At 36.1% G+C, this 121,896-nt stretch overlaps 3 protein-coding genes across 5 annotated transcripts; 2 read left to right on the top strand and 1 right to left on the bottom strand.

Annotated features, from left to right (window-relative positions):
* The first annotated feature begins 2,592 nt into the window (after positions 1–2,592).
* LOC117323060 (DNA polymerase beta-like) lies at positions 2,593–24,817 on the top strand. Of its 3 annotated transcripts, XR_004531644.1 has the most exons (14): positions 2,593–2,789; positions 3,856–3,980; positions 4,213–4,287; positions 4,749–4,807; positions 5,614–5,663; positions 7,098–7,149; positions 11,205–11,259; positions 11,710–11,782; positions 11,993–12,063; positions 14,336–14,422; positions 14,578–14,642; positions 14,861–15,000; positions 21,730–21,998; positions 23,394–24,817. XR_004531644.1 is itself a non-coding variant. In XM_033878063.1 (13 exons), exons 1-13 carry the CDS (start codon positions 2,726–2,728, stop codon positions 21,822–21,824), a joined length of 1,011 nt encoding a protein of 336 aa, XP_033733954.1. In that variant the 5' UTR covers positions 2,593–2,725; the 3' UTR covers positions 21,825–23,112. The 3 variants fall into 3 exon arrangements, 2 of the variants coding, with proteins under 2 accessions (XP_033733954.1, XP_033733966.1); XM_033878063.1 differs by lacking the exon at positions 23,394–24,817 and having other exon boundaries at positions 21,730–23,112; XM_033878075.1 differs by lacking the exon at positions 23,394–24,817 and having other exon boundaries at positions 2,670–2,797; positions 21,730–23,112.
* Positions 24,818–26,926: 2,109 nt separating this feature from the next.
* LOC117323050 (UBX domain-containing protein 8-like) lies at positions 26,927–91,294 on the bottom strand. The gene is made up of 7 exons (XM_033878053.1): positions 90,965–91,294; positions 87,100–87,237; positions 85,714–85,799; positions 64,074–64,193; positions 40,658–40,789; positions 37,592–37,708; positions 26,927–29,440 (listed from the first exon to the last, which is right to left on the bottom strand). Exons 1-7 carry the CDS (start codon positions 91,026–91,028, stop codon positions 29,276–29,278), a joined length of 822 nt encoding a protein of 273 aa, XP_033733944.1. The 5' UTR covers positions 91,029–91,294; the 3' UTR covers positions 26,927–29,275.
* A 98-nt stretch (positions 91,295–91,392) lies between these two features.
* LOC117323044 (S-adenosylmethionine synthase-like) lies at positions 91,393–101,977 on the top strand. The gene is made up of 7 exons (XM_033878040.1): positions 91,393–91,583; positions 96,508–96,708; positions 97,664–97,776; positions 98,139–98,282; positions 99,646–99,864; positions 100,124–100,306; positions 100,566–101,977. Exons 1-7 carry the CDS (start codon positions 91,448–91,450, stop codon positions 100,806–100,808), a joined length of 1,239 nt encoding a protein of 412 aa, XP_033733931.1. The 5' UTR covers positions 91,393–91,447; the 3' UTR covers positions 100,809–101,977.
* The last annotated feature ends 19,919 nt before the right edge of the window (positions 101,978–121,896 follow it).

Raw genomic sequence — 121,896 nt, 5'->3', positions numbered from 1 at the left:
ATCATGGTAAATTTCTACTAGTTGATGTACTGTTGAATGGCCTGGCTGGAATCCAGATTGGTATTTATATAATTATGAATTCTCTAATAAATACATGTAAATAAATGGCCAAACCACACGTGGAAAAACCCACCGTGTAAACGGACCTTTAGACAAGTATGTCAATCAATAACATATCTGATCTAATAAATAGTAAAAATGATACGAACTTTACCGCACCCACGTCACTCTGTGCATTATAATTCATTATTTTTAATGTTGTATATATGCCCGCCCTACAAATTTTACAAAATATGTCCGACACATTTGTGGCGCGGTATTGTGGAATAATGAAATAACTTACTTGTGGTTGGATATGCGACCGTTGGATACACAGCTAACTTTACTATTGGGCCAACGTCGACATACAAATGTACATTATAAGTTGTAATAACTTGTACCCAATCCGTTTGTAAACTTTTTGCAATAAAATATGTTTAAACTAAACATGTACGGCCGTCGCGTTGCGCCGTTGGCCCAGCAATGCATTGCTACAGTATCTGGGGCCGTTATCCGCCCGATTATGCCCGATTGATTTATGGATATTCCTGCATAATTCAGCTTGAATTAATAATTCATTTTTTAATGTTTGTAAATCTCTTTCTGATATCCATTAATGACTTATGGATATTAAAATTAATTAAGGATATTTAGAATTATTTATGGATATCCATAATTAGTGACTCTTTTCCACATTTGGCTTGCCATACGATCCTATAAATCATCTTCAGGTCCTGCGCGACCCAGTACAATTACATGCAAAAACAGTCATCATTTTGTTAAAATTAGGTGATAGTCTTTAATTTACAAAATAAAAGCATCATCAAAACATAAAAAGCCCTCCGATTCTGTCCGATCCTGTAAAATCGGCTTTGGGTCCAGCGTAATTATATAACCCAGTTTATTACATTTTTACCAGTGAAATATCAAAAATTATTCATTCTATAAAAGTGATATTTTTCACTAGAGACAAATATCATATTTTTCACTAGTGAAAAATATCACTTTTGCTGATTTGACCAATCAAATCAATGATTAGAAAATACCAAAATCATTGACCAATCAGAAAGCCCGACATATATGTCAGCACCTGGACAGGGGAAACTACTTTTTTTGTTTACAAATTATCGCTGTAGTCCTAGTTAGCATACGGGGTAGGGTTTTCATTGATAAAAAATGTAATAAACAGAATATCTAACAGTTTCTTCAGTAATACCAAATATATTTCGCTCGTGTGGCTAATATTTTGATATTTTTCACGAGTGCGCACTCGTGAAAAATATCAAAATATTAGCCCCACGAGCGAAATATATTTGGTATTACTGAAGACACTGTTAGATATCCTCTATACATTTTTGTGAAAAAAATGGCAATATTTTGCATAATGTTGTTAAATTTGGTAAAATTACGCCATAATATGTTAAATATGACCTTTTATTGCATTTTTGCCAGTGAAATATATAGAGGATATTGAATGGTTTCCTGTGTAATATAACATATTTCACGAGTAAGACAGAATATCGATATTTTCACGAGTGCGAAGCACGAGTGAAAAATATAGGGGTATACTGTCATACGAGTGTTAAATTAAAACGGGAAACCATTCAATTTTCTTTTTATTGCATTTCCTAAATATTCTACTTAAAAACAAAATTAAAAACATCGAAAATTTTAAAGTGTCAAACAGGCGGGAATCAGTAATGACGTCAACTCTTTGTGACGTTACTTGACGTTAATTTTGAAAGGACTGATTAGCGTTTTCTGCTGTTATCGGATAATCTGTGCATGAATAGCTAACGTCAAGTGAGTATTTTGTCAAAAACTAGTCTGAATATTTCAGAAATACAGCAAATTCACCCATTTATCTATCTTCGCTTCGACTGGAAAATCGGCAATTTTCAATGAGGTGAATACCAAGGTTCGATCTGATTGGTCAAAAACGAAAAACTTATATTTTCACTGCAAAACTTATATTTTCACTGCAAAATCTTATATCTTTTCACTGCTCGTGAAATAATTTGTATATGTTATATTAAACGGGAAACCATTCAATATCCTAAGCTTATATGTAATCAAATTAAATGCATAGATTATATCTATAAGGTTCGATTCTGCCCTTGAGTAGACTGGATTACCTGCCGTAGTTTTTCTACTCTCCGCTAGGCTTCGCTTCGAAAACACGTATTCATGAGCGCAGCCTAGCGGAGAGAAATGGTACTAAGACAGGTAATCCAGTCTAGCCCTTGAGCCGCCCAGTTCTGCCCAATCCTGTAAATCGAGTTTTGTGAAATATATATATATTGTATAATTTTGTTAAAATTATTCCATAATTGATTAAATATTACCATCTATAACCAAACTAAATAATAAGCATAGCTGAAACCGTCCGATTTAGACTGGATTTAACTGCCGTAGTTTTTTCTACTCTCCGCTAGGCTTCGCTTCGAAAATACTATTTTAATTAATATTCATGATCGCAGCCTAGCGGAGAGAAATGATACTAAGGCAGGTAATCCAGTCTACGGTCCGATTCTACTCCGATCCTGCCCGATTCTGCCCGATCCTGTCAATCGTCTAACTAAACCGGAAATAGTTTCAGTGAGATCATAAACAAAAGCCAGCGTCTGCACATTAGCATTGTCCACCTAGGCATATCTCCTGATAGAAAGCACACCAAGTTCTCGCTATGAGCAAGAGGAAAGCTCCCACTTCTGACAATGTCAATTCGGAATTCTGCGACTTCTTGATGGGTGATTTTGTGTGTTTGTTATCCTTCGCTAGTTAGGCTTAGTCTGTGATTACTTTAAACTTGAAGTGTTAGGCTATATCGTACAGCTGTCGTAAGCTGTTAGGTGTAAGTTGATAATGCTACCAGTGAAATGAAGCAAAATATTCAACTCGTTTTTTTAAAGCAGGTTAAGGTTAAATTGTAGCAAATGCCAATCCGATGATTTCTGATGTTTTGTTGGCCTTTTAATAAAGTATAGCCTAGTGGTATGAATAAGTTTGTTATCGCCATTTTGCAGAAACTTTCTCAAATTTCATTTGTAGGTTTCCCATTAGTCTGTATTTATGTGTATTGCATTTTAGGACTGATCAGAAAACAAGAAATCCGACAGGCAACCATCTTGGATTTTGACAATTGAAGTTTGTTATCACTATTTATCAGAAAGTACTGAAGGGATCTTTCTCAAATTTCATATGTAGGCTTCCCTTGACCCTTGCAGTAGTTAAATGCATATATCCCTGTATATTACCAACCAGACAACAACATGGCCAACAGGCAGCCATCTTTGATTTTGACAATTTAAGCTTCATTAACAATTTCTTTAGAGTGCTAAATGGCTATTAGAATCTATAATGGTCTTTCTCAAATTTGAATGTAGAGGTTCCCTTGGTCTCCAGTGGTACATGCAATTACATAGAGCATAGCTGTCTTGGATTTTGACAAATGCAGGTTGCTCCGGCTTTATAATGTTATATAAAATTATAAAATTAAGGGGAAAAAAAAGAGAAAAGATCAGTCTATCATTTGAATGATATGGATCATTCAATGGTGGGCATCAAGATCTATCGAGGATCTCTTGTTCTAATTGTTTTCAGAGAGAATCCAATATGGCGAATGGTCTATTATGGCAGGGGCACCTTTTATTGGAGAGAAGGGCCACTGTTTATGACTTAGTACGCCTTAACAGCCCTTTACACTAGTTTTAGAAATGACTTTTTTTGGATGATGCATTATATTAGTAAACAATTTGTTTTAAGACACATTACATGGTCAAGTGATCACATTTTACTTTCCATTCTTCTATACAGAGTTGGCAAACTATGAAAAAAATGTAAATCGTGCAATGCACAAATACAATGCCTACAGAAAAGCAGCAGGAGTTCTTGCCAAGCATCCAACTCGTATCAGCACTGGGGAAGAGGCAAAAAAGCTTGTAAGTATTAACCAAAATATTAATTTTATAAGTGATATAAAAACAGTTATGATTTATCTTGTTTTTCTTACAATTATTTTCATTTCCTTGTTTGAAATAGATTGTAAATTGGTAGAAAATGGATATAGTGTTTGAATCGGGTAAAGATAAAAATAAGAGAATTGTGTTTTGATTTCATTAGATATGTGTTATTGAATGCTTTAGTGTTTTTAAATCTGTGTATTTCTTTCAGGATGGAATTGGGGACAAAATTGGAAAAAAGATTGATGAATTTGTCAAAACAGGAAAGCTAGTCAAATTAGAAAAGGTAATTTACATGTAATCCTGGTAAAGACTAAAATTGAAGGCATTGAAATAACTAATTGATCATGCTCTCTGAAATACCAATCAACATAATTATTTATTAGATCATTCAAACATTGAAAGGCAATGGCAAGCTAACATCACAAAAATATTTACAAATATTAGTTTCCAAAAAACATATAGTATACAATAACTCACAAAAATTACCCAAAACAGCCTAACTTTGCAAACTAAGATTATTGATTGATCATCTTGATGGAAAATAGTTTTGTCCCTTTTAGCTGTACATATATACCTGTAAATTATCATAGTCCCGTAAAGTCTGATTGATGTCCCTTATAACCATACACATTTTATATACCTGTAAATTATCACACTCTGTTATTTTATATGTGTCCTTTCTCACTTTACAATAAGTCTGTGAATTGTCATATAGAAGAAGAACTATTGTCCTATCTTTTCCAGATCCGGGCAGATGACACCAGTGTGGCCATTAATGCATTGACTAAAGTGACTGGTATTGGGTGATTATCATTATACATCCATATTGTTTTGTCCATAAGGCTGTTCTTCATACTTTTATTTTGTACTTTAGTCCCCTACATATCTCCATGTGCAATTTCAGATATACAACAAAGTTAGGGGTTCACTCTGGCAGTGTTTGGCACAAAACCATGTATGGTGTGCATCCATGAGATTTTGTGCAGTAACTTTAATTAAACGAAAATTTAACTAAATTTATTTTTCATTTGAAAATTTCTTGGAGTTATGCCCCTTTCATTGTTAAACATGACTGTATCTATCTTTCTTTCAACATTTTAATGATTGTATGAAGAGTTATGCCTCTTTAATGAATTCCTTTATTTTTTTACATATGATGTTTATGAGACTGGGTTTCATTGAATTTCCGAAATATTCTGTGATAACAATAAATCTTTGATTCCTAGATAATGTGTCAACAGGATCTAAAATGAGACTTGCACATTATTAATATCACAAACAATTAAACAGGTCAAGCAAGAGTTATTCGACACAATCTGAAAGTAAACTTTTTCAAGTCAAACCCTCACTCTCTCCAACATGTCCTTCCTGTACTGCACATACTCTCATATATTACAAAACTTTCAGCCCGATAAAGTAGGTCAATCAATCAATAGAATGAGAAATTTCTTTTGATATCTAAGATATTCAAATGTATATACAATGTAATGATGTCTTTACACAACTTTAATCCTGGTAAAAGCTGACAATAGGAACTTGTTACTTGGTACAATACTACTTTCTGTATGAAAAACTAATCCTTACTTATTCACTGTATTTATCTTGGTAGGCCTGCTGCAGCCCAGAAACTTGTACAGGAGGGTATTATGTCTGTAGAAGGTAAGATTTGTTTGATAATTACTGGTACATTATGTCTTTAGAAGGTAGGATTTGTTTGATAATTACTGGTACATTATGTCTTTAGAAGGTAAGATTTGTTTGATAATTACTGGTACATTATGTCTGTAGAAGGTAAGATTTGTTTGATAATTACTGGTATATTATGTCTGTAGAAGGTAAGATTTGTTTGGTAATTACTGGTACATTATGTCTTTAGAAGGTAAGATTTGTTTGATAATTACTGGTACATTATGTCTGTAGAAGGTAGGATTTGTTTGATAATTACTGGTACATTATGTCTGTAGAAGGTAAGATTTGTGTGATAATTACTGGTATATTATGTCTTTAGAAGGCAAGATTTGTTTGATAATTACTGGTACATTATGTCTGTAGAAGGTAAGATTTGTTTGATAATTACTGGTACATTACGTCTGTAGAAGGTAGGATTTGTTTGATAATTACTGGTACATTATGTCTGTAGAAGGTAGGATTTGTTTGATAACCACATATACAAGTCAAAGTGACAAATTTATTTCCTATCTCATTTACTGATAAGTGGTATCCTCCAGTGTAAGCCTTGCTACAGAATATACATGTTTGTTAGGAGTGTACGTACAGATGTCACGGTTTGTTAGGGGTGTACGTACAGATGTCACGGTTTGTTAGGAGTGTACGTACAGATGTCACGGTTTGTTAGGAGTGTACGTACAGATGTCACGGTTTGTTAGGGGTGTACATACAGATGTCACGGTTTGTTAGGAGTGTACGTACAGATGTCACGGTTTGTTAGGAGTATACATACAGATGTCACGGTTTGTTAGGAGTGTACGTACAGATGTCACGGTTTGTTAGGGGTGTACATACAGATGTCACGGTTTGTTAGGAGTGTACGTACAGATGTCACGGTTTGTTAGGAGTGTACATACAGATGTCACGGTTTGTTAGGAGTGTACATACAGATGTCACGGTTTGTTAGGGGTGTACATACAGATGTCACGGTTTGTTAGGTGTGTACATACAGATGTCACGGTTTGTTAGGAGTGTACGTACAGATGTCACAGTTTGTTAGGAGTGTACATACAGATGTCACGGTTTGTTAGGAGTGTACGTACAGATGTCACGGTTTGTTAGGGGTGTACGTACAGATGTCACGGTTTGTTAGGGGTGTACGTACAGATGTCATGGTTTGTTAGTGTACATACAGATGTCACGGTTTGTTAGGAGTATATGTACAGATGTCACGGTTTGTTAGGGGTGTACATACAGATGTCACGGTTTGTTAGGAGTGTACATGTTATCACAGGTGGATCGTGGCCTTTACAGGTCTATTAACATTTTACCAAATTCCAAGATAATTACTCTGTATAATAATATAAATGTTCACGTTGCATAGTACATATATTTATGTAAATATATTTTGTGTTATATTTATAGATTTACGGAAGCATACAGACAAACTCAATCACCACCAACAGATTGGTCTCAAGTGAGTGTGTTACTTGATTTTAAAATGATAAACAACTGACACCTGACACTATTCTGCAATAGTGGCCAACACATCAACTCTCATAGGGGGCCGACTTATTACAGGACAAAAGAATGGCACAAACTATCACAGGGGGCGGACTTATTACAGGGGGCGGACCTATTACAGGGGGCGGACCTATTACAGGGGTGGACTTATTACAGGGGGCCGACTTATTACAGGGGGCCGACTTATTACGGTGGTCCGACTTATTACAGGGGGTGGACTTATTACAGGGTAACAGAATGGCGCAAACTATCACGGGGCGGACCTATTACAGGGGGCGGACCTATTACAGGGGGCGGACCTATTACAGGGGGTGGAGTTATTACAGGGGGCGGACCTATTACAGGGGGTGGACCTATTACAGGGGGTGGACTTATTACAGGGGGCCGACTTATTACAGGGGGTGGACTTATTACAGGGGGTGGACTTATTACAGGGGGCCGACTTATTACAGGGGGTGGACTTATTACAGGGGGCCGACTTATTACAGGGGGCGGACCTATTACAGGGGGCGGACTTATCACAGGGGGCGGACCTATTACAGGGTAACAGAATGGCACAAACTATCACAGGGGGCGGACCTATTACAGGGGGCGGACCTATTACAGGGTAACAGAATGGCACAAACTATCACAGGGGGTGGACTTATTACAGGACAACAGAATGGCACAAACTCTCAACCTGGGGACAAGTCAGTAGTGACAAGTGTGTCCTACCTGGGTACACGTCGGTAGTGACAAGTGTGTCCCTACCTGGGTACACGTCAGTAGTGACAAGTGTGTCCTACCTGGGTACACGTCAGTAGTGACAAGTGTGTCCTACCTGGGTACAAGTCAGTAGTGACAAGTGTGTCCTACCTGGGGACAAGTCAGTAGTGACAAGTGTGTCCTACCTGGGTACACATCAATAGTGACAAGTGTGTCCCTACCTGGGTACACGTCGGTAGTGACAAGTGTGTCCCTACCTGGGTACACGTCAGTAGTGACAAGTGTGTCCTACCTGGGGACAAGTCAGTAGTGACAAGTGTGTCCTACCTGGGTACAAGTCAGTAGTGACAAGTGTGTCCTACCTGGGTACACATCAATAGTGACAAGTGTGTCCCTACCTGGGTACACGTCGGTAGTGACAAGTGTGTCCCTACCTGGGTACACGTCAGGAGTGACAAGTGTGTCCTACCTGGGGACAAGTCAGTAGTGACAAGTGTGTCCTACCTGGGTACATGTCAGTAGTGACAAGTGTGTCCTACCTGGGTACACGTCGGTAGTGACAAGTGTGTCCCTACCTGGGTACACGTCAGTAGTGACAAGGGTGTCCTACCTGGGTACACGTCAGTAATGACAAGTGTGTCCCTACCTGGGTACACGTCAGTAGTGACAAGTGTGTCCCTACCTGGGTACACGTCAGTAGTGACAAGTGTGTCCTACCTGGGTACATGTCAGTAGTGACAAGTGTGTCCTACCTGGGTACACGTCGGTAGTGACAAGTGTGTCCCTACCTGGGTACACGTCAGTAGTGACAAGCGTGTCATTACCTGGGTACACGTCAGTAGTGACAAGTGTGTCCTACCTGGGTACACGTCAGTAGTGACAAGTGTGTCCTACCTGGGTACAAGTCAGTAGTGACAAGTGTGTCCCTACCTGGGTACACGTCGGTAGTGACAAGTGTGTCCCTACCTGGGTACAAGTCAGTAGTGACAAGTGTGTCCCTACCTGGGTACACGTCAGTAGTGACAAGTGTGTCCTACCTGGGTACACGTCAGTAGTGACAAGTGTGTCCTACCTGGGTACAAGTCAGTAGTGACAAGTGTGTCCTACCTGGGTACACGTCAGTAGTGACAAGTGTGTCCCTACCTGGGTACACGTCAGGAGTGACAAGTGTGTCCCAACCTGGGTACAAGTCAGGAGTGAAAAGGGTGTCCTACCTGGGTACACGTCAGTAGTGACAAGTGTGTCCTACCTGGGTACACGTCAATAGTGACAAGTGTGTCCCTACCTGGGTACACGTCGGTAGTGACAAGTGTGTCCCTACCTGGGTACACGTCAGTAGTGACAAGTGTGTCCCTACCTGGGTACAAGTCAGGAGTGACAAGTGTGTCCTACCTGGGTACACGTCAGTAGTGACAAGTGTGTCCTACCTGGGTACACGTCGGTAGTGACAAGTGTGTCCCTACCTGGGTACATGTCAGTAGTGACAATTGGGATGAAAGTTTGTGTATCCTTAAAATCACTGTGTAGTAATTACAGTCAAACTTGTAATAGCGGACACCCTTATATAGCGGACACCTGTCCATAACGGACACTTCCAGGAATCCCCAATGAAAATCACTATATAAATATCATGTATATAGCGGACATCTTCCTAATGCGGACAGTGGACACTTATTTTTGTCCGTAAAGTTGTTAAAAATTCTGTATAACGGACACGTGAAACCATCTATAGCCGTGTTGATATTTGTGTGTAAAACGTTTCTAAATAACAAGCAAAGCCTTAATTACTCAACTCCCCTGGCAGCAATGCTAACTAAGGAAGCCACTTCATCAGTCACTAATTGTCCTGTTACCTGTAAGTTGCTGTAACAATGGGCAGTAATTACAAGAGAGTGACCGATCGCCATCGGCAGAGTGGCAGAGGTGTTTGTTTATTCAACCCCACCGGTGACAGCTAAGCTTAGTCATTCAACCATAGCCTAGACAACAAGAATAGTCAGGGGGTAATTAAATCATTAACAAGACCAACAAAAGAGGGACAAAGCAATAGTAATGCCTGTCATAATTGTTTTTACTTACAAAATCAACCGTATGCAAATCTGACAGGGCAGGCACATGGTTGTCAGCCGCCATTTTCTCACACTCGGAACTCCTCGGAATATGACTACGTAACATATCAAGAACAGCTGAAGAGTTCCGAGTGTCTTTGTATACACTATACTAATTGACTGAACCAGAAAACGGTATTTTAATATTAAATTAAATCCCTACATGGATTTCAGAAAATATGTCTCAAAATAAATGCTTAGGGATTATAATTATCAGAGGAAAATGCACTTTCATTTATAAAGAGTTAATGTTGTAACAGAAAAGATATTTCAAACATATTTATTTTCCAAAATATTGAGGAATAATGAAAATTGTTTTACTATGATAAGAATTACCTTTACTTTTTTGACTATGTTGAGTATTTGTCTGAATAGATATTCAGTATAGTATGATATTGTGAAAATTTGTTTTGAAACTATAGGCTTATATAAATTATCAAAAATATCAACTTCAATTTTTGTATCAGATGAATGATTGAAAATTAATTAATTAAGCATTTATCTTTAATTATTTGTCATTTATTCATTTGTTTTAGTGTTCAAATATAATAAATCGGGAGACATATAGTGTACTATAAACAGACTTTGGTTTGTTTCTTCATTTATAAGGGACATAACTCGTTGAACCTCTATATAAAGGACACCTCTCTATAAAGGACACTTTTGTCTTGTCCCTTAGGTGTCCTTTATAGACAGGTTCGACTGTACTGGTAAACTGCCATAGATCTCCGAGTCGAGTTACAGTGGATAAAGTCACTCGGTATAGTAATTACTGGTAAACATCCATAGATACTGAGTCGAGTTACAGTGGATAAAGTCACTCAGTGTAGTAATTACTGGTAAACAGCCATAGATACCGAGTCGAGTTACAGTGGATAAAGTCACTCAGTGTAGTAATTACTGGTAAACAGCCATAGATCTCCGAGTCAAGTTACAGTGGATATACCTGTAATGTAGGAGAATCTAGGTCATGTGTAAAATTGCTCACACAAAGGGTGTGATTGTATCACTGGTACAGTGACTGAGTCAGCGTGAAAATATGTATGAAACACCTACATTAATTGTAAATTAAGAAATTTATACAAAGATTTATTTGGGAAATATTCAAGAGCCCTTCCTGGTTTTTCTTGGGAAGTAAAACATGATTACATGATAGAATCAATATAGATGTATTAAAAATGATTTTCTTTTTCAGATATTATGAAGACTTTGAAAAAAGAATTCCAAGACACGAAGTCATTCAATTAAGGGTAAAAAATTCTATTGAACTTAAAATTAAGTGTTGATATGTGAGAGGAAATATGTTGCTGTTATACCTGTATATACATGTTTATTCCATAGTATCCTGGTGTTGTTAACAAAGATAACGTGATTGCATTAACCTACTTAGTACCTTTTTCAGTGTTCATAATCAGCCAAGGTACAGATAGTAGAGATACATTCTGTAGTTCTTATTTGATAAAATTGTACAGTTACATAAAGTTTTAATATTTTAAATTTAGGATTTCTTTTCTTGTGATAGCATGTTTGATATTTCATCAAGTGTGATTCAAATTAAACTAGAATACTCAGAAAAATATCTAGAATATATTTCATTCCTCTCGGACATTTGTAAACTATTTCCAATGTCAGAATGTAAATATAGAATGTTTGTATCATGTTCACACTAAAATCTTCCTATTGTAACTCCTCACATTTAGGATGTTGCTGTGAAGGAAGTAAAACAACTGGACAGTGAATATACCTGTGAAGTGTGTGGAAGTTTTCGTCGAGGTATCGTAATTATATCACTTCTGAATGTAGTACATCCCATTCTTTGGACTATATCTTGGTTATTTTTTCATTTAAATCATACGTTGTTATACAAACAGTATTATAAATGGGAAAGCCTAGCAGTATCTGATTTAGAAAGTCTGGTGACATGAAAACAAGTTTAGTATCCTGTAGGAGTGTTAAATCAGAATTATCTCCCTTTATGTCCAGGTGCCGCTTCCAGTGGTGATATAGATATTCTAATGACTCATCCTTCTTTTACCTCGGAGTCAGGGAAAAAGGTAGGTAAACAACAAAATACTCAAGCATTAAAAAAAAAATGAAGTACAGATTGTCTTGTCAGACAAATAAATATCCGAATTGCTAGGAGAACAATGCTCAAAAGTATAATCTTAACCAGAACAGCTACTATTAATGGCTTAATTCACAGTAAATTCTGTCAGAAGGATCAAAATAAGTAAATTAACTTCCATTTATTAACATAAAAACATCCTAATATTTAAATCACAACCCAATGCTTTGGTTACTCTTAATTATTGATCACAAGAAATTCTGCAATAACTTTCAACCAGTATGTAATTAAACAGAGCTGTTTGTGTTGTGGAGGTAAATAAAATTGTATGAGGATTTTGTATTCATGCTGTATTATACTACAAATTATAAAACAATACATACCCAGACATATTCAGTCCATAGACTGGGAGGTATTATACAAAAAACTATAGAACAATACATACCCAGACATATTCAGTCCATAGACTGGGAGGTATTATACTACAAATTATAAAACAATACATACCCAGACATATTCAGTCCATAGACTGGGAGGTATTATACTAAAAACTATAGAACAATACATACCCAGACATATTCAGTCCATAGACTGGGAGGTATTATACTACAAATTATAAAACAATACATACCCAGACATATTCAGTCCATAGACTGGGAGGTATTATACTAAAAACTACAGAACAATACATACCCGGACATATTCAGTCCATAGACTGGGAGGTATTATACTACAAACTATAGAACAATACATACCCAGACATATTCAGTCCATAGACTGGGAGGTATTATACTACAAACTATAGAACAATACATACCCAGACATATTCAGTCCATAGACTGGGAGGTATTATACTAAAAACTACAGAACAATACATACCCGGACATATTCAGTCCATAGACTGGGAGGTATTATACTACAAACTATAGAACAATACATACCCAGACATATTCAGTCCATAGACTGGGAGGTATTATACTACAAACTATAGAACAATACATACCCAGACATATTCAGTCAATAGACTCGGAGGTATTATACTACAAACTATAGAACAATACATACCCAGACATATTCAGTCCATAGACTGGAAGGTATTATACTACAAACTATAGAACAATACATACCCGGACATATTCAGTCCATAGACTGGGAGGTATTATACTACAAATTATAAAACAATACATACGCGGACATATTCAGTCCATAGACTGGGAGGTATTATACTACAAATTATAAAACAATACATACCCAGACATATTCAGTCCATAGACTGGGAGGTATTATACTACAAACTATAGAACAATACATACCCAGACATATTCAGTCCATAGACTGGGAGGTATTATACTACAAATTATAAAACAATACATACCCAGACATATTCAGTCCATAGACTGGGAGGTATTATACTACAAACTATAGAACAAAAAATACCCAGACATATTCAGTCCATAGACTGGGAGGTATTATACTACAAACTATAGAACAATATTAAAATACCCAGACATATTCAGTCCATAGACTGGGAGGTATTATACTACAAACTATAGAACAATACATACCAGGACATATTCAGTCCATAGACTGGGAGGTATTATACTACAAACTATAGAACAATACATACCCAGACATATTCAGTCCATAGACTGGGAGGTATTATACTACAAACTATAGAACAATACATACCCAGACATATTCAGTCCATAGACTGGGAGGTATTATACTACAAACTATAGAACAATATTAAAATACCCAGACATATTCAGTCCATAGACTGGGAGGTATTATACTACAAACTATAGAACAATACATACCCAGACATATTCAGTCCATAGACTGGGAGGTATTATACTACAAACTATAGAACAATACATACCCAGACATATTCAGTCCATAGACTGGGAGGTATTATACTACAAACTATAGAACAAAAAATACCCAGACATATTCAGTCCATAGACTGGGAGGTATTATACTACAAACTATAGAACAATACATACCCGGACATATTCAGTCCATAGACTGGGAGGTATTATACTACAAACTATAGAACAATACATACCCAGACATATTCAGTCCATAGACTGGGAGGTATTATACTACAAACTATAGAACAATACATACCCAAACATATTCAGTCCATAGACTGGGAGGTAATTTCTCTATAGTGGATACATCAGAGATGAAGTTTAACAACACTGACTTATATATAAACATGTAGGGTATATTTATGTGTCTCCTGGGTCTCTTTTTTACAGCCTAAGTTGCTTACTCGAGTGGTGGAGAAGCTGGAAGCCTGTGGACTAGTAACAGACAGGCTGTCACTGGGAGACGTCAAGTTCATGGTGGGTACAGGACTAAATCATCATCACTCATTATATACTATCTTCTAAATTGTATCTTAAGTTATATACAATGTCTACATAGACTTCAATATAAACAAGAATGCTTTATAGAAGAGGGTGTTTATGTATTAATGAGCGATACCTATACTTGATAGGGTGTGTGTCAACTAGGGGACACTGACAGCCAGAAAGATCGAGCTTACCAGCGCATTGATATCAGGTCAGTATAACACTGATACCAAACATGTCTCCTGAATGTAGTGCAAGGGAGGTAATTCAAGATTGTAATTCCAGCTTCATTATAAGATTAGAAATTGTAATATAAAATTTTGCCTTGGAAAAGTCCTGAAATATTTGTATTTATGATAGTTTAAACATAGTTCTGATTTCATCCAACATACTATACATTCAATAACCTGTAAGCATTTTCCTTGACAGGTTGATACCAAATGATCAGTATTACTGTGCCTTACTTTACTTCACTGGCAGTGACCAGTTTAACAAGGGCATGAGAGCACATGCATTGGAACAGGGTTTCACTCTCAATGAATACTGTCTGAGGCCTGTTGGCAGTACAGGTAGGTATTTATCTGTGTAGAGTACTGGCCGAGGCCTGTTGGCAGTACAGGTAGGTATATATCTGTGTAGAGTACTGTCCGAGGCCTGTTGGCAGTACAGGTAGGTATTTATCTGTGTAGAGTACTGTCCGTGGCCTGTTGGCAGTACAGGTAGGTATTTATCTGTGTAGAGTACTGTCCGAGGCCTGTTGGCAGTACAGGTAGGTATTTATCTGTGTAGAGTACTGTCTGAGGCCTGTTGGCAGTACAGGTAGGTGTTTATCTGTGTAGAGTACTGTCCGAGGCCTGTTGGTAGTACAGGTAGGTATTTATCTGTGTAGAGTACTGTTCGAGGCCTGTTGGTAGTACAGGTAGGTATTTATCTGTGTAGAGTACTGTCCGAGGCCTGTTGGCAGTACAGGTAGGTATTTATCTGTGTAGAGTACTGTCCGAGGCCTGTTGGTAGTACAGGTAGGTATTTATCTGTGTAGAGTACTGTCTGAGGCCTGTTGGCAGTACAGGTAAGTATTTATCTGTGTAGAGTACTGTCTGGGGCCTGTTGGCAGTACAGGTAGGTATTTATCTGTGTAGAGTACTGGCCGAGGCCTGTTGGCAGTACAGGTAGGTATTTATCTGTGTAGAGTACTGTCTGAGGCCTGTTGGCAGTACAGGTAGGTATTTATCTGTGTAGAGTACTGGCCGAGGCCTGTTGGTAGTACAGGTAGGTATATATCTGTGTAGAGTACTGTCTGAGGCCTGTTGGCAGTACAGGTAGGTATATATCTGTGTAGAGTACTGGCCGAGGCCTGTTGGCAGTACAGGTAAGTATTTATCTGTGTAGAGTACTGTCCGAGGCCTGTTGGCAGTACAGGTAGGTATTTATCTGTGTAGAGTACTGTCTGAGGCCTGTTGGCAGTACAGGTAGATATTTATCTGTGTAGAGTACTGTCTGAGGCCTGTTGGCAGTACAGGTAGGTATTTATCTGTGTAGAGTACTGTCCGAGTCCTGTTGGCAGTACAGGTAGGTATATATCTGTGTAGAGTACTGTCTGAGGCCTGTTGGCAGTACAGGTAGGTATATATCTGTGTAGAGTACTGGCCGAGGCCTGTTGGCAGTACAGGTAAGTATTTATCTGTGTAGAGTACTGTCCGAGGCCTGTTGGCAGTACAGGTAGGTATTTATCTGTGTAGAGTACTGTCTGAGGCCTGTTGGCAGTACAGGTAGGTATTTATCTGTGTAGAGTACTGTCCGAGGCCTGTTGGCAGTACAGGTAGGTATTTATCTGTGTAGAGTACTGTCCGAGGCCTGTTGGCAGTACAGGTAGGTATTTATCTGTGTAGAGTACTGTCTGGGGCCTGTTGGCAGTACAGGTAAGTATTTATCTGTGTAGAGTACTGTCTGAGGCCTGTTGGCAGTACAGGTAGGTATTTATCTGTGTAGAGTACTGGCCGAGGCCTGTTGGCAGTACAGGTAGGTATTTATCTGTGTAGAGTACTGTCTGAGGCCTGTTGGCAGTACAGGTAAGTATTTATCTGTGTAGAGTACTGGCCGAGGCCTGTTGGCAGTACAGGTAAGTATTTATCTGTGTAGAGTACTGTCCGAGGCCTGTTGGCAGTACAGGTAGGTATTTATCTGTGTAGAGTACTGTCTGGGGCCTGTTGGCAGTACAGGTAGGTATTTATCTGTGTAGAGTACTGTCTGAGGCCTGTTGGCAGTACAGGTAGGTATTTATCTGTGTAGAGTACTGTCCGAGGCCTGTTGGCAGTACAGGTAGGTATTTATCTGTGAAGAGTACTGTCTGGGGCCTGTTGGCAGTACAGGTAGGTATTTATCTGTGTAGAGTACTGTCCGAGGCCTGTTGGCAGTACAGGTAGGTATTTATCTGTGTAGAGTACTGTCTGAGGCCTGTTGGCAGTACAGGTAGGTATTTATCTGTGTAGAGTACTGTCCGAAGCCTGTTGGCAGTACAGGTAGGTATTTATCTGTGTAGAGTACTGTCTGGGGCCTGTTGGCAGTACAGGTAGGTATTTATCTGTGTAGAGTACTGTCTGAGGCCTGTTGGCAGTACAGGTAGGTATATATCTGTGTAGAGTACTGGTCAAGGCCTGTTGGCAGTACAGGTAGGTATATATCTGTGTAAAGTACTGTTCAAGGCCTGTTGACAGACCAGGTAGGTATTTATCTGTGTAGAGTACTGGTCAAGGCCTGTTGACAGACCAGGTAGGTATTTATCTGTGTAGAGTACTGTCTGAGGCCTGTTGGCAGTACAGGTAGGTATATATCTGTGTAGAGTACTGTCTGAGGCCTGTTGACAGACCAGGTAGGTATTTATCTGTGTAGAGTACTGTCTGAGGCCTGTTGGCAGTACAGGTAGGTATTTATCTGTGTAGAGTACTGTCCGAGGCCTGTTGGCAGTACAGGTAGGTATTTATCTGTGTAGAGTACTGTCTGAGGCCTGTTGGCAGTACAGGTAGGTGTTTATCTGTGTAGAGTACTGTCCGAGGCCTGTTGGTAGTACAGGTAGGTATTTATCTGTGTAGAGTACTGTTCGAGGCCTGTTGGTAGTACAGGTAGGTATTTATCTGTGTAGAGTACTGTCCGAGGCCTGTTGGCAGTACAGGTAGGTATTTATCTGTGTAGAGTACTGTCCGAGGCCTGTTGGTAGTACAGGTAGGTATTTATCTGTGTAGAGTACTGTCTGAGGCCTGTTGGCAGTACAGGTAAGTATTTATCTGTGTAGAGTACTGTCTGGGGCCTGTTGGCAGTACAGGTAGGTATTTATCTGTGTAGAGTACTGGCCGAGGCCTGTTGGCAGTACAGGTAGGTATTTATCTGTGTAGAGTACTGTCTGAGGCCTGTTGGCAGTACAGGTAGGTATTTATCTGTGTAGAGTACTGGCCGAGGCCTGTTGGTAGTACAGGTAGGTATATATCTGTGTAGAGTACTGTCTGAGGCCTGTTGGCAGTACAGGTAGGTATATATCTGTGTAGAGTACTGGCCGAGGCCTGTTGGCAGTACAGGTAAGTATTTATCTGTGTAGAGTACTGTCCGAGGCCTGTTGGCAGTACAGGTAGGTATTTATCTGTGTAGAGTACTGTCTGAGGCCTGTTGGCAGTACAGGTAGATATTTATCTGTGTAGAGTACTGTCTGAGGCCTGTTGGCAGTACAGGTAGGTATTTATCTGTGTAGAGTACTGTCCGAGTCCTGTTGGCAGTACAGGTAGGTATATATCTGTGTAGAGTACTGTCTGAGGCCTGTTGGCAGTACAGGTAGGTATATATCTGTGTAGAGTACTGGCCGAGGCCTGTTGGCAGTACAGGTAAGTATTTATCTGTGTAGAGTACTGTCCGAGGCCTGTTGGCAGTACAGGTAGGTATTTATCTGTGTAGAGTACTGTCTGAGGCCTGTTGGCAGTACAGGTAGGTATTTTATCTGTGTAGAGTACTGTCCGAGGCCTGTTGGCAGTACAGGTAGGTATTTATCTGTGTAGAGTACTGTCCGAGGCCTGTTGGCAGTACAGGTAGGTATTTATCTGTGTAGAGTACTGTCTGGGGCCTGTTGGCAGTACAGGTAGGTATTTATCTGTGTAGAGTACTGTCTGAGGCCTGTTGGCAGTACAGGTAGGTATTTATCTGTGTAGAGTACTGGCCGAGCGCATTGATATCAGGTCAGTATAACACTGATACCAAACATGTCTCCTGAATGTAGTGCAAGGGAGGTAATTCAAGATTGTAATTCCAGCTTCATTATAAGATTAGAAATTGTAATATAAAATTTTGCCTTGGAAAAGTCCTGAAATATTTGTATTTATGATAGTTTAAACATAGTTCTGATTTCATCCAACATACTATACATTCAATAACCTGTAAGCATTTTCCTTGACAGGTTGATACCAAATGATCAGTATTACTGTGCCTTACTTTACTTCACTGGCAGTGACCAGTTTAACAAGAGCATGAGAGCACATGCGTTGGAACAGGGTTTCACTCTCAATGAATACTGTCTGAGGCCTGTTGGCAGTACAGGTAAGTTTTTATCTGTGTAGAGTACTGGCCGTGGCCTGTTGGCAGTACAGGTAGGTATTTATCTGTGTAGAGTACTGTCCGTGGCCTGTTGGCAGTACAGGTAGGTATTTATCTGTGTAGAGTACTGTCTGAGGCCTGTTGGCAGTACAGGTAGGTATTCATCTGTGTAGAGTACTGGCCGAGGCCTGTTGGCAGTACAGGTAGGTATTTATCTGTGTAGAGTACTGTCCGAGGCCTGTTGGCAGTACAGGTAGGTATTTATCTGTGTAGAGTACTGGCCGAGGCCTGTTGGCAGTACAGGTAGGTATTCATCTGTGTAGAGTACTGTCCGTGGCCTGTTGGCAGTACAGGTAGGTATTTATCTGTGTAGAGTACTGGCCGAGGCCTGTTGGCAGTACAGGTAGGTATTTATCTGTGTAGAGTACTGTCCGAGGCCTGTTGGCAGTACAGGTAGGTATTTATCTGTGTAGAGTACTGTCCGAGGCCTGTTGGCAGTACAGGTAGGTATTTATCTGTGTAGAGTACTGTCCGAGGCCTGTTGGCAGTACAGGTAGGTATTTATCTGTGTAGAGTACTGGCCGAGGCCTGTTGACAGTACAGGTAGGTATTTATCTGTGTAGAGTACTGTCTTAGGCCTGTTGGCAGTACAGGTAGGTATTTATCTGTGTAGAGTACTGTCTGAGGCCTGTTGGCAGTACAGGTAGGTATTTATCTGTGTAGAGTAATGGCCGAGGCCTATTGGCAGTACAAGTAGGTATTTATCTGTGTAGAGTACTGTCTGAGGCCTGTTGGCAGTACAGGTAGGTGTTTATCTGTGTAGAGTACTGGCCGAGGCCTGTTGGCAGTACAGGTAGGTATTTATCTGTGTAGAGTACTGTCTGAGGCCTGTTGGCAGTACAGGTAGGTATTTATCTGTGTAGAGTACTGTCTGAGGCCTGTTGGCAGTACAGGTAGGTATTTATCTGTGTAGAGTAATGGCCGAGGCCTATTGGCAGTACAGGTAGGTATTTATCTGTGTAGAGTACTGTCTGAGGCCTGTTGGCAGTACAGGTAGGTATTTATCTGTGTAGAGTACTGTCTGAGGCCTGTTGGCAGTACAGGTAGGTATTTATCTGTGTAGAGTACTGTCTGAGGCCTGTTGGCAGTACAGGTAGGTATTTATCTGTGTAGAGTACTGTCTGAGGCCTGTTGGCAGTACAGGTAGGTATTTATCTGTGTAGAGTACTGGCCGAGGCCTGTTGGCAGTACAGGTAGGTATTTATCTGTGTAGAGTACTGTCCGAGGCCTGTTGGCAGTACAGGTAGGTATTTATCTGTGTAGAGTACTGTCTGAGGCCTGTTGGCAGTACAGGTAGGTATTTATCTGTGTAGAGTACTGGCCGAGGCCTGTTGGCAGTACAGGTAAGTATTTATCTGTGTAGAGTACTGGCCGAGGCCTGTTGGCAGTACAGGTAGGTATTTATCTGTGTAGAGTACTGTCTGAGGCCTGTTGGCAGTACAGGTAGGTATTTATCTGTGTAGAGTACTGTCTGAGGCCTGTTGGCAGTACAGGTAGGTATTTATCTGTGTAGAGTACTGGCCGAGGCCTGTTGGCAGTACAGGTAGGTATTTATCTGTGTAGAGTACTGTCCGTGGCCTGTTGGCAGTACAGGTAGGTATTTATCTGTGTAGAGTACTGTCTGAGGCCTGTTGGCAGTATAGGTAAGTATTTATCTGTGTAGAGTACTGGCCGAGGCCTGTTGGCAGTACAGGTAGGTATTTATCTGTGTAGAGTACTGTCTGAGGCCTGTTGGTAGTACAGGTAGGTATTCATCTGTGTAGAGTACTGTCCGTGGCCTGTTGGCAGTACAGGTAGGTATTTATCTGTGTAGAGTACTGGCCGAGGCCTGTTGGTAGTACAGGTAGGTATTTATCTGTGTAGAGTACTGTCTGAGGCCTTTTGGCAGTACAGGTAGGTATTTATCTGTGTAGAGTACTGTCTGAGGCCTGTTGGTAGTACAGGTAGGTATTTATCTGTGTAGAGTACTGTCCGTGGCCTGTTGGTAGTACAGGTAGGTATATATCTGTGTAGAGTACTGGCCGAGGCCTGTTGGCAGTACAGGTAGGTATTTATCTGTGTAGAGTACTGTCTGAGGCCTGTTGGGAGTACAGGTAGGTATATATCTGTGTAGAGTACTGGCCAAGGCCTGTTGGCAGTACAGGTAGGTATTTATCTGTGTAGAGTACTGTCTGAGGCCTGTTGGCAGTACAGGTAAGTATTTATTTGTGTAGAGTACTGGCCGAGGCATGTTGGCAGTACAGGTAAGTATTTATCATGTTTTTAATCAGAAGTTAAAAATGTTTTTATTCATATGTTAAATATGTTACATTTATGGATCATTAGAGAATATTGTCAAATTTTGGATGTGGATCCTCGCCACTTGAATTAGAAAAAGGAAGGTATGCCAAGCTTAAAGTAACTGTAAATGAAAGAATATGCAAACTATGTGATAATCAACAAATTGAAAATGAATAACATTTTTTAAGAGATTGTTTTTATGCAGACATAAAAATGATCTCCCGCAGTTAGAATCTGATAAGCATACAATTTTCTGTAGTTTAGTCATGAAAAATTCTTACACATAATGAACGATGATGGCGCACAAATATTGCAAAAACTGAAATAGCGATGTTTGACATACATGTAGATATAGAGACCAACAATTGCAATTTTGGATTTGCCAGGTACACCTGGAGAACCCCTCCCTGTATCATCTGAAGAGGACATCTTTGATTACCTTGGAATGGAGTTTAAAAAACCAGAAGAAAGAAATCTGTAGACAGTAAAGTGCGATTCTATATGAAGGTAGAGGAAATGCTACCTTGAGAGCTCAAACACTAATGACAATATCCAATAAATTGATGAAGTAGTGGGAAGTGGAAGGATCTAATGAGAGGATGCTCTTCTGTAGGAGCTGGTCTACTGGTTAGCTCATCTGGTCCGAAGGACTAAGGTGAGCTTATGCCATACTGTGGCGTCCGCCATCGGTCCATCGTCTGTCCGTCAACAATTGACTTCTTCTAAATAACCGCTGATTGGAATTTGACCAAATTTGGTCAGAAGCATCCTTATGGGGTGTGAACAACTACTATCAATTTGACTGTATTTGATATAAACGACTTCTTTAAAACAAAGCAATGTTTTTTTCATATACAGATTAAATCAATCTTGGATCCTTAACTGGGAAAGTGGTTATTATGTAATTCAAATAGAAGATTTTGTCATATTTGGTGAAATATCCAGGTGAGTGATACAGGCCCTCTGGGCCTCTTGTCCTACTACAGCAGAAGAGTATTTAAGTCATGTACCATAATGAAAAAATGATCCTTATCGTACAACTACGATCTGTATTCCACACGGTGCTAGTTTGTGTATCAGAGTTTGTATCTACATGTAGATCTGTTATAGAAAGAATAACAGTTCAGCAAGCATCACTGATCATGACATTACATCCTTGCCATCGACTCTCTGGTTTTTAGAAACAGTTGAAGTATACTTGTAGTTCAGTACTGAAACCAGATCAGATTTTACAGAAGATTTAGCCATGAGGAAAGATATAAAATCTTTGTTGATTTCCGAATTGGAATGAAATATATCATACATCAGATGTATTTTCCTCTCTCTTTTCAGAAAATGATTTTTGGGGGTAAAATGTTAAATTCAGTTGAATTTTGAGAATATTAGTGACTTTAGTAAATTTAATATTTGAAATGCATCAATATATAATGCAGATTGCTTTCATACTATGAAACGTAGTTTGATTGTTTAAAAAAAAAAATACTGAAATTTTAATGAATTTTGAAATTTGCTTAAACAAACTGACAAAGTGGTGCAGGCGAGACATATATCACATGTAATTCTTATACTTGTAATTCATATCCAGGTATTTGATGTAAAATGTATACATGTGTAGTGGTAAGTTTTCCTTTTTAAACAAACTTTTACAGTTGTTATTAGCAAATATCTAGGAAATGGTTTCACCTATTGCAAATGCTAACAGAAATAAAATGACCTATCAGAAGATTTATGTAACTCTATCCAATAAATGTTTGTGTACATTCATAAAATTGTTCTCTATATTTATCATTATTTGAACATTGTCAATATGTTTGGTAATAACCAGAATACATGTAGTTACTAGCTTGATGGATGGGCAACAATGATACCAAGCCCCAGTTTCATCAACATTCCTTAACATTGGTTTATCAATAGGATTATTGGATTGAAGGACGCAAGAAATTTTGTAATGTTTTCCTAAAATTTTAAAGTTAAGGAATCTACTAAGTAATGTTGATGAGGATGGTGTCAAGTCCTGTTAATATGAGACAGGTTTCTGTTTGTAATTCAGAGACATTTGTCAAACTACTGGATTCCATCATGTGGATGTTTGACTGACCAGAAACACTTGTCAAACTACTAGATTCCATCATGTGGATGATTGACTGACCAGAAACACTTGTCAAACTACTGGATTCCATCATGTGGGTGTTTGACTGACCAGAAACACTTGTCAAACTACTAGATTCCATCATGTGGATGTTTGACTGACCAGAAACACTTGTCATACTACTAGATTCCATCATGTGGATGTTTGACTGATCAGAAACACTTGTCAAACTACTAGATTCCATCATTTGGATGTTTGACTGATCAGAAATACTTGTCAAACTACTAGATTCCATCATGTGGATGTTTAACTGACCAGAAACAAAAGTGACTTGTCAAACTACTAGATTCCATCATGTGGATGTTTGACTGACCAGAAACACTTGTCAAACTACTGGATTCCATCATGTGGATGTTTTAATTAACTGACCAGCCTTTGACAATTGAATGACTTTTAAATCTAAGATATGAAATTGCAATTTACAAATATGAAAAAAATATTAAATGTACCTGTAAAGGAAGGAACTAAGACAGGTTCACAAAGTAGATGTGTAAATTTAAATATGAAGCCAATTAAGTTCTTCATTTGTAGCTCACCATTAGTAAAATCCTCCCGTGCCTGTGGTCCATCCTCCTGTCATTAGTCCAGATTTCTTGGGAAGTGTCAGGATATTTCTTAAACATGATGAGTATGTTCCCCTTGATCCCTATCTGTGCCAATTCAATTTTGAGTCTGATCAGAAAAATAATCTGGCCGACAGGCAGCCATCTTTGATTTTGACAGCTGAAGTTTGTTATTGCTATTTCTTCACAAATTAGACGATTAACTTCCCCATTGGTCCCTAGTTGTGCTCATGCAGTTTTGAGTCTGATCCAGAAAACAATAAGGTTGACAGACCATCTTTTGATTCTGACAGTTGTAATTTGCTATTGTTATGTCTTAAGAAGCAGTTGAAGGATTTTTCTCTACATCACATGTAGGTTCTCCTTGGTCCCTAGTCATTCCCATTCAATTTTAAGTCAGATCTAGAAAAGAAAATGGCTTAATTACAGCCATCTTTGATTTTGACAGTTGAAATTTGTTATCAATATTTCTCAGTTCTTTTTAGATCTGTCTTGAACTTCATATGAAAAGGGGAATGAAAGGAAAATTAGAGAAAAGATCAGTCTTACATAGAGCCATCAAGGAATTCAGTGGTGGGCACCAAGATCCCTCTAGGATCTTGGTTGTATATAATTCTCATCAATGGATATATACAACACCAGGTATTATATATCTGTATTTTCAATATAAACTCTCATTCTTATAGATAATTTCTGTAACTGATTGATATGTTGAAATTTGATGGAACATGTATATGTATATTAAAGTTGTCATCAGATTTATTCCCGATGATTTTTTTTTATTGTGTCACAAGATATTCCTAGTTTAATCTACTTGCATTATATCAGAAAAGGGGACGTACAGATGAACGAACCAAGCACTAGGGCTTTATGTCTGGAGTAAATAAAAGATGTCATTGGTCGACAGTTTAGTTTAGAGCACAAGACCAGTAAAAACGACACTTGACAAAAGAGTATCAAGTTTTATTGACAAAACCAGGAGTTAAATGAACATCAAAGTTAACTAATACCATAACAATAGTACTAGTGGGATGTAATAATATATGCCCATTGAATGCCATATATAATGAAGTGTTAAATACTAACTTACATTAAAATTAGATTTGCATCAACTTAACAGTGGCTGACTGGCAAACCTCACCTTAACAGTGGCTGACTGGCAAACCTCACCTTAACAGTGGCTGGCTGGCAAACCTCACCTTAACAGTGGCTCACTGGCATGTTATAAACCTCACCTTAACAGTGACTGGCTGGCATACTATAAACCTCACCTTAACAGAGACTGGCTGGCATATTATAAACCTCACCTTAACAGTGGCTCACTGGCATGCTATAAACCTCACCTTAACAGTGGCTCACTGGCATGCTATAAACCTCACCTTAACAGTGACTGGCTGGCATACTATAAACCTCACCTTAACAGTGGCTGGCTGGCATGCTATAAACCTCACCTTAACAGAGACTGGCTGGCATACTATAAACCTCACCTTAACAGTGACTGGCTGGCATACTATAAACCTCACCTTAACAGAGACTGACTGGCATACTATAAACCTCACCTTAACAGTGACTGGCTGGCATATTATAAACCTCACCTTAACAGTGACTGGCTGGCATACTATAAACCTCACCTTAACAGTGACTGGCTGGCATATTATAAACCTCACCTTAACAGTGGCTCACTGGCATGCTATAAACCTCACCTTAACAGTGGCTGGCTGGCATGCTATAAACCTCACCTTAACAGAGACTGGCTGGTATGCTATAAACCTCACCTTAACAGAGACTGGCTGGCATGCTATAAACCTCACCTTAACAGTGGCTGGCTGGCATGCTATAAACCTCACCTTAACAGTGGCTGGCTGGCATGCTATAAACCTCACCTTAACAGTGGCTGACTGGCATGCTATAAACCTCACCTTAACAGTGACTGGCTGGCATGCTATAAACCTCACCTTAACAGTGGCTGGCTGGCATACTGTAAACCTCACCTTAACAGTGGCTGGCTGGCATGCTATAAACCTCACCTTAACAGTGACTGGCTGGCATACTATAAACCTCACCTTAACAGTGGCTGGCTGGCATGCTATAAACCTCACCTTAACAGTGACTGGATGGCATACTATAAACCTCACCTTAACAGTGGCTGACTGGCATGCTATAAACCTCACCTTAACAGAGACTGGCTGGCATACTATAAACCTCACCTTAACAGTGGCTGGCTGGCATGCTATAAACCTCACCTTAACAGTGACTGGCTGGCATGATATAAACCTCACCTTAACAGTGGCTGGCTGGCATGCTATAAACCTCACCTTAACAGTGACTGGCTGGCATACTATAAACCTCACCTTAACAGTGGCTGGCTGGCATGCTATAAACCTCACCTTAACAGAGACTGGCTGGCATGCTATAAACCTCACCTTAACAGAGACTGGCTGGCATACTATAAACCTCACCTTAACAGAGACTGGCTGGCATGCTATAAACCTCACCTTAACAGAGACTGACTGGCATACTATAAACCTCACCTTAACAGTGGCTGACTGGCATGCTATAACCTCACCTTAACAGAGACTGGCTGACATGCTATAAACCTCACCTTAACAGAGGACTGGCTGGCATGTTATAAACCTCACCTTAACAGAGACTGGCTGGCATGCTATAAACCTCATCTTTCACTACAATGACACTGCTCAATTTTCTAACAGTTTGAGAAAAACAAGTAATGCCTAGTCGCCCTATAGTTACTCATTAAACTCAAATTGATAACATGATAATAAAGCCTACCAAATTTCAAAGAAATTGATAGAAAGCCAGAGAAGATTTAGTAATAGAAATAATCAAACGCAATAACTTCTGCCAAAAAAAGGCTGAATCCAAAATTTTTCAAAGAATTAGTAGAAAAATAACTTTTGCAAAAATTATCAAATCAAAATTCTTTTCAGGCAAACAGAAAATGTCATGATTTTAAAGCCCAACAATTTTCAATGAAATTGATAAAAAAAAAATGTAGGTGCAGACACAATATCATATTATGATTATACAGTGTAAGGTATACAAAGTTTCAAAGAGATCTGACGAAAAATGTTGATCTCCAGATGAAAACTAAATACTGTAATAAACAAAGGGCACTAACTTTCCAGACAAACAAAAATTTACCCTGCACGGATGAACTTGTGGGGTGTAGTGTTTTGTCTATCGACTTGTGGGTTGTACCCTGCAAGACGATGCAAATTTCTAAATCTGTTTTTATTTCCATTCATTCCGTCGTTAAAAAAGCACATGAGCTGTGACATTTAATGCTGCATTATGAGTAAAAAAGAAAATTGTGTGAAAATTTGTCTCCTATAGGTGAGGAAGATATTTTGACGAAATGAATATGTTAATGCACCCCACAAGGATGTTGAGCGAGTATGGACAGATAGACATAATATTCCAGTCAAATTTGACTGGTGAATCAAAATGAAAACACACGTACTGTAGACCAGGTAATTATCATGAAGATTTAGCAGGAAGACTTATGATCAGCACAACAATACAGTTATAATAGCACTGTTCTGGACATTATACAAACACAACACTACCATACTACTTAATTTGAAAGTATCACTTGGTTCACAGTGGTAACTTTCTACTCTTTTTCAAAATCAATGTATGAATAGAGACACCTAACCCATATACGACATTAAAGTAACAGCCATGAACTGCTACAGTAATGATATCAACATACCTCTAAAGGAAAACATGTAAACAATGGGATACTGACAGCAAATCTGACAGTAATGAACTGTCGCATATTAGAATGATCAACATTCATCAATAGTAAATCACCATTTAAACAATCAAGTATTTATGTAAACAATGGGATACTGACAGCAAATCTGACAATAATGAACTGTCACTATTATAATGATCAACATTCATCAATAGTAAATCACCATTTAAACAATCGAGTATTTATGTAAACAATGGGATACTGAAGTCAATATATTGGCTCAGACAGCAAATCTGACAGTAATGAACTGTTACATATTACAATGATCAACTTTCATAAATAGTAAAACACACAATGTAAATCATCGAGTATTTATAACAAAGATCTAAACAGTACATGAATGGATAATGCATGTATTTAATTTCTTGAGATTACATGGTAATTCTTGATGATGATTAATATCTTTGTGTACAACAAGAGGCGCGGGCCTTAATGCTTACCCGAGTTTTGAAATATTAAAGTTAATTTAATTGAACCTTTTTGGACCCGCCCCTCAAGCCCCTGGGGGTTGGGACCATAAAATTCGCATTTTTAATTGACATTTGGCCAAGGAATCTTCCTGCAAATTTTCATTGAATTTGGTTCAGCAGTATTGGAGAAGTCTAAAATGTAAATTGTTTACGGCGCACGACGCTGGGCAAAAGGCGTTTGCAATAGGTCACCTGAGATGAAGCATTCCCCCCTTCTAAACTAAAAGGTAGAAGAACTCAATGAACTTATGTGGCAATGGTTCCAGCGTATACGCGGACAACAGATACCAGTCTCCGGACCCATGATACAGGAGAAGGCACTCCGCCAAGGATCTGAACATACCTGAGAGTGATTTTAAGGCATCCAATGGTTATTAATTAAATTGTAAGAAACAAACAATTGTCTTTGTTTTTATTCAATTAAGACTATGGCATGTATTTAGCCAAATCTATACAACTTGCACCTGAGTTCAGTCAATTAAGAGTTACGGTTCCTGATGGTCTAGCTCAATTTGGTCCACTATGGTATTGAGACCACCTCGCTATTAAGACCACTTTGACCCAGACCCCCGGGTGGTCTTAATAGTGAGGTTTTACTGTACTCATTTTAGTAAAAAAAAAAGGGGGAAAACCATGAAACTTTGAAACAAATCCATTAGGTTCTTTAAAAATGCCTTGGTAACCATGCAGAACACAGCTTTCAGCAGCTCAGTATCTTCTTGCTATTTGACGTGACCTTTGACTGTGATAACATCTAAATCAGATACACTTTGCTCCATTACATCATCATATATGTGAAAATGACCCTGGTTTGAAAGTCATAGGCCTGACAATTATTTTGGAAAACTTGGAAAATAAAATCTTTTCCCTTCAATCGAAGTGGAGCTTTATAAAGTACTTGTAATAAGAGTATAAGAACACAAAATACATTGACCCTGTTTACTACAACAAGCACTATCATCAACGTTGTCATTATTCCCAGTCTTTCTCCTCAACATTAAGTGTTGTCCTCGTCTTGAAGCCCATGTCTGCAAGAGTTACTTCCCTTTGGTCTGACAAGCACTGACGTGGGTAACTTGTTGCCAGTGTATATTTCTTCTGATGAAATCCAATGTAGGTCATGTAATCCAATACATGCTGAAAATATATAAAAAAAACAAGAACTGTATGTAAACATCACTTATACAACAACATTTATATGTTTATCTGGTACACAAAGGTATATCAATTAAGATTACTGGTACACCAATAATTTACAAGAGGCCAAGAGAGCCAGTATCTCTCTACTTCAGAAGTATTTCAGTGGTTATAAACACCCCCATTAAAGTTATATAACAAATACTTTTCTATAATAATAGTATAAGAATGCAACGTTTTGCTTTCCCCCAGTATCAAAAGTGTCGGTTTCGCTGGCGTACGCAGACAGTAAGGTAAAAGATTTTTTATAAATCCATTGGCGTGTCAATATGTAGTTGGAGAGGAAAACTGCAATGAAAAGTTGATTAGATCTAGACAGATGCTTTGACCATTTGAGCTACCTGGTCACTTGCTTTCAGCCCATGTCCACTTCCACTTTAAATAGTAATGAGGATACAACTTAGGTATTTTACATGAGTGTTCCATGTGATAAGAACTTTTGATCGGTACTAAATTTGACACTGTGAACATTTATCTACAAATCAAAAATATTATATGAACATGATCTGTACATTATTGGGACTTTCATAGTTATACCTCCTGCAACAAAATTAGGGCGTATATTTGAATCACCGTCTGTCCCGAATATTGTGTCAAGTGTATCTAAAATGAATCACCGTCTGTCCCGAATATTGTGTCAAGTGTATCTAAAATGAATCACCGTCTGTCCCGAATATTGTGTCAAGTGTATCAAAAATGAATCACCGTCTGTCCCGAATATTGTGTCAAGTGTATCTAAAATGAATCACCGTCTGTCCCGAATATTGTGTCAAGTGTATCTAAAATGAATCACCGTCTGTCCCGAATATTGTGTCAAGTGTATCTAAAATGAATCACCGTCTGTCCCGAATATTGTGTCAAGTGTATCTAAAATGAATCACCGTCTGTCCCGAATATTGTGTCAAGTGTATCTAAAATGAATCACCGTCTGTCCCGAATATTGTGTCAAGTGTATCTAAAATGAATCACCGTCTGTCCCGAATATTGTGTCAAGTGTATCTAGAAAAGTAATGAAGCAATATATCTCAAACATGGCCTACTTAATCCTTACGAGATATAGTTGTGCCTTTTTTCTTCTTGTATGCCCCGCTTAGTAGATATTCTGTTTCAAATATTGTGTGAAGTGTATCTAAGAAAAGTACTGAAGCAATATTTCTCAAACTTGGCATATTACATCCGTAAGATAAAAAGTTGTGATGCTTTTTGTATAATTTCAACAACATTTGGTAGAGTTATGCCCCTTTCAGTAGATGTTCTGCATGAAATATTGTGTCAAGTGTATGTAATAAAAACCTGAAGCAATATTTCTCAAACTTGGCCTACTACATCCTTATGATATAAAGTTGTACCCTCCCCTGTTTTGTAAAATTTCATCTAAATATCTTACATTTATACCCCTTTCTGTAAAATACAGGTGGCAATCTTTGATTTTTTGCAGAAAGTTTGTTAACCCTTCTTCTTGGTAACTACAAGAATGATCTTTCTCAAATTTCATATGTATAGTCCCCTTGGTGCCTAGTTTTACATTAAATATTTTGTTGTCACCATAGTAAATGGCCACTTTCAACATTGTGATCCCTATATGTCTACTGCTTTTGCTGGCAACACAAAAAGTGTGTTAACAAAATTGACTACAGTATCTTGAGTACAGGTCAAGGTCATTTCTACTTGGAAACTTTGTCAGGTGTTATCCCTAGAACATACCAGCCAAATATCTTACTATAGGCTTTATGGTTAATCGAAAAGAAGTTGTTTGAGTGTTTTAAGATATTTTGACCCCTGTGACCTTGAATATGGGTCAAGGTTGTTTTCTGGCTTTATCCCAGGAACCTACCATTCAAACATGATTAAATCCCTTTCGGTTTTTAAGAAGTGGTTTAAAGAAATGCCTGCCAGATCAGGCGCGGATCCAGGATTTTCGAAACGGGTTGGGGGTTGGAGGTTGGGGGGGGGGGGGGGGGGGGGTCCAGTAAAAAAAAGTTTTTGGCAAGGGGTCTGGGGGAAAATGAATATAGCAAATTTGCAATCATTCGGGATCATTTTCTAGAGAGTAAGTTGCATGAATTCATCGAAGCATTCAAAGTTATATCTGACAGGCGCGGATCCAGGATTTTAGAAAGGGGGCTCCAGTAATTGAGTGATAATGCGAGCACCAAAGGCGCGAGCTGATTTGTTTTTAGCGAGGGGTGGGTCAAGGGCAGCGCCCTGGTAGGGGGCTGCAGGGGGACAAAGCCCCCCAGCGGAAAATGAATATAGCAAATCTGCAATCATTCAGGATCGTTTTCTAGAGAGTAAGTTGCACAAATTCATCGAAGCATTCAAAGTTATATCTGACATGACTATCATGTGCGAGAATAATATCGACAGTTTGTAACTTGCTCGTGTATAGAGAAAGTTATTGACTTTTCGTTAATATGTACACCATATTTATAAAGTCAACATGGACTAAAACAAAAATAAAAGACTTTTAAAACATTTTTTTTCGCTAACGGATCAGAAATCGGAGATCGCAGTGTGTTATGCGTGCATGACCGTTTATATATTAAGCTTCAACTTTCGGCCATATTATTTTTCGATTTGATTAAAACATGTTTTATTTGCATCAATATATACAAAAGGATTGGGCAAAGGCTTTCAAACTTATATGAAGCCATTTCCCAATTATATATGTGTTTTTAGATCTATACCACAAATGACAATCACAACATGGGATCATCGCGAGCATACATTAGAGAAAAATGATTTCATTAATTTCTGTGAAATTAAGATATGAACAGCATCCATTTTCATTCTATTACTTGTTTAGGTAGCCGCAGCGATATCCTCAAGAAATATGACAAAACCATCTTTCGGCGGATCCAGGATTTTCAAAAGATGGGGGGGGGGGGTCCAGTAAGTTAGTGATAATGCAAGTACCGTAGACGCGAGCCAAATTTTTTTTTGTGAGGGGTCTGGGGGTCCTGACAAAAGATAGATGACAGATGCTGCAACACATTGAACAGGTGAGCTATAAACACTAAAGCATTTTGTTTTTTGTTTTTCTTTTCTTAATCTAAAAGTTTTTAATAAATACATTCTTTCAAACTGATTATTAGTCAACTGCATGGACACCTCGAGAAAATAATTCTGTGAAAGTCAAAAAGGATTCTGCAGTCTAAATGTGAGAAATTAAAGCCTTAGTGAAGTATCTAAAATAAGTCAGTAACAGTGTTTATCATTTCATTAATGTTAGGGGAGAGAGATCTGCACAACGAATGTAGATCCTGGTAAATATGGGAGTGGAATGAGGCAATATTTAGGATGCATCCTGTGTAGTCTTGTATAATGACAGAATTGATCATTTAGGATACACTTGTCTAGTCTTGTATAAAGACAAAATTGATAAATTGACCTCTCAACTGTAGACCTTGTAACGGGTCAAAATCGGGAAGCAGAGTGTACAATAGAGTGGAACAAACGCTTGCCCTTTGTGGAGGTCGATATATCTGACCACTGTTTTGTAACTATAATCTTGGTTTATAAATATACATAAGATATAGCACAGTCATTATCTGCGGCACGGTCACATACTAGGAACAGATCATAGTTCCACTTACTCACCTTGAACATTGAAATGTGTTCCACTGTGCAACAATAGAAAGTTCTAGTGCTTTCTGATACTTAGTCAATACATTGAAGCATGTTTACTCTTTATATGGAAATGGTTCAATATCATTTCAATTTAAAGCATTACTAAGTATACTTGCATTCAGTAGTTTCATGATGATATTGTATTGTTTATCAGCTGTTGTAGACAAAAGCTCTCTAAAACTGTCATAACATATACCTCAAACATTTCTGTAGTGTAGCAAGCTCATTATGTAATAACAGCTTGTTATTGATTTCAATTTTTGATAATTAACAAAAGATCCCTCACATGATTAATAAAAAATGATATAACTTGTTTCACAATTGTTGTAAATTAAATTAAGTTGAAAAATATCAATAATAATGATAACAGCTTGTTATTAATTTTAATTTCTAATAATCACCAAATGTATTTGTTATGTTTCAGTTCGTAGATGTATACCTGTCTATTATCGTCAAACTTTTTTTAGGGATCGGTCGTAAGTCTATGTGTCAAGTACATGTAGAAATTCACTCTCATAAAGACCTGAGAACTGCTGAAGTATACAATCTCCATAGTGAAACATGGAAGGCTATAATCTGACCAGAAGAAGTGTGTAACAAATACATAAAAATATGGAGATTCAACCAGAATATTTGCCACATGAATAAAAATAATAAGGTCAAACTTCATATCATAATAACTAAGTCAGAATTTCTGAAAGATTGACTGAACAATATAGAGATCTCTCCACAAGTTTAAGACTCTGAAAAACAAGATATCTTTTTAAAATCATCAAAAATGGTATGTTGTATAGAACAAGAGGCCCATGGGCCTTAACGCGGTCACCTGAGATTTGAAATATTTCAGTTTATTTAATTGAATGTGATTTCCCTATATAAACTATAGTAAAATTTACCCCCTCCCCAGGGGCAAACTTGTGACCCCAGGGTCATGAAATTTAAAATTTCAATAAAGCACCATAAGACCCTTCAAACTATAAAGAGTATTTGATTCAACCTTATTTCAGTCTTGAGAAGAAGATTTTTGAAATTTCAGTCAATTTGAACCTTTTTAGCCCCGTCCATCAGCCCCAGGGGGGTCAGTCAGGGCCAACATGTGCATGCCATCAAACTGTCATCCCACGCTGACAATGTTTACAAAATTAGAATGAATTCCAATAGAAATAAAACAAATTAAAGTCAAAAATGTGATTTCCCTATATAAACTATAGTAAAGTTTAGCCCCGCCCCAGGGGCAAACTTGAGACCCCAGGGTCATGAAATTCACAATTTTGGTAAAGAACTTTCAAACCCAGCCATCTATGAAGTGTATTTGATTCTATCATATCTGAGAGTAGAGAAGAAGATTTGTGAAATTTCAGTCAATTTGGCCCTTTTTAGCCCCGCCCATCAGCCCCTGGGGGTCAGTCAGGGCCAACATGTGCATGCCATCAAACTGTCATCCCATGCTGACAATGTTTACAAAATTAGAATGAATTCCAATAGAAAGAAAACAAATTAAAGTCAAAAATGTGATTTCCCTATATAAACTATAGTAAAGTTTAGCCCCTCCCCAGGGGCAAACGTGAAACCCCTGGGTCATGAAATTTACAATTTTGGTAAAACACCTTAAGACCCTTTCATCTATGAAGAGTGTTTGATTCCTGCATATCTGAGAGTAGAGAAGAAGATTTTTGAAGTTTTAGTCAATTTGACCCTTTTTGGCCACGCCCCTCAGGCCCGTGGGGGGTGGGGACCATATAATTTACAATTTTGGTTGACCTTTAGCCATAGAAGCTTCCTGCCAAATTTCATAGAATTTGGTTTGTGGGTTTTGGAGAAGAAGTCGAAAATGTAAATTGTTTACGGACGCACGACGCACGACGACGGACAAAAGGGGATTAGAATAGGTCACTTGAGACTTTGTCTCAGGTGACCTAAAAAGAAAACTGCAAAACCAACATGATTGGTTGAATTGACAGAAAAGATAACCAGTTCAGACTCAATTGCTTTAAAAACAGCAATAGCTCAATAATAATGGTCGTATCACAATACCTACAACCTGTCATGATGATAAAGTCTCCGATATGTCATGATAAATTCTACAATATGTCATGATAAAGTCTACAATATGTCATGATAAAGTCTACAAATGTCATGATAAAGTCTACAATATGTCATGATGATAAAGTCTACAATATGTCATGATGATAAAGTCTACAATATGTCATGATAAAGTCTACAATATGTCATGATAAAGTCTACAATATGTCATGATGATAAAGTCTACAATATGTCATGATAAAGTCTACAATATGTCATGATGATAGTCTACAATATGTCATGATGATAGTCTACAATATGTCATGATGATAAAGTCTACAATATGTCATGATGATAGCCTACAATATGTCATGATGATAGTCTACAATATGTCATGATGATAGTCTACAATATGTCATGATGATAAATTCTACAATATGTCATGATGATAAAGTCTACAATATGTCATGATGATAGTCTACAATATGTCATGATGATAGTCTACAATATGCTATGATGATAAAGTCTACAATATGTCATGATGATAAAGTCTACAATATGTCATGATGATAAATTCTACAATATGTCATGATGATAAAGTCTACAATATGCCATGATGATAGTCTACAATATGTCATGATGATAGTCTACAATATGTCATGATGATAAAGTCTACAATATGTCATGATGATAAATTCTACAATATGTCATGATGATAAAGTCTACAATATGTCATGATGATAAAGTCTACAATATGTTATGATCATAAAGTCTACAATATGTCATGATAAAGTCTACAATATGTCATGATAAAGTCTACAATATGTCATGATGATAAAGTCTACAATATGTCATGATAAAGTCTACAATATGTCATGATGATAGTCTACAATATGTCATGATGATAGTCTACAATATGTCATGATGATAAAGTCTACAATATGTCATGATGATAGCCTACAATATGTCATGATGATAGTCTACAATATGTCATGATGATAGTCTACAATATGTCATGATGATAAATTCTACAATATGTCATGATGATAAAGTCTACAATATGTCATGATGATAGTCTACAATATGTCATGATGATAGTCTACAATATGCTATGATGATAAAGTCTACAATATGTCATGATGATAAAGTCTACAATATGTCATGATGATAAATTCTACAATATGTCATGATGATAAAGTCTACAATATGCCATGATGATAGTCTACAATATGTCATGATGATAGTCTACAATATGTCATGATGATAAAGTCTACAATATGTCATGATGATAAATTCTACAATATGTCATGATGATAAAGTCTACAATATGTCATGATGATAAAGTCTACAATATGTTATGATGATAAAGTCTACAATATGTCATGATGATAAAGTCTTCAATATGTCATGATGATAAAGTCTACAATATGTCATGATTAAGTCTACAATATGTCATGATAAATTCTACAATATGCCATGATGATAAAGTCTACAATATGTCATGATGATAAAGTCTACAATATGCCATGATGATAAAGTCTACAATATGTCATGATGATAAAGTCTACAATATGTCATGATAAAGTCTACAATATGTCATGAAAGTAAAGTCTACCAAACAAAGTGATCAGTTGAAAGCTAAGAGAGGAGATCTCTGGTCAACTATGCTATAAATACAAAGGTCAAAAGCAAGAGATCCCAGGGTGATCTTGGCATCCATCACTGACTGATTTTTGTTGGTCCTATGAAGTTCTTTTCTCTACTTTTCCCATCTTTCCCCTCCTCCTTCTAAATCACATAATAACATGGCAAACCTACATCTGAAGTCTAAGCTGGTGATTTGTTGCCCTTAAAACCAGCATGCTACTGGCCCAATATCCTCTTGGTTATTGAAAAGAAGTTGAAAATGTAAATTGTTTACGAAGCATGACAGACAACTGTGATGCCGGAATCACAATAGTTCATTTGAGACTTTGTCTCAGGTGACCTACATGTAAAGACCAAACAAGACCTACATACAGAAAATAATACAATGATCTTTAATGGGCATATCAAAATGCCCCAACCTGAAGACTAGAACTTGAACCAGACAGACAAACAAACTGAGCTACCTGGCCACCCTTTTAGTCCAATTCTGCTTCATTCCTGCCTCTTTTAACATGGCCTTATACCCCAAAAGACAAGATCCTATCAAAACTTTTAAGACTCAGAGGTGATTTTGGTCAAAATTAAAACTGGAGAAATCCCAGATAGTAAAAGTAAGAACAGGCATGGTGCAATCCCAATTAGTTATTTTATTATCATTATACCATGTCCATGGTAACACCAACACCACAGAACTCAAACAAACAATAACCAATCTGATAAATGATCTGCAGTCATCTGTTTTAAACTAAATGACTAATTTGTAAAACCCTCTAGAACAAATATAATCTTTACCTGTATGGTATCTGTGTGTTTAAATCTTCGTTGTTGTAGATCCCTCAGTGGAGTCCGTAATGTCACCAGTACACAGTCTGGAGCTCCATCTGGTGGTTCATCTGGGAGATGCATCTTCTACAAATTGAAATTATACAATCATGAATTCAAGTCCAACAATGCCACTAGTCCCTTTCTCCTCCACTAACCTAGACAAATCAGGCAATTTGATCCCTATTGACACCATTCAATTCCTTGGAAGGCTAGGCCCTTTATTTTTATAATCCCCTTCACCAATATCCCTACTCAGTGGACAACAGGAATGTGTCCTCATCCATATCCCTACTCTACAGACAACAGGAAGGTGTCCTCATCAATGTCCCTACTCAGTGGACAACAGGAAGATGTCCTCATCAATATCCCTACTCAGTGGACAACAGGAATGTGTCCTCATCAATATCCCTACTCTACAGACAACAGGAAGATGTCCCCATCAATATCCCTACTCTACAGACAACAGGAAGATGTCCCCATCCATATCCCTACTCTACAGACAACAGGAAGATGTCCCCATCAATATCCCTACTCTACAGACAACAGGAAGATGTCCCCATCAATATCCCTACTCTACAGACAACAGGAAGATGTCCTCATCAATATCCCTACTCTACAGACAACAGGAAGATGTCCCCATCAATATCCCTACTCTACAACAGGAAGATGTCCTCATCAATATCACTACTCTACAGACAACAGGAAGATGTCCCCATCAATATCCCCACTCTACAGACAACAGGAAGATGTCCTCATCAATATCCCTACTCTACAGACAACAGGAAGGTGTCCTCATCAATATCACTACTCTACAGACAACAGGAAGATGTCCTCATCAATATCCCTACTCAGTAGACAACAGGAAGATGTCCTCATCAATATCCCTACTCTACAGACAACAGGAAGGTGTCCTCATCAATATCACTACTCTACAGACAACAGGAAGGTGTCCTCATCAATATCCCTACTCAGTAGACAACAGGAAGATGTCCCCATCAATATCCCTACTCTACAGACAACAGGAAGGTGTCCTCATCAATATCCCTACTCTACAGACAACAGGAAGGTGTCCTCATCAATATCCCTACTCTACAGACAACAGGAAGTCTCCTCATCAATATCCCTACTCTACAGACAACAGGAAGATGTCCTCATCAATATCCCTACTCTACAGACAACAGGAAGATGTCCTCATCAATATCCCTACTCTACAGACAACAGGAAGGTGTCCTCATCAATATCCCTACTCTACAGACAACAGGAAGATGTCCTCATCAATATCCCTACTCAGTAGACAACAGGAAGATGTCCTCATCAATATCCCTACTCTACAGACAACAGGAAGATGTCCCCATCAATATCCCTACTCTACAGACAACAGGAAGATGTCCTCATCAATATCCCTACTCTACAGACAACAGGAAGATGTCCTCATCAATATCCCTACTCTACAGACAACAGGAAGATGTCCCCATCAATATCCCTACTCTACAGACAACAGGAAGATGTCCCCATCAATATCCCTACTCTACAGACAACAGAAGATGTCCCCATCAATATCCCTACTCTACAGACAACAGGAAGATGTCCTCATCAATATCCCTACTCTACAGACAACAGGAAGATGTCCCAATATCCCTACTCTACAGACAACAGGAAGATGTCCTCATCAATATCCCTACTCTACAGACAACAGGAAGATGTCCCCATCAATATCCCTACTCTACAGACAACAGGAAGATGTCCTCATCAATATCCCTACTCTACAGACAACATGAAGGTGTCCTCATCAATATCCCTACTCTACAGACAACAGGAAGATGTCCTCATCAATATCCCTACTCTACAACAGGAAGATGTCCTCATCAATATCCCTACTCTACAGACAACAGGAAGATGTCCCCATCAATATCCCTACTCTACAGACAACAGGAAGATGTCCTCATCAATATCCCTACTCTACAGACAACAGGAAGATGTCCTCATCAATATCCCTACTCTACAGACAACAGGAAGATGTCCCCATCAATATCCCTACTCTACAGACAACAGGAAGATGTCCTCATCAATATCCCTACTCTACAGACAACAGGAAGGTGTCCTCATCAATATCCCTACTCTACAGACAACAGGAAGATGTCCTCATCAATACCCCTACTCTACAGACAACAGGAAGATGTCCTCATCAATATCCCTACTCTACAGACAACAGGAAGGTGTCCTCATCAATATCCCTACTCTACAGACAACAGGAAGATGTCCCCATCAATATCCCTACTCTACAGACAACAGGAAGGTGTCCTCATCAATATCCCTACTCTACAGATAACAGGAAGATGTCCTCATCAATATCCCTACTCTACAGACAACGGGAAGATGACCTCATCTGTTGTCTTCTGAGGAGGGACTTCATTTACCACATATTCCTGTTGTCTACATTGACATAGAGAATACATGGTTAGTATGTTTATTCATTTTGGTGCTTGACATGGAAAAGCTGAGCTGACTCGACAAGCCAAATTAAACATTGTATTGTAAGATACTAGCGGTGAATTCTGTTTATCTTGCAACAATTTTCTACAAGTTGATGACATTCAGAACAAATAAATTTCCATTTTCCTTTCTCGGGTATGAGTGACCCTGAGTGAAGTGTACTGCTACAGATACGACTTGTGTGTGTATCTACTACCCTGAAACTATTAATGCGCCATTGCAAGATAGTTCAATTTCACTTTAACATGTATGGAAATATAACACAAATACAAAATATTCCTGACAAAGACTCACTAAATTTACTATATGTAGACAATCAACAAAATGATTTAGATTTCGCGAACATCTACTGTAGACAACAGACACACACGTGTGTCACTGTTCAAAGGTTACAGTTCAGGGTCAAGTTGAAAGTAGCCCCATCAGATGTGGAACGTATTGACATATAAAGCACTTGTATTGATTGATAAAGCATACGTTTATCCATCAGTAGTTATCGGGCAGTGTGTGTGGCAGTTGCAGGATAAAGTATTATTTCACCTTTTTATTTCGTCTCTGTAACTCCTGCTTGGCTGCCTGTAGTACGTCCTCATTAATACTCTCAGGTAAATGACGGTGATGGGCAGCAATCTCCGACTGTTTTTTTCCTTCATTATCAACTATTATTTCACCCTGAAAAACATTATTTTTTCATAAATGTAAGCTTACTGGTATACATACATCAAATTATCCACAATAAATATTTCAGTGAAAAACTGGTCTAAAAGTAATGGCCATCTGACTTTACAGACCCTAGTAGGGTACTATTGTAGTATACATAAACAGTAGAACAGTGATAACACTTGGAATTGTGCAATACTGTGCAATGGTGCCCATCTTGGATTTCCCAGCAATCTGAGAAATAACATCACTTGGTCAGGACCATCTCAGGATCATTCCATGTAAGTTAGAGCCAAGTATGTGTTGTTCAGGAAAACCATATTGGATTGTGCAATCATGTTACAAAATGGACTCCATGGCTAAGTTTTTATGAGGCCAAAAAATAACAACTTTGTTTCCCTTCCTTAATATTCCCACCGATTTCAGCTCAATGGCACCGGCTGAACTGGAGAAGAAGTTTAAAATGTGTTTTTGTTTTCAAAATTGACAAGATTGATAATATCCATTGCTTCGATCCAGAAACCAAGCCGTTTATAGCAATATAACCAATTTCTCCCTTTTGGTCCTTCCCATCAGTTCCCTTTGAGGTCAGCCCCACCATTTATACAATTTTAAGTCCTAACCACCTTAGGTAAGCTACCAGTCAATTATAAGTGATATACATTGCTTACTTAATTGCTTCCTTAAATGGGACTATATAGGCAAGCTAATAAACCATGCCTAGTAACAAGGCATCACAAGCAATACAAATACCTTCTCCCTTCCAGTGAATTATCCTCCAATTAATAAGCCCTGATGCTAACACATTCAAGTTATTGTCATTTTTGAGCATTACATGGGGAATTATCAAATCTGTTTAAAAAAAGTTGCTAGAACGATGACAAAGATACTCTGTAAATAGCAACAGCGACCTCATCCTTGACCATGGCAGTCTGAAACATGAACTCTTTCGAGATATACTCATACTTGACAATGTATGAAGTTTTATTGAAAATTGGTTAAAAATGAAGTTGCTAGAGTGCTGACAAAGATTTTTTTATAAATAGCAACGATGACCTTATTTAGATATCCTTGACCTTGAATTGGCAGCCTGAAAAACTACTCATTCAAGGTATACTCCTACCTGAACAATGCATGAAGTTTGACTCTGGTTAAAATGAAGTTGCTAGAGCTCTAGAAAAGGGTGAACTCTATAACCCCTACCGACTTTGTTGCGAGGGGATAATAATTAAGTTCATTCCAAACTTTAAGCCCATCACATATCTATAGCTATTCAGGAAACTTAGATACGATTGATATATTGCTTTGTCCTGTCATAAGACAAACCCTGACTCTGTGTTAGAGTTTGTATGTCGGCCTCCAGAGCTTATTACAGATAAATATGGTTTATGATAGATAATCAGCAATCAAGTTAAATGTATGTCATCTGTGGATACTTTGATAAAACGAAATAATGTATCTTTATAAAAGTTACATTGTAATCAATCTTAACAGTGACTCACCTAGGGATAGATAAATCTACTAATGATAACCTATATTTAGAGAATGACAGGACCCATGTACCTAAATATTAACCAAAACAGGCACAAAATCTAGGTATCAGGAGTTAAATGTGTTGAAATGTTAACAATGTATAACTTAGATACGAGTAAGCTCACATAATCTAAGTTCTAATGAAATCATATATTCGCAGTAGAAAACCAGGACACAAACTCCAACCATATAATGACTTTGATATGCCCTCCATGATTATGTCAGTAAGAAACACTGTGATCCTAGCCAAATAGGTAAGATACGTATAACACAATGCACATCTTTCTTTTTTTTTAACTTTTTAATAAAGAAAATTTGTTTTGTCTTTTTTTTTTTTTTTTTAGTTTAATGTTTGAAAATATGTGAAATCTATGTTTGAAAATATTCATGATCACTTCCTTTCTCTTGAATTATCCATCACTGGATTCAGATATCGTTTGGAATGTAAACCTCATTAATTAGATATTCTTTAAGATAACAAGAGATCCCAGAGGGATCTTGGCGCCCACCATTGAATGATCTTCATAGGTTCCATGTCAGATTGATCTTTTCTCTACTTTTCCCTTCATTTTACTAATCTGTGCAAATTGAGACATCCCTCCAGTACTTTTCAAACAAGGGAATCCTAGCTATATAAGAAATTTGAGATTTAACGATAATGGCTGTTTGTTTACTAGGTTGTTTTCAGGACAGACTGGTCCAAAAATGCAATACAAGGGACCAAGGGGAACCTACTTATGAAGTTTGAGAAAGATCCATTCAGTACTTTGAGAAATAGAAATAACAAACTTCAATTGTCAAAATCCAAGATGGCGGTCTGTCGGCCATATTGTTTTCCAATTGATCTCAAAATGCAATAAGCATAACGAGGCTACAAGGGGAACCTCCATATGAAATTTGAGAAAGATCCCTTCAGTACTTTCTCAGAAATAGCGATAACAAACTTCAATTGTCAAAATCCAAGATGGCTGCCTGTCGGCCATGTTATTTTCAGATTGGTCTCAAAATGCAATATGCATAACTAGGCACCAAGGGAAACTTACATATGAAATTTCAGAAAGATCCATTCAGTACTTTCTCAGAAATAGTGATAACTAACTTCAATTGTCAAAATCCAAGATGGCTGCCTGTCGGCCATGTTATTTTTAGATTGGTCTCAAAATGCAATATGCATAACTAGGCACCAAGGGGAACCTCCATATGAAATTTGAGAAAGACCCATAAATACTTTCTCAGAAATTGTGATAACTAACTTCAATTGTCAAAATCCAAGATGGCTGCCTGTGGGCCATGTTGTTTTCAGATTGGTCTCAAAACGCAATATGCATAACTAGGCACCAAGGGAAACTTACATATGAAATTTCAGAAAGACCCCATAAATACTTTCTCAGAAATTGTGATAACAAACTTCAATTGTCAAAATTCAAGATGGCTGCCTGTCGGCCATGTTGTTTTCAGATTGGTCTCAAAACGCAATATGCATAACTAGGCACCAAGGGAAACTTACATATGAATTTCAGAAAGATCCATTCAGTACTTTCTCAGAAATAGTGATAACAAACTTCTATTGTCAAAATCCAAGATGGCTGCCTGTCGGCCATGTTATTTTTAGATTGGTCTCAAAATGCAATATGCATAACTAGGCACCAAGGGAAACTTACATATGAAATTTCAGAAAGACCCTATAAATACTTTCTCAGAAATTGTGATAACAAACTTCAATTGTCAAAATTCAAGATGGCTGCCTGTCGGCCATGTTGTTTTCAGATTGGTCTCAAAACGCAATATGCATAACTAGGCACCAAGGGAAACTTACATATGAAATTTCAGAAAGATCCATTCAGTACTTTCTCAGAAATAGTGATAACAAACTTCTATTGTCAAAATCCAAGATGGCTGCCTGTCGGCCATGTTGTTTTCTGATTGGTCTCAAAACGCAATATGCATAACTAGGCGCCAAGGGAAACTTACATATGAAATTTCAGAAAGATCCCTTAAAGACTTTCTCAGAAATAGTGATAACAAACTTCAATTGTCAAAATCCAAGATGGCTGCCTGTCGGCCATGTTGTTTTCGGATTGGTCTCAAAACGCAATATGCATAACTAAGCACCAAGGGGAACTTACACATGAAATTTGAGAAAGATCCATTCAGTACATTCTCAGAAATAGCGATAACAAACTTCAATTGTCAAAATCCAAGATGGCTGCCTGTCGGCCATGTTGTTATCTGATTGGTCTCAATACGCAATATGCATAACTAGGCACCAAGGGGAACCTTCATATGAAATTTGAGAAAGATCCCTTCAGCACTTTCTCAGAAATAGCGATAACAAACTTCAATTGTCAAAATCCAAGATGGCTGCCTGTCGGCCATGTTGTTTTACGATTGGTCTCAAAACGCAATATGCATAACTAGGCACCAAGGGGAACCTACATATGAAATTTGAGAAAGATCCCTTTAGTACTTTCTGAGAAATAGCGATAACAAGAATTGTTTACGGACGGAGGGACGGATGGACGGAGGGACGGACGGACGGACGGACCACGGACCACGGACACAGGGCGATTTGAATAGCCCACCATCTGATGATGGTGGGCTAAAAACAGATAGAAAGCAAAACTATGGCAGGAGCCATGAAGTAAATATTGCTTTTAGCAACTTAGGAGCAAGGTATGATTATTGAACAATAAAGGACTATTTACATCACTGAGTTTGTATCGTAGATAATATAACCATGGTGATATTTCAGCCAATCAAATAGAAACATGTTTATATGGATATAATCTGCTTAAGAGAAATATGACAAAACCAAACAGCTGTGCCATATTTTACATAAGCTTTAATAAGCATTTAAAATGGCAAATGAGGCAACTGAATATTCTGCAGTAAGATGATGAAATCCAATGAATGGAGGCTTGTCCCATATGTCACATGTCATATGTTATAAGACTTCTGTAACAAACATATATTACTGACAAAATTATATAACTGATGATATTTCAGAAGATATACATTTAATACTTCCATAAATACTGAAATTTTTAATTGTGAAAATAACATTGGATAATGTTACAATTTCAAATTGTGAAAATAACATTGAACAACTTTATAATCTCTTTTTTATTATACACTGTAGTTCAATGAAAACATTTTACTCTTTTCAATATGTCAATGGGCTAACAATTAAGTTCAATACAATGTAATTCAAACTGTCCATTCTGAACATTGGAGTAGCTATGTACTATAAAATGGTATTTTATTTCATTCATTCCTACAATGTTAGCGAAACCTACACATCTGCTAACCAGACACAAAATATATATATAAGTCATGCAATGTAAAGTGTGTCACAGCAGGGGATCCCGATTGGTTGGAAAGTATTTTAAGAATGGCAGGTCTAGGTGAAGGTCATTCACCTTTATGTACTAGGATGGGTGTGTCAAATGCAGAGAAATGACTGGTTAGAAGGCAAGTCAACAAACACACACACCAATATGAGATATAAATAAAACACTTAAAGCTGTGACCTGGCCACTTTTTCTCAGGAATTCCATTAAACATATGGATACAGAAGCAAAAGATTTAACCTGGAAAAGGACTCCATTTATAAAATATCCAGTGTAAATCTCTGAAAGCAGGTAGTGAAATTCCTCTCGACTATTCATGTTTAATGTACCATGCAATATTCAGGATAAATGAATCATAAAAAGCCCGTTAAATCAAACATGCTGTACTGTAAATTCCCCAGCCGATCTTATATGCTTCTTGCTTATTCAAAAGAAGTTTTTTTTTTATAAATCTATAGCCATATTCTATACTGTATATTGACAATCTATTTGACCACTAAATTTCAATACAGCCTAGCTTCCAAAGCATGCTATGATCTAAACATTATGACAGTATACTAGCCCTCCTCAGCATGTTATGATCTAAACATTATGACAGTATACTAGCCCTCCTCAGCATGCTACATTTTGTATGATCTAAACATTATGACAGTACTAGCCCTCCTCAGCATGCTATGATCTAAACATTATGACAGTACTAGCCTTCCTCAGCATGCTATGATCTAAACATTATGACAGTACTAGCCTTCCTCAGCATGCTATGATGTAAACATTATGACAGTATACTAGCCCTCCTCAGCATGTTATGATCTAAACATTATGACAGCACTAGCCTTCCTCAGCATGTTATGATCTAAACATTATGACAGTATACTAGCCCTCCTCAGCATGCTATGATCTAAACATTATGACAGTATACTAGCCCTCCTCAGCATGTTATGATCTAAACATTATGACAGTACTAGCCTTCCTCAGCATGTTATGATCTAAACATTATGACAGTATTAGCCCTCCTCAGCATGCTATGATCTAAACATTATGACAGTACTAGCCTTCCTCAGCATGTTATGATCTAAACATTATGACAGTACTAGCCCTTCCTCAGCATGCTTATGATCTAAACATTATGACAGTATACTAGCCCTCCTCAGCATGTTATGATCTAAACATTATGACAGTACTAGCCCTTCCTCAGCATGTTATGATCTAAACATTATGACAGTACTAGCCTTCCTCAGCATGTTATGATCTAAACATTATGACAGTACTAGCCCTCCTCAGCATGCTATGATCTAAACATTATGACAGTACTAGCCCTTCCTCAGCATGTTATGATCTAAACATTATGACAGTATACTAGCCCTCCTCAGCATGCTATGATCTAAACATTATGACAGTACTAGCCTTCCTCAGCATGTTATGATCTAAACATTATGACAGTACTAGCCCTTCCTCAGCATGTTATGATCTAAACATTATGACAGTATACTAGCCCTCCTCAGCATGTTATGATCTAAACATTATGACAGTACTAGCTCTTCCTCAGCATGTTATGATCTAAACATTATGACAGTACTAGCCTTCCTCAGCATGCTATGATCTAAACATTATGACAGTACTAGCCTTCCTCAGCATGCTATGATCTAAACATTATGACAGTATACTAGCCCTCCTCAGCATGCTATGATCTAAACATTATGACAGTACTAGCCCTCCTCAGCATGCTATGATCTAAACATTATGACAGTACTAGCCTTCCTCAGCATGCTATGATCTAAACATTATGACAGTATACTAGCCCTCCTCAGCATGCTATGATCTAAACATTATGACAGTACTAGCCCTCCTCAGCATGTTATGATCTAAACATTATGACAGTACTAGCCCTCCTCAGCATGCTATGATCTAAACATTATGACAGTACTAGCCCTCCTCAGCATGCTATGATCTAAACATTATGACAGTACTAGCCTTCCTCAGCATGTTATGATCTAAACATTATGACAGTATACTAGCCCTCTTCAGCATGCTATGAGTTAAACATTATGACACAATTATGGCATTGAATTGGGCATTCAGTCATGTTATGTTATTTTCTTCCAGGTTTGCATTGACTATGGATGCCCTGGTGGATTATCATACATGAAGATGCAGCTGTTATTGTGAAAAAGGTGAACAACTGCTGACCACAAATGATTTATTTCAGAGCATTGCTGTCTCCATCTACAGCAACCAAAGTACCAACACCATCCAAACACAAACAACCCTACACCTTCAAAGTTCCCTTACATTACGATACACACGATAGGGATGTTCACTTAAGTCTTTTCTCCAAACACAATATTATTTGATTTTAGTCAGAAAACATCATCTTTTTGCAATCATTATCAACTGTCCAGATTTTTGTTCTTTATACCATCTGACACGTTTTTTTCTATTAACATCCCAAACCACCATATTCTTTCAAACGCTTGCACAATCCTTTTTTCTGCTTAATTCTAAGCTCTTTGCTTTTCCGCCCCATCTTTTTGTCAGTGTTCACTTACAACACAGGGAGGAAGACTGTAATATCACGTAAGAGTCACATCCGAGCTATTGAGTCTACTCCATATAACAAGTATCAGATTTTCTGATGGATATTTACAGTCCAAAACTTACATAGAAGAGAAATAAGATTGTTATGACATTACTTACATGATGCATTACGATTATATTATTTATAGTTTATTCGGCTGAAATCATAGACTGACAGACAGCACTAATACATTGAGATGCATGGCTACCAGGTAACTACATATACTGTAACTACGGTAATATACTGAAACGAAAAAGAAACACAATTATCCACAGGAAAAAAAATGTTTAATAGAATGTAATAATGGTGTAATTGCAGGATAGTAAACCACTCTGTGTGTCATCCAGGAAAACTTTATCCATGTATGTTTAACCTTCATTGAATTTCAGATTTATTCATGTGTACCCCTCTCAAAATGAATAACGTTCGGGGCCCATCAATATCAATGCCCCCTATGAGCTAAGTGGTTGTACAGACTCTTTTGTGTATTGAATTGATACTGACCTTCCTCATTGGTCAGGGTACTGACCCTCCTCATTGGTCAGGGTACTGACCCTCCTCATTGGTCAGGGTACTGACCCTCTTCATTGGTCAGGGTACTGACCCTCCTCATTGGTCAGGGTACTGACCCTCCTCATTGGTCAGGTACTGACCCTCCTCATTGGTCAGGGTACTGACCTTCCTCATTGGTCAGGTACTGACCCTCATTGGTCAGGGTACTGACCCTCCTCATTGGTCAGGGTACTGACCCTCTTTATTGGTCAGGGTACTGACCCTCCTCATTGGTCAGGGTACTGACCCTTCTCATTGGTCAGGGTACTGACCCTCCTCATTGGTCAGGGTACTGACCCTTCTCATTGGTCAGGGTACTGACCCTCCTCATTGGTCAGGGTACTGACCCTCCTCATTGGTCAGGGTACTGACCCTCCTCATTGGTCAGGGTACTGACCCTCCTCATTGGTCAGGGTACTGACCCTCCTCATTGGTATACGGTTCCATTCCTTATCTGGCACTAACATCAACTGTGCGACGTTGATTGGAGGGTTCGGCCTTTGTCTATAATCCTTCCGTCCAACTCTGTCCCATAAATGTTCTGTCGAGGAGAAGTCAGATCAACCCCAAACTGATGATGAGGGTACTAAACATACATGGATGAAACCGATGATGTTTTTCTAGATGACAGAGTGCCTGTTCCCTATCTTTCATGTACACCATTATTACATTCTATAACATCCTTTCAGTATACTTTGATCATTACAAAGTATACACAGTGTTGATAAATCACAGGGAAGGCAGTTTATTAGGACTTTTACAGCAGGGGCTAAATACCAGCAGATTAATATCAGTTCTGTTTATTAGGACTTTTACAGCAGGGGCTAAATACCAGCAGATTAATATCAGTTCTGTTTATTAGGACTTTTACAGCAGGGGCTAAATACCAGCAGATTAATATCAGTTCTGTTTATTAGGACTTTTACAGCAGGGGCTAAATACCAGCAGATTAATATCAGTTCTGTTTATTAGGACTTTTACAGCAGGGGCTAAATACCAGCAGATTAATATCAGTTCAGTTTATTAGGACTTTTACAGCAGGGGCTAAATACCAGCAGAATAATATCAGTTCTGTTTATTATGACTTTTACAGCAGAAGATTGGCTGAATACCTTAGGACTTATACAGCAGATGATGGGCTAAATACCAGCAGAATAATATCAGTTGTGTTTATTTTGTTGTTACTGACATGATGCCTAACTACATGACTGTAATTTCAATGTGTAGAATCACCCTGGATGGATATACAAGATAGCATACAATCGTAAATAAGACTGAGTGCTTCACTTGTCATGAAAAAGATATACCTTTTCACAGCATTAAACCTGATGAGATTTTTTGCAAATAACCACCACACTAACTCCTCATGGTATTACAAATAACCACCACACTAACTCCTCATGGTATTACAAATAACCACCACACTAACTCCTCATGATATTTTAAAGTAACTTCAATTAAGTGAATCACTTCAATATAAAAGTGTATAATATGTAATCTGTAGAAAATGGAATGTTGTAAAGATCATCTCTTACACAGAACAAACATTCTGGACAATGGAATTTCTTCGTTGAAAACCCAGTTTATGGTGATGCAGTTTATTTCAGTGACATTTGTAAATGTCCTAATTAAATTGACCTGCCCCCTATAAATTATTATCTTTTGAAAGATAGCAGTGACCGATTTCTGCCAACAACACATCAGCTCAGGTTATTTCCATATATAGGTCTACAATGCATGTTGAAATACAAGCCTTTGTTTACAAACACAGCAAATTTGAGCTAGTAGGTTTTCTCTACTGTATACCTGCCTGCGTCAGGTGTTGGCCTCAATAACCCGAAATTCCTTTACACATCACCGAGTCACGCTTCTCTGATCATTACAATATCATAAGTTAGATTAGGACTCATTCACTTGGGATTATAAACATACCATCGGTCATATTAAAACTCAGATACATGTAACTCATAATAAACTAAAACAAGTTTGGAGTTGGGACAACTGTAATGTACCTGTGAGTGACTAATTTAATGTTATTGATGAAATTAAAGTTTAATTAGCCAGCTAATGCTGTGTACAATGTGATTGATGAAATAAAAGTTTTATTAGCCAGCTAATGCTGTGTACAATGTGATTGGTGAAATAAAAGTTTTCAGCTAGCTAATGCTGTGTACAATGTTAGTGATGAAATAAAAGTTTTGAGCCAGCTAAGGCTGTGTACAATGTGATTGATGAAATTAAAGTTTTATTAGCCAGCTAATGCTGTGTACAATGTGATTGGTGAAATAAAAGTTTTATTAGCCAGCTAATGCTGTGTACAATGTGATTGGTGAAATAAAAGTTTTCAGCCAGCTAATGCTGTGTACAATGTGATTGGTGAAATAAAAGTTTTCAGCCAGCTAATGCTGTGTACAATGTGATTGATGAAATAAAAGTTTTGAGCCAGCTAAGGCTGTGTACAATGTGATTGATGAAATAAAAGTTTTCAGCTAGCTGAGGATGTGTATAATGTGATTGATGAAATAAACGTTTTCAGCCAGCTAATGCTGTGTACAATGTGATTGGTGAAATAAAAGTTTTCAGCCAGCTAATGCTGTGTACAATGTAATTGATGAAATAAAAGTTTTGAGCCAGCTAAGGCTGTGTACAATGTGATTGATGAAATAAAAGTTTTCAGCTAGCTGAGGATGTGTATAATGTGATTGATGAAATAAAAGTTTTCAGCTAGCTGAGGATGTGTATAATGTGATTGATGAAATAAAAGTTTTCAGCTAGCTGAGGATGTGTATAATGTGATTGATGAAATAAAAGTTTTCAGCTAGCTGAGGATGTGTATAATGTGATGTTTGATTGACTACCTAGATAAATGTGTTTATAACAGTAAAGAGAGTTTACTTGTGATTGGAAAGTTCTGTAATTCTGAGCCAAGCAATATTTCCTATTTTGAATGGGACTCATGATATATGGTTTAAAAATCAATGTTTGAAAATAAAGTTAATTTTATGATATTATTTCATTTTTCTTCGATGGTTGCCTTTCCCTGTTGTTTGTTTACAGAGGTAAGTAGAGGGCTAGTGATAAAGTGTTGGAACACCTTAACCACTCTGTCACTGTGGCCCCACAGTTAAATTAGGGGCCAGTATCATTTTTCAATATCTGTCTATATATGGTACTAAATAACCATCAACTATCTTTTGTTATAAATCATCTGTATTCATAATACATGTTCCTACAAAATAATAGTTTCTAAACAGCAGAGAATTTTATAAACAAATCAACATTTATTGACTTGAAATGTTTCTATATTTAACTCGAGATCTATATATAGATGGCATTTATCAGTACATCAAGGATTGATTATTTTTTTAGCATTTCAGCAATCAGATCCTTGCCATCACATATGTCTAAATCTCACTTAAGAGCTACATGTCATATGTAATGAAGCATACACAAATCATTCGTGAAGGTCCTGTTTCAATACCAGTATCTGCTCTGAAAGAATAATAATATGATTTTCAAGATGGAGGCGATGGTGGCCATCTTGGATAACAGGTCAGAATTTTGTATCCGGACAAAATGTGGACCATACAAAATCTGAAGTGAAGGTCTGATCATGTCATTAGTGTAAAATTCACAATGGTCCATCAGCAGAACAACAATGAAAGTCCAGTCTTGATAATGCTATCTGTTCAGGAATAGTACTTTTGCCATTTAAGAGTATTTTCATTGCACAGGACGATGGCAGCCATCTTAATCAAATTTTTTGTTTTGAACCAACTCACCATGTTTATGCCGTAGTCGCTGTTAGTCGCTGTATCATGAATGTATGGACAGACTTTGACATTGACAACATAATCAAAAGGGTTTACAATTCACATGGTTGTTGCCCCCAGAGTTACAAATATTATCATCATAACTTTTTTTCTTTGTGATGTTTATATGAAACCTGCATTATAATGTGTAAGCATAACATCAAAGTTTGGACTGACCTGACCAACAACATCTGTCATTTTTTAGTTAACATTTATAAAGCTTGATAGGGACTGGGCTGAATACATATTACAGTATTTCTACATGCATAAATCACTGGATTAACTATTACATTTGGTATCAACCCGGACACACAGTAAGATCATTAACATAGTATAACCACTACGTCAGCTGATAAGTTTTACATGTTTTATTTGTAGTTATTGATAACATCCGTCTCTATGTCATTTTCCTTTGGTATGTAAAGTATTTCATGGGTGTGATCTTATATTAACCTCACCTACCATCACATCCTCCTTCTATTTGTTGTTGTCTGTTCATGATGACCAGGGAATTTGTTGGATTACCTAAGGATTTTTTTTTCAAAGCAGGATTTACTTTATTTAATGACAACACAACAACTACAACATAAATATTTACAGCACCACAAAATAAAACCAGCTTCTATACTTTAATACAAGTCCTTTCATCCCAAACCAAAAACTGCAATCTATAAGGGAGGTATATAACCAACTTGTATAATTACCTGAGGATTAATTTGTATGGAAATAACCTCAAGATACCATCTTAGTCAGTTAAGTAATAACACTGTAATAACTATATATTTAATGGAATTTAAGGCTTAAAGCTTCAATGTCCATATCAGGAAATATTTCACAAATCTAATGTATAAACATAATTATATCAATAACCATATATTACATCCTTGAAGTGATCATCCACTAGTTTTTCAAACAGAACAATTAATTGAGCATTAACAACATGTTTTGGGAGACTGTTCCATGTATCAACTACTCTATATGTGAAAAAGTTTCGCCTCAGTTTTGTATTGCAGTGGTTTTTGTATATTTTCAAAAGTGTGGGTCATAGTTTGATGGCTCAGATATCAAAAGTAAATAAATGAGGTTACTCTGTTATCGAAAACATTAAAAAGTGTTATCAAGTCCCCTCGCATCCTCCTGTGTTTTAGTGTAGGGAGTATAGTGTTGTTTTTAATTAATAAATTTAATGGATGATTAGCCAATTTACCTATGACAAAGACTAATCGATTATGATTTTTTATTATCGATCATGGTTTGACTTTAATATGGACATTTTAAATTTTTACAGCTGATTTCAACAATTAATAAATGAACAATATCACTTTATAAACAACCAAACAATATGCTATAGTTTAATGAACGCTATTTATTAACTGTATGTATGTGGCATGCACAACAGATGTATTATCATAAAACAGCTAACCATATATGACCTAATAAGGGGGCAGGGCGTGGGTAATTGACAGTCCTTACTTAGATTCATTATTCTGAAGTTTTATGAAACAGACTATACCTTATAGCAGAATACCCAAGGCTGTGGAAACAGTCAGTCATAAAAATATTTTAGATGAAGATATCTATTCATTATCATATATTAAGCTTAAACATCACTTAAATGTTCCTGTAAACTTGTAAACCATGCCAGCTGTTCTTTATAACAGAGAACGTGTATTCAACCATTTATGTTCAAATGGAACACTTTTGTGTTCTATTTATAGAGTTATAGCCCCTTAGCCCAATGTATTAGTATAATAAAGAGTCGTATAACTTCAGTCTGTGTTTGAGTCTTTTGTTCATAAATATAAATTTATGTGTTATACATAAATGCTGTTTATGAACTAAGACGATCTATTGCTTATATCTAAGTTCCTTATATCATGTATGTATATATAGTAGTAAGACAGTTAGTAGTGAGTAATAGCAGAGGATAGTGATTGGTCAGCCTGATAGCAAGTATGTGATTGGTCAGTCCAGTCATGTGATCGGTCAGTCTCTTCTGCAGTTTTTCAGTGAAGATAGAAGTTTTGCACCAAAAAATTATTACCGCCACCACCCCACCACCCCACCACACGACCATTTCAGGTGATGCCTGGGGTTATAGCAGCTGTTTTTCTATTCGAAATTCATAAGGCAGTTTCAGTGAGTAAACACTTGCCAGCTGTTTCCGAGCATGGACAAATCATACCGTTTTCCTCCCTTCCTTGTTAAGGGAGTTAGGGTTTATGGCACCCCGCTCTGCATCAAATTACTGATTCTTACTTGAGTGGGGCATTTTACATCATTTGTAATTCGTAAGTCCCCCAAGAATTTGTTTATTTCTACTAATAAGTTGACTCGATTCAGTTACATGGCCTGGTCAAGCAGATTCATTTAAACAAATATGGTAGCACTTCAGTTCAACATGATACAGGCCCAATATCAGGTCCCTTAGCCTGTTGAATATCAGGAATATTACGCTATACAATGGAAAAGTATATGGAACAGAATAAATGTGAAAATCAGTAATTATTGTATGTAACACAGAATTTACATATTAACATTCTTAAAGCATATCTGGCATTTATATTCACTGTACAGTCAGATTTCCCATATTTTATAAGGTTTGAACAGTAACATTAACAGAGATGTATATATACATATCCCATTACTTTACGGAGAGACATCTCCTGCATTAATTCTGATTTCCTTTCAATTCATAATTTTGGCACTAACACTTAAAGAGCTGTTACAATCTTGTGTTTTCACCACAATCAATGTGACCAAAATTTCTTATCATTTCAGATATTGGTTTATAATCCCATAAATATAGCTGTGATATATCTTTGACAAAAATATTTTGGATGTGATGTTAAAATCTTGCCTTTTCACACTTTAATTGTTAGGTTTCTTTCATGTCATTCTCTCACAGATATAATTCCAGAAATATACCATTATCACTGTCTTCAATAAATAAATCATATTTTAATTTGATCCATTTCAATTATTCAAACGAGATTAAATTCTTGGGTATTACACCAAACACAAAAACACTTGAATAAGATGGATTTCTTATACATATTCTCAGTAAAGGAAGGATATTAGTATTCCTATGTATTATAACAATAAAACTGACTGAAGCCTCCAACGGGTACAAACAAGGCCTCTATTAAAACCAATTACATGTACATGATATTTATTGGTGCTGGATTACAAACTGTACTACCTACATCAACTGTAGCTTAACTGTCCAAATGGATTTAGACAAGATAGAGCAAGGTCAAAACTTTTAAGTTTTGTACAGATTCACACTTGAAAGTGCTGTAACAATTTAAAATGTAATACAAATGAGTCAGGTTTGTAATAATTATCATCACTAGTAATCACTCAGTAGTGAGATTTTATAACATCAACATGTTGCAAGTATTCAATATTTACTAGCCTATCGCAACTGTAAACTTTCATGTACATTGTAAATAGGCAATACTGTACAGAAAGATCTATAGATACAGGTATATGTAAGATCTGAGCAAGTAGTAATATTACAATCAATACAAAAGTCAGTAGAACTCTCTCTATGGAGCCTTGTTAAATTAGGAAAGGTAAAGCACTAAACTCAGATGGATAGACAAGACCATATGGAGCTTCAGATAGATCCTAGCATTTCATAGAAGTAGTGTTGTAATCTTAGAGGACAACTGATTTGTCCCAATGTGTCTACACTTAGTCACACCTTGATACGGACATGTTTACATACAGTGTTGGTGACATTATAGACTACACTTAGTCACACCTTGATACAGACATAGACTACACTTAGTCACACCTTGATACAGACATGTTTACATACAGTGTTGGTGACATTATAGACTACACTTAGTCACACCTTGATACAGACATAGACTACACTTAGTCACACCTTGATACAGACATGTTTACATACAGTGTTGGTGACATTATAGACCACACTTGGTCACACCTTGATACAGACATGTTTACATACAGTGTTGGTGACATTATAGACTACACTTAGTCACACCTTGATACAGACATGGACTACACTTAGTCACACCTTGATACAGACATGGACTACACTTAGTCACACCTTGATACAGACATGGACTACACTTAGTCACACCTTGATACAGACATGGACTACACTTAGTCACACCTTGATACAGACATGGACTACACTTAGTCACACCTTGATACAGACATGTTTACATACAGTGTTGGTGACATTATAGACTACACTTAGTCACACCTTGATACAGACATGGACTACACTTAGTCACACCTTGATACAGACATGGACTACACTTAGTCACACCTTGATACAGACATGTTTACATACAGTGTTGGTGACATTATAGACTACACTTAGTCACACCTTGATACAGACATGGACTACACTTAGTCACACCTTGATACAGACATGGACTACACTTAGTCACACCTTGATACAGACATGTTTACATACAGTGTTGGTGACATTATAGACTACACTTAGTCACACTTTGATACAGACATGTTTACATACAGTGTTGGTGACATTATAGACTACACTTAGTCACACTTTGATACAGACATGTTTACATACAGTGTTGGTGACATAGACTACACTTAGTCACACTTTGATACAGACATGTTTACATACAGTGTTGGTGACATAGACTACACTTAGTCACACTTTGATACAGACATGGACTACACTTAGTCACACTTTGATACAGACATGGACTACACTTAGTCACACTTTGATACAGACATGTTTACATACAGTGTTGGTGACATAGACTACACTTAGTCACACCTTGATACAGACATGTTTACATATAGTGTTGGTGACATTATAGACTACACTTAGTCACACTTTGATACAGACATGTTTACATACAGTGTTGGTGACATTATAGACTACACTTGGTCACAGACTACAACCTAAATCCTTCAGGATGTGTTAGTGCCTTTAGGAGACATACTAATCACTGACATATCCCCTAACCAGGGGAAAATTGTCACCTGCAAAGTACACATTTTGATAAGGACTTGCATTGTTTACTTTTGGAACATGAAGAATTCAAAGCAGCTTGAATCAATTACTAGATCACAACATTAATTTCATTTGGACCAAAATAGTAAAAATTTTAATGACTGGAAGGGGGGGGGGGAGGGGCATACATGTAGGTTAGTGGGGACAGACATGTAGGTTAGTGGGGACAGACATGTAGGTTAGGGGGGACAGACATGTAGGTTAAGGAGGACAGACATGCAGGTTAGTGGGGACAGACATGTAGGTTAGTGGGGACAGACATGTAGGTTAGTGGGGACAGACATGTTGGTGAGTGGGGACAGACATGTAGGTTAGTGGGTACAGACATGTAGGTTAGTGGGGACAGACATGTAGGTTAGTGGGGACAGACATGTAGGTTAGGGGGGACAGACATGTAGGTTAAGGGGGACAGACATGTAGGTTAGTGGGGACAGACATGTAGGTTAGTGGGTACAGACATGTAGGTTAGGGGGGACAGACATGTAGGTTAGTGGGGACAGACATGTAGGTTAGTGGGGACAGACATGTAGGTTAGTGGGGACAGACATGTAGGTTAGTGGGGACAGACATGTAGGTTAGTGGGGACAGACATGTTGGTGAGTGGGTACAGACATGTAGGTTAGTGGACACAGACATGTAGGTTAGTGGGGACAGACATGTAGGTTAGTGGGGACAGACATGTAGGTTAGTGGGTACAGACATGTAGGTTAGTGGACACAGACATGTAGGTTAGTAGACACAGACATGTAGGTTAGTGGACACAGACATGTAGGTTAGTGGACACAGACATGTAGGTTAGTGGAAACAGACATGTAGGTTAGTGGGGACAGACATTTAGTTTAGAGGACACAGACATGTAGGTTAGTGGGGACAGACATGTTGGTGAGTGGGGACAGACATGTAGGCTAGTGGGGACAGACATGTAGGTTAGTGGGGACAGACATGTAGGTTAGTGGACACACACATGTAGGTTAGTGGGGACAGACATGTAGGTTAGTGGACACAGACATGTAGGTTAGTGGGGACAGACATGTAGGTTAGTGGGGACAGACATGTAGGTTAGTGGGGACAGACATGTAGGTTAGTGGGGACAGACATGTAGGTTAGTGGGGACAGACATATAGGTTAGTTGGGACAGACATGTAGGTTAGTGGGGACAGACATGTAGGTTAGTGGGGACAGACATGTAGGTTAGTGGGGACAGACATGTAGGTTAGTGGACACAGCCATGTAGGTTAGTGGACACAGACATGTAGGTTAGTGGGGACAGACATGTAGGTTAGTGGGTACAGACATGTAGGTTAGTGGGGACAGACATGTAGGTTAGTGGGGACAGACATATAGGTTAGTTGGGACAGACATGTAGGTTAGTGGGGACAGACATGTAGGTTAGTGGGGACAGACATGTAGGTTAGTGGGGACAGACATGTAGGTTAGTGGGTACAGACATGTAGGTTAGTGGGTACAGACATGTAGGTTAGTGGGGACAGACATATAGGTTAGTGGGTACAGACATGTAGGTTAGTGGGGACAGACATATAGGTTAGTTGGGACAGACATGTAGGTTAGTGGGGACAGACATATAGGTTAGTTGGGACAGACATGTAGGTTAGTGGACACAGACATGTAGGTTAGTTGGGACAGACATGTAGGTTAGTGGGGACAGACATGTAGGTTAGTGGGGACAGACATGTAGGTTAGTTGGGACAGACATGTAGGTTAGTGGGGACAGACATATAGGTTAGTTGGGACAGACATGTAGGTTAGTGGGGACAGACATGTAGGTTAGTGGGTACAGACATGTAGGTTAGTGGGTACAGACATGTAGGTTAGTGGGGACAGACATATAGGTTAGTGGGTACAGACATGTAGGTTAGTGGGGACAGACATATAGGTTAGTTGGGACAGACATGTAGGTTAGTGGGGACAGACATATAGGTTAGTTGGGACAGACATGTAGGTTAGTGGACACAGACATGTAGGTTAGTTGGGACAGACATGTAGGTTAGTGGGGACAGACATGTAGGTTAGTGGGGACAGACATGTAGGTTAGTTGGGACAGACATGTAGGTTAGTGGGGACAGACATATAGGTTAGTTGGGACAGACATGTAGGTTAGTGGACACAGACATGTAGGTTAGTTGGGACAGACATGTAGGTTAGTTGGGACAGACATGTAGGTTAGTGGACACAGACATGTAGGTTAGTGGGGACAGACATGTAGGTTAGTGGGGACAGACATGTTGGTGAGTGGGTACAGACATGTAGGTTAGTGGACACAGACATGTAGGTTAGTGGGGACAGACATGCATGTTAGTGGGGACAGACATGTAGGTTAGTGGGGACAGACATGTAGGTTAGGGAAACAGACATGTAATTTTGTTTCAATGATACTATGAAGCAGTTTTTGTATTTTGGCCCACAAAGTGTAATTCAATTATGTGTATAGCTCTTTTATCTTTGAAAAACAACAACAGCCTGTATTAATTTAGCGTAAAACTGAAAACATGGAGTTTCATCTTAGTAGTACTCCAGTACAAATTAGCATTACTGAGAGTATAACAGGAATATATCATATAAATATCAACAGGTGTTCAGTATATAAATTAAGATACCAAAGAGATCTGAGGAAAGACATAGTTGTATCAATAGTATAGTAATTAACTGTATGAAGTTTAAATATTATTCATAGTATAAATTACTTTTGTTTGAATATGCACATTTTATCAAGGTGGAAGATAATATGAGCAAGGTTTAGGCAGATGGTCTTCTGATGCATATTGCAGGTACACCAAAATGCCCCAAGATTCTATCAAACAAGAGGCCGAGAAGGCCTGCATCACTCACTTTGTTGATAGCTTTACTTGTTGAATTTTAACAATGCTACATATGGTTATGGGGTGGGGATTTCAACAGCTTCAAGAATATAGCCCAGAAGCAATGTCGTCCAGACTCCTTCAGGGTGTTAAAAGTCTCCAGGGAATGTTTTGACAACATGAATGTGTTTAAAACTAAGTTCCTTGGGGTGGGGAAACACCCCACAACCTCTTTTTACAACATTAACATGTTTACATTTTAAGGCCATGCAATGATATATGTGGTTATAGGGTGGGGATCTAAATTGTTTCAAAGATAAATCAATGAAACTAAGCCCATATTGTGTTAATCTCTTGATGTCCGACAATGCTATATATGATTATAGGCTGGGGATCTAAATGGTTTAAAAGAAATTTTAAAGAATCTAAATCCCTAGGGATGGGGAAAGACCCCAGGGCCTTTATAATGGGGGCAAACCCCATCATTTGTAGCTTTTTGAATTCACAGCCACTAAGGATGCTACTAGTCAAATAAATATGAGTGATATCCATAGTTTAGTTCCAGAGAAGTCATTTATAGCAAAATAGCAAAATTGTTCCCTTTTAGCCTGACCCTCATTCCCCTGGGGGTCAGCCCTACAATTTGTAGATTTGAATCCCAATTACTTAGGGATCTAATCAGTCAAAGAGGAGCAATACCCATAGCTTAGTTCCAGAGAAGTCATTTATAGTAATGTAGCCAAATTACCCCTTTTGGACCTGCCCCTCAGCACCCTGCTTTGTATGAATTTGAATCCCAACCACCTAAGAATGCTACCACTGAAATATAAATATCATATTTTGCTTAGTTCCAGAGAAGTTGTCACCCCCACCATTTGTACAAGTTTGAATCCCCACCTCAAAACTATGCTACCAGAAATATATGAGCGACATCCATTGCTTGTTTACAGAGAAGTAATTTATATAAATTTAGCCAAATTGACCCCTCTTGGCCCAACTTGTCAGGCCCCTGGAGGGTCAGCCCCATCATTTGTACAATTTTGAATCCCAACCCTATAATGATGCTACCAAACAAATATGAGTGATATTCACTGCTTATTTACAGAGAAGTCGTTTTTATCAATATAGCCAAATTGACCCCTTTTGGCCCTACATCGTAGGCCACTGGGAGCCAACCTCCCCATTTGAACAATTTTGAATGTTAACCACCGAGAGATGCTTCCAATCAAATTTGGTTTAACTCCAGCTGTGAAGAAGAAGACGACAATTGTTGACGGATGGACAAGGAACCTGGACGTCGGATACCAGACACCACGGTATGGCATAAGCATTAACTTTCCAGACATCACAATCTACAGAAATTGAGTTTATTTTGTGGTAACTGAGTTGCCCCTTTCACCAAACATAGTTATAATGTATGTTATATGAATGTATATTTGTATTATGTCATGTGTTGTGAGTTTTGAATTTTTCATTTTTGCGAGCCTCTGGAAAATTCTACAGGAGAATCATCACTCTAATATGAAGGGAAATGAATGACAGATTATTTGATCATATGACGTATTTCATCATTTCCCAACAGAAATTGATTTTCTCTTTGCCATCACATCATCATCAGCTGATTTTAATGTTGCAACCAAATCACTCGACCCCTTGAAGTAGGTCAATTATACCAGTGAGAAAAGAAATAGTCCTACACAGTTGACTCTTGAAATTGATTCATTTGATTAAATATAGACCTTATAACAAACTTTCAGGCCTTTCCTACTTAATTTCTAATAGATAAATTGTCCTTAGGGATTTGAAACAATGTAGAAAATATTTAAGTTTGACAGTGCCTGAGCGACTGTTTTTGATGTGACGCTGTTGTGACATCACTTGGCTTTCACTGTTGCTTTCGTAAACATCGAAGGTGTGGCACCTTTTCACTGTTTTGGATTTATCCTCATCCTTGTGGAACTTAATAGTGATGTTAAATGTTTCACCAAGAATGTTTCCAGTGAATATTGTACTCATACTTCTGTGAAAGGCATCGTTTGAAGCCGATTTGTCTGCAGTGTTCTGGATTGTGTGAACTTAACAAGTGTTTGTCGATAACAGTGTTAGCGTGTTTTGTGTAACCAATCTGTTGAAGAAAATCCTAGATATGTTCTTATGCTTGGTGTCATTAACATGGCTATAATTGTTTGCAACTTGCAAATTCCGATGTCCTGTTACCTGCATTATTTGATTAAGAGGGATATTTTGGTTGTTTTACTTCTGAACCAAGTGCTTGCGAGCACTGTGATTCTATAGTTTTCATCACTCAGGAGACATACAGCTATGGCCATTTTCTTTTCTTCATTATTTGGTTAAGTTTGTTTAAACCTACTGGCTGTTTTTAAACCACTGGTCATCCCCTTTCATTGTTTCCTGTTCCAGCCTGTTTTGTATGTGTAGTTATGTAGAATGGATCACGAGGTTCACAGTCACTTACAGACCATTGACTCTTGTAAAATTTGTATGTGAATACTGCACAACTACCAACTAGGTTCTCTGAAATACTCCACATTTTGGGTTTCACTGTGCGGACGTCCCTTTGGTTTGTTCCTCGACACATTTTTGTTTACCTCTCGTCAAATTCTTAACCTGACATGTCCCAGTACAAATTCACATCCTCCCAATACATTGATCTATGTTTCAGAACTATGTAGTCCGATATGGACAGTATTGAGAAACCAAAGTGTGTTTATGACACTCTCAGGATTGCTACATCCGAGTTGGCCTTGTTCCCACAGAGTTTCAATTTCAGCATCTGAAATAGGTTCCACTGTAGATTGAGCCCTCATAGCTTTGTTTCCCTTTCCTTCCTTCTTAAGCACTTTTTGTTTAGCTTTCAGAACTTTACAGACATTTCCAAATTCATCACTACTGATCACAGAGTAACCATAATCATACCGTCTCAATTGCCTGTCAAATGAACGCATGAAACTCTGCAGCGAACTCGGTTAATAACTGGAACCATCTTGCTTCCAATCCATATTCCTATGAAGAATTTGCAAAGGAGAGGGCTCAGTTCATGTGGTGGGATTTTATAATTTTCGCAACTTTCTGTTTCTTCACTTCAAAACTGAAGAAGCTTAAGATCATAACAAATTTTTGACAAAGTTTTCATGATTGCTTGATTGTTTACAAAATCATCGATACCCTTTTTTTACCCTTCGTAGTAAAAGAAATATGTTGTTCGTCCCCTTATGAATAGTTCCCACAGAACCAGCCAATCAACATAGCAGAAGGTAATATTATATGTGTGTAATAAAGAAAATTTATGTAATGACCTTATTACACCATATATCACAGTAGTCATAAGATATATGTAATAGACATTTTAATGTAACTTGTATACTCTTATAATGTAATTTGTTCAGTTTAAAATCACATTTGTTTGAATATGTGCACTTTATCAGAGTTTTCATGAGTTCATATCAAAACAAGACAAAAACAATTCTATATTGCCGTTGGACAAATATTACAAGAAATTCAGAAGTAGAGATCTGAACCACAGAATTGTCAATATCAGTCAGATAAGACTGATGTAAATAATTTCCATAAAGAGTTGAAAACCAGTATATGTTCCCATGATCACATACCCCTAGGCTTTGTCCTTCCCCTTTCCAGGTCGGACCCATGAACTTGTAGTAGTCCTCTTCTTTTTGTCGCTTCTTGGCCTCTTCTCTAGGTCTAAGGATACGGTCCTTGTAATTTTCTGCCTGAAATAGTAATAACATTAGACAGAAATAATGATACAGATACTGGGTAGGTAAGCAAGCTTTATTTATTTTACAACAATTGCGAAACAAGTTATATCAATTTATATTAATCGCTCTTGTTGGCCCTGATAGAAGTGTCTTACTGTGGAAGGAAACAAGAGTACCCGGGGAAACCCAAGTGGTTGGGCAGGTGACCCCATACCTTTTCATGTTGATTTGAACACCAAGATGAAAGCAAACTGCATTACAACTGTGCCACCTGACCACCCAAGTATGTAGTTAGATAGAAACAAGAATTCCATGGAAGTGGATGTGTCGCCTGCGCAGCAAGCTAGGATTTGAATTTTAAAAATCAAACTGATCTGCTTTGCAAATCAGAACAAGTTTCATGCAAAATTTAAGTGTTTTTCATACAGTTTTAGGTTGATTGACCAAAAGGGAACTGGACAGATTTTCTATTTATTTAGAGTGACCGTGACTTTCGAACCTGAAAAGCAATCGCAAGCAAGCACTTTTGATAAGGAAGTACTATACAAAGTTTGAGTTTAATTGGTGCAAGGGAACTCGAGTTATCAATGGAAACCAAGTTTCTATTAATAGCAACAGTGACCTTGACCTTTGACCTTTGAACATCGAAACTTAAAGCAATCCCAAGCAAGCACTTCCTATAAGAAAGCAATGCCTCAAGTTTGAGTTTGATTGGCCTAAGGAATCTCAAGTTATCGCAAGCAAACCTATTTTCTATTTAGAGTAGCAAGGACCTTTGACCTTTGAACCTGAAAAGCAATCCTAAGCAAGCACTTTTGGTAAGGAAGCACTGTGTGAAGTTTGAGTTTGATTGGCTGAAGGGAACTTGAGTTATTGCATGGAAACCAATTTTCTATTAATAGAAACAGTGACCTTGACCTTTGACCTTTGAATCTGAAAAGCAATCCCAGGCAAGCACTTTTGGTAAGAAAGCACTGTGTGAAGTTTGAGTTTGATTGGCCAAAGGGAACACAAGTTATTGGACGGAAACCATTGTTCGGATGACGATGCCGCCGACATAGTAATACCTATATGTCACCTTTTCAAGGTGACACAAAAATGATAGATTCCGGATATGTAGTACAATGTAAGTACACACCGATCCAAACAACCTGTCCTCATACATAACTGTTTAAGGGTTTCTCAAATAATTCACAGAAATACCATTGACACACATATAAGATCTCAACCTAACATAACATACCAATCAGACTGCACAATAAGGAGACCACAGATCTCCACCTGACATAACATATTAATTAGACTGTATAATAGAGGGACCAAAGATCTCCACCTGACATAACATACTAATTAGACTGTACAATAGAGAGGGACCACAGATCTCCACCTGACATAACATACTAATTAGACTACAATAGAGGGACCACAGATCTCCACCTGACATAACATACTAATTAGACTGTACAATAGAGAGGGACCACAGATCTCCACCTGACATAACATACTAATTAGACTGTACAATAGAGAGGGACCACAGATCTCCACCTGACATAACACACTAATTAGACTGTACAATAGAGAGAGACCACAGATCTCCACCTGACATAACATACTAATTAGACTGTACAATAGAGAGGGACCACAGATCTCCACCTGACATAACATACTAATTAGACTGTACAATAGAGAGGGACCACAGATCTCCACCTGACATAACATACTAATTAGACTGTACAATAGAGAGGGACCACAGATCTCCACCTGACATAACACACTAATTAGACTGTACAATAGAGAGAGACCAAAGATCTCCACCTGACATAACATACTAATGAGACTGTACAATAGAGAGGGACCACAGATCTCCACCTGACATAACATACTAATTAGACTGTACAATAGAGAGAGACCACAGATCTCCACCTGACATAACATACTAATTAGACTGTACAATAGAGAGGGACCACAGATCTCCACCTGACATAACATACTAATTAGACTGTACAATAGAGAGGGACCACAGATCTCCACCTGACATAACATACTAATTAGACTACAATAGAGAGAGACTACAGATCTCCACCTGACATAACATACTAATTAGACTGTACAATAGAGATGGACCACAGATCTCCACCTGACATAACATACTAATTAGACTGTAAAATAGAGGGACCACAGATCTCCAACTGACATAACATACTAATTAGACTGTACAATAGAGAGGGACCACAGATCTCCACCTGACATAACACAATAATTAGACAGTACAATAGAGGGACCACAGATCTCCACCTGACATAACATACTAATTAGACTGTACAATAGAGAGGGACCACAGATCTCCACCTGACATAACATACTAATTAGACTGTACAATAGAGAGGGACCACAGATCTCCAACTGACATAACATACTAATTAGACTGTACAATAGAGAGGGACCACAGATCTCCACCTGACATAACATACTAATTAGACTGTACAATAGAGAGGGACCACAGATCTCCACCTGACATAACATACTAATTAGACTGTACAATACAGGGATCACAGATCTCCACCTGACATAACATACTAATTAGACTGTACAATAGAGGGACCACAGATCTCCACCTGACATAACATACTAATTAGACTGTACAATAGAGAGGGACCATAGATCTCCACCTGACATAACATACTAATTAGACAGTACAATTCAATGTTATTATATTTGTTACCTATAATTTGAATTATTTACTGAATTTGACCAGGGTGACTTGGAATTTTCATACTTATCCCAGAAACCCATTAGCCAAATAATGTGATTGTTGACCTTTCAGTTGATGAGAAGAATTTGTTAAAATGTTAGGTACAGTAGATGAACTTTTAAATCCCTGACCTTGTATCTTCTCATTCAAAGAATCGTCTTTTCCTGACCAAGTTGAATATATATAACATGAGTTTTTAGTTTGATATATTTGGAAATTTATCACAGTCCTAGACCTAAAATTAGAACTGTGACTCATATAGTATATACAAACACCCACTGCTTCCCCATTAAAAAATCAAAATATCACTATATATGAATCAGTCTGAGAAAGTAGAATGAAAATGTGTAGTGTGTGACGATGTAAGAGGGAATCAGATTATCCCCAAACAAAACCCTTATGATCTGGAACTTGATCCCTTACCGTGTATTACCTAGATATACCTATTAATGTATCCCTTATAAAAAGATCAATGTGTGGTAATCTCATATTAATTAGATTTAATTCAGCATAGACTTTGGAAAACTAACGAGCAGTGGTAAAAGATCACTATACTAACGAGCAGTGGTTAAAAATCACTATCATACAGATCATTACACACTCGTACTGATCATCACACACTCGTACTGATCATTACACACTCGTACTGATCATTACGCACTCGTACTGATCATCTCACACTCGTACTGATCATTACACACTCGTACTGATCATTAAACACTCGTACTGATCATCACACACTCGTACTGATCATTACACACTTGTACTGATCATTACACACTCGTACTGATCATCACACACTTGTACTGATCATTACACACTCGTACTGATCATCACACACTCATACTGATCATCACGCACTCGTACTGATCATCATGCACTCGTACTGATCATTACACACTTGTACTGATCATTACACACTCGTACTGATCATCTCACACTCGTACTGATCATCACACACTCGTACTGATCATCTCACACTCGTACTGATCATCATGCATCGTATGATCATTCCCTGACTGATCATCTACACTCGTACTGAATTACAATGTATGATCAATGATGTTGTTATCACATGTATGATCATTAACCTATATATTAAATCCCTGACTGTTATCTTCTCATTCAAGATCGTCTTCTCTCAACCAGTGATATATAACATGTATATATTTACACACGTTGATACTTGGAAATTTATCACATCTGACTGAACATTAAACTTGACTGACATAATCGAGTATTATCTACGATCAACCACTGCGTATCGACCATTACAACATATTGATCATATAACTCGACTGATATTAATCGTCTGAGATCATTACACACTCGTACTGATCATCACACACTCGTACTGATCATTACGCACTCGTACTGATCATCACACACTCGTACTGATCATTACACACTCGTACTGATCATTACACATTGGTACTGATCATTACACACTCGTACTGATCATTACACACTCGTACTGATCATTACACACTCGTACTGATCATCACACACTCGTACTGATCATTACACACTCGTACTGATCATTACGCACTCGTACTGATCATCTCACACTCGTACTGATCATTACACACTCGTACTGATCATCATGCACTCGTACTGATCATTACACACTCGTACTGATCATTACACACTAGTACTGATCATCTCACACTCGTATCATCATTACACACTTGTACTGATCATGACACACTTGTACTGATCACCACACACTTGTATCATCATTACACACTCGTACTGATCATTACACTCGTACTGATCATTATGCACTCGTACTGATCATTATACACTCGTATTGATCATTACACACTCGTACTGATCATCACACACTGGTACTGATCATTACACAATCGTACTGATCATTATACACTGGTACTAATCATTACACACTGGTACTGATCATTACACACTGGTACTGATCATTACACACTGGTACTGATCATTACACACTCGTACTGATCATTACACACTCGTACTGATCATTACGCACTCGTACTGATCATCTCACACTCGTACTGATCATCACACACTCGTACTGATCATTACACACTCGTACTGATCATTACACACTCGTACTGATCATCACACACTCGTACTGATCATCTCACACTGGTACTGATCATCTCACACTCGTACTGATCATCACACACTCGTACTGATCATCACACACTCGTACTGATCATCTCACACTCATACTGATCATCTCACACTCGTACTGATCATTACACACTCGTACTGATCATTACACAATCGTACTGATCATCACACACTCGTACTGATCATTACACACTGGTACTGATCATCACACACTCGTACTGATCATCACACACTGGTACTAATCATTACACACTGGTACTGATCATTACACACTGGTACTGATCATTACACACTGGTACTGATCATTACACACTGGTACTGATCATTACACACTGGTACTGATCATTACACACTCGTACTGATCATTACACACTCGTACTGATCATGACACAATCGTACTGATCATCACACACTCGTACTGATCATCATGCACTCGTACTGATCATTACGCACTCGTACTGATCATCACACACTCGTACTGATCATCACACACTCGTACTGATCATTACGCACTCGTACTGATCATTACACACTCGTACTGATCATTATGCACTCGTACTGATCATTACACACTCGTACTGATCATCTCACACTCGTACTGATCATTATGCACTCGTACTGATCATCACACACTTGTACTGATCATTACACACTCATACTGATCATTACACACTCGTACTGATCATCTCACACTCGTACTGATCATTACGCACTCGTACTGATCATCACACACTCGTACTGATCATCACACACTCGTACTGATCATTACGCACTCGTACTGATCATTACACACTCGTACTGATCATTATGCACTCGTACTGATCATCACACACTCGTACTGATCATCACACACTCGTACTGATCATTACACACTCGTACTGATCATCTCACACTCGTACTGATCATTATGCACTCGTACTGATCATCACACACTCGTACTGATCATCACACACTGGTACTGATCATTACACAATCGTACTGATCATTATACACTGGTACTAATCATTACACACTGGTACTGATCATTACACACTGGTACTGATCATTACACACTGGTACTGATCATTACACACTGGTACTGATCATTACACACTGGTACTGATCATTACGCACTCGTACTGATCATTACACACTCGTAGTGATCATTACACACTCGTACTGATCATCACACACTCGTACTGATCATCACACACTCGTACTGATCATCACACACTCGTACTGATCATCACACACTCATACTGATCATTACACACTCATGCTTGTTATTACTTTAGTAAAATGAATATATGGAGGGAGTTCTTTGTTAATCATATTTAGGAATTGGCTTTTATACATTAAATATTGAAAGGTTAATCTTAATAACAACTGTGAGGTTCATAGAAGGGACACCAACAACCAGTGTCATATGAGGAGGGGTGTCTAGTGGGGCATAAATAGCAAGGGTCATACGAGGATGGGTGTCTGGTGGAACACCAACAGCCAGGGTCATATGAGGTTGGGTGTCTAGTGGGACACCAACAGCCAGGGTCATATGAGGATGGGTGTCCAGTGGAACACCTACAGCCATGGTCATATGAAGAGAGGTGTCTATTTGGACACCAACAGCCAGGGTTATATGAGGATGGGTGTCTAGGGGGATACCAGCAGTCAGGGTCATATGAGGATGGGTGTCTAGTGGGACACCAACAGCCAGGGTCATATGAGGATGGGTGTCCAGTGGAACACCCACAGCCATGGTCATATGAAGAGAGGTGTCTATTTGGACACCAACAGCCAGGGCTATATGAGGTTGGGTGTCTAGTGGGACACAAACAGCCAGGGTCATATGAGGATGGGTGTCTAGGGGGATACCAGCAGTCAGTGTCATATGAGGAAAAGGGTCTACCAGGTCACCAGAAAAGTAAGACACATACATCAAGAATTGTTGATACAGTTAGATACCGTAAATGTGATCATTTTGATACAGTAAGATACTGTAAATGTGATCATTTTGATAGTTAGATACTGTAAATGTGACCATTTTGATAGTTAGATACTGTAAATGTGATCATTTTGATACAGTTAGATACTGTAAATGTGATCATTTTGATACAGTTAGATACTGTAAATGTGACCATTTTGATAGTAAGATACTGTAAATGTGATCATTTTGATACAGTTAGATACTGTAAATGTGATCATTTTGATAGTTAGATACTGTAAATGTGATCATTTTGATACAGTTAGATACTGTAAATGTGATCATTTTGATACAGTTAGATACTGTAAATGTGATCATTTTGATAGTTAGATACTGTAAATGTGATCATTTTGATACAGTTAGATACCGTAAATGTGATCATTTTGATACAGTTAGATACTGTAAATGTGATCATTTTGATAGTTAGATACTGTAAATGTGATCATTTTGATACAGTTAGATACTGTAAATGTGATCATTTTGATACAGTAAGATACTGTAAATGTGATCATTTTGATACAGTAAGATACTGTAAATGTGATCATTTTGATAGTTAGATACTGTAAATGTGATCATTTTGATACAGTTAGATACTGTAAATGTGATCATTTTGATAGTTAGATACTGTAAATGTGATCATTTTGATACAGTAAGATACTGTAAATGTGATCATTTATATACAGTTAGATACTGTAAATGTGATCATTTTGATAGTAAGATACTGTAAATGTTATCATGTTGATACAGTTAGATACTGTAAATGTGATCGTTTTGATACAGTAAGATACTGTAAATGTGATCATTTATATACAGTTAGATACTGTAAATGTGATCATATTGATAGTTAGATACTGTAAATGTGATCATTTTGATAGTAAGATACTGTAAATGTTATCATGTTGATACAGTTAGATACTGTAAATGTGATCGTTTTGATACAGTAAGATACTGTAAATGTGATCATTTATATACAGTTAGATACTGTAAATGTGATCATTTTGATAGTTAGATACTGTAAATGTGATCATTTTGATACAGTAAGATACTGTAAATGTGATCATTTATATACAGTTAGATACCGTAAATGTGATCATTTTGATACAGTAAGATACTGTAAATGTGATCATTTTGATAGTTAGATACTGTAAATGTGATCGTTTTGATACAGTAAGATACTGTAAATGTGATCATTTATATACAGTTAGATACTGTAAATGTGATCATTTTGATACAGTTAGATACTGTAAATGTGATCATTTTGATAGTTAGATACTGTAAATGTGATCATTTTGATACAGTAAGATACTGTAAATGTGATCATTTATATACAGTTAGATACCGTAAATGTGATCATGTTGATACAGTAAGATACTGTAAATGTGATCATTTTGATACAGTAAGATACTGTAAATGTGATCATTTTGATAGTTAGATACTGTAAATGTGATCGTTTTGATACAGTTAGATACTGTAAATGTGATCATTTTGATAGTTAGATACTGTAAATTTGATCATTTTGATACAGTTAGATACTGTAAATGTGATCATTTATATACAGTTAGATACCGTAAATGTGATCATGTTGATAGTTAGATACTGTAAATGTGATCATTTTGATAGTTAGATACTGTAAATTTGATCATTTTGATACAGTAAGATACTGTAAATGTGATCATTTATATACAGTTAGATACCGTAAATGTGATCATGTTGATACAGTTAGATACTGTAAATGTGATCATTTTGATACAGTAAGATACTGTAAATGTGATCATTTTGATAGTTAGATACTGTAAATGTGATCATTTTGATACAGTAAGATACTGTAAATGTGATCATTTTGATACAGTAAGATACTGTAAATGTGATCATTTTGATACAGTTAGATACTGTAAATGTGATCATTTATATACAGTTAGATACTGTAAATGTGATCATTTTGATACAGTAAATGTTATCATGTTGATACAGTTAGATACCGAAAATGTGATCATTTTGATAGTTAGATACTGTGAATGTGATCATTTTGATACAGTTAGATACTGTAAATGTGATCATTTTGATACAGTAAGATACTGTAAATGTGATCATTTTGATACAGTAAGATACTGTAAATGTGATCATTTTGATAGTTAGATACTGTAAATGTGATCATTTTGATACAGTTAGATACCGTAAATGTGATCATTTTGATACAGTTAGATACTGTAAATGTGATCATTTTGATAGTTAGATACTGTAAATGTGATCATTTTGATACAGTTAGATACTGTAAATGTGATCATTTTGATACAGTAAGATACTGTGAATGTGATCATTTTGATACAGTTAGATACTGTAAATGTGATCAGTTTGATAGTTAGATACCGTAAATGTGATCATTTTGATATAGTTAGATACTGTAAATGTGATCATTTTGATAGTTAGATACTGTAAATGTGATCATTTTGATACAGTTAGATACTGTAAATGTGATCATTTTGATATAGTTAGATACTGTAAATGTGATCATTTTGATACAGTTAGATACTGTAAATGTGATCATTTTGATACAGTTAGATACTGTAAATGTGATCATGTTGATACAGTAAGATACTGTAAATGTGATCATTTTGATACAGTAAGATACTGTAAATGTGATCAGTTTGATAGTTAGATACTGTAAATGTGATCATTTTGATACAGTTAGATACCGTAAATGTGATCATTTTGATAGTTAGATACTGTGAATGTGATCATTTTGATACAGTTAGATACTGTAAATGTGGTCATTTTGATAGTTAGATACTGTAAATGTGATCATTTTGATAGTTAGATACTGTAAATGTGATCATGTTGATACAGTTAGATACTGTGAATGTGATCATTTTGATAGTTAGATACTGTAAATGTGATCATTTTGATACAGTTAGATACTGTAAATGTGATCATTTTGATACAGTTAGATACTGTAAATGTGATCATTTTGATACAGCTAGATACTGTAAACGTGATCATTTTGATACAGTTAGATACTGTAAATGTGATCATTTTGATAGTTAGATACCGTAAATGTGATCATTTTGATACAGTTAGATACTGTAAATGTGATCATTTTGATAGTTAGATACTGTAAATGTGATCATTTTGATACAGTTAGATACCGTAAATGTGATCATTTTGATAGTTAGATACTGTAAATGTGACCATTTTGATAGTTAGATACTGTAAATGTGATCATTTTGATACAGTTAGATACTGTAAATGTGATCATTTTGATAGTTAGATACTGTAAATGTGATCATTTTGATACAGTTAGATACTGTAAATGTGATCATTTATATACAGTTAGATACCGTAAATGTGATCATGTTGATATAGTTAGATACTGTAAATGTGATCATTTTGATACAGTTAGATACTGTAAATGTGATCATTTTGATAGTAAGATACTGTAAATGTTAACATGTTGATACAGTTAGATACTGTAAATGTGATCATTTTGATACAGTAAGATACTGTAAATGTGATCATTTATATACAGTTAGATACCGTAAATGTGATCATGTTGATAGTTAGATACTGTAAATGTGACCATTTTGATACAGTTAGATACTGTAAATGTGATCATTTTGATAGTAAGATACTGTAAATGTGATCATGTTGATACAGTTAGATACTGTAAATGTGATCGTTTTGATACAGTTAGATACTGTAAATGTGATCATTTTGATAGTAAGATACTGTAAATGTGATTATTTTTATACAGTAAGATACTGTAAATGTGATCACTTATATACAGTTAGATACCGTAAATGTGATCATGTTGATAGTTAGATACTGTAAATGTGATCATTTTGATAGTTAGATACTGTAAATTTGATCATTTTGATACAGTAAGATACTGTAAATGTGATCATTTATATACAGTTAGATACCGTAAATGTGATCATGTTGATACAGTTAGATACTGTAAATGTGATCATTTTGATACAGTAAGATACTGTAAATGTGATTATTTTGATACAGTTAGATACTGTAAATGTGATCATTTTGATACAGTTAGATACTGTAAATGTGATCATTTTGATACAGTAAGATACTGTAAATGTGATCATTTTGATACAGTTAGATACTGTAAATGTTATCATGTTGATACAGTTAGATACCGTAAATGTGATCATTTTGATAGTTAGATACTGTGAATGTGATCATTTTGATACAGTAAGATACTGTAAATGTGATCATTTTGATACAGTAAGATACTGTAAATGTGACCATTTTGATAGTTAGATACTGTAAATGTGATCATTTTGATAGTTAGATACTGTAAATGTGATCATTTTGATAGTTAGATACTGTAAATGTGATCATTTTGATAGTTAGATACTGTAAATGTGATCATTTTGATAGTTAGATACTGTAAATGTGATCATTTTGATACAGTTAGATACTGTAAATGTGATCATTTTGATAGTTAGATACTGTAAATGTGATCATTTTGATACAGTTAGATACTGTAAATGTGATCATTTTGATAGTTAGATACTGTAAATGTGATCATTTTGATACAGTTAGATACCGTAAATGTGATCATTTTGATAGTTAGATACTGTGAATGTGATCATTTTGATACAGTTAGATACTGTAAATGTGATCATTTTGATACAGTAAGATACTGTAAATGTAACCATTTTGATAGTTAGATACTGTAAATGTGATCATTTTGATACAGTTAGATACTGTAAATGTGATCATTTTGATAGTTAGATACTGTAAATGTGATCATTTTGATAGTTAGATACTGTAAATGTGATCATTTTGATAGTTAGATACTGTAAATGTGATCATTTTGATAGTTAGATACTGTAAATGTGATCATTTTGATACAGTTAGATACTGTAAATGTGATCATTTTGATAGTTAGATACTGTAAATGTGATCATTTTGATACAGTTAGATACTGTAAATGTGATCATTTTGATAGTTAGATACTGTAAATGTGATCATTTTGATACAGTTAGATACCGTAAATGTGATCATTTTGATACAGTAAGATACTGTAAATGTGATCATTTTGATAGTTAGATACTGTACAAAATGATCACATTTACAGTATCTAACTATCAAAATGATCACATTTACAGTATCTAACTGTATCAAAATGATCACATTTACAGTATCTAACTATCAAAATGATCACATTTACAGTATCTAACTATCAAAATAATCACATTTACTGTGATTATTTTGATAGTTAGATACTGTAAATGTGATCATTTTGATAGTTAGATACTGTAAATGTGATCATTTTGATACAGTTAGATACTGTAAATGTGATCATTTTGATAGTTAGATACTGTAAATGTGATCATTTTGATACAGTTAGATACTGTAAATGTGATCATTTTGATACAGTTAGATACTGTAAATGTGATCATTTTGATACAGTTAGATACTGTAAATGTGATTATTTTTATACAGTTAGATACTGTAAATGTGATCATTTTGATATAGTTAGATACTGTAAATGTGATCATTTTGATACAGTTAGATACTGTAAATGTGATTATTTTTATACAGTTAGATACTGTAAAAGTGATCATTTTGATAGTTAGATACTGCAAATGTGATCATTTTGATAGTTAGATACTGTAAATGTGATCATTTTGATACAGTTAGATACTGTAAATGTGATCATTTTGATACAGTTAGATACTGTAAATGTGATCATTTTGATACAGTTAGATACTGTAAATGTGATTATTTTTATACAGTTAGATACTGTAAATGTGATCATTTTGATATAGTTAGATACTGTAAATGTGATCATTTTGATACAGTTAGATACTGTAAATGTGATTATTTTTATACAGTTAGATACTGTAAAAGTGATCATTTTGATAGTTAGATACTGCAAATGTGATCATTTTGATAGTTAGATACTGTAAATGTGATCATTTTGATACAGTTAGATACTGTAAATGTGATCATTTTGATACAGTTAGATACTGTAAATGTGATCATTTTGATACAGTAAGATACTGTAAATGTGATCATTTTGATAGTTAGATACTGTAAATGTGATCATTTTGATACAGTTAGATACTGTAAATGTGATCATTTTGATACAGTTAGATACTGTAAATGTGATCATTTTGATACAGTTAGATACTGTAAATGTGATCATTTTGATACAGTTAGATACCGTAAATGTGATCATTTTGATATAGTTAGATACCGTAAACGTGATCATTTTGATAGTTAGATACTGTAAATGTGATCATTTTGATAGTAAGATACTGTAAATGTGATCATTTTGATAGTTAGATACTGTAAATGTGATCATTTATATACAGTTAGATACTGTAAATGTGATCATTTTGATACAGTTAGATACCGTAAATGTGATCATTTTGATAGTTAGATACTGTAAATGTGATCATTTTGATAGTTAGATACTGTAAATGTGATCATTTATATACAGTTAGATACTGTAAATGTGATCATTTTGATACAGTAAGATACTGTAAATGTGATCATTTTGATAGTCAGATACTGTAAATGTGATTATTTATATACAGTTAGATACCGTAAATGTGATCATTTTGATATAGTTAGATACCGTAAACGTGATCATTTTGATACAGTTAGATACTGTAAATGTGATCATTTTGATACAGTTAGATACTGTAAATGTGATCATTTTGATAGTTAGATACTGTAAATGTGATCATTTTGATAGTTAGATACTGTAAATGTGATCGTTTTGATACAGTTAGATACTGTAAATGTGATCATTTTGATAGTTAGATACTGTAAATGTGATCGTTTGATACAGTTAGATACTGTAAATGTGATCATTTTGATACAGTTAGATACTATAAATGTGATCATTTTGATACAGTTAGATACTGTAAATGTGATCATTTTGATACAGTTAGATACTGTAAATGTGATCATTTTGATAGTTAGATACTGTAAATGTGATCATTTTGATACAGTTAGATACTGTAAATGTGATTATTTTTATACAGTTAGATACTGTAAAAGTGATCATTTTGATAGTTAGATACTGCAAATGTGATCATTTTGATAGTTAGATACTGTAAATGTGATCATTTTGATACAGTTAGATACTGTAAATGTGATCATTTTGATAGTTAGATACTGTAAATGTGATCATTTTGATACAGTTAGATACTGTAAATGTGATCATTTTGATAGTTAGATACTATAAATGTGATCATTTTGATACAGTTAGATACTGTAAATGTGATCATTTTGATACAGTTAGATACCGTAAATGTGATCATTTTGATACAGTTAGATACCGTAAATGTGATCATTTTGATACAGTTAGATACTGTAAATGTGATCATTTTGATACAGTTAGATACCGTAAATGTGATCATTTTGATACAGTTAGATACCGTAAATGTGATCATTTTGATATAGTTAGATACTGTAAATGTGATCATTTTGATACAGTTAGATACTGTAAATGTGATCATTTTGATACAGTTAGATACCGTAAATGTGATCATTTTGATATAGTTAGATACCGTAAACGTGATCATTTTGATAGTTAGATACTGTAAATGTGATCATTTTGATAGTAAGATACTGTAAATGTGATCATTTTGATAGTTAGATACTGTAAATGTGATCATTTATATACAGTTAGATACTGTAAATGTGATCATTTTGATACAGTTAGATACTGTAAATGTGATCATTTTGATAGTTAGATACTGTAAATGTGATCATTTTGATAGTTAGATACTGTAAATGTGATCATTTATATACAGTTAGATACTGTAAATGTGATCATTTTGATACAGTTAGATACCGTAAATGTGATCATTTTGATACAGTTAGATACTGTAAATGTGATCATTTTGATACAGTTAGATACCGTAAATGTGATCATTTTGATATAGTTAGATACCGTAAACGTGATCATTTTGATAGTTAGATACTGTAAATGTGATCATTTTGATAGTAAGATACTGTAAATGTGATCATTTTGATAGTTAGATACTGTAAATGTGATCATTTATATACAGTTAGATACTGTAAATGTGATCATTTTGATACAGTTAGATACTGTAAATGTGATCATTTTGATAGTTAGATACTGTAAATGTGATCATTTTGATAGTTAGATACTGTAAATGTGATCATTTATATACAGTTAGATACTGTAAATGTGATCATTTTGATACAGTTAGATACTGTAAATGTGATCATTTTGATAGTCAGATACTGTAAATGTGATTATTTATATACAGTTAGATACCGTAAATGTGATCATTTATATACAGTTAGATACTGTAAATGTGATCATTTTGATACAGTTAGATACTGTAAATGTGATCATTTTGATAGTCAGATACTGTAAATGTGATTATTTATATACAGTTAGATACCGTAAATGTGATCATTTTGATATAGTTAGATACCGTAAACATGATCATTTTGATACAGTTAGATACTGTAAATGTGATCATTTTGATACAGTTAGATACTGTAAATGTGATCATTTTGATAGTTAGATACTGTAAATGTGATCATTTTGATAGTTAGATACTGTAAATGTGATCGTTTTGATACAGTTAGATACTGTAAATGTGATCATTTTGATAGTTAGATACTGTAAATGTGATCGTTTTGATACAGTTAGATACTGTAAATGTGATCATTTTGATACAGTAAGATACTGTAAATGTGATCATTTTGATAGTTAGATACTATAAATGTGATCATTTTGATACAGTTAGATACTGTAAATGTGATCATTTTGATACAGTTAGATACTATAAATGTGATCATTTTGATAGTTAGATACTGTAAATGTGATCATTTTGATACAGTTAGATACTATAAATGTGATCATTTTGATACAGTTAGATACTGTAAATGTGATCATTTTGATACAGTTAGATACTGTAAATGTGATCATTTTGATAGTTAGATAATGTAAATGTGATCATTTTGATAGTTAGATACTGTAAATGTGATCATTTATATACAGTTAGATACTGTAAATGTGACCATTTTGATAGTTAGATACTGTAAATGTGATCATTTTGATACAGTTAGATACTGTAAATGTGATCATTTTGATAGTTAGATACTGTAAATGTGATCATTTTGATAGTTAGATACTGTAAATGTGATCGTTTTGATAGTTAGATACTATAAATGTGATCATTTTGATAGTTAGATACTGTAAATGTGATCATGTTGATACAGTTAGATACTGTAAATGTGATCATTTTGATAGTTAGATACTGTAAATGTGATCGTTTTGATAGTTAGATACTATAAATGTGATCATTTTGATAGTTAGATACTGTAAATGTGATCATGTTGATACAGTTAGATACTGTAAATGTGATCATTTTGATAGTTAGATACTGTAAATGTGATCATTTTGATAGTTAGATACTGTAAATGTGATCATTTTGATAGTTAGATACTATAAATGTGATCATTTTGATAGTTAGATACTGTAAATGTGATCATGTTGATACAGTTAGATACTGTAAACGTGATCATTTTGATACAGTTAGATACTGTAAATGTGATCATTTTGATAGTTAGATACTGTAAATGTGACCATTTTGATACAGTTAGATACTGTAAATGTGATCATGTTGATACAGTTAGATACTGTAAACGTGATCATTTTGATACAGTTAGATACTGTAAATGTGATCATTTTGATAGTTAGATACTGTAAATGTGACCATTTTGATACAGTAAGATACTGTAAATGTGATCATTTTGATAGTTAGATACTGTAAATGTGATCATTTTGATAGTTAGATACTGAAAATGTGATCATTTTGATAGTTAGATACTGTAAATGTGATCATTTTGATACAGTTAGATACTATAAATGTGATCATTTTGATAGTTAGATACTGTAAATGTGATCATTTTGATACAGTTAGATACTGTAAATGTGACCATTTATATACAGTTAGATACTGTAAATGTGATCATTTTGATAGTTAGATACTGTAAATGTGACCATTTTGATACAGTTAGATACTATAAATGTGATCATTTTGATATAGTTAGATACTGTAAATGTGATCATTTTGATACAGTTAGATACTGTAAATGTGATCATTTATATACAGTTAGATACTGTAAATGTGACCATTTTGATAGTTAGATACTGTAAATGTGATCATTTTGATAGTTAGATACTGTAAATGTGATCATTTTGATACAGTTAGATACCGTAAATGTGATCATTTTGATATAGTTAGATACCGTAAACGTGATCATTTTGATAGTTAGATACTGTAAATGTGATCATTTTGATAGTAAGATACTGTAAATGTGATCATTTTGATAGTTAGATACTGTAAATGTGATCATTTATATACAGTTAGATACTGTAAATGTGATCATTTTGATACAGTTAGATACTGTAAATGTGATCATTTTGATAGTTAGATACTGTAAATGTGATCATTTTGATAGTTAGATACTGTAAATGTGATCATTTTGATAGTCAGATACTGTAAATGTGATTATTTATATACAGTTAGATACCGTAAATGTGATCATTTTGATATAGTTAGATACCGTAAACGTGATCATTTTGATACAGTTAGATACTGTAAATGTGATCATTTTGATACAGTTAGATACTGTAAATGTGATCATTTTGATAGTTAGATACTGTAAATGTGATCATTTTGATAGTTAGATACTGTAAATGTGATCGTTTTGATACAGTTAGATACTGTAAATGTGATCATTTTGATAGTTAGATACTGTAAATGTGATCGTTTTGATACAGTTAGATACTGTAAATGTGATCGTTTTGATACAGTTAGATACTGTAAATGTGATCATTTTGATACAGTAAGATACTGTAAATGTGATCATTTTGATAGTTAGATACTATAAATGTGATCATTTTGATACAGTTAGATACTGTAAATGTGATCATTTTGATACAGTTAGATACTATAAATGTGATCATTTTGATAGTTAGATACTGTAAATGTGATCATTTTGATACAGTTAGATACTATAAATGTGATCATTTTGATACAGTTAGATACTGTAAATGTGATCATTTTGATACAGTTAGATACTGTAAATGTGATCATTTTGATAGTTAGATAATGTAAATGTGATCATTTTGATAGTTAGACACTGTAAATGTGATCATTTATATACAGTTAGATACTGTAAATGTGACCATTTTGATAGTTAGATACTGTAAATGTGATCATTTTGATACAGTTAGATACTGTAAATGTGATCATTTATATACAGTTAGATACCGTAAATGTGATCATTTTGATACAGTTAGATACTGTAAATGTGATCATTTTGATACAGTTAGATACTGTAAATGTGATCATTTTGATACAGTTAGATACTGTAAATGTGATCATTTTGATACAGTTAGATACTGTAAATGTGATCATTTTGATAGTTAGATACTGTAAATGTGATCATTTTGATACAGTTAGATACTGTAAATGTGATCATTTATATACAGTTAGATACTGTAAATGTGACCATTTTGATAGTTAGATACTGTAAATGTGATCATTTTGATAGTTAGATACTGTAAATGTGATCATTTTGATAGTTAGATACTGTAAATGTGACCATTTTGATAGTTAGATACTGTAAATGTGACCATTTTGATACAGTTAGATACTGTAAATGTGATCATTTTGATAGTTAGATACTGTAAATGTGACCATTTTGATACAGTAAGATACTATAAATGTGATCATTTTGATAGTTAGATACTGTAAATGTGATCATTTTGATACAGTTAGATACTATAAATGTGATCATTTTGATACAGTTAGATACTGTAAATGTGATCATTTTGATACAGTTAGATACTGTAAATGTGATCATTTTGATACAGTTAGATACTGTAAATGTGACCATTTTGATAGTTAGATACTGTAAATGTGATCATTTTGATACAGTTAGATACTGTAAATGTGACCATTTTGATAGTTAGATACTGTAAATGTGATCATTTTGATATAGTTAGATACTGTAAATGTGATCATTTTGATATAGTTAGATACTGTAAATGTGATCATTTTGATATAGTTAGATACTGTAAATGTGATCATTTTGATACAGTTAGATACTGTAAATGTGATCATTTTGATATAGTTAGATACTGTAAATGTGATCATTTTGATACAGCTAGATACTGTAAATGTGATCATTTTGATACAGTTAGATACCGTAAATGTGATCATTTTGATAGTTAGATACTGTAAATGTGATCATCCATGACTTGATAGCTTTTTTATTGGAAATTTTAAGCTTTGCCTCTTATAGATTCACTGTAATTAAAACAAAACTTTTATTTACTGGTGAATATCTGAGGAAAATTACTACAATTCTGAGACACATGTACCACTAGGATATATACACCAAAACATTCTACCTACCATAGAATAGCCATATGTTCCTAAAGATAATATCCTGTTAGAAACTGAAAAATGTAATGTATCATTTAACTATTGCGCAACCCTTCAGGATCTTGCCACTTATTCAACCAGCTATTTCCTCGTGCATCAAATCCTGTTCATTACAAGGTGAAAATACACAATGTATATATGTGTCATCGTTTTGTTGTTTGACACCTAATGATGGTTCTAAAAACAAAGGCCCATTTGCTTGACAACTCATACACTTTAATTTATATTAATAATGAAACTAAATAGAAAAATGTCATCACAATCTCTAGGACAACAAATGTATATCCCTATTTGCTTTTCTCCTAAGAGGACCACACCATTTATTTACACAGAATTAAGTTCTTTTGGGCCACTTTTTATACATACATGTACTCATGTAGTTTCATACAGCAATGTAAGGTGTGGACTGATTGGTTTGGTTTGTTTAACGTCCTATTAACAGCCGGAGTCATTTAAGGACATGCCAGGTTTTGGAGGTGGAGGAAAGCCGGATTACCTGGAGAAAAACCACCGGCCTACAGTCAGTACCTGGCAACTGCCCCACGTAGGTTTCGAACTCACAGCCCAGTGATGGAGGGCTAGTGATAAAGTGTATGTACACCTTAACCACTCGGCCACCGCGGCCCCCATGTGGACTGATAACATAACATTATTCTGTGATTGGACCCAAAGTCCACAAATCTTCCACTAGATAGTGAGATCGTAACTACGTAATCATGATGGGTCATTAATTACTGATGTCTGCTGTATAAAGTCCTATAATGATTCAAAATATCTCCACTCAATTTTTGGAGCAGCAACAGTTTAACTATTAGCAGTGTCTCTTATATCTGTACTGCGAAAAAAATAAACATTGATGGAATGGTCAATCATAAAAGTAATGTGAAGGACATTGAGAAACAGAGATAAGAGAATTGTGTCGTTTATATTTGGTCATGTGTCACTTTGATAAGGAGTAAAACTACAAACTATCCTTGAACTTCTAAAATTAGACATAATGACAATTGTTCATCAATAAAATTCCTTAACATATCTATTACAATTAATTATGACAGAAGGATTTTTTCTAATGCATAAAATCATGAAAATTACGATAGTTCATACTCTTCCTGCTTTCAAAAATAACCAGTTGATTAAAATTTCAGTCACAAAACTTAAACCAAACAAAATCTCAAACACAATGGGCCTGTATCACTAATATACTATTGAAATAGCTTTTCGGAATGAAGAAATGAAAAGGAAGAAGAGCAATTCTGTAAGCCAGGTTTCCAAACAGTATAGCTTCAGTAGTTGCTGCTCTTCATTTGTTTATTACTTTATAAGAGGGCACTGTATACCACTAGGTATTCTCCAGAAGACTAGTAGAGGAACTAAAACACACATATCAACTTGGTACATTGTTGGTTCTTGGAGAATTTCTTCATCTGGAGATTTTTCTTATCTGGTTTTCTGATTTAATTTAAAGAAATGAATTAAAAATGTACCTGTGATTAAAGAAACATTTTTTTTAAGGCTTTATATTCGTGCAATTTTAAATTGATCAGTGATGTGGATCCTGAATACACCTTTATTCAAATATCAAAGTAGATCTCGTTTATTCATCCCTCTATGACTTTCCAATATTGAGAAGTCATTAAAACACAGTATGTTATAAATGCAGATAGATTGTCAGAATTTGGACTACATCCAGGAGAGCTGTGATCTTCCATCTATACATCAACTGATTTTAAAGTTTCAAATGGCAATTTTGATCTGTACAAAATGATATTCTCATCATATATGATTGAAAGCTTATGTTATATGATTTCATCATCAATATGATTTTTTATGCAAGAGTGAATCTTTAGGGCTATAGGTCTCTGGTGGAACACAAATATCCCTGACCCAATCTAAGGGGATAGATTTCTTAAGTCTAGTGTGTGTATTTATGGGGTTGGAAAATGAACCGTTTCCACATGATGACCTATAGTTATTTATAACATTTTGTCATAATGCAAGATAGAATACAAAACGTCACGATTAGCCATACATTTGTGAGCCGTTGACAGGGGATTGCATTGAATTCTGGAAGAGATTGAGCTGGCTTGGTATATTTTGCTACGCCCTCGTGAAAAATATCAAAATATTAGCCACATTCGTGAAATATATTTGGTATTACTGAAGACACTGTTAAATATCCTCTATATAGGGACTCATGTCTGTCAACCAGGTAAACACAAAATAGGTAGTTACCTTCAGCAAGTGTTCCTTTTGTATTTGGGATCTAGCTTCATCTTTAAGAACTTTCAATTTTGACTGCTTTTCTTCTTCATTTTCATCTAAAAAAAATTGTCAATTTAAATGTTTATTGTACAATTTTAATTACATAGGTACCAGGTATTTTGATGGCAGTACATTTACAAACAATATAAGTAATTAGTTTATACTGGATGCAAGACCACTCTCCTTGGTTCTAATAAAATAGAAACTTTTCTGTGGCATTTTCAGTGTTTTAAACTGGTTCCAATAATAAATTCTACATTTAAGTGGAAATAACATTATACACAATTAAATTACTCATCATGTTGGCAATTACACACATTAATATCAATTCTTTTTAAATTCTCCCTATATAAAGATTTCTAAGACCTTGCCCTCACAGCCAAATCATAAGAAAGAGCATAAATATTCAGTTTTCATGGATGTCCCTTTTAATACTACACCAATAACCATGCATAAAATTGGAGGCACACTTAATAACTCCTCCGTTACTAAGTTTGTGTGAGTGTCAGCTGAAATTACACAGAAGTATCATTTTCCAAAATTAACCCCCATGAATATTATGCTAAATCCTTAATATCAATTCTACTAATTGTCTTTTTGAAAGCTGAAATGTCTTTGAAATTTTACCCAGTTTTCTTATATTATAACCTTCAAACATTCTTCATTCCCAGCACGAACCCCGAAATCCTCAAGGACAGCCGAACATGACAACATCAACAAACTGGTCCCCCCTGGATACCTCACCATCAACCCGATTCCAATGCCCAGGGTGTGAGACAACATCCTGTGCCCCGTTATACCCTCCACCAAGAACCCCAATGTAGGCCAGACCTGCCTAAGAATGTTCTACAAGAGGTCAACCCCATGAACTAAATGTTACATTGCAAAATGGGTTCAAATCCAAATTGTTGCTCCCTGAATATAATGATACATGTACACGAATCACAATCGTACTTGTAGAAACACAAACTGACAATCCTTTTGTGAGTATCAAGGAAATGCTGAAAAAGATGTAAGTTGTCGAATCCAATTATGATATCCTAAACCTTTATATGATGTGTTTGGTGATAAACTGAATGGCATAATTAATGCTGAAAAAGTTATAAACTACCAAATAACATCTCATGTGGTATTATTGAGTGCAGAAACTTTGGATTTCAGAGGAGATGCTTCCTACAAAATTTATTAAAACTGATGCAGTCAAATGTGTGAATTATAACAAAAACAGAATGACAGATGAAGGCTGAAAAAAAGATTATACAAAATATAAGAATGAAGATGAAAAACGATAATATACAAAATAAAACAATGAAGAAGAAAAAAGATAATATACAAAATATAACAATGAAGACTTACCAGGGGCATGTACAGCTTGAGATGATATCCATCTCTTGAGCAAAGCTGATATTCTTGACCAAAGACATTGGATAAAAAATGTCAGGACTCCTAATGCAAAAAGGCTTTTGATCATGGTCTTGAAAAATGCGGCAGGATCTGAAGGGAAAAAAATACTTGCATCAATACATTTTCTACTATCTATAATTATTACTAAGTTAATAAATATCTGCTTATTAAAATGTGTGGTGTGAAGTAGTCTTCTCAAAAATATTTGTCTCTATTTGTCACTGTGATCAGCAGCTGTAATTAGAAATCTACTGTACCTCATTACATGGGGCGGTTATGATTTACACTTGAAAATAGTCTGATTAAATAAAACAGTAATAAATAAATCAATGAAATATGTATAGACTGGTTTAGAACTATTTGTTTCTTGACCAGCATTTGAAATCTGATTCTTTTAAAGCTGATAAAAGAGGTATAGTATAACAATATTTTTTCTGCAAGCCCCGTGGTATCAGCCCGAGTCTTCTTAAAGTTAAATAACAATTACGAAATGGGAAAATGCATGATCTATTTCAGCAAAATCAAATTGTTAGTTTCAATGACTTATTATCGTAATGCATAAGAAACTGACTGGGTTTTGCACTGGATACCATGGTTGATTTAATTTCATTGATGTTAGCACCAACTTTATTAATGGAATCTATGGTTGATTTAATGTCATTGGTGTTAGTACCAACTTTATTAATGGAATCTATGGTTGATTAAATTTCATTGATGTTAGTACAAACTTTATATTTATGGAATCTATATAATTGCCATTAATTATGCATGTGCAAAATTGTTTAAATGAAAATCGAATTCCCAATAATATGTATTAGAAATAATGCCCTCTTTTCATTCTAATTATGCATTTCCTTTATTTTCTCCTAATATTGAGACTAGCAGAAATAAAGAAATGTGACACACACATGGACAGACACGCACGTACTATTATGATAATAGCATGCGTAGCATACCATTGAGTACTATAACACAACGCACTGATATAGTTGGTACTTATACTTCCCTGCAGCACATATATTAATGGATCAGTTATTGTCATTACAAAAGAGAAAACAAGAGGCCCATGGGCCTAAGTGGTCACCTGCGTTCTTAGATATATACAAGAGGTCCAATGGACCTGTATAAATCACCTGATTCTACAATAACTTTGAAGATAATCTAGGTAATTTCTGCAGATACTGTGCTGATGACCACTTTATTCAAATATCAGAGTAAGCTAGGTTTCTTCATGTGAATAATTTTTCTAGTCCTTCATTCCAGCATACTACAATGTATTTGCCTAATACCAGGCCTCAGAGTCTCTAGGATATCAAGAAATCATTGTTTAAAGATGTAAGCGTATTTGAACCGTTATCTTGAATGTAGATAAAGGTCCTTCATTTGAAAGGACTTTGTAGCCCTTCATTCAAGCATGCTACAGGCCAAATATCAAGGCCCTATGCCCCTTGGATTGTGAAGATTTCATGGTATTTTACCGCTGTGACATTAAATGAAGGTTAAGGTCATTCATTTGAAGTAACTGATTGACTAAAACTTGACCCTACTGATGACAGCACAGGGAAGACTCATTTCTCTGTAATGTTTGATTAATCACCTTTTTTTAGCGTGCGCGGTCAATGAAGGACAAAGTTTGCCACAGAGAATTCTAGCAGAGTCCAAAAAGGACAGAATCTCCATCATGCCTGTCCATCCATTTCAGTTTTTGTGTTTTTTAAAAAAAAATTTCAATCATCAATATTACTGGTAGCAGACAACAAAAACACCGAAACGAAAGTAAGTCATCCGCAGAATCTGTTTCCGTAACTATGGAATAATTGATCTCCAATCCATCTACGTCTACATCTACATGTACGTTTACGTTCAGAGTTACGATGCTTTGTGAAACACAACTTACGAATCATAAATAAAGTCGTAAGTCGATTTACGTCAACATCTACGTTTACACTTACGAGCAGATTTACGACCTTTAGTGAAACTGGGTCCTGGTACTTATCTCCAGTTATACAGATGTTGCTTTGTCCATCTCCTGACTATACTCTTAATGCTGTTGAAATGAATGTTTCTATACTCCTATCACCAGTTACATCTTTTGTTTTGTTTATCATCTCCTAACTTACATATTGTATATATGTTGCTGATATTGATGTTTCTTTGTGCATACTTATGAGCCGTAAGGCTTCAAGTTGAATTACCTATTGAACTATTGAAATAACTTGTTCACATGCCAATTTTTATCATTTCGCCATGGAGAATGAAATCCCAATAGGCACAGTATAAACAGGGGGAGTTACATGTAATTTGATGTCATCTCGCTACATCATTTCCAATCCTTCTATGTACATTCGTGTATTGTTACACAGAAGGTAATAATTTGCTGAGTCACTCTGTGTACTTAAGACTAAGTTTGATAAATACATGTTGTGCAACATTAGCAATAATATCTACATTATACAAACAGACAGATAGACAAAAGTATAAGTAATAATTATCTTTCATACTTTTCCTCAAATTCAAAATTATAATACCTGAAATACATATTAATTGTAAGATATAAAATGAAAGTATTCACTTAATCCAAAGTGTGATTTTTCTTTTGTTCAAAACAATAAATATAGTTTGAATTACAAAGACGCTATGTCATTTATAATTATTATAATCATAATACCTTTTGATATACTTTTGTCTCATTTTTCTATTTCAAAATATTTTATTGTCAACACAACAAGTATAATAACAAGGTATTTTTTACATATAATATCATCAAGATGTGTTTTTGGCAAAAGGGATTGGACAACAGGCTCAGCCTATATCAGTCTTTTCCTAAAGATTTCCATTTTAATGAACAAACGAGTATTATAAAATCAGTATGTAGTAGGAAAATACTAGAAGTTAATAATTGATATATATAAACAAAGAAAACACATTATCACTCACTTTCATACTTCTATGCATTCATGATGTATTTTTAATTGATAGACCTTTTATATAAACATATGTGTATATAGACATAATTATTTCTTATAATTTTGAAAGCATTTCCTTTTTTAAGATAAGAACTAATGTTGGAGAGTATGATTGTATTTCACTCAGTTGGCAAGTCACTGACACTATATAATAGAACTTGAAGATTGACATATTCTAGAAGGTTATAAACTGTTATGATGTGATGTCGAAGATTTACATATTCTAGAAGGTTATAAACTGTTATGATGTGATGTCGAATATTCAAGTAAAGTGGACATTAGAAGAAGAAATGAATTGCATTTTCAATATTAGCACCACATGAACAAGAACCATCATCAACCAAATGATCCATACATTCATAATTTAAATTACTAGCTTTAATTGTTTCGTAATTGACATTGAGGGGGAAAACTGTTGTTATAATTGTTAGTTCTAGTATTAGGTACATTGAAGTATCTTTCATTTTTAAAATTATAATAATTATTTGTATTTATGAATGGTTGGATGATATTATAGAGGTATTGCAGGTGTATACTTATTAATGATTTACACATCTAGAGTGTAATTTGTCTAATTTCTATGCATGAACTTGTCTTCAGTTCCATTATTTTGACAACATTCACATATTCTGTGCCTCTATCAATGTTATGATAGTGGTCCTTTTCAATTATTAACTGGTGTGATATGACAATGAAATAGGCCCTATATTGAGGTATTGGATTAAGTATAGATCTATTGCCATAGCTGTGTCAAGAAAGACAACCCACTGTTTCTACAACGTTCTCCCGAGACCCGATTAATGAAAAAACATATCAAAGATGAAATCTCGAAATTTGTCTACTTTCCTGACCTGTTTGAAAATATATCAAGCATCCAACCGTTGACATGACAATAAGCATCTTCCCATAAGCCATATCGAGTAGGTTCTCGGTTCTACTAAGTGACAATGACCGTCTGTCAAAACGTCAAAATCGTCTGCTAACCAGTGGCACAATATTGTAATTAAGGTTTGTATATTGTTACCAATATTGTTTCTTTTACTAAAGTTTACAATTTTTGACGTTACTATTTTAACAGTTTTGCCGATTAAATATTGTAATTCTCAATTTTTCAAATAACCATGATTAAATATGCTTTGATCGGATGTTGTTTCTTCCGGAAGTCGATGATTTCTATGTACACTGAACTCTCTAGAAGGAGAAGGTACAGAAAATAAAATCCAATGAAAATCCGAGTTCGGTGTCATGTGCTCTGAAAAAGCACATATAAGCCGATGGGTCTATGAAAACGTCCTCTTTTCCACTAGATAGCAAGCGAAGTAGGGGAACAGAACATGTCAACTACAACAACGAACGGCCTTAATGGCGGCCATTATAAAGAATACAACCATCATTATGCTGAAGAATGTAGCCAAGATGACATTGGCACCTTCCTTTTTACATCAGAATCTGTGGGAGAGGGACATCCAGGTATATTCACGATTTATTTTTTGTTATGCAGTATCCATACAACAATAACCCGAAACACAGCCGACAAACACGTGTTTTGATATGTTTACATGTTTTATATAGAATCGATTGCGTCACTAAATTGCCTATTATAGCTTATATAGAATAAGATCATTATCTGCGTAAAGTTTTGCTATCTATTGAAGAGAATAGATCTATTATATTTAGATTGACTTGTATATATACTTATTTATCCAATTTGTTATGCTTTTCCGAGCGAAAGGAACACGTTTCGTTGAAATTTTGTATGGCAGCGTCCAACTAATTACATATTAATAATCTTTTTATGAAATGTGAATGGTTTTACAATAAGGGGTTTTCATTTGTAGTATAATTTGATACGATGAACCAGTGATGAAATCTATCTCTGAAGCATGCATTGTCACATTACCTTATTTTGTTTCCGCCTGCAGAACCTATTGGTCCTCTATAGGCAGCCTAGAACGAATATTCATACCCTGCCTACACTGCTCTCCGGCAGGGTATGAAGTCCCTCCCATTGCCGATAGTGTAGCAAGCCCCGATGTGATTCACATCGGGCAGTATTTAGCTGTGGTTACATGTAAATTGATGATTCTGGTATCTATTATCAATATTCAAGCCACAAACCTGAACATTACGTCAACTGTTTGACAATAAATAGTAAAATCCAAAACGAGCAAGACACACAGAGATATCAGTTCAAACAAACTGCCTTCTTTGATACAAGTGTAAAGGTCAATTTCCTTATAAGGAAATCAAAATAAATTGACGCTAATGAGATTTCCCGCGAGATTTCAACAGAAAAACAGATTCGGAGTTATATACCTCGGTGAGGAAGGTCAATTCATTCTGAAATTATTTAATTACGCAAAGTAAGATTCGCTTTCTTCACAAGAGTTACAAAACAGTTGTTAAATATCTCTGATTATGTATTTATTTATCGTAGTAGCTTCATCCATATATGGATCACAGGTTCCATATTTGGGTTAGAATCCTCACGAGAGTTCTTCGAGAAGTATCATAGCGGATCACAGAGACAACTGATACTCCGAGCAGTATGATATCAGAATATGCGAATTAAAGATTTCTAGGTTAGACGGTTGGCTAATCCATTGCAAAATTGTATTAGAAATGTTTAATTATATGAATTATTACTCCAAAGTTAAACGATATCCGCTATTTGTAGCATTTTCGAGGTTAACTGTTTTGCTACATTACGAGCAATGGGAGGGAATCGTAGCTCTGACGACGACCATCTGTCAGAAATTGTCCGTCCGTCGTCCAGAGCTACGTTATCGCAGCTATAGGCAGCCCAGAATTGTCAATAAACGCTGGGTAACAATTTGTCGTCCTTCCAGTCTCTGGTCCATAGCTGGCTGTGTGATCAAACCTGAGTAGATGGTTTTCCCGTGGCTTGTCAAGTCAGTTTTTGACCGAATTCGTTGAGAGTCTGTTTTTGAAGTGATTTGTTGAGCTGGTTAATGGTTAATGTGTGGTCACCACAGATCTTTGATTTTACTTCTTTAATAACTTCATCGCAAAATTCTTCCATAACTTCCAGATGATTGTTTAGAATTGAAATTCAATTTGTAGGCCTGAACATAATTGCCAGCATTTCCTGATTTTGGGGATGACCAATCGGTTTGAATTTGTTATGTTCATGTTATCTTTATTTTGTCATCTAGTTTTCCATTAAATCGCAAACCATTGGTATATATGGTAGGCCTACATTGCATGGAAAAAAAATGAAAATGCATGGTACAGTATAGAATTTTAATCATTAATACAATATATCAGATAGGCCTTCCATAGCAACTCTTTTTCGCATTGTCTCTTCAAAATTGCAAAAAATTATCTGTTCTCTGGAACATAAAAAGTTCATGGATATATTATGGTCATGTTCATTCATCCAGTCCATTTAACCTCATTGTTATGGTTGAAAAACTACTGGTGTTGTGCTTACTCGGTGATTTAACAGCATTTGTTTCTTTATGTATAGCTGCCATTCAGTCATATCTAAGCTGGTTATATAATCATTAAAGTGTTGATATAACATGTACCTGTGTGTGTACTGTGTAGTGTTTAGTGACATTTCATAGCCACAAATCCTTGAAAGCTTGGAAATTGGTATTGTAGGGAATATATAATTGAATCTGGGAAATTAACCACTTCTTAGTAAATGGTGTCGCAAATAATTTGGTTCTGGAAAAAAGATAATATTAAAAAAATATTCACTTGGTCAGTTAATGTTGTAAAAATGTAATAAATTGACTGGATTTCAATAAGCTTAAAGCCTGTCAAAAAGCCTCCTTCTCAGACATCTGTTTTTCATCATACCTTTTTTAGTAGCTCAATCAAGAAGCCTGTTGTGAAATTAACTTGAGTCACATTTGAAAACTATATAAAACCTACTTTAATCTTTTCTAGCATCAAATACGGCTAAAATTTTAACGGTTAAGCACAAAATGGTTGTTTTGATCGATGTATCTGTCAATTGTCAGCATTGCGTCTGTTTTAGCTTGTTAATGGCTGAAGTCATATCTATATGTATATATGTACGAATGATCAAATACCATTCCACTATTCAAATTTTTTGTAAATTGCTTCAAATCGCTACTAAGTCAAAAAGTCCTGAATGGATTTGAACCAAATTTGGTCAGAAAGATCCTGGGAGGAAGGGGAAAAGGTGACTCTGACCCCCCTGACAATAGGGGCGGAGCCCAAAAGGGGAAATATTGGTAAGGCCTTTAAGAAGCTACTTGTGATAAAGTACTGAGTAGATTTTAACTGAATTTGGTTAGAAACATCCTTGGGAAATGGGAACAGATTTCGCGTTAATGGTGACTAGGGCCAGATGGGCCCGGACCCAAAAGAAATTGTCTTTTTAATAGCTACTTGTATTTTTGAAACCATTAATATCCCCATTCCATGACCATATATAGCATCGCTGGGCACCAAGAAATAAACACAATCCCGCTGTAAATATAGGCCCTGTGGCCTTTCCTACCCCTAGGGACTTGGTTCCTTTAACCACAGTCATATAAACCATCCCTGGGTTCTTTTCACACACTTAGGGAGTCTGGACTTCCAGTAACTGAAGATCCACATGTACAGGCCATAACCATATACATGTACATCGTTGTTTGACATCAACAAATACAGCTATCAAAGAATTTAACATGAATATTTTTTTGATATTTGGTCAAATCCAACCAGGTGAGCGATACAGGCCCTCTGGGACTCTTGTTTAACTTTTGTTATCAAATATTTACAATCTTTTTTAAAGGCTCTCTGTCTCCAGATGGTGGCATTTGATGTGAAAATTCAAATTTGTTCTGTTGCCACTATATTTAAAAGACACTTAATTCAAACATATCACTTGTGTTTCGCCTGCATTGCGAAAATCGGAGTGTTTCCACACCATGATTTGAAATTAGGTTAACCTTTCACAATTTCTCCATCAGACATGCTTGATTTTCATAAAGTTGTTTCCCCAAAAGAATTCTTACAGATATACATGTATTAAAATTATCTGTAAATTAGATAAGAAAAACATGTTCATATGATTTTTATTGAGCGTTTATTTTAGAATAATCTGATCTTCATATGATGAAAACATATTCAAAACAAAAATGGAAGGGACAAAAATCTGGTCAACTTCAGTATCACCAGTGTTTTGCAATAGTGTTGTTGTCAAGGACAACTGAATACAAAACACAAGGTATAATATGCCCACAATTTTAACGACAAGTTAAGTATGCAATTATGTTTGTGCAAGAAGGTAAAGACATACAAGCTCTAGCTTGAACAGGTGTACACTAAACCGATTATAGTCACCCAAAAGTTTGGAATGAGCTGACACCAACACATCAGTCAGCTCAACACTTTTATTCGAAAATGGTATTGTCACAAGAGAAATATTTTGACATAAGATTTTCCGGGGTATCTTGGACACATATAATCAACCTGTTTTAGTGATGAGATAATGGTGTGACTGGTTACCAACATCAGCTAATCAATCAGTGCAGTGTACTATAAGACATGAAGATGATATTCACTTTCAATGTGACATGTATTATCTCACAAAGACCATATAAAGCATATAGTGGTACTAAAACATATTTTCCAGTAGCAGTCAATACTTTTGATGTCTGTGTGCATGGTTCCTAGTAGGTATCCCTTGATTCTTACCTCACAATTCAATTATTTATTAAGCCTAGAATTAATGGGGTTTTTTCACAAATGATAACAAACAAATGGTTAACAAAAATTTGGAAGACAGCTGTGTTTTTTGTCTGCTTTCTCTTCAACTGACAGAAAGCCAACATGCTTTCATACCATTGGTTTTAAAGAATTCGATGGATCAACTAGATCTCTGGTCTGTCATCCAAGATAACATGATATTGTCGTATCAGGGATTATTTTTGGTTTCCAAACAGATTGTTCATTTTCAAGAAAAAGAACTATCTGTAATATAATTTATGAGTCATTTATGGAAATTTAAAGGATTTTTCTGAATCATGTGGGTCATTTAGAAAAAAAATTGTAGGCCAATGCATGGCCCCCTCCAAAATGATCCCTGCATGGTATTTATCTCACAGTTGTGATTGGTTGAGCGAGCTCATAGTAAAAGTTTCAGCCAATCAAATGTATCGTCTTTACAGCTCTCGGCTTTCGCAGAAACTGGATGTTTATTCTAATATATGCAGAAACAAATCAAATCGAAATCAGGAAATAATGAATGACAATGGTTTTATCCAAGTCTGACTTACATAATGGAGTCAATTCCCATAAGATGAAGACTCAGCCAATTTCATAAGGATGCACTGTAATATACATATATATATATATATTACTTGGAAATAAATTTATTGCAAACTTTGAACATTTTATCTCTTTTCAGACAAGATTTGTGACCAAGTAAGTGATGCTGTGTTGGATGCTCACCTTACACAAGATCCAAATGCAAAAGTAGCCTGCGAGTCAGTAGCCAAAACTGGCATGATCCTGTTGGCTGGAGAAATCACTTCCACAGCCAATGTTGACTATCAGAAGGTCGTCAGAGAAACAATCAAACAAATAGGATATGATGATTCATCAAAAGGTGCTTGCATTGATTTTCTTTCTGATGTGTCACTAAAATCATTTATTGCAAAAATTTGTTTCGCAGTATATAGAAGTAATTAAAGTTATGAATGGATTCTATTCTAATTTGGTCAGAAGGATCCTTGGGGAAGGGGAACAGATTATTTGGTGCAAATTAGAGGAAAAAAATACTACAAACCATAGTTGGAAGATGCAGCAATAAAGTTAGAAAAATAATTGTAATGTAACTTAAATATTATTTTGCCATGCTTACTGAAATATCCATGTGTTTGATATTTACACTTAGAAAAAAGAAAAATTGAAAGTAGACTCCAGTTGATCGAATATTTTCAAAATTTGTATTATAAAACGGAAGATTTTACGGAAAGTACAAAGATTCCCGGGTGAACCGATATGTCAGAATCGTATTGCGTTACATATCTTTTTCTATCATGATCTAGATACTGATATTATATACTGTGCACCACTAAAAATCATACAAAAGATATTTTTAGCTTAAAATGATGAAGACGAGAGACCTTTCCATCAGTGCTACATATTCTTGGCTGTGACTTTTGACCTATTTTTGGAAGACTTTGTCTTGGCCAAAGTATGTTAGCCTTATGAAATAGGGCTGTCATATTTCACTGCATGTTCCCTGTGACAAGACTTTTCCATTGATAATACATTTGCAGACCTGCTGACCTTGGCCATGACCTTTGAACTACCTTTTTAAGACACTAATTCACAGATATAATCCTGTTTTGGGGTATTGCATTAAAACCCACACTTAAAAATGTTAATCTCTGTAATATTTAAGAAGGTATCAATGAGAATGATTTTCATAAAACAAAGATATTCTATATTATGATGTCATAGATAAGATGTTATATTCTCTATGTTATGTCATAGATAGATTTTCTATTCTCTATATGATTTATACTTCAATGCGATTCCTTTTGATGGACTTTCAGGTTTCGACTATAAAACATGTAATGTTCTGGTAGCACTGGAACAACAGAGCCCTGATATTGCACAGGGTGTCCACGAAAACAGGGATGAGGACGACATTGGTGCTGGTGACCAGGTAAGGCCTTCTGTACTTAATCTTGTCTGAGCTCATTGCCCTAAATTACAACATCGTCATTGGCACTTCATACTTGGGGCTTAGGTTTACCTAGGTCCTGTGTGTTACTTCACATTTAGTGTGGACTGTAATTCGCTGCATTGTCTTGTTACAAGTAAACCGTCCGTAGATTTGATGGGACAGTACATATTAACCACACATCAATATGTCTGTTAAAAACAGAGTTACGGACCTCTCTGATTGGAGGGTTAAGATGTAAGGCTAACGGTTGTTGTTTTTTACCCTTGATTATTATTGATACCCAATATTGGCTGATTGTAGGGTTAGCAGATGCTGTATAACTTTTGTTTTGTATTTTGTAGGGACTAATGTTTGGATATGCTACTGATGAAACTGATGAATGTATGCCACTGACTGTGGTATTATCACATCAGCTTAATGCTAAAATTGCCCAACTGAGAAGGGATGGAACACTTTCATGGGCAAGACCCGACTCAAAAACACAGGTATTTTGAAAATATTTGAAGTTTTATAAGTTTATCTCTATATATAAGTGATAAGTTGTTAATCTCGGCAATACTTATATAGCAACAAGATATGTTCTTTTATCTCCACTTTACCACATCAATAAAAAAATTTTGAAAATGTTCAACTTTTCATAGAGTTCAACTTTTTAGCTCACCTGGTCCGAAAAGACCAAGGTGAGCTTATGCCATACCCCGATGTCCGACCGTCAACAAGTGATCTCTTATTCATAACTGCTGATTGGAATTAAACAAAATTGGACTGGTAGCAATTGTTAGGGGGAGGGATTCAAAATTGTACAAATGGTGGGACTGACCCTCCAGGGGCCAGAGGGGCAGGGCTTGAAGGGGTCAATTCGGCTAAATTGATATTAACAACTTCTCTGTAACTAAGCAATGTATGATATTTATACTTCAGTGGTAACATCCCTAGGTGGCTGGGATTCAAATTTATACAAATGATGGCACTAATCCGTATTTTTGAAACTGTTGAGATTCCCACCCCATAATCGTTTATAGCATTGCTTGGCACCAAGAGATAACAATCCTGATGTTAAAAAAGGCCCTTGGGTCTTTCCCCAACCCTAAAGATTTGTAATTAGTTTCTTTGTGGTATCTTGGAAATGTTGAGATCCTGACCCCATAACCATATACAGCGTTGCTGGTCATAAAGAAATAAACACAATGCTGATTTAAATATAAGACCAGAGGTCTTTACCCACCCCAAGGGACTAAGTTTCTTTAAAAACATGTCGTAAAAACAATCCCTTGGGTCTTTTTACACCCCTACAGTGTCTGGACTTCATATCTTGATTTTATTCTTTGAAACAGTTGAGATACCTTCCCCATAACCATAGCAGGTAAAAACCAAGTTAGTGATAAAGGCCCTCTGGGCCTTTTGTTGAAATACAATTTTCAGATATTTATCAATATGGCTCAACAATAGTGTATTTTGACATGCCATCAGAACTCTAAACTAAGATTGCCTTCAGTGAATAACAAATATACATTAATGTTACACAAAGTGTTCAAGGCATACATCAAAACATGCATCAGGGAAAACTGTGGTTGTGTCTGTTAAACATCCACAAAAGTTAATCCTGCATGTAAGGTCTATATAAAAGCATTGTATCTTCTATACATGCAAGATACTCTATTTCATATTAGTTTTTAGAGAAACTAAACTAGCCTTGTTACACTGCTTGATGGGCGATGGATCTGGGGCTCAAACTCTTGACATTTCTCGGTCAGATTGAACATTAAAAACAATATGATCTTGGTGACATTGGTTTTCCAGATTAAATAGTTCAACATTTTCCAACATGTGTAATTTACTTTCGTTTAGGTGACTGTGGAGTACAGGTATGTTAAAGGAGCCTGTATACCTATAAGAGTGCATACCGTGGTTATTTCCCTTCAACATGACGAGTTTGTCACGACTGAAGAGTTGAGAAAGCAGATAATGGAGAAGGTTGTAAATGTAGTAATTCCTGAGAAATACAGAGACAGCAAAACAGTGTTCCACATTCAGCCTTCTGGGAAATTCATTATTGGAGGACCACAGGTAATCCATTATTTCTGAACTGGAATTGTTGTATAAGTATTAATTACATCATAAATGTCTTGATAACCTTCTAGATGAAGTCCTCCATACTGTATGTTTTTGGCAATAAGCCCATTCCCAGTGATAATATTGTAGTTCAGTATCAATGGTACTAGATTGAACTGGCCTGCAATAAGACTGCCCCTATTTTGTGTTGGCCCCCCTGAGCTGTTCACAGGATCAATACAATAGTTTTTAATTTTACATTGATCATGTGTAGGGAGATGCCGGTCTGACAGGTAGAAAAATTATAGTGGATACTTATGGTGGATGGGGAGCCCATGGAGGTGGTGCCTTCTCAGGAAAAGACTTCTCCAAGGTAGACAGGTCTGCAGCCTATGCTAGCCGTTGGGTAGCCAAGTCCCTCGTAAAGGCTGGTCTTTGTAAGAGAGTCTTAGTTCAGGTAAGTTGACACTACGTGCTTTCTGTGATAATTCTGTAAACTGCAGTATATTTTCCCTAAAGAGATTTGCAATGATGAATAATTAACATCCAGAAATCAGCAGCTAGACTTTTATGTAACTCGATTCCTCTTGTGATTACAACTCAAACAGTCATACATAATGATAATCAGATATCATAAACAGTAGTACGCTGTCATGTGATGTCCACGAACATCTTCTAGTTTGAACATGCATTGACAATGAATTGTTTTTGTGTAGGTATCCTATGCCATTGGAATTGCCAAGCCATTATCCATCACTGTGTTCAGTTACGGTACATCTACACTATCTGAAGCCCAGCTTCTCCAAGTGGTGCATGACAATTTTGACTTGCGTCCAGGACACATTGTAAAGGAACTAAATCTAAGAGCACCTATTTACCAGAAAACAGCTTGCTATGGACATTTTGGTCGTCCAGAATTCAGCTGGGAAGTGCCGAAAAAATTGAAATGGCAAAAGTGAAACACTCTTGAAACATTTTGTGTGAATGAAAGGAAAATGTAACCCTTAACCAGAGAATAGACAGAAAGCAACTATACATGATTTAGACGTTGCTCAAATCCACTTTACTCTGTGTGTGTGTGTGTGTGTGTGTGTATGCCTTTGCATGTGAGGGTGTGTGTCGGTGTGTGATCCTGTTTTTCTTTTATATAAGAACAACCATGGGGAAGGCCACAGTAGTTAAAAGGCTAGTCTGACCCAGTTTGATTCCGAAGTTTATGACCATATATGGAACAAGCTTGACCCTCTTGACTCAAATCTGCATAATCCTAAAACTATTGTAGTTTTGAGGTCAATTGTAGAGGTTGATGTGACCTGAAATCTTTCATCCTTCAAAATATGTACTTTGTATAAAGTCACCAACCACCAGAACTGAAGGATGAATTATTTTTTTTTGTAGTTATTTGAGCTTATTTGTGTCAAACTCGGCTCAGATTTCGCCCTTTAATTATTGCAAATGTGTTTTTTCTTCTCGATTTTTATATACACATTTGTCTCGTGTTTATAAAAATTTTAACGGAAAAGAGCACTATTTATAAACACTCGGGCAAAAATCCCCAGTAGAAAATATCCATTATATTAATTATTTATATTTGAATGCTATATATTGATGATTAGAAAGGAATGAGATCACATTTTATCTTTTGATTGGATGGTGTATGCTTGTAATTTCTTTTTAATGTAACTTTTTATTGTTGTTATTTGTTTGATTTCATTTTTATCAATGTCCATGACTTGTCAGATATTTTATGGATTTCTGCCATTTTCTTCTGCAAGTAAAGGTTAATCACTCCATTTTATGTGACCATGCTTTGTGATGTATGGTTTTATACACTTGTACATTGTAGTGGTATATACTGTCTACTGTGCAATTTAAGGAAATTTTCCTTTATTGGCATCAATCTTGCCTAACAGGGTAGAACTCTTATAAAACACGTTGTAACAGGTAATCAGACGTATCAAAAGTCATGACATCTTCATCTTCACATCCTAAGAATTTTAAAATGCTATGATGACATTATCCTATGATTGTTATGTAATTCTATATACAGAGATTTAATAGAACACCAATTTACACTGTAGATGTCGAGTGTATATGAGGGAACAACTTAATAAATTGTTGAAATATACTGACATAACTTGTTTTTACTTTGCTGTATCACAATTCGATTGCGTACCTGTTTATAGTACAGACTCCCATGTTTATACTTGGTACTATCACAACTCGATTGCATACCTGTTTATAGTACAGACTCTCATGTTAATACTTGGTACTATCACAACTCGATTGCATACCTGTTTATAGTACAGACTCGCATATTTATACTTGGTACTATCAACTCGATTGCGTACCTGTTTATAGTACAGACTCGCATGTTTATACCTGTTTATAGTACAGACTCTCATGTTTATACTTGGTACTATCAACTCGATTGCATACCTGTTTATAGTACAGACTCTCATGTTAATACTTGGTACTATCACAACTCGATTGCGTACCTGTTTATAGTACAGACTCTCATGTTAATACTTGGTACTATCACAACTCGATTGTATACCTGTTTACAGTACAGACTCTCATGTTAATACTTGGTACTATCACAACTCTGATACATACCTGTTTATAGTACAGACTCACATGTTTAATACTTGGTACTATCACAACTCGATTGCGTACCTGTTTATAGTACAGACTCGCATGTTAATACTTGGTACTATCACAACTCGATTGCATACCTGTTTATAGTCACATGTTTATACTTGGTACTATCACAACTCGATTGCGTACCTGTTTATAGTACAGACTCGCATGTTAATACTTGGTACTATCACAACTCGATTGCATACCTGTTTATAGTCACATGTTTATACTTGGTACTATCACAACTCGATTGCATACCTGTTTATAGTACAGACTCTCATGTTAATACTTGGTACTATCACAACTCGATTGCGTACCTGTTTATAGTACAGACTCTCATGTTTATACTTGGTACTATCACAACTCGATTGCATACCTGTTTATAGTCACATGTTTATACTTGGTACTATCACAACTCGATTGCATACCTGTTTATAGTCACATGTTTATACTTGGTACTATCACAACTCGATTGCATACCTGTTTATAGTCACATGTTAATACTTGGTACTATCACAACTCGATTGAATACCTGTTTATAGTACAGACTCTCATGTTTATACTTGGTACTATCACAACTCGATTGAATACCTGTTTATAGTACAGACTCTCATGTTAATACTTGGTACTATCACAACTTGATTGCGTACCTGTTTATAGTACAGACTCTCATGTTTATACTTGGTACTATCACAACTCGATTGCGTACCTGTTTATAGTACAGACTCTCATGTTAATACTTGGTACTATCACAACTCGATTGCGTACCTGTTTATAGTACAGACTCACATGTTTATACCTGTTTATAGTACAGACTCACATGTTAATACTTGGTACTATCACAACTCGATTGCGTACCTGTTTATAGTACAGACTCACATGTTTATACTTGGTACTATCACAACTCTGATACATACCTGTTTATAGTACAGACTCTCATGTTTATACTTGTTTATAGTACAGACTCTCATGTTTATACTTGGTACTATCACAACTCGATTGCGTACCTGTTTATAGTACAGACTCTCATGTTAATACTTGGTACTATCACAACTCGATTGCATACCTGTTTATAGTACGGACTCTCATGTTAATACTTGGTACTATCACAACTCGATTGCATACCTGTTTATAGTACAGACTCACATGTTTATACTTGGTACTATCACAACTGGGATACATATCCGAGATTATGCCATGACACAGTGTCCATCAACATTTCCTTTAAAGCCCTATAGTCCTGAATGGATTTTGATGAAATTTGGTCTTGAGCACTATTGGGAAAATCTAATGTATAAATGGAGGATGTCGTTTCCTGAGGCAAGAGGGGCTGGGTCCAATAGGAGAAATAGAAGTAAAATTTCAAAATTGGTACTAGTCCGGAACAACTGAATGGTTTTTGATGAAATTTGTAGGAGCATTATTGGGCAAATGAGATCTAATGTTGTATAAACGAAGGATGTGGCATTCTTGGGGTGGGAGGAAGGGGACTCGGTAGGGGAAAATAGCTTAAAACAATTTCAAAATCCCTTTCCTTCTTCAAGAATGACAGGGTTGGTCCTCCTGTACTTTGAAGAATTGTTGGGAGAGGCTGTTCAAGAGTTGGAAAATATTAGATATACATAACTTTAATTTTGTGTATTTTGCCAAAATTACTGAAATAACTATGTGAGGGATGCTGGGCCGCTCGTTACTTGGCAGTATCACAATTGGGATACACACCTATTAGTACAGACTCCGTTCAGACTTGCAGGTATTGACTTTGTAGTATCACAACCCTGTAATACCAGTTAGTACAGACTCTGTACAGACTTGTAGGTTTTGTCCTAGCGCAGTATCACAACCCTGTAATACCTGTTAGTACAGACTCGCACAAAATCTGAAGCAAAATCTCACAAAGAATGCATGATGAAGTAACCAAATTTCAATGTCAAGAGAAATATGACAATTTTTTTTTCCATGCTATTACCCAAAAGGAGTTGAGCAGACCTTGAGGTTATGAACCAGTTTGTAACTCGCAAACATGAGATTGGTAATTGTCCATTGTCCATTTCATTTTGGCTCCCATTTTTCAAAAATTCTACCCTTTCAACACATATTTGCATAGCAGGTGCCCTATAGTAATCAAGGTTTCCTTTTGTCAGGAGATTGTCTCGGAATCCAGTTCTTCTGAAACTTCAAATGGTGTTGAAGTTTGATGTGAGGATGTGGTGTAGAGGTTTATAAATTTCCTAATGTCAAAGTCGCTGTTACTTGAAATGGAACCAGGAATTTACCGTCAAAATACATCGTCTAGGATCCTTACAGAAGGCCAAACTTTCTGATATTTTGCAGGATGATACACTGAAATGAGAACCAGAGATATACTGGCATCCTAGTCCCTTACAGAACACTTAACTTTGCCACAACTGATGTACTGTGATATGTCAAATATTGACCACATCCTTTCAATTCAATACAATTCAATAATCTTTATATACTATTGCATATGTTTTACATAAGCTCTGTAGAACTTGTATTTCACCAAACATGAGTAAAATCTACAAGCAAAAATAATTAAAAATTCATGCAGAATTAAGTTACTTGTAATAACTACAATGAATTGAATCAAAATTACATCCAGTTAAATAAACGAATAAAAGGTAAGCTCTACAATATATCACAGACTTTAAAAGCAATCATGATGGCTAAGATGAGGTGTTGTCATCGGTATGATGACTAAGATGAGGTGTTGTCGTCAGTATGATGACTAAGATGAGGTGTTGTCATCAGTATGATGGCTAAGATGAGGTGTTGTCATCAGTATGATGGCTAAGATGAGGTGTTGTCATCAGTATGATGGTTAAGATGAGGTGTTGTCGTCAGTATGATGGTTAAGTTGAGGTGTTGTCGTCGGTATGATGGCTAAGATGAGGTGTTGTCATCAGTATGATGGTTAAGATGAGGTGTTGTCGTCAGTATGATGGTTAAGTTGAGGTGTTGTCGTCGGTATGATGGCTAAGATGAGGTGTTGTCATCAGTATGATGGTTAAGATGAGGTGTTGTCGTCAGTATGATGGTTAAGATGAGTTGTTGTCGTCGGTATGATGACTAAGATGAGGTGTTGTCGGCACCATGATGGCTAAGATGAGGTGTTGTCGGCACCATGATGGCTAAGATGAGGTGTTGTCGTCGGTATGATGACTAAGATGAGGTGTTGTCGTCGGTATGATGGCTAAGATGAGGTGTTGTCGTCGGTATGATGGCTAAGATGAGGTGTTGTCATCAGTATGATGGTTAAGATGAGGTGTTGTCGTCAGTATGATGGTTAAGTTGAGGTGTTGTCGTCGGTATGATGGCTAAGATGAGGTGTTGTCATCAGTATGATGGCTAAGATGAGGTGTTGTCATCAGTATGATGGTTAAGATGAGGTGTTGTCGTCAGTATGATGGTTAAGATGAGTTGTTGTCGTCGGTATGATGACTAAGATGAGGTGTTGTCGGCACCATGATGGCTAAGATGAGGTGTTGTCGTCGGTATGATGACTAAGATGAGGTGTTGTCGTCGGTATGATGGCTAAGATGAGGTGTTGTCGTCGGTATGATGGCTAAGATGAGGTGTTGTCATCAGTATGATGACTAAGATGAGGTGTTGCGTCAGTATGATGACTAAGATGAGGTGTTGTCGGCAGCATGATGGCTAAAAGACAAGGTATTGTCAGCATAATGGCTAAGATGAGTTGTCGGTATGATGGCTAAGACAAGTTGTTTTTGTCAGCATGATGGCTAAAATGAGGTGTTGTCATCAGCCTAATGGCTAAAAGACTGTGTTGTCATTAGCCTAATGGCTAAAAGACTGTGTTGTCATTAGCCTAATGGCTAAAAGACTGTGTTGTCGTCAGCATGATGGCTAAAAGATGGTGTTGTTGTCAGCATGATGGCTAAAGGATGAGTTGTTGATGTCAGCATGATGGCTAAAGGATGAGATGTTGTCATCATAGGGAGGGATAATGATTTTTAAGACACGGTTATAATTCCTTTATCAGGCCCTAACCCTAAGATTCATATATTTTACACAAAACTGGTTCCCTTTCACTCGGTGATGCTTCAGACTAAATATAAACCACTTACAAAAGAAGGATTTAATAAGTTTGTAATGTTTAAACTACTGTGTCCTTTCAGGCCGCTGGGGCCCGGCCAACCATTTATGCATGTAAATTGATTCGCCTTCACCCAATGATGCTTCAGACTAAATATGGACCTAGTCCTTTCATTCTGAATAAGGAGAATTCTGAATAATGTGCCATATTTAAACTATTGGGGCCCCGCCAGTCCCTGGCACAGTAGTAAGTGTTAACACTCTGGGTTGGCTGAGGTTTAAGACACATTGTAGCCACCTCTCTGTGTTGGTTATCTATTTTATTTAATCATGCAGGTGTAAAACTCCAGATGTAATCACAATCTGTACCATGAAATTTCCAAGAAAAAATACAGATATTGATATATTGTAATTTACATCAGAGTCGCTTATTAACATGATTCCATCGTATATCATCTCGCTGACATGTCTAGACATCCGTAATATTGAACCACTGTCCAGTTGCCTTTACAGTTCCCTCCAAAAGAACATATCAAAATGTCACTTCCAATAAAATAAGTTTCGGAGACCAGAGTAAACTTTATTTTTATATCACAGTTATAATGCATTACCAAAAATAAATGCTAGTGCCTTGATACAAATACATTGTATATACATTTGTCTATAGTAAACTTAAATAATCTTGTAAGACATTCAGTGATTTTATCCTTATTTTACTTATCGACCAACTGTACAGAGTTCGGGAGTTGCCTCCCTTTGTCCATACCTGTTGTCCCTATATATTATATATGTATATCTCCAGCTAGATGGTGGTTTTATAATGGAGTTAGTATAGGATAACTTGGTTTTCTGTTGTTAATATAATTTCTATGGAAACCTACTAGGTCTGTATTGGGTCTAGGTCTGTATTGGGTCTAGGTCTGTATTAGGTCTAGGTCTGTATTTGGTTTAGGTCTGTATTGGGTCTAGGTCTGTATTGGGTCTAGGTCTCTATTGGGTTTAGGTCTGTATTAGGTCTAGGTCTGTATTAGGTCTAGGTATGTATTGGGTCTAGGTGTGTATTGGGTCTAGGTCTGTATTAGGTCTTTGTCTGTATTAGGTCTGTATTAGGTCTAGGTCTATATTAGGTTTAGGTCTGTATTAGGTCTAGGTCTGTATTAGGTCTATGTCTATTGGGTTTAGGTCTGTATTAGGTCTATGTCTATTGGGTTTAGGTCTGTATTAGGTCTATGTCTATTGGGTTTAGGTCTGTATTAGGTCTAGGGCTGTATTGGGTCTAGGTCTGTATTAGGTCTAGGTCTGTATTAGGTCTAGGTCTGTATTAGGTCTATGTCTATTGGGTTTAGGTCTATATTAGGTCTAGGTCTGTATTGGGTCTAGGTCTGTATTAGGTCTAGGGCTGTATTAGGTCTAGGTCTGTATTGGGTCTAGGTCTGTATTAGGTCTAGGTCTGTATTAGGTCTAGGTCTGTATTGGGTTAAGGTTGGTATTGGGTCTAGGTCTGTATTAGGTCTAGGTCTGTATTAGGTCTATGTCTATTAGGTCTAGGTCTGTATTAGGTTTAGGTCTGTATTGGGTCTAGGTATGTATTAGGTCTAGGTCTGTATTAGGTCTAGGTCTGTATTAGGTCTAGGTCTGTATTTGGTTTAGGTCTGTTTTGGGTTTAGATCTGTATTAGGTCTCTGTCTGTATTTGGTTGAGGTCTGTTTTGGGTTTAGATCTGTATTTGGTTTAGGTCTGCTTTGGGTTTAGATCTGTATTAGGTCTAGGTCTGTATTGAGTTTAGGTCTATATTAGGTCTAGGTCTGTATTGGGTCTAGGTCTGTATTAGGTCTAGGTCTGTATTGGGTCTAGGTCTGTATTAGGTCTAGGTCTGTATTTGGTTTAGGTCTGTATTGGGTTTAGATCTGTATTTGGTTTAGGTCTGTTTTGGGTTTAGATCTGTATTAGGTCTAGGTCTGTATTGAGTTTAGGTCTATATTAGGTCTAGGTCTGTATTGGGTCTAGGTCTGTATTTGGTTTAGGTCTGTATTGGGTTTAGGTCTGTATTGGGTTTAGGTCTGTATTGGGTTTAGGTCTATATTAGGTCTAGGTCTTTTTTAGGTCTAGGTCTGTATTGGGTCTAGGTCTGTATTAGGTTTAGGTCTGTATTGGGTCTAGGTCTGTATTGGATTTAGGTCTGTATTAGGTCTTTGTCTGTATTGGGTCTAGGTCTGTATAAGGTCTAGGTCTGTATTAGGTTTAGGTATGTATTGGGTCTAGGTCTGTATTAGGTCTAGGTCTATATTAGGTTTAGGTATGTATAAGGTCTAGGTCTGTATTGGGTCTAGGTCTGTATTAGGTTTAGGTCTGTATTGGGTCTAGGTCTGTATTAGGTCTAGGTCTATATTAGGTTTAGGTATGTATAAGGTCTGTATTAGGTCTAGGTCTGTATTAGGTCTAGGTCTGTATTAGGTCTAGGTCTGTATTAGGTTTATGTCTGTATTGGGTCTAGGTATGTATTAGGTCTAGGTCTGTATTAGGTCTAGGTCTGTATTTGGTTTAGGTCTGTTTTGGGTTTAGATCTGTATTAGGTCTCTGTCTGTATTTGGTTGAGGTCTGTTTTGGGTTTAGATCTGTATTTGGTTTAGGTCTGTTTTGGGTTTAGATCTGTATTAGGTCTAGGTCTGTATTGAGTTTAGGTCTATATTAGGTCTAGGTCTGTATTGGGTCTAGGTCTGTATTGGGTCTAGGTCTGTATTAGGTCTAGGTCTGTATTGGGTCTAGGTCTGTATTAGGTCTAGGTCTGTATTTGGTTTAGGTCTGTTTTGGGTTTAGATCTATATTAGGTCTAGGTCTGTATTGGGTCTAGGTCTGTATTTGGTTTAGGTCTGTATTGGGTTTAGGTCTGTATTGGGTTTAGGTCTATATTAGGTCTAGGTCTTTTTTAGGTCTAGGTCTGTATTAGGTCTGTATTGGGTCTAGGTCTGTATTAGGTTTAGGTCTGTATTGGGTCTAGGTCTGTATTAGGGTCTAGGTCTGTATTAGGTCTTTGTCTGTATTGGGTCTAGGTCTGTATAAGGTCTAGGTCTGTATTAGGTTTAGGTCTGTATTTGGTCTAGGTCTGTATTAGGTCTAGGTCTATATTAGGTTTAGGTATGTATAAGGTCTAGGTCTGTATTGGGTCTAGGTCTGTGTTAGGTTTAGGTCTGTATTGGGTCTAGGTCTGTATTAGGTCTAGGTCTATATTAGGTTTAGGTATGTATAAGGTCTGTATTAGGTCTAGGTCTGTATTAGGTCTAGGTCTGTATTGGGACTAGGTCTGTATTAGGTCTAGGTCTGTATTGGGTCTAGGTCTGTATTGGGTTTAGGTCTGTATTAGGTCTAGGTCTGTATTAGGTCTAGGTCTGTATTAGGTCTAGGTCTGTATTAGATTTAGGTCTGTATTGGGTCTGTATTAGGTCTAGGTCTGTATTGGGTTTAGGTCTGTATTAGGTCTAGGTCTGTATTGGGTCTAGGTCTGTATTTGGTCTAGGTCTGTATTAGGTCTAGGTCTGTATTAGGTTTAGGTCTGTATTGGGTCTAGGTCTGTATTAGGTCTATGTCTGTATTAGGTCTAGGTCTGTATTAGGTCTTGGTCTATGTCTGTATTGGGTCTAGGTCTGTATTAGGTCTAGGTCTGTATGAAGTCTAGGTCTGTATTAGTTCTACGTCTGTATTATGTTTAGGTCTGTATTAGGTTTAGGTCTGCATAGGGACTAGGTCTGTATTAGGTCTAGATCTGTATTAGGTGTAGGTCTGTATTGGGTTTATGTCTGTATTGGGTTTAGGTCTATATTAGGTCTAGGTCTGTATTGGGTCTAGGTCTGTATTAGGTTTAGATCTGTATTAGGTCTAGGTCTGTATTGGGTTTAGGTCTATATTAGGATTAGGTCTAGGTCTGTATTAAGTCTGTATTGGGTCTAGGTCTAGGTCTGTATTGGGTCTAGGTCTGTATTGGGTTTAGGTCTGTATTGGGTCTAGGTCTGTATCAGGTCTAGGTCTGTATTAGGGTTAGGTATGTATAAGGTCTAGGTCTGTTTTATGTCCAGGTCTGTATTAGGTCTAGGTCTGTATGAAGTCTAGGTCTGTATTAGGTCTTAGGTCTGTATTAGGTCTAGGTATGTATTGGGTTTATGTCTATATTAGGTCTAGGTCTGTATTGGGTCTAGGTCTGTGTTAGGTCTAGATCTGTATTAGGTGAGGGTCTGTATTGGGTTTAGGTCTGTATTGGGTTTAGGTCTGTATTAGGTTAAGGTCTGTATTGGGTTTAGGTCTGTATTAGGTCTATGTCTGTATTGGGTCTAGGTCTCTATTGGGTTTAGGTCTGTATTAGGTTTAGGTCTGTATTAGGTCTAGGTCTGTATTGGGTCTAGGTCCCTATTGGGTTGAGGTCTGTATTAGGTCTAGGTCTGTTTTTGGTTTAGGTCTGTATTAGGTCTAGGTCTGTATTAGGTCTAGGTCTGTATTAGGTCTATGTCTATTGGGTTTAGGTCTGTATTAGGTCTAGGGCTGTATTGGGTCTAGGTCTGTATTAGGTCTAGGTCTGTATTAGGTCTAGGTCTGTATTAGGTCTATGTCTATTGGGTTTAGGTCTGTATTAGGTCTAGGGCTGTATTGGGTCTAGGTCTGTATTAGGTCTAGGGCTGTATTAGGTCTAGGTCTGTATTGGGTCTAGGTTTGTATTAGGTCTATGTCTATTGGGTTTAGGTCTGTATTAGGTCTAGGGCTGTATTGGGTCTAGGTCTGTATTAGGTTTAGGTCTGTATTTGGTCTAGGTCTATATTGGGTCTAGGTCTGTATTAGGTCTAGGGCTGTATTGGGTCTAGGTCTGTATTAGGTCTAGGTCTGTATTAGGTCTATGTCTATTGGGTTTAGGGCTGTATTAGGTCTAGGGCTGTATTAGGTCTAGGTCTGTATTAGGTCTAAGTCTGTATTAGGTCTAGGTCTGTATTGGGACTAGATATGCTATGTCTGTTTTAGATCTAGGTCTTTATTGTGGACAAGTGCACACTTTAGTTTAAGTATTCATTAATGATAATATATTATGTATTTCATTTAACTTTTTCTTACAAATGGGAAAAGGACCAACAAATAATACAACATGATTGTTGGCAGTAGTGTAGTACCTGGTTGCCACATGTATAGTAATGTATAACTTGTAAAAGATGGTTATACACACACACACGTCGTTGCGTATGTGTGTTCTGGACAAACGTTCACGTTTCGCTTAAGTTTCGTAATGGTTCACCATTATAAAGATACTACAGCGCCGATAACCTTTACACTGTCTGTCACAAAGATGTTACAGCCTCGACAGCCTATACACTGTCTGTTACAAAGATGTTACAGCCTCGACAGCCTATACACTGTCTGTCACAAAGATACTACAGCGCCGATAACCTTTACGCTGTCTGTCACAAAGATACTACAGTGCCTATACACTGTCTGTCACAAAGATACTACAGCGCCGACAACCTATACACTGTCTGTCACAAAGATGTTACAGCCCCGACAGCCTATACACTGTCCGTCACAAAGATACTACAGCGCCGACAGTCTATACACTGTCTGTCACAAAGATAGTACAGCCCCGACAGTCTATACCGTACCTGTCAAAAAGATGTTACAGACCCGGACAGCCTATACAGTACCTGTCACAAAGATGTTACAGCCCCGACAGTCTATACACTGTCTGTCACAAAGATATTACAGACCCGGACAGCCTATACAGTACCTGTCACAAAGATGTTACAGACCCGGACAGCCTATACACTGTCTGTCACAAAGATGTTACAGCCCCGACAGCCTATACACTGTCTGTTACAAAGAAACTACAGCCCCGACAGTCTATACACTGTCTGTCACAAAGATGTTACATCGCCGACAGTCTATACACTGTCTGTCACAAAGAAACTACAGCCCCGACAGTCTATACACTGTCCGTCACAAAGATGTTACAGCCCCGACAGCCTATACACTGTCTGTCACAAAGAAACTACAGCCCCGACAGTCTATACACTGTCTGTCACAAAGATGTTACATCGCCGACAGTCTATACACTGTCTGTCACAAAGAAACTACAGCCCCGACAGTCTATACACTGTCCGTCACAAAGATGTTACAGCCCCGACAGCCTATACACTGTCTGTCACAAAGAAACTACAGCCCCGACAGTCTATACACTGTCTGTCACAAAGATGTTACATCGCCGACAGTCTATACACTGGCTTTCACAAAGATACTACAGCGCCGACAGTCTATACACTGTCTGTCACAAAGATGTTACAACGCCGACAGTCTATACACTGCCTGTCATAAAGATACTACAGCGCCGACAGTCTATACACTGTCTGTCACAAAGATACTACAGCGCCGACAGTCTATACACTGTCTGTCACAAAGATGTTACATCGCCGACAGTCTATACACTGTCTGTCACAAAGATGTTACAGACCCGGACAGCCTATACACTGTCTGTCACAAAGATATTACAGCCCCGACAGTCTATACACTGTCTGCCACAAAGATACTACAGCGCCGACAGTCTATACACTGTCTGTCACAAAGATGTTACAGCGCCGACAGTCTATACACTGTCTGTCACAAAGATGTTACAGACCCGGACAGCCTATACAGTACCTGTCACAAAGATATTACAGCCACGACAGTCTATACACTGTCTGTCACAAAGATGTTACAGACCCGGACAGCCTATACACTGTCTGTCACAAAGATACTACAGCGCCGACAGTCTATACACTGTCTGTCACAAAGATATTACAGCGCCGACAGTCTATACAGTGTCTGTCACAAAGATATTACAGCCCCGACAGTCTATACACTGTCTGTCACAAAGATACTACAGCGCCGACAGTCTATACACTGTCTGTCACAAAGATACTACAGCCCTGACAGTCTATACATTGTCTGTCACAAAGATAGTACAGCCCCGACAGTCTATACCGTAACTGTCAAAAAAATGTTACAGACCCGGACAGCCTATACACTGTCTTTCACAAAGATAGTACAGCCCCGACAGTCTATACACTGTCCGTCATAAAGATGTTACAGCCCCGACAGCCTATACAGTACCTGTCACAAAGATGTTACAGACCCGGACAGCCTATACACTGTCTGTCACAAAGATATTACAACCCCGACAGCCTATACCGTACCTGTCACAAAGATGATACTACAGCCCACGACGTCGCAGTGATGTGACATTATCATTATATGATGTGACATTATCATTATATGATGCGACATTATCATTATATGATGTGACATTATCATTATATGATGTGACATTACCATTATATGATGTGACATTATCATTGTATGTGACATTATCATTGTATGATGTGACATTATCATTGTATGATGTGACATTATCATTATATGATGTGACATTATCATTATATGATGCGACATTATCATTATATGATGTGACATTACCATTATATGATGTGACATTATCATTGTATGTGACATTATCATTGTATGATGTGACATTATCATTGTATGATGTGACATTATCATTATATGATGTGACATTATCATTATGTGATGTGACATTATCATTATATGATGTGACATTATCATTATAGGATGCGACATTATTTTTATATGATGTGACATTATCATTATATGATGTGACATTATCATTACAAGTATGATGTGACATTATCATTATATGATGTGACATTATCATTATATGATGTGACATTATCATTACAAGTATGATGTGTCATTATCATTGTATGATGTGACATTATCATTATATGATGTGACATTATCATTATATGGTGTGACATTATCATTATATGGTGTGACATTATCATTATATGATGTGACATTATCATTATAGGATGCGACATTATTATTATATGATGTGACATTATCATTATATGATGTGATATTATCATTATATGATGTGACATTATCATTACAAGTATGATGTGACATTATCATTATATGATGTGACATTATCATTATACGATGTGACATTATCATTATATGATGTGATGTTATCATTATATGATGCGACATTATCATTATGTGATGCGACATTATCATTATGTGATGTGATGTCGTCTTTATATGACGTATTTTTACTTTTATATTTTTAGAGTTTCATATCATATGATCCATGTTTTCATTATATGACGTGATTATATTATCATATGACGTCGTTTCACCATGATAACAAATCGATGTTATATGACAACACTTCGCCATTGTATATCATTTCACCATTACATGATAACAAGATATGCGCACGTGACCAGGCCCGTACAAATATTGGGGACAAAATCACCTGTGCATCCGCGGGCTTGCATCTGATCAGCATCCAGTAGGCATAGGGGACTCCATGCCCTCCGACCACAGAGACATGCCAAGTCTTATATTTAAAACAAAAATGCCAGAAATACCTCTAGATACAGGCAAAGGAACCACCCGATCGCCATTGAAATTCTGGCCAAGTCATTGCGTACCGAAGGGGTTTTGGAGAAGCTGGGAATCTTGTCGCATGTCTCTTTAAAATTTGGATTTCAAAAACAACGACGAATGTTACATATATACAATATGCATGAATTGAAAGATTAAAGACTTCTGAAGATAGATCGGTAATAGAATCAGGTAGGTAGGTGGAGATTTTGTTTAGAAAAATGAAGTTTGAAACGAGATGTTGTAGAACAGCATAGCTTGTCTTGCACATGTTTGTCAATATACATTGGTATTGTTTTGCATATTGGATGAATGATATTTATATTGTGTACTTGACGGAATTGATTCGTCATACTCAACCTTAATTGACACTATTCATATATAGCTGAAAATGTCTGATATCTTCAAAAATGCAAACAATGTCAAAGTCCAAAACGTGTAGGTTTTTTTTCTCTTTTTGTCTTTATAAAGAGGTATTTTTGGCGATCATTTAATATAAGAATATACCCCAAGTGGTCGGAGGGCATGGAGTCTCCTAGGCCTACGGGTGGAGTATTGTCATTATATAACCTCGATTTATTATAATGGTGAAACCACGACATATGATAATATAATCACGTCATATAAAGACGACATCTCATCATATAATGATAATGTCACATCATATAATGATAATGTCATATCATATAATGATAATGTCGTATATAATGATAATGTCACATCATATAATGATAAGGTCGCATCACATAATGATAATGTCGTATCATATAATGGTAATGTCGCATCATATAATGATAATGTCACATCACATAATGATAATGTCGTATCATATACTGATAATGTCACATCATATAATGATAATGTTGTATCCTATAATGATAATGTCACATCAGATAATGATAATGTCACACCACATAATGATAATGTCACATCATATAATGATAATGTCACATCATATAGTGATAATGTTGTATCCTATAATGATAATGTCACACCATATAAAGATAATGTCACATAATATAATGATAATGTCACATCATATAATGATAATGTCACATCATACAATGATAATGTCACATCATATAATGATAATGTCACATAATATAATGATAATGTCACATCACATAATGATAATGTCACATCACATAATGATAATGTCACATCACATAATGATAATGTCACATCACATAATAATAATGTCACATCATATAATGATAATGTCACATCATATAATGATAATGTCACATCACATAATGATAATGTCGCATCATATAATGATAATGTCACATCACATAATGATAATGTCACATCATATAATGATAATGTCACATCATATAATGATGATGTCACATCATATAATGATGATGTCACATCATATAATGATAATGTCACATCACATAATGATAATGTCACATAATGATAATGTCACATCATATTATGGTAATGTCACATCATATAATGATAATATCGCGCCATATAATGATAATGTCACATCACATAATGATAATGTCGTATCATATACTGATAATGTCACATCATATAATGATAATGTCGCATCATATAATGATAATGTCACATCATATAATGATAATGTCACATCACATAATGATAATGTCGTATCATATACTGATAATGTCACATCATATAATGATAATGTTGTATCCTATAATGATAATGTCACATCAGATAATGATAATGTCACACCACATAATGATAATGTCACATCATATAATGATAATGTCACATAATATAATGATAATGTCACATCATAGAATGATAATGTCACATCATATAATGATAATGTCACATCATATAATGATAATGTCGCATCATATAATGATAATGTCACATCATATAATGATAATGTCACATCATATAATGATAATGTCGTATCATATACTGATAATGTCGCATCATATAATGATAATGTCACATCATATAATGATAATGTTGTATCCTATAATGATAATGTCGTATCATATACTGATAATGTCACATCATACAATGATAATGTCACATCATACAATGATAATGTCACATCATATAATGATAATGTCACATCATATAGTGATAATGTCACATCACATAATGATACATTTCATCATATAATGGTAATATCGCGCCATATAATGATTTTTTTACATCATATAATAGCAAAATGATATCATATGATGACTATATCGTATCCTATAATGATGATATGATATTATATAACAGTAAAATCAAATCATACAATGAACTTTATCATATAAGGCAGCTTTGACGTTCCTCAGGGAGCCTTGGCTAGCGAAGATAGTGAATACGGGTAAAAGTGTGACGAGTTTGAATCTCGAAGAACTTTGTTTATAAGTGTTTACTTTTTGTTGGTTTGCATTTTTTGTTTGTGGTAATTTTAATACCTATTTTCCTTCCTCTTTATTTTTCATTCCTTCTTTTTTTCTAATTTTACATTCCATAATTTCCGTCGTCCATGCTCCCGAATTAAATTACGCCAATATCGACAGAAAACGTTCAAGGAAATACTCCACCAAGAATATTTGTTTTTTTTAAGCAATAATAATAAAAACACGTAAATACGTTTATAACCTTAACTAATAAATGTTATTTAATCTAGATACGAATGACGTTATTATTTTTTTAAACTTGTGAATGCCCATTGAATTGTGACACAGGGACTATGGTCAACCTAATATTATTGTATAATAGAACATTAGTTTAAGGGTGGTAATAGCATGGTAATAACGTGAAATGCACATTGATTACTGACTAAAAAACCAGATAACTGATGACAACAATGACAACAATGGGACACAACTCCTACAGACTTACGGTTTAGCTGAGTCGGGGCGACATTATCTCCAGATCAGACTCGGACTTATATATGATGATTATGACCAGATTTCATATGTAGGCTGCGTGATTCTTCCAATTCGTTAGTAATTTCTTAAAATGACCGTATGTCTGAAAAATGACCGTATGTCTGAAAAATTAAGTAGTGTCCGTAGCCTTATACTCTCATTTATATATATATATATATATAAAAAAACGTCCCTGATCGCAGCAGAGACTTATATACCAAGTTAGTATAGAGATCTCTGATCGCAGTAGAAAGATAAATTTGTTATATTTTAAAAATTTCGGGAGGAATAATGAGATGTAGCGGCTGCCATATCCATCAGACTCAGGGGTACTTGCTCGACTTATCGCCGGTAGATAGTTTGGCCATTTCATAGAATGACGACCTCCGACTACATATCAATATAGACATACAAATGCTCATCTCAAATTATTCGTTGATGTTTAGACTACCGCATACATATCTTAACTTGCACTACTCGGGCAATGTATGCGATCTGTCACTTCCCCAATTTCTTGTATGCGTGTAAACTATAAGATGCTCTACAAAGATTAGTGTGTTAGTTAAGGCTGAGCGCGACTCCCGTCACAGTGCGGGCGTTGTGATCCCTATTATACCTGCCAGGCTTGTAGTACGTTCAAAGGCATATAATGCCACTCCGCGCTCACCGCTAAACGTCAACGCGCGGGTTGGTCAACATGTGTGGTAACACCAGGGAGACAGGACTGGTCCAGAAAGGCTTGACCATCGCCGTGGTCATTATACACCTGTGCTAACCTTACCTGTTGATTAGTTTACCTGTGGAAAGGTGTATACTACTTTTGTGAGTTGGGATATGTATATACACTCACACGTGCACACGATAGATCCAGAGACAACGTGTTGATGTTTAAAAAGTTAAGTACTGAATGAACATGTATGTCAGCGAGGATTCCCGTGTAGTGTGAAATGATGATTATGATATTGTGTAATTCTGTGAAGCTTCATTACTTGTGGTGTTTAATGACGGAATGTGATGTGAATGAAGTTTAGTGAAAAATGATCGGATAGTCAGTAATGTAGTGTTTTGCGTCAATAAATTGTGAGATTAAACAAAAACTGATTTAAAATGTGGAGGATTATATGTGCTGATTCTAAGGGAAGAAGACTTAATTTGTTAGTCTTTATGGTACTAATGTGGAGTTCAGTGATGCATGAACTTGGAGGTAAGTATATTGTCTTTATACACATTAATTCCCTAACATTATCTATAACTGATACACGAATACCTGTTCATTTGACATTTCTACTGTAATGTCTGAAATATGATAGGATTGTCATTACATGTAAAGTACACAAGCTGTGGACGTTTGTAGACTTTGAGTAGCACACAAAGCCACAGCCGATCTCTAAACGACACGATTCTGTATTCAGTTGCCCAGTAATAAGGCAGGGCTAATTCATCAATTTGAATTGCGAGCGTCTTAATTTATGGCAAAAATGTTGAAGTTGCACATAATCTATAAATAGCTACAGGACTTTCACTCACAACCTAGCTTTAAACTCTGTTCAGAGTAGTTTTATAAGTCGTATATATTTTGGGTACTGATTGACAAAGGAATTTTTCCATATGAAAGCATGATATTAGGGTTTAAGGGGAAATTTCCTAAAATTCTGTAATACCTTCCTATAGCTAAGGAACTTAAGTTAAGGAATATGGAACTGGTATACAGATGGTAGAATTTATCTTGTTATTAAAACTTTTCAAAGTCATTGTCATTATTGTTTCTGTTACTACAAGGAGTTAATTCAAACAAAGTTTATTTTTGAATCAAATGTCACAGATGATGTTGCATTACAGTATATTCATGTCCAGAAGACTGAAGGGCGTTGTTGAGCAGATCTTTATCAAATATTGCCAAAACTGGGGAAAGTATTCCAAATCTTTGCTGATATAAGTTTTGACACAGACATTGCATTTTACTTGTTCTGTTTCCTGTTCTGTGTCTAAGTTTACCTGTGTAGAATATTGAGTTCCTTTTTAAAAAAGAATAACTCTTCTACTTGTTCAAGTCATCAAGCATGCTTCAGACATCAAACCTTGGCTTTATGTTGAATGTCTTTCAAGTACATCTTTATTGTCAATTGCTCCATACAGACGCAAGAATGTTACATTGATAGTACCCATTAAAAAACATTTAAAGGAGAGAAAAAAATGGTTGAAAGCTATATATTAAAGACCGCCGTAGATGTCACTGACGGCTCCTTGATAGTCGGACACACAACTAAGTATCTTCCTGATTTCAACAAGCAATGATAAGAAAGTATAAAAGGTCATTTCTACATTGGCATTGAAAACAACCTCGTAACATTTTATTTTTTAACTACAACATTTAATGTTTGGGTTTGATTAGCTCAAGAGATCCAGGTTAAACCAGGACAAGAATGTTGTCTGTCGGAGAGGTTCTTTGTCCTCACACAATAGAAAGAAGATTTGTTTGATCAATATTTCTATAAAACAGATGATCACACCTGCATATTTTACCTGTAACGATAAATACCTGTGTATTTTACCTGTAACGATAAATACCTGTGTGCAGGTGTTGTGGTGACTAAATTTAGGTGAGGTATTGATCCACATTTCATGCCATATATCCTTTTGTCTCTTTTTATTGTAGATGCTATAGATCTTATGTTACAATTAATATTACAGGATTATAGGTAATTAATTTGAAGATATTTATAAACTTGTTAACAATAAGGACATTTGCACTACAAGATCATTTGATTACTTGTGTGGATCATTATCATTAAGAAATGTATTCAGTCACCACCAGTATAGCTCACAGGTGATATACACCGATATACCATATAATTATAACTGCAGGTAAATCCCCCCCCCCCCCCCCACACACACACACATACCTCCCTCCCTTAAAACACACTGCTCCCAGATAAATAACTGTGTGAGCTGGGAATACAGGGAGGTATGTATACAGCTGTACGTGTTATATAACATACAGCTGTGTTTTATGACAGATGCTGTTATAAAGGGACGGTTGTAATACAACTGTGTTATATAATAGATACTGTTATAAAGGGAGGGTTTTAATACAGCTATGTTATATAACAGATACTGTTATATATAGAGGTATGTTATACAGTTGTGTTATATAACAGATACTGTTATACATAGAGGTATGTTATACAGCTATGTTATATAACAGATACTGTTATACATAGAGGTATGTTATACAGCTGTGTTATATAACAGATACCGTTATACATAGAGGTATGTTATACAGCTGTGTTATATAACAGATACTGTTATACATAGAGGTATGTTATACAGCTGTGTTATATAACATATGTCGTTATACATAGAGGTATGTTATACAGCTGTGTTATATAACAGATACTGTTATACATAGAGGTATGTTATACAGCTATGTTATATAACAGATACTGTTATACATAGAGGTATGTTATACAGCTGTGTTATATAACAGATACTGTTATACATAGAGGTATGTTATACAGCTGTGTTATATAACAGATACTGTTATACATAGAGGTATGTTATACAACTGTGTTATATAACATATGTCGTTATACATAGAGGTATGTTATACAGCTGTGTATATAACAGATACTGTTATACATAGAGGTATGTTATACAGCTGTGTTATATAAAAGATACTGTTATACATAGAGGTATGTTATACAGCTGTGTTATATAACAGATACTGTTATACATAGAGGTATGTTATACAGTTGTGTTATATAACATATGTCGTTATACATAGAGGTATATTATACAGCTGTGTTATGTAATAGATACTGTTATACATAGAGGTATGTTATACAGCTGTACGTGTTATATAACATATGTTGTTATACATAGAGGTACATTTATGTTATACAGCTGTGTTATATAACAGATACTGTTATACATAGAGGTATGTTATACAGCTATGTTATATAACAGATACTGTTATACATAGAGGTATGTTATACAGCTGTGT

This window comes from Pecten maximus, chromosome 1, assembly GCF_902652985.1.
Source record: "Pecten maximus chromosome 1, xPecMax1.1, whole genome shotgun sequence".
Taxonomy (NCBI): domain Eukaryota; kingdom Metazoa; phylum Mollusca; class Bivalvia; order Pectinida; family Pectinidae; genus Pecten; species Pecten maximus.
The sequence above is the reverse complement of the archived record's forward strand: the minus strand, read 5'-3'. Positions and strand labels throughout refer to the sequence as shown.

Excerpts from the sequence above, each read along its gene's own strand:
- LOC117323060 (XM_033878063.1), top strand. The coding sequence starts at position 2,726 with ATGAGCAAGAGGAAAGCTCCCACTTCTGACAATGTCAATTCGGAATTC. Across the intron at positions 11,260-11,709 it reads ACGAAGTCATTCAATTAAGG|GATGTTGCTGTGAAGGAAGT; the intron begins GTAAAAAATTCT and ends CCTCACATTTAG. Across the intron at positions 15,001-21,729 it reads GAGGCCTGTTGGCAGTACAG|GTACACCTGGAGAACCCCTC; the intron begins GTAGGTATTTAT and ends TGGATTTGCCAG.
- LOC117323050 (XM_033878053.1), bottom strand. The coding sequence starts at position 91,028 with ATGGCTTATGGGAAGATGCTTATTGTCATGTCAACGGTTGGATGCTTG. Across the intron at positions 40,790-64,073 it reads GGGAAGGACAAAGCCTAGGG|GGTGAAATAATAGTTGATAA; the intron begins GTATGTGATCAT and ends AATGTTTTTCAG. Across the intron at positions 29,441-37,591 it reads AACACACAGATACCATACAG|CATGTATTGGATTACATGAC; the intron begins GTAAAGATTATA and ends ATATATTTTCAG.
- LOC117323044 (XM_033878040.1), top strand. The coding sequence starts at position 91,448 with ATGTCAACTACAACAACGAACGGCCTTAATGGCGGCCATTATAAAGAA. Across the intron at positions 91,584-96,507 it reads TGTGGGAGAGGGACATCCAG|ACAAGATTTGTGACCAAGTA; the intron begins GTATATTCACGA and ends ATCTCTTTTCAG. Across the intron at positions 97,777-98,138 it reads ACATTGGTGCTGGTGACCAG|GGACTAATGTTTGGATATGC; the intron begins GTAAGGCCTTCT and ends TGTATTTTGTAG.